Raw genomic sequence first — 124,052 nt, 5'->3', positions numbered from 1 at the left:
TTTTCATAAATTCTTAAAAATTTAAAGTAAAAAAAAAAAAAAAAAAAAAAAAAAAAAAAGAATTTAGTGGGATCAAATTGTAATTTTAGTGAGGATTTTTTCATAAATTCTAAAAAATTAAGATATAAAATGAAAATATAAAAAATCCAATAGGGGTGCCACCCCCACTGGTCCCACATTGGGTCCGTGCCTATTAATAGCAAACTACTTAATTAAGTTTTTAATGTTTATGTTTTGATACTAAAATGTTATTCTTAGATGAAATGTTTTATAAAATCACAATTTAAATAAGGTAATTAAATTATGAATTTAATTCTTCCTAACGCTAAATGTCACATACAAATACTATTATTGTTAGATGAAATAGAAAGACAACATTCACGACCTAGAGAAGTCGACAATGGTTGTATTAAGTTGTAATACTCCTAATTTTAAAAGGATAATTCTAAAATGATAGTCTCGGCATTTTTATTTTTATTTTTATTGCATTTTTTTATTTATTTGTTTTGTTTTGTGATTATCTGCGTAATTGGTTAATTATTTAATGCTTATTTAATTGGGTTAATTGTTTATTTTCTGTGATTGTTTAATTGGCTTCATTAATTAATTAGTTGGATTTTATTTGCTTTATTATTGCTATTATTTGCTAAATTATTAATAATATTACTTATTTTGATTAATTACTTAAATTGATAACTGTTTATTTACGTTGTGTATCATAACTTAGAGTTTTAGGTTTAAATGTGTAGCCGACTTAGTATTAAATTAATTATGGTATCATTTTTATTCTTGGATTACAATTAGAATTAGGGTTGAGGGTTTATAGGTCTATATATATACATGTATACGTTCTACCTAGGGTTGAAACCTATGAAGCACGGACACGGGACACGGGTACGATACGACACGGATACGGCGATACGGCAAATTAAAAAAAAAAAAACAGGATACGGCAATAAAATAATATATATATTATAATATATATATATATATATATATATATATATTTATTTATTTATTTTTACTTAATTTTTAATTTATATTTAATAAATACAACTTTTAGGCCCATTATTTAATAAACACAACTTTCAGTCCCAAAATAAAGCCCAAGCATCATTGAGCCCAAGCCCAATTAGTAACTACTAACTAGCAACTTAACCCTAGCGCACTAACACACTTTATACGCCACCACAATCTTTTGTATGAGAGAGAGAGCGACAGAGCAGATCGGTAGTCTGGTGTGTGAGAGAGAAAGCCACAGAGCAGATCCGAAGCATCATCCTACCGATCATTTGCTGGAGAGAGATCCAAGAACAAAGTGTTCAAGTCGATTAAACTCTGAGAGTAGAATAGACTCCATCCAAAGTCCGGTGTGTGAGGGGGAACGAAGTAGATCTGATCTAACACCTTCTCGCCAATCAACCAGTCCGGTGGCTCGGGCTGTGTCTGGATAAATTCAAGAAGATCCCTGCACTCTTCTAGCCTGTGTATATCTCTTTTTTTCTTTTTCTTTTTTGACAAAAAAGCTGAATCCGTGTCCTATGCGTGTCGCCAGCGTGTCCTTCACCGTGTCCGTCATGAAAAATAGGACACCTCTACAGAGGTGTCAGACACGTGTCCAAGGCTCGGATACACGTGTTCGTGTTGGACACGTGTCCGACACCGGTACGACTACCCATTCTTACGTGTCCGTGCTTCATAGGTTGAAACAAACCTTATTCCTGGAGTGAGAGGCAGAGAGATACAGAGGAGAAAACACAGAGTGACCTTGGGTGCTTAACAACGCAGTTCAAAGAGGAAGGAACAGGGTTGTTTCGGATAGAACCAAAGCACCGGAGGAGTAAACCTACAGTATAGGACACTAACGTAGCATTCAAAAACTGTGGAATTAGAGTTTCAAATCTGAAACTCAAAGGCAAGTTCTTTTCTTTCTTCTTCCCTTTGCCTGTGTTCTGTGCACCTAGATAGCCTCTAGGATTTAATTAAGCATTAACTGAGTTTCTTATGTATAATAGATGTTATATAGATGTTCTGTATGTGTTAAAATTTATTCAATTACAGTTCGTGCATATCTGTTATCTGTATGTTTCTTAAAGCATGATAAATCTATAGAACTTGTAGCCTCTATATTTGTTTTCAACTGCTATAAACACATCTTGGGGATTATACTGGACATAGTTAGGAATCTTAGGACCAGTTTAAAACCAAATAGACATGTTGAGAATGGCCGAAAACACTGCAGAAAGTCGCAGGAGTAACAAAGGTTGAAGAAGGCTTGAGGAGGAGGAGAGAGACGGCTCTGGAATGCAAAGAGCCGGCTCCCCCATTGTAAAGCCGGCTCTAGGAAAGGTAGAGCCGGCTCTACCCTCCTAAGAGGTGGCTCTAGGATTCCAAAGAGCCTGCTCTTTAAAAATTAGAGCAGGCTCTCTCTCAAACTGCTTCCTGAAGGTGTATTTGATGAACTGTTTGGAGTTGTTTGAGTATCTGAACTGTGTTGACAATTCTGAGACTTTCCAGAGTGATTAAGAAGCTAATTTTCAGTGTTAATAAGATCCTTGATTGATCAAAGCTTGTCTCTGAATTAACGGAACAAACTGTATAAAAGTTATGCATATTGTATACGGTTAATGGATGGAAAGAGACTTAGTTGCTTAGGCTAAATTTTAGGAATCCAGTGGAATATAATGTGTTTATATACTGATTCTAAATGCATATTAGGGTCATCTACTTAATAAATATGTTATATGCATGCTTTGGATATTAATGGTTGAAAGATTTAATCTTTTTTTGAGATTACCTGAATTATTGCTCGGATTTAAATTGCTAGAATATAAACTGTTCTTCTGCAATTACTTGGATGAGGGTTTGGATTGTAAATCACTTAATAATTATTTATGTGTTATAATCTACATGATTATGGAGGATTGTATGCACCGGTATGGGACGGTGGCATACTAGGGATGGTTTAGCTTAAAAACGCTAACCTAACCTACCAGATGAAAAGTATGGATTGTAAAATATTGAATCCATTAATGTGTTTAAGTCGAATCAACTGACTAGGTTGAGTGACTTCCTGGATTAATTGGTTGTAGTTAAGTCACATCAGCTGAATAAGTTGAGTGCTTATCTGGATGGTATTTTGTATGTCTCCTCATTGAATAATTGAATGACATACTATGGTTTCGGACGGACTTTAGATATATGATTATGATACCATGAAATGAGCTTGAGTCTTAGAGTCGTTGGTCAGGGTGCGTATATGCAGTGGATGCGTAGCTGGATATAGTAGGTAGGTGTACTCTGTTAGGTCTAGGTACTCATGCCCACATTTGGGTGCGTTTTTACATGTTGCCTTCTATTCAAGTTGAGACCCCTACTGTAGCCCAATGAATGTCCTTAGTGTGTATATATATGTATAGTTATGGATTATCTAGTTATGTTGAGGGTATCTAGGGTGTATCTGCGTATCGGGCACTGTATGGATTACAGTTAGATTAGGACTTGCATGTGGGCCTGACCCACTCTCTTGTTTTTCAGGTGCTCGTTAGTTCCAGGGTTAGAGCTTGGTCGTGCAGAGCAGATACGGACTTCCATTCCACCTACTACGTAGGACTCTCTCCATAGCTTATTTCTGGATTTTTCTTTCAGTTGTTTTATTTCAATTTGGATTACTATTAGGGGTCCACTAGAGATGGATTCTCGAGTTGTAATCATGGAGGTTTTGACAATTGGGTTTTACTAAGTTTTATCAGTTGAGGATTTTATATTAGTATTCTTTTCAACTTTTAATATTTATTCATATTTTATTTTTGTCATCTGTGTTCGTTATAAAATATTAATTGTTTGATATTCCCTCGGGTTTGGGCCTGGGCCTGATCAACCCGTGTTTCGGATCGGAGGGGTATCACATAAGTTAAGCTCTTAACCCTTGTTCTTCATTACATTCCCGTTTATATTTTTACTTTTTCCTAGAATATGTCCCATATAATTAGTTTGAATCCTATTGATTCGAGAACCTCCCCAAAAGTGTCTAAATTCGCATTTTCACCTATTTTAATTTCATCATTCAAAATAATTAATTAAAGCGACAACAAATACACCGTAGACCTAATGCTGATCAATCATGTAAACTATATTCTGTCCTGAAGTGATTTTAGTAAGTTACAACTCTATCATTATGTCCTTTATTATGTCAATTTTTATTTTATTTATTTATTTATTTTTCTGTGATTCATTTCTTTTATAAAGCCCACCGCACTATTCCTTTAAGTATGTATCCTCTCATAAGCTTTCTCCAATTTATAGCAATACAATATGACATCTTTTGTAATTTATAGGTCTAGTCTTAGCAACCTTCATACTTTCTCCCGAAATTTCATAGCATGAACCATTAATTTACTAGGTGCGTTTCTCTCAGCTACGGTTTTGTTTGTTTGTTTGTTATTTTTTTGTTTTTTTTTTTTTTATTTTCTTTTTTGGAAGTTAAAGTAAATACGCACACACCCTATCTCTACCAAGGTTCAAACTCCCGACCTTCCCTTTAGAAAGGAAGGGGTGATATTTCATCGTTGCGTAAATTTCAAAGTCTTCTTCAACTCTACTTTGTCGTATGTGGGATCACAACAAGTAATTTTTAAGGGTTCTTTGGTCTCACGGGTCTCACGACAGGTCAAACTCGCCCCTATATATTAATTGCAACCCGATCTTTGACCAACTCCGAAACCTATTCCGATAACAAATTTTTTTTTTTCTTAAAAAAAAAAACCAACCCCCTCACCAGAGAAAGAAGTCAAGTTGGGTAGGTAGCACTCTGAGGCCTTGTTTGGATTGGCTTTTCAAACGCTGCTTTTGGCTTTCTGGGCTTAGAAGCTATTATGAAGTGTGTTTGGATAATTTTATAGAAAAGCTTTTAGCTCTTAGAAGAGCGTTTTGGAGAAGCTGGGGACCCCAGCTTTGGTAAAACGCTCTTCTAGATACACACGGGAAGCCGTTTATGAATTTAATGAATCTTTCAATATGACAAGCGTACCCTTTTCTTTTAGGCATTGAGAAAATAAAATTACAACATCTGCCATTATAAAAGATATCATATTATTCCTAAACCCTAAGGATAACTCAAACGAGCAAGATCGTCACTTTCCTTCTAAACCCTAACGACAACTCAAATGACAACTTCTCGCTTTAAGGATCTCTTTCGTTTCAGGCAAGGATACGACATCTTTTACTTTGTTGTATATGAATGATTGATTATATTTTGTATATGAATGTTGGATTGAATGTATGGTGTGAAGTTTGGAGTGACCAAAATTTTGAACTAATTAATTGTACTGTTATCTTAACCAATTTTTTATTTATGCCCTAATCAATCACGTGAATATTGCATTATTAAACCTTCATTTTTGTATTAACAACCATTTTTCCATGATATATGGATGCATATACATATACAACATTATAACATTTGTTATAAATATGCTTTTTATACTATATTTGACATATTATTATAAGTATGCTTTTTATACTGTGACTGAAATATTGGAGAAAATTGTAATAATAATTAAAGTATCGAGTACTGTATTATTTTACTTGTTGTATATGAATGATTGACTCTACTTTGTATATGAATGTTGGATTGAATATATGGTATGATGTTTGGAGTTTCCAAAATTTTGAACTAATTAATCGTACTGTTTTCTTAACCCATTTTTTATTTATGTCCCTAATCGATATGTTGCATCATTAAATAACCCATTTTTGTATGAACAACCATTTTTACATATACATATACAACATTATAACATTTGTTATAATTATACTTTTTATACTGTGTTTGACATATTGTTATGAGTGTTTGTGATTGAAATATTGAAGAAAACTTTAATAAGAATAATTGTAATCTATTACTTTATTGTAAATGAATGATTGATTCTATATTATATATGAATGTTGGATTGAATATATGGTGTGAAGTTTGGGATGACCAAAATTTTGAACTAATTAATCATACTGTTTTTCTTAACCCATTTTTTATTTTTTATTTATGCCCTAATCGATGACGTGCATCATTCGCATATGAACATTGTTGTATGGATACATATACATACATATATGTATGAACACTTAAACAATCATTTTTGTATGAACAATTATTTTCCCATGATATATAGATACATATACAACATTATAACATTTGTTATACTTATATTTTTTATACTATGTTTGAGATAGTATTATGAGTATACTTTTTATATTGTGCTTGAGATATTGGAGAAAACTTTAATAATAATTAGAGTATCTAGCCCAATGCGTAATCACCTCTCATTCTTTATTAATCACCTCTCATTTTTTATTATTTAATTTTTGTTTTTTGTTTTTTTTTTTTTTTTTTTTTTTTTTGTTTTTTTAAGTTTTGTGATAGAGAATGATAGTGATATTGAGAAAAACATATATGAGGGGATTTTAGAACTTGTTAAAAGAGATGATATATAGCTCAATCAAATCATCGTTACAACATCATGTGTGGCAGTGCTACGAAATTCATGATTGTATAAATATTTTATTAGTTAATGCTATGACATTTTATATTATTTAATTATATTGAATGGGTTGTTATTTTATTAGTTGATGCTTAATACAATGTAATATTTTATATACGGCAATTATTTGATTATATTGAATAAGTTGTTTGTATATATCATGTTGGATTATTTGATTATACTGAAATGTTAACTACTTTATGTTACCAAACCGTCCAAAAAACACTCAATTCAAGGGCAAAATAGTTATTTTAGCATTAAAAGAGCTTCAACAAATGATTTGCCAAACATACATTAAAAACTCTTCTGGCCTAAAAGCTCTTTTAAAATACAGTTCCCAAACAGTGACAGATAAGCAAAATAGAAGTGATAACTTCTGCTTCTCTTTTTCTTTTGCTTAAAAGCAGAAGCAAAAACTATGCCAAACGAGCACTGAGTCTGAAGCAGTTTTTCAGAAAAAATCTGACTTCTACGAGGCGATTAGAAATCAAGATCAATCAGATATTTGGAAACCAATATTTTTTTTTTCCATTCCGAAAACATCAAGGTCGTTCGGATGGTTGTTTTTTTTTTTATCATTTTGCAGGCTATAAACATCATATTCATGTCTTTAATAAGCAATTTGGGTGGGTTTAGGCCGATTTTGAGTGATCAAATCACAAATAAGTCAATAACTCGTTTATAATGGATCATAAACGGGTTAGGTGTTAAATAAGTAAGTGAATCCACACCCTACCTGACAAATATTTTTAGACACGAATTGTCCAAGTTATTTTGATTGTTGAATACCAAAAAAAAAGAAAAGAGAAGTGATATATCTTCCGACTTCAATTGCCGACTACTCTTCCGAATATAACGTGGTTGGGAATGAGTCGAAGAGAAAGAGATGTTTACGGGAATTTTTTTAAGAGTTCTAATAGGATCCAACCATGTTGTATTCGTAAAAATAGTCGATAATTAACGTCGGAAGACCTATCATTTTTCAAAAAAAAATTGTTCTTACATTAATTTTTTGCTTTCAAGCATTACAAATCACAATCTAAATTGTCCACATCACTGTTCTAATATAAATAAATCTAACCATTTTTTTTTTTTTGGAATCATAATATGTCTAACCAAAGTTTTCATCCCCATTCTTACTACTTTTTGTACACATCATGATTAAGATATATGACATTAAAACCCATCTTTGATAATTATAAATTTGTCTCAACTTTTGAGTAAATAGGGAGTATTTCCTACTGAAATTGCTTAGATAAATGAAATTACTAATGTCTGATGAAAAATAAAATTAAATTAAATTGTACTCCACTTCAAAGTCTTCTTCAACTCTACTTTTTATCGTCTTTTGTTGTATGTCAAGAATCATACACAACACACGATAATTTCGGGTTCAATATTAGGCGACAAGACGAGAGCAGACATAAGAAAGATCAGATCAAGAGCTTGAGGAATAAAAACCTCTTTCTTTGTGCTTGAGTTCTAGCTTTGGAAAAGGATTGACATTGAGTTCTAGCTTTGGAGATCAAAGGCTGGAGCCGGACCAGCAGACTATGAAACTCATATATTCACAATGGATTTCACCGGATCAGCCACAACTCCTCTCTCACGAGGAATCTAAAGGTGGCAATTGGGTGAATTTGGGCTATTTTGATTGGTCAAATCCACTAGTGGACTCAATAACTCATTATCAGTCTATTTTAACGGGATCATAAACGAATTAAGATTAAGTGTTGAATAAGTAAATCGACCTAACTTCGATGAACCAAATATTTTTAGACACAAAATTATCTAAGTTATTTTGATGGTTGAATGCCAAAAAAAAAAAAAAAAAAAAATTCTTACATTAATTTTTTAATTTCAAGCGTTACAATTTAATTAATATTGTTAAATAAGTTGTCTAGTGATTTTTTTATTAAAAAAAAAATTAAAAGAAAAAATTATAATTAATGTAAGAAGAAATTATTATTATTATTATTATTTTGAAATCATAATAAGTCTAACCAAAGTTGTCATCCCCCATTCTTACTACTTTCTGTACACATCATGATTAAGATAGCTGACGTTAAAATCCATCTTTGATAATTACACATTTGTCTCAACTTTTGAATAAAAAGGGATATTTACTAATGAAATTGCTTAGAAAAATGAAATTACTAATGTGTGATGAAAATTTAAGGTTCTCACCGAGACATTGGTTATCGACTAGAAAATGTCAATGGGTCCAAATTTTCCCCCTGTTTTAAGGTCATGTCACCATATCTAATTATTACTATATATAACTCCTTAAAAAAAAAAATAATAAAAATAAAAATAAAAATAAAATTAGGATTAATTTAACTCACGGCCCCTCAAGTTTGGCCATTTTTCACCCTCAAACCTTTTTCGAAAAAAACTATGGTTCATTCTTACTTTTTCGTTAGGTCCATTCTCAATTTTTCATTACATTTTCTGTTAAATATATGTAAAAAGATAATTTTACCCTTATTTTTTAAATTCCATTTATTCCTAAATATTAAATTACATAAATGACCAATATACCCTTATCAATACACATACCCAGTACCCACCACCACAACCCCAGACCTGCCATCAGAAACGACAACCACCGTTTTCCACTTCGCCGGAACTGTTTGGCCGAAACTACAGTATTTGTTTTGGGGTTGATTTGTGGAGTAATTTCGGAGTTGATTGCAAATTGGATCATGGGAGAGCATCAATGCCTGTATATATTTTGTGATTGAATGATTTCTGGCCTCATTAATTTGCATTAAAAGCTTGAAGAATATAAAAATGGTGGAATTAGAAACGCCAACCACCGCTTCCGCCAACATCAAAATCGCCACCATCGCATCTTTGGTGCTACTCCGGCAAATCCAATCGCAACCCGTGGCAATGACATTGGTTTGGCACGGAGGTGATGGCGGTGAAGGCACCCAAATCAATTGGGCACCACCGCATCCTCGTTGCTGCTCCGGAAAATTCAATTGCAACCCACGACGACGACATCGGTTAAGCACAGAGGCGATGGAGGCGAAGACACCCAGATCAGTTGACTGTGACGTGACTGATGTATGAGGTCTTGACGCCTTTGATGGGCTCTCTGCAACCGTACATGACATGGTTCTTCAGGCAACCTCTGTACCTGGGTTTCCTCGGCACCCAATCATCGTCTCCTGCACCTGCCCCGTCGCCGTCGTCTCTGGCGCCTGCCCTACCGCCGCCTCTTGCGCCGACATCTTCGCCGGTGTTTTGCTTTTGTGTATAATATATATAGAGTAATGCTATTGCGAGCGCGCGCTCGCAATAGCACTAACGAGCTCTCCCATCTAAACCGTCGGATCCAAATGGTTTGAGATTAGGAATAAAACAAATATCTTTTTATTATTTTCGTCTCCCTTCTCTCTCCCAAGCTTTTTGTTTCTCTCTCCTCAAACTTTCTCTCTCTTTTCTCTTTCCACAAACTTCTTTTTCTCTTTCTATCTGTGAAGGTTCTCTTTCTCAATCTATCCAAATGGCTTGAGATTAGGAATAAAACAAAACCCAGATCAAACAAACCCAAAAAACCCGATCTCTCCAGATCCAAATTCATCACCTCACCAATAGCAACCTTCGCCGGAAAATTAAACCTTCATGAACAAATAACACCGTTTTTTTTTTTTGCCCCCTTATCTTTTTCGCCCCACCATCCTTTCTTCTTCTTTTTCCCTTCCCTTTTCTCCTCTGTTTCCTCTCCGTCTCTCCCCCAAATCAATTTTTTTTTTTTTTTGTCCTTTCTCTCTCCTCTATATGAACAACCACCACCATCCTCCCTAAAATAGAAAGCTCTCTCTCTAAAAAGAATCTCTTGCAAAACCTTTTTTTTTTGTTTTCTTTTTCTCTTTCCTTCTTTCTGCCTCCATCTCTAAAGCCAATTTCGGGTTTAAGAAATATTAATTAGGACGGCAAAATTCAATTCAACAAAAAGGTACTCAAAAACCAGAACCAACAATTGAATCGTCATCGAAAAATTGCCCGGACGTCAATTCCGGAGAATTTCCTCAGTTGGGATTTCAGCAAGCTTCGCCACAATTTATGGAAACTAGGGACAATACGATTACAACTACACCAAAGAATCACCGGAGCACAGTTGCATTCCAATCGCCGGCGTCCATTGATTCGATTCGTCCCCACCCTGAGATCGCCACCCCCCTACACCCGCTGCGGTGCAAGACCTGCCTATCAACCTATCAACAAAGCAACCCAAAATCACAAAGAATTAAGCATTTGATGGGCTATTTTACAATATAGGGAAGAGATGAGAACTGTGAAGCAGAGGTGGAAGATCTCTTGTTGGGTTTATTTCCTTCTATATGGAGGAAAGTCCAAGTGGGTTTTATTAAAGCCCAAAATTTAGCTCTTTAGGGTAAATAACCCTAAGGAAGTCAGAATTAAAAGAGAGAGAGGTTAGCCGCAAGTTTCAGAAGAAGAGAAGGAAAAACGTAGCTTTTTTCCATTCCGCCCAGATTTCATCAAACGTCCGATCCCGCTTCGTCCGTGGTCCGATCAAGCTGAAATTTGGAGGAGAGGTTCACGACTCAATGAGTTAAAATCTAAACAGTTGAGATCGGATTTTGAGCTCGAGAACAGTAATTCGTACTCGTGAACAGTAACCGGTTTTTTTTTTTTTTTTTTTTTTTTTTTTTTCATTCTGCCCAGATTTCATCAAACGTCCAATTCCGCTTCGTCCGTGGTCCGATCGAGCTGAAATTTGGAGGAGAGGTTCACGACTCAATGAGTTAAAATCTGAACGGTGAAGATCGGATTTTGAGCTCGGGAACAGTGATTCGTACTCGTGAACAGTAACCGGGTTTTGGTATTTTTCCTCTTCAATTCTCTTTGTTTTTGCCAAGATTGTTGATATCTTGATAAGATGTATTGTAGCCTCTAATTACGATTAGAGAAGACTTTGTGTACCCATTATTTGGTTAATAGTGGAGATTTCAATTGGACTAGGTCCCGTGGTTTTTGTTCCTCACACTGGGGAAATTTTCCACGTAAAAAATTGCTTGTATTCTTGTGGTTTAATGTGATTGATTTTCTTTTCTATTATTTTCAGCACATATAAAATTAGAGATACACTATATTTGCTTGCATATAGGGAGAAGAGTTATTCCGCTAATTAGAAAACAATAATTCAAATCATAACACAAGATATATACGTGGTTCACCCAAAATCAGAGTTACATCCACAGATGAAAAGAGATTCACTATATATGTAGAGATATTACAATAGTAGAGAATTTTAACACCAGACCATGCACACAAACTCTTGACCGAGTTCTCTGTGTATGCCACGAGACTCCCTCTCGCCATCAGTGTTCACTGTAATACCCCTAGTTTTCAAAAGGATAAAATGGGAATGGGAATTTAATTTTCAATTTTGATTTGTATTTCATTTTTTTTTAATTTAATAATTGGACTTATTTGTTATTTGTTTAGCTTAATTGTTTTTATTTGCCTAATTGATTTATTACTATTTGTATGTGTTTAATTTAATTGTTAATTTGAAATTGTTTTAATTTAAATTATCTGATTAGTTTGTGGTTTTACTGAAATTGTTTTATTTGTGAGTTAATTTAATTATTTGATTGATTTATGGTTTAAATGGATTATTTGTTTTATTTGGTTTTATATATAGTGTAAATTTAGGGTTTTCTTTTGTGAGTTTTAGCTGTCACATGTTAGGATTGGAATTAGGGTTAGGGTTTTATAGACGGCTATATATATTTATGTTCTTTTACGTCTGTTAGAAAAAAAAAACCCTATTCACGAAATAGTTTCTTTTAGAGGAAAACAGAGAGAGTCTCGGAATATAATCTGTGAGGTTAAAGGAGCTAGACAGGAGGAAGAACAGAGGGGCTGCTTCTGGATGGAACCGAGAAGCAATAGAGGAAGGGAACTGTGAGCAGAGCAGAGGGGAAACAGACTTAGAGAATTCTGAAACTTAAATTTAGAGACGACGCTTAAGGTTTCACACTGAAATCTAAAGGCAAGTTTCAGTCTATTCCTCTCCTGTAAACTTGTGTTTTGTGCATCTTATATAGACTACAAGAACTTAAATAAACTTTTAAAAATAGACTTTATTCATGCTTGGTGTTTTCTGAAATCTGTTCTGCGTTTTAAGTTTAAACTTATTCTTGCATAAACTGTGTGTGTAGTTTAAGTTTTGTTTGTTAATTGGTTCACATTGGGATAGGAGGAGTCTCTAGGGATTTAACAGCATTAATGGAACCTTAAAAATCTTAAAAAGGTCTGGAATAGAACACTGGACTTCGCCGGAATCATAGACGGCAACCGGACGAAGCAGAGACAAAGCAATGGAGCAGAGACGGCTCCCATGGGGGGGAGCCGGCTCCTTTGAACAGAAATCCCTCCGGGGGTCTTTCTGGTGATTTTTGATACTTCAGGGGTAAAAGGGTAATTTTGGAGTTTCATGGGGGTTCTTAAATGGTGTACAGAGGATGTTTAAGACCTAAGATGTATTGATTCAGGTCATGGGAATGGACAACATAAATTTTAAAATAAGAATGTTCAATACTGTCAAGAAGGAAGGAGAACTGGAATCGTTGGTTGGCTAACAAATTAAATGAACTGCTATAAAGGTAAGTGTTAGGAATTTATACCAATGATATAAATGACATGTTTCAGTTCTAAGAGGGTGGTTTATGCTATGGTTAGGGTCGTCATGTAATTTTAATTGATAGGTTGCATGCCGACAGGAGTTGTAGGAGTTTTAGTTGCTAGCTTTATTTTAGCGAACTAAATGGACTTGTATGGGAATACTTTTGGGGTTTCATAAGATGTACTTCAGGTAGATTTCTGAGTGTCGTTATATCAGACACATGATCTATAGTGAGGATTAAAGGGACATCATGTAATTTAACCATTACTTGGCATGCTGTCAAGGATGATGTAGGTTGTGATTATTAGTTTTGTTTTAGCAAACGAACTGGACTAGTATGGAGGTATTTTTGGCAGTCTAGTATAATGTGCACAGTAATAACTCTATTTGTCATTATATTGTGCTATGGATGTTAGTTGATGAACTGTTAAAATTTATGTTCAATCAATTGTATGGAATTGGATAATTTAAGTTGTTTATCATTACTTTAACAATTTAAAGGAAGGATTTATGGTTTAATCATATACTGGATGCATGATAGGATCTTAATAATATCTGATTTCTATTATACTGGTTTCTGGATATGTTTGATGTTCTAATGAATGTGCATCATTTGTGGATCATTTGCATTATATGTACCGGTATGGGACGGTGACATATCAGGGATGGATTAGATCAAAAAGCTAAGTCCTACCCCTTCATACATACGGAATGGATTAACTAAAATAGTTAACTCCTACATAGGTACATGTCCTGTCAACTAAAACAGTTGAACGACATAACGGATGTTTGTTTTATCTTTCTGCATTTAGGAAGGAATTTATATATATATTTATGGTACCGTGATGCGAGCTTGAGTCTCCTGATCACGGTTAGGGTGCGTATATTATAAAGGTTAAGTAACTAGATATAGCTAATGTTCCCTGGTAGGTCTAGGTACTTGGCCGCAGAAAAGCATGTTTTATATGTCACTTTCTACCCAGGCTGAACTATGTTATAGGCTAGTGAGCATCCTATAGTGTGTATATATATATATATGGACTATTGTAGATATTGCCGAGCTATCAAGGATGTATCTGCGTATCAGGTTTATATACGGATTGTAGTAGATTGGAACTTGTATGTGGGCCTGACCCACTTCTATTTTTCAGGTATTCGCCAGTACCAGGCTTAGAGTTTGATCGTGTTGATGCAGATACAGACACTCACTCTTCCGGTTACATAGGATTTCCTTTCTATTTTGGTTTTGGATTTTAATTCTGTAAATTTATTTAAAGTTTTGGAATTAGGGGTCCACTAGGTGGATTCCCGAGTTGTACGGATTTAAATTATATTAATTTATTATTTAAGGTTCGAGGATTTTCATTTTAGTTTCTTTCAGCGCATTATTATTTTATTCTTAATTCAGTTTTATTCTTGCTTGGTTACATATTAATTGTCTGATATCCCTCGGATCTGTGCTCGGACTTGATCACCCGTGGCTCTAGAATTGAGGGGTATCACAGTTGGTATCAGAGCACTCCAGGTTCTTGTGTCCTTAGGAGTGTCTTTTGTTAGAAGTCTTCCGCGTTGCGTCTCTTAAAAACTTAGAGCCATATTAGGATTCGTTGTACTTTTTTACGGTTCATTAGGAGGAGTTCCTGATGTCAATTATATTCCATAATTATGGAATGGTTGACACTAGAAGGAGAATGGGGTCTGCGGCGACAACAAATCAGACCGAATGAGTAGAGGAGTACGTTATCGAGTTTTCTATCAGAAGCAGAACTTGGGATTTAAGGTTTAGTTCCGTTTGATACTACTTTTAGAAGTATAAGCCAATGAGGGATATAGGAGTGTGTTTTAGGTACCCGTATAAAGGGACTAACACGATTTTAGTTATTCTTATAAAAGAGACAACCGAGGAATAGGAGTCCAAAGAGGATTCTAGTGGAGGAGATTTCAACAAACCCAAGAAAGAGGGTATTAAAGGTTGAAAATCAAGGATCACATGAAAGTGATCTTGTTCGCTAATAGTATAGTGAACGATACTCATAGAGTTGAGGTGGATAGTTAACCTTGTGTATTACCTTTAAACGAGGTAGATAAAGGGAACTCTTCAGGGGTTTTGGAATCGGATGAAGTTTTTCTCAGAACGAAGCAAATATTATATAGCACGTTCCGAGGAGTATGGGGATTAGGTTTTGACGATCTAAGTTGCTTTATGCAGCTGCATTAGACGGTTTGTATCCTGTGTATAAGGAGGATGAAGGTTAAGCCTTTGGCATTTGCTGAGGCAAATGGAGTTGGTTTTGAGCTATGTTTCGAGGTTGGGTGATTACTTCCGAAACTGTAGAAAGGAGATTGTGAACCAATCGGGTAAAGTTGATTTCCAAAAGAGATTTTCTTTGCTAGGAGGAACGATGTTTTACGTAGGAGTTTATTGTGTTTTATTGTGTGTGCTTTATGTGTTTCTTTTTCGTCAAGTATCAGTTAATTACCGTTTTGGAGGAATAATGTTAATTACGCTAGGATTGTAGGCATGTGATCATAGGATTTGGTTAGTATATCTAACTTTAGTCAATCAAATGAACCTAGACATGCGTGGTTGTAGTATGTGTTCATGTTGGGATAAGAAAAAAACTAGCAGTTTTGAGTCAAATGATATAGATTCATTGGATAAGCTGTAACGTCATGCTGGTTTATCGAAGGAACTGGTTTGGCTGAATATCTTATAGGAAAATTTTAAACACGTGTTCCTAAGTCAGTAAGAGGATTTTGGTACTGGTTTAAGTACTTGTTGGAATGACACCGACTGAGGTTAGTAGACGAATTTACTAGTCATCAGTCAATTCTTAATCAAGAATTTTATTCTCATCAGGGGGTGTCATTAGGAGGAGGTGTTGGCGATGCATATCAAGGAGGAGGCAGAGTCACTCATTTGCACAAATAATATGTAAATTTTTTAGGTTACCGTTCGCAACAAGTAGTTGTTGCTCGAAATTTTTTGACTATTTGAAGGATGAAAAGATTTCCATATGCGGTTGCAGTTAAACGGGATGTCTAATAGACACTTACTTGTGTTAGAAAAATAAGATGTCAAAGACTTGAAGATGAGACCGAACATCTAATATTTGTCTCAAAGTCTGATGTTTGGTAAATAATCTAGATGGACCGTCAGAGATCATTAGATCCTTTCGGCCACTTCTCATGCTAGAGCGGGACTGACAGAGTAGTTTCCACGGATCTAGAAGAGAGATTACTGATTCTACACAAGGGTCAGGATTCTGGTTGGGAGATCGTTGACTGATAAAATTAAATCAGTTTCATTTTGTCTATTTTGGGAACTAGTAAGATATTAGTTCCTACGAATAGCGCGGATCACGGGACGGCTTAGATGGATAGATGTGGTGATTCATACTTTGCGTTAAGCTACGTCTGGTGGAAGTAATAGGGAAGAGGATGATCTTATCAACCGGTATGGTAATTGAACCTTCGGTGGTTATTGCGCAATCCGTTGTGGTTTAACATGTGGAAATTATAACACCTGCTGTTACCAGGGAAATGGAAGTGGTCAACTTAGAATATTTGAGCTGATCCTACAGGAGGTAGTACCTTACTCAGATGAGTTTAAGGTACTGAAGGAAGATTAATAGTTATCTTTCTGTTTCTACGAAGGTCGGAGTGACTGAGCTGTAAAATTCATAAATTTTACGGTGCAGTCAACTGGTTATGGTTTGCTGTAATACCCCTAAATTCAAAAAGATAATTCTGATATTTTTATTAATTATTTTATTGCATTTTTAAATTGTTTAAGTGTGTATTTTCATTAATTGGTGTATTATTTGATTTTATCTGAATTTATTTGAACTACTTGATATTGTTTAATTTAATTATTATTAGTTGATTTTATTTGAATTAAATGTTTTATTTTTATTTTTAATTTAATTGTTTTAATTGTTTATTTATTTATTTATGTTAATTGGTTTAATGTATTTTAAATGCATTAATTGTAACTTAGGGTTTTAGGTTTTATCATAGCCGACATTGTTATAACCTAGGATTACCTATGGGCCGAGTGATATCTGTATGGACTTAGGGTTTCTGTAGAGTCTATATATATATTGTTTATACGTTGATTTAGGGTTACAAATAAAAATCATATTCACCATAATCACGTATACAGTGTGATAGAGAGAAAACAGAGAGAAAGATTGAGAGGAAATACATAGTGAACTTGAGTGATTCAAGGAGGAGTTCGAGACTGAATTAGGAGCAGCAGAGGCTGTTTGATACAACCAAGGTAGCCAAAGAAGATAGAGACAACAGTTGGAGGTTTTTAAACCAAAGTCTCAAGGCAAGTTCTGTTCTTCTCTCTCCCGTTAATTCGTGTTCTGTGCATGACTAGTTGGACTCCAGGGATTTAATAAATGCTAAAACGGTTGTAAATAAACATAATAACATGTTTTATGCATATAGGAATTTATGTTTAATCTCGTGAATTAATTGTTTTGCATGATCTTACTATTCTGTTTTTGTTTCCTTTTATGGGTTACGATTAAGCTTTGATGGTTGAGATTAGGGATGCGACTTAATGCCTTGTAACTAATCTGGGACTGAGTTTGAACTCTAGAACAAATTCTTAGAACAGGATTTAGTTACACTAAATTCAACTGAAATAAATTTCTCTTGGAACTTACTTAAAATTGGACAACAGAGGTTTTGTAATCGTAGCTTTAAAGCTTGTATTCCATGCATGTTTTAGTTGAATATCAGTGGTTTAATATGTGCCTAGGACTGAGCTTGAACTTAGAACAAAGTTTTAAAAACACCTCAGAGGCTCTGTAATCACCGGAGCTGGAGAAGATGAAGCTAGAACGGGCAAAAGGCTACTGAAGGGGATTGAGCAGGCTCTAAAAAGCCTTAGAGCCGGCTCAAAGGCAAAGAAGTCGGCTCTATCTTTGTTTGGAGCCGGCTCAATGCTAATGGAGCCGGCTCCAAGTGGAAAATTGAGCAGGCTCAATGTTTAAATTGAGCCTGCTCTCTTTTATTGCGCACATATTTGGTTTTAAGGGGTTGTTTGGCTGTGCAGTGTTTTCTGAAGCCGTTTAAAAGCTACTGTGAGATGTAATTAAATGTTAGGGACTTAAATAAATGTTTAAAGCATTTAATACCATAATGGTTTAAGGGTAGGAGCAATGAACAGATCAAATAATGGCTATACGTTGCACTGTTTTTGCTAGGTTTATATAACTGGAACTTGGCAAAGTTTTTATATATAATTCAATTATATATAACCCTATATTGTTACTGTGTTATAAGTATGGTAAATTAATTATATTTATCTATACTTAGTTGGATTTAAATTGACATTTAACTTGTTTAATATGTATCAATTTATTGGCTGTTTTGGAGGATTCAAATGCTATGTCTTATTCTAGCTGTTTAAATGATTGGAGCATGATATTTAGGTTCTGTAGTGAATACCTAATATTGATATATGTATGAATTTATACCAATGCATATACTGGAGGATGGTTGTTGATTATATAGTGTTGTTTTAATAACTATGCTATATGGAGAATTTGTATGTACCGGTATGGGACGGTGACATACTAGGTATGGATTAGTCAAATACTAAATCCTACCTAATTTGGATTAAGGTATGGATTAACCCTATGAGTTAAGTCCATCACCTACTTGTGTCATATCAATCAAATAATTGAATGACTTAATATGGTTTCAGGATGGATTTGCTTTACATTTATCAAACCACTTTTCAGATGGTTGATATTTTGTAATAGGAGGGCACGGACTTTATATATTTATTATATGTGCCATGGTATGAGCTTGAGTCTCAGGACCATGGTTAGGGTGCGTATATTGCCTAGGATGGATAGCTGGACAGAGGTGTTGTTCCCTGGTAGGTCTAGATACACATGACCACAGTATGTGCGATTTGCATGGTATCTCTATTTAGGTTGAGACAGACCTTTTTGGACTAGTGAGCGTCCTATAGTGTGTACTTATACATTTATGGACTACTCTAGATATTGTTGAGTCTTTCTAGTATGTATCTGCGTATCGGATTCCTGTTTGGATTGTAGTAGACCAGGACTTGCATGTGGGCCTGACCCACCCTTATATTTTTCAGGTACTCGTCAGTTCCAGGGTTAGAGTTTGATCGTGCAGAGCAGATACAGACTTCTATTCTACCGACAACGTAGGACTTCTTTCCAGATATTAGATTTGGATTTTATCTTCAGTTTTCTTCCATGCAGTTTGGGATTTTATTGGGGGTCCACTAGAGATGGATTCCCAAGTTGTTAAACTTATGGAGTTTGGATTGTCAAGGTTTAAATATTTATATTTGAGGATTTATTTTAGTTTCTTTCAGCTTAAATTTTATCTCTTTAATCACTTTTGTATTCCGTGTTCGTTTTAAAATATTAATTGTTTGATATCCCTCGGATTTGGGCCTGGGCCTGATCAACCCGTGTCTCGGATCCGAGGGGTATCACATCTACATCCCGACATACAATGTTAGTTTTGGTACGGTACGGATAGGGACATGTCCATAACTGTCTCCAAGAGTATCATCTGTTAGTAAGGTGGAAAATTGATACTTGGATATCAGTGGAGGTTTTAGTCCTTTCTTATATCGAAATGGGAGTAGGACTAATCAGGAGGGGATGGTTGGTAGAAATTACTGACATTTGTTGGAATCTTAATTCCATATGGTTTAAGAGTAGTGGATATAACAAGTTCGCTTGTGGACTACACTTTAGTGGAGTTTAATTTGGCGTTTCTTATCAGTTGTACATTGCGCTGATAACGGAGTTATAGCATGTGGTTATTTAATATGGAAGATAACCGGTGCTATGTCAAAGGAGCTTTCTGAAGGTGTTGGAGCAACAACTATGCTTCGCATCTCTAGACGGGAAATTGGATCGCGATATTCTATTTAATCATGGCAAATATGCTTAGGATATATATCCTAGGATGGTATGGGTAATTGAAAGCGTTACTTACCATTTCAGATATTATCTGTGCTATTGTTGGCACAAGGAGGTTCGTGCGACAATGTTTGGGATTTTAGATAGTCGGGTTGTGCTGATCTCTTACTGGTTCGTCCGGCATGGAAGCGAGGTTATCTAATAAGACCTTGACTTTATATAAGGATATATTGGAGAACCATGCTCTCTTTTGGTAATGAGTGCTCACAGTTTGGAGGCGACAGTCGGATTTTGTAGATAGTTGAACTCGTACATGGGAGTTTTCTATCAGGGAAGGGTTGTTTGAGCGGTCTTCCGTATCGGAAGCAATGTGTTTTGGAGGAAAGTCAGTTTTATGTATCGCACTGACTCTTCACGGGTTTTGGTTATTGGTTTCGGTAATAGCCTATTGTTTAGCGTTACCAACTTGTTAAGTGCTGGATGCATAAGACTTTTATGTGTTAGTTCTATGGAATTGGAAGGACGAGGGATGGTTACCCTTCATTAAATATTGGGTAAGATTGGATCGTTGCTAGATACAATGTAGGAGTTGCACATTTATGCTATTTCTTAAACATAGGAATCTTGTATATGGTTGGATGTGTTGGAATTTGGGTGGCGCTCATCTAAAGGGGCTGTGCCACACGAAAACGGAAATGAATTTTGCAAAGACATTAATTCAGATTTTTGTGAATTTCGAGGACGGAATTCCTTTTGTTAGGGGGGAAGAATGTAATACCCCTAGTTTTCAAAAGGATAAAATGGGAATGGGAATTTAATTTTCAATTTTGATTTGAATTTCATTTTTTTTTAATTTAATAATTGGACTTATTTGTTATTTGTTTAGCTTAATTGTTTTTATTTGCCTAATTGATTTATTACTATTTGTATGTGTTTAATTTAATTATTGAATTGAAATTGTTTTAATTTAAATTATCTGATTAGTTTGTGGTTTTACTGAAATTGTTTTATTTGTGAGTTAATTTAATTATTTGATTAATTTATGGTTTAAATGGATTATTTGTTTTATTTGGTTTTATATATAGTGTAAATTTAGGGTTTTCTTTTGTGAGTTTTAGCCGTCACATGTTAGGATTGGAATTAGGGTTAGGGTTTTATAGACGGCTATATATATTTATGTTCTTTTACGTCTGTTAGGAAAAAAAAACCCTATTCACGAAATAGTTTCTTTTAGAGGAAAACAGAGAGAGTCTCGGAATATAATCTGTGAGGCTAAAGGAGGAAGACTGGAGGAAGAACAGAGGGGCTGCTTCTGGATGGAACCGAGAAGCAATAGAGGAAGGGAACTGTGAGCAGAGCAGAGGGGAAACAGACTTAGAGAATTCTGAAACTTAAATTTAGAGACGACGCTTAAGGTTTCACACCAAAATCTAAAGGTAAGTTTCAGTCTATTCCTCTCCTGTAAACTTGTGTTCTATGCATCTTATATAGATTCCAGGAACTTAAATAAACTTTTAAAAATAGACTTTATTCATGCTTGGTGTTTTCTGAAATCTGTTCTGCGTTTTAAGTTTAAACTTATTCTTGCATAAACTGTGTGTGTAGTTTAAGTTTTGTTTTTCAATTGGTTCACATTGGGATAGGAGGAGTCTCTAGGGATTTAAGAGCATTAATGGAACCTTAAAAATCTTAAAAAGGTCTGGAATAGAACACTGGACTTCGCCGGAAGCATAGACGGCAACCGAACGAAGCAGAGACGAAGCAATGGAGCAGAGACGGCTCTCAGGGGAAGAGAGCCGGCTCCCTAAATGAGGGAGCCGGCTCCTAAGAAGGTAGAGCCGGCTCTCCATGAGGGAGAGCCGGCTCTGGAAGATGAAGAGCCGGCTCCCATGGGGGGGAGCCGGCTCCTTTGAACAGAAACCCCTCCGGGGGTCTTTCTGGTGATTTTTGATACTTCAGGGGTAAAAGGGTAATTTTGGAGTTTCATGGGGGTTCTTAAATGGTGTACAGAGGATGTTGAAGACCTAAGATGTATTGATTCAGGTCATGGGAGTGGACAACATAAATTTTAAAATAAGAATGTTCAATACTGTCAAGAAGGAAGGAGAACTGGAATCGTTGGTTGGCTAGCAAATTAAATGAACTGCTATAAAGGTAAGTGTTAGGAATTTATACCAATGATATAAATGACATGTTTCAGTTCTAAGAGGGTGGTTTATGCTATGGTTAGGGTCGTCATGTAATTTTAATTGATAGGTTGCATGCCGACAGGAGTTGTAGGAGTTTTAGTTGCTAGCTTTATTTTAACGAACTAAATGGACTTGTATGGGAATACTTTTGGGGTTTCATAAGATGTACTTCGGGTGTTTCCAAGCATTTCCATTTTTTTTACCATTGTTACTGCATTTCTGAAACGTTAATGTTTCCATTTCAGGACTGAACAAAATAACATTCTGAAACAAAATTTTAATCCTTCATCACAAGCATCAAATGTTAGTTCGAATTTGATATTGAAAAAGTAACAAAACAAAGCAAAAATAACACTTTTTAAGAGGGATTAGGCCCAAAATAAATTCAAAATTCTATAAAATAGGTCAGTTTATAGATTTTTTTTTTAAAAACCCTTTATACTGAACAATCTTAATTCTCCTGCAAAGAGGGGGATCTGCGACTACAAGTCTACAGCTACAATTTTTCTCGTCTTCAATGAGCAAAGGCAAGGTGTGCATGCAAACATCGGAATCCAAGGATGGCCAATCAGGTTAATTGTGCACTCTACTTTTCCTTTCCTCTTCCCCGTCCTATTCTTCTTCTAATCCAAACAAAACTAAAGCAGGCTAGCATCTCCCTCTCCAGTTTTTCAAACTTTTTTCTTATTTTCTCCCAATAATTTTCATCACAAAAATCCTCTCCAACAAATTCCTTTTTTGTCCTTTCCACAAACTCTAATATTTCCTCCCAACATTTTTTTCCATGTTATCTTTCTTCTCCCTCTTCTCTTCTGTTTTTTCCCCTTTTCTCGTGTTTCCTTTAATACTGTTTTCTATGTCTTGTAGGAGTCTAGGAATAAGAAGTCATCATTACTTTAACAATTTAAAGGAAGGATTTATGGTTTAATCATATACTGGATGCATGATAGGATCTTAAATAATATCTGATTTCTATTATACTGGTTTCTGGATATGTTTGATGTTCTAATGAATGTGCATCATTTGTGGATCATTTGCATTATATGTACCGGTATGGGACGGTGACACATCAGGGATGGATTAGATCAAAAAGTTAAGTCCTACCCCTTCATACATACGGAATGGATTAACTAAAATAGTTAACTCCTGCATGGGTACATGTCCTGTGAATTAAAACAGTTGAACGACATAACGGATGTTTGTTTTATCTTTTTGCATTTAGGAAGGAATTTATATATATATTTATGGTACCGTGATGCGAGCTTGAGTCTCCTGATCACGGTTAGGGTGCGTATATTGCAAAGGTTGAGTAACTAGATATAGCTAATGTTCCCTGGTAGGTCTAGGTACCTGGCTGCTGAAAAACATGTTTTATATGTCACCTTCTACCCAGGCTGAACTATGTTATAGGTTAGTGAGCATCATATAGTGTGTATATATATATATGGACTATTGTAGATATTGCCGAGCTATCAAGGATGTATCTGCGTATCCGGTTTATGTACGGATTGTAGTAGATTGGAACTTGCATGTGGGCTTGACCCACTTCTATTTTTCAGGTATTCGCTAGTACCAGGCTTAGAGTTTGATCGTGTTGATGCAGATACAGACACTCACTCTTCCGGTTACATAGGATTTCCTTTCTATTTTGGTTTTGGATTTTAATTCTGTAAATTTATTTAAAGTTTTGGAATTAGGGGTCCACTAGGTGGATTCCCGAGTTGTACGGATTTAAATTATATTAATTTATTATTTAAGGTTCGAGGATTTTCATTTTAGTTTCTTTCAGCGCATTATTATTTTATTCTTAATTCAGTTTTATTCTTGCTTGGTTACATATTAATTGTCTGATATACCTCGGATCTGTGCTCGCACTTGATCACCCGTGACTCTAGAATCGAAGGGTATCACATTCACTCTACCAAACCCGTAACTCACCCCTACCATCATCGTACTCCCTCATGAGGATACATCTCTCTCAACTCATAACTCTCAACAATAGCCTAAGTGTCTATTTTATAGAGTTACATACCCAATTCCTTTGTGGACAAGAATTACAATTTCTTAGAGCCCAATTCACTTCTCTATAAGAAATTACCATAAAATTACACTCTAAAATAGAAACTAATAATAATGGGAATTTGAGACATAATTCCTAGCAATCTCCACCTTGACTCAAATTCCATTACGTCAATCATCGCTTCTTATGGAAATTGAATCTGGACAATTCTCTGCAACTTCAATCTTCGCGATCTTATTGCAGAACTCGGATTATCCCCTCATTATACGTTGCTTAATCAGTTAAACCCTAAGGCTTCACCTTGACTACTCAAGCTCCATGCCATGTAATCAAGCCGATTGACTCCACCTACAACTAAAGCCCGTTGTAGCACATGTTGAGACTTCTTGTGTTTTCTGGGTCTCCTTCACCTTTGGCTCTGATACCAGTTGTTGGGAGAGAAAAACAATAATTCAAATCATAACATGAGATATATACGTGGTTCACCCAAAATCAAGGTCACATCAACGGATGAAAAAAGATTCACTATATATGTAGAGATATTACAATAGTAGAGAATTTCAAGACCATGCACACAAACTCTTGACCGAGTTCTCTGCGTACGCCACGAGACTCCCTCTCGCCATCAGTGTTCACTCTACCAAACCCGTAACTCACCTCTACCATCATCGTACTCCCTCATGAGGTTACATCTCTCTCAACTCATAACTCTCAACAATAGTCTAAGTGTCTATTTATAGAGTCACATACCCAATTCCGTTGTGGACAAGGATTACAATTTCTTAGAGCCCAATTCACGTCTCTATAAGAAATTACCATAAAATTACACTCTAAAATAGAAACTAATAATAATGGGAATTTGAGACATAATTCCTAACATTCCTTTCACCGGTCTCCGTCGGCTATAAAAAAAACTACCCAATTTCTACGTTTTTAATGGCCGGCTTAGGAAGATGTTTAACAAAGAGAAAGAAAGAGAACCTGCAGAGATAGAAAGAGAAAGAAAGTTTGTGGCAAAGAAAAGAGTCTGAAAGTTTCAAGAGAGAAAAAAGAAAAGCTTGAGGAGAGAGGAAAGACAGAAGGGAGACCAAAAAAATTAAAAAACATTTGTTTTATTCCTAATCTCAAGCCATTTGGATCTGACGGTTTAGATGGGAGAGCTCGCTAGCAATAGCATTACTCATATATATATATGTGTGTGTGTGTGTGTGTTTGTTTGTGTGTATATATACATTACTGTCAGAGTGTGTGTGTGTGTATATATATATATAATTTGGTAAATTTACAAAAAAATTAGGGGTATTTTAGTCTTTTAATATATCCTTTAGGTAAAAAGTTGTTTTAACAAAATAAAAGGGTATTTAAGTTATTTTATATTATGTCAGAACTATTCAATTAACGGTTGGGTGTGAGCGAAAAATGGAGCAAAAATTTATAATATAAGTGATACTTATTTTCAAAAAATATTTGAGGGTGAAAATTGATCAAATTTAAGGAAGTATCACTGAAATTAATTCAAAAAATTTTAAAAATATATAATAATAATAATGTGCATTTCTATAATTCTTTAAAGAAAACACAATTATCAATCTCACCATTGCCTTGGTAATCTAGCCAAGTGTTAGTTCCAAAATTTGATGAGTTCCAAAATTTGAGCTCACGCTCAGTTTGTCATTATTCTAAAAAGCTCGGGATTGTGAGATGTAGCTAGACTCGAATTACTTTGATGCATTCGCAACTTATAAGATAACCAAGTCTATGTTCACGAGCATACAAACCTAAACAAGTCTATTTTTATGAATGTATCCATGACTCTGCGAAAGAACACAAACAAGCCGACCATTCACCAGCCCATACACGCATAATTAGGTTCAAAATCAAACGCAGTCAAACTCGGTTCGTTTACTTAATAAACAAGGTTGAACCAAACTTTAAACTTGGCAATCCGAAGCTGTTGATGATATGTTCATTCGTTTGCAGACCTAGTACTATGGCGATGATCAAAAATCCCAACAATTGATAATAAAAAAAAAAACAAAAAAAACTACGTTGAACATTTTCCCATTTATGCATGTTGATAGCTATGAAGCACTGACACCCCTCTCGGGTTAAGTGTCCAGAAGTTATTTTTTCTTTGGACACGGATGGGATACGCGAAGTACAAGTACGGGGCACGACGGGTATATTTTGTAATTTTTTTTATTTTTAAAAAAGGTACCAAATGTAGTTTTAAATGTTTAAAAGTAAAATTTTGAAAAATTTAAAAAACAACAGATGAATGAAAAATGTTAAACATACTAGAAATGTTCTTGATCTTATTTGTCTAATTTTGTTAATAACTTTGCTAGGTTCTTAATTGCTTAGATGATAAATTAAAGTATTTCTTTTAATGCAATATTTTTTCGGTGAGATTAAATTTATTGTATTGTGGATTTTGAATAAATATATATATATAAAATATTTTATTGGGCCATGTCCATGTCCTATTTTTGAAAAATTTACCGTGTCGCCGTATCCGTATCCGTCCTTCATAGGTTGACGGATACATTGTATGTTACACAGCTTAAACCAAACCAAGGGACAAAGTCCATCAATCAATGGCACTGAACAGAACAATAGGAAACAATGTCTATTATACAGTACAAAACAAAAATTGTGAATCTTATCAAGACTAAATTCGGTTAGAAGACTTAAAATGGTGCAATAATCAGCTAATTATACATACAAAGATACTTCACAAACCCATCTAATCTAGTCATCAATCGTCTAATATTTGAATATAAACCACCCTAATTGTTGGTGCTGAAGAAATCTAATGTATTTAGTCGGTTATGAATAGACCATCTGCAACTTACAATTTAACTGATTTATCTCATCAATGCCGTTCACCTTCTATGACGGTGGTGCACCTCATGCCGACTGTCTTCATCCCGATAGTCAAAACTGCCTGATCCATATCGATGTGATGAAAGCAGTCTACTTGGTGATGAGTATGGTAATGAATTGTATGAAGAACCATCATGGACTAAAGGGCTTCTCCTATCTCTGTCAGACAGAGATCTTCCGAAACTAGGGCTTCTTGGAAGATCACCTCCTGGACTGTAGGAAGCGTAACTAGAATCATAACCATACCTCTGTGAATGATTAGGTAAGGCGGGGCTGAATCCTAGGTCACAGCCAGGGGGGCCTTCATATCTGTAATCCCTTGAGAACCTTTGCTCGGTACGCGAGCCTGTGCTGATAGGTTCTGATGAATGGTTAACTATGCGCTGTGATCGACTCCTAGAATGATCAGAACTTGAAGGCCGAGCTGCCCAACGTCTTTCATCTGCATTTTCAGGTATGGGTGCATTTATTCCTGGAAATTCAACACTCATTTTTGTAGGTGGATCAGGACAGTCTTTCTCAAGGATTTCCCCATCCTCCTTTTCTTCCTTGCTTTCCTCCTCACCAAATATTGTAATCCCTGAAGGCTTGTCTTCTTCTTCTGGATCTAAAAAATGTCAAGGAAAATGTTAAGAGAACACAAAAATATATATACTGGTGAAGTGCAAAATTGAGAGTGACGGCTATAGATATAAATATTACAAAACCTAAGGAAATGGATTTGAAATGAGAGGATTTAAGTTGAAACAAAAAATTGTTCATTGAAGTTTGATCCCGAAACTCAAATGGATATTTAGATTAAATGTAGGAGAAAGAGACTTTATTGCAATCATTCTGTAGTAAGAATTGTTGCCAAGCATGGATTTCAAATATTTCCTTCCACCTTGTTATTTCAAATCCATAAATATATGGCTCTCAAATCAATTATATCCACACTGTTAAAACTCAAACCTAAATTACCATTTCTAGATTTATGTTATAATACTTTAATTCATCCTTGCCTCAGGCCTGAATGATTAACATAAATCCATTCATTTCAAATCCTTATCCAAATGGAACCCTAAGAGATGAATAGTAGATCAAGTCAGAATTATTTAAAATACTAGGAGTTAAATAACAAAATGTGTTAATATCATTTGCAAAGCATCCACGTCGTAGATAGGATCACATGCAAGTAAAGATAAGGTGAGACCCAACCTTGCTAAGTGAAATAACTTCCTCAAAATGGATTCTTACTCTTATGGTAACTTCCAAAAAGGATTCCTCTTCCGTAGGACTTTGCAATTTATATGTAATTCTTGTGTGCATTTTTGTAAGTTGGGGTTTGACGCAAAAGCAATACTATAAAACAAAAATCGAGACCCACCTTAATATCCTAAATAGGACAATTATGTCAAAATTTCTTCTCAATTTACAACTACTCTTCTAATACTTCAACTTCTCAACTGCTTTAACAACTAATTTAAGCCATCCAATTCCTCACATGAATTATGATAATTCATAATTCATGAACTTTTAGTCTTAACATTTTACACCTAAGATTGTTAGATACCATCATTGTAAATTAAATATATTTTATGCTAATAGTTATTTCTATTTGTACGAGGCTTGAAAGTTTTCAAGTTTTAGGATTGCTCATTGTGGTTTTTAAAGAATTCTCAAGATACACAAATATACTAGGAATGTTTTTTTAATAAGTACAAATATACTAAGAACGTTGTTTCTCATTTGTAGAATTATACACGATTTTTTATCTCATACGACATCTCATCCTAAAGACCTCTCATCAACCTCACACAGTATCCTGATTATTGACAAGCTTGAATCCATTTGCCAATTTTACCAACTATACTGTTGTCTCCGCAGTAAATACGGATTTATTTACAATTCTAGCCTCTTTGATGCTTGTCCGACATCCCAAACAAAAGGAATTGCTCTGCTACTATTGTTGTCCCTTCAAGCTAGAGAGAAAATGGTGAGCCTACCCAATCTCAAGTGCAACACACAATTACATCTGTGTAATTGTGCTTAACCAGTTCATTTAAGGTTAGATTTGACTAACGAAAATGACTGTCAATCGTAAATCTAGATGCTCTTTCTTCCTGCTTAAACAATCTATATAAATAATGGAGAACACATGGTTCTTCAACTTATAAATTGACCCTATATGAGCCACAACATGCCAGGAAAGATCACAAAAAATCTTTCCAAAATTTTGAATAATTAAGGGTCTGTTTGGTTTAGTTTTCTGAGAACAATTTTCCGTCTGGTTGTCAGTTTTCTGAAAATTGTTCTCTGAAAACTCAATTAAAAAAAAGACTGTTTTCAGATAAGAGTCTTTTATAGTTCATTGAAAAAAGTTTCCTATTTTTTGAGATCTTGTCAAAAAACTGAAGTAACCAAACAGGCCTTAAGGTTGGCCATGAGTCCTTGACCTATCCAAGGAAAGTAAAATGGGGGGCAACAAATAATTTTCCGGGTTCCCATACAGCCTAAGTGTGCAGGTAGATGTGACAAGGAAACAAAGCGCCAACACATACTCTATAAAATATACAGGGCTGAATTTAATCACTAGGATTTGCATTCCACAACCAAAGTAATGCAATTTCAAAAATAAAAAATAAATTAGAAACAAACATACTTTGATTACTCGGAACAAAACATTTAGTTCATTACTAAATATAAGAAAATATTTCAGTTACCTATATATCCTGGAGGATATCCTATTTCTCGCATTCTGTTAAGCCAAGGCGGTGGATCCAGCTCCTGTAGTTCACCACCAAAAAGGAAAGGGAAAAAATATAAGGAATTTGAAACAAGAAGCCACAATTCTATAACTTAGGTAGTTAAAGCATTACATATATTACCATACATAAAATTCCTATGTTATTGCTATTCTGAAGTGGAAAAAAAAGAAGAGAGGAGTTGACTAGCAATCAAAACTAGATAACAGAATGATGGATTGGAGGATATTATCGCCTGTCAATCTCAAATCAAAAAGGAGACGGGTACTTCAAGCTTTACAGTGATGAAACTCAAAATGAAGTCATGATGCAGAAACCTATCCTCAATAGGCCTCAATGGTTGCAGTTCTCTATTTAGAATATCTATAACTGTGAACAGATCATTTATGAACTCATAGTCACTATTTCATAGTGACGTAATAAGGTTACTACTCTTTATGACATCTAATGGGCTTCTTTGGTCAATGTGGAAACTCCCCATCATAATTAGAGATGAAATTTTTCATTCACAGTTAGGCTCCATTTGTTTCTACGTAAAATATTTTTTTCGTAAAAGATTTTTCGTTTTTAGGTAATATATTTTCTTTATTTTTGCTTTTTCGGTGTTTGGCGAAGATATAAGTCGAGGTTGAGACCGAGTCTATCGAGAAGGCGTGTAAAATAACTTGCCGAAAATTGACGGGTAAGTTATTTTTGTTAAGTTTTAATAGTTTTTTTCTTCGTAAATATGTTACGACAACCAAACACCAGAAAATAAAAAAATATTTTCTGAAAAATATTTTACATCCAAGCAAACGAAGCCTTAAGGTTAAATATTTTCTCCAAGGCTCAAACTATTCACGTTCCTTTCATCTCTGTGTACAACACTAAAACAGTCAATCCATACGAAATACATATTGGATTATTCTTACAGCCATCCATCTCAATGTCCCAGGACTGACGATGATCACCTTGAACTCATCCTTAACCGAAGCGTATTAATTCTAAGTTTCTAATAAAAGCATATATGTTATACAATCCCAACTTTACTCATATGATATGGAACATAAACCATTAAAAAATATATATTTATATAATTATTTAAAGATGTTTTAAGGAAGCATTTCTAGACTTTATGAGGACTGAAACAACGTTTTAGCCCCAATTCGAGTCATAAAAAATAATGTCAATACTTTAAAAGGCCAATTGAGATAACCAATAACAGTGACGCAATTTTTATTTTTATTTTTGTTTATTTTTATTTTTATTTTTTCTTAGTTGGTACTCACACACACATGCCTCCACTGAGGCTAGAACCCCTGACCTCCCTTTGGAAAGTAGGAGTCTGATACCGCTAGGCCACTGGCCTGTTGGTAACAGTGATGCATTTACTCTTCAAAATATTTGACAGATTAATGCCAAAAATGATAGGATGTGATGCAAGTACTGAGAATGAAATATGTGTCAAGACCGGTATGACCCGGATAGTCGGAAAGGAACTTAACATAATGCAATTTAATATTGGCATTTTTGTCACACAATTGACCCATAAACAAAAACACATATAAAAAAGAACCAACCCTTTTTCCATGCGAAAGGATGAATTATATTACCCCAAGACCCAAGAGTTGCCGTGTTTCTGCACCAAGGACACCTGGCCTTAAGCCATCATACTTTCCCCCAGGAGAACTTTGATAATATCGAGTTGGGTTGCGGGAACTGGCACTCTGATTGCGTCTAGACTTGTGTTGTTTGCGAGCACTATTGACAGCAACATTATTACGAGGCTTTGGGCATTCCTTCATTGAATGGTTGTAAGAACCACAATTGAAACAACGGGAAGCATCTACTATTTCCAAACCTCTATAACATAACAAACAGCATGCAACAAATTAAATTACATGTTAGACAATTAAAACAACATGAATATGGTCCAGAGGTAGAAAAAATGCTTGACTTGAAAATTTGAACTACATGAAAATTATAAATTAAATTATTAATTACCACATGAAAAGAAGAAAGAGAACTATAACGACCAATGAAGTAGCAAATTATTAGCTGGGACTCTGGATTCTTGTGAGACAACAAACGAGCCATGAAACATGTCAACAATGAATGATCAACTAGATGTACATTTAAGGCGGTCATTTTTAAGGGTTTCTTTTCAACAGACTGTGAGCCAATAGAGGATATCCTTAGACTACTAGAATTGGCCAGATCGACCATTTTACAGAAGTCCCTCAAATCCCAACAGAGCGGCATTTAACACATACATTTAAGAACAGACCACATAAGGCAGTGAGCTACATGAACAAGATGGCTGTAAGACGTAACGCCAATTCTAAGACTTGGCTGTGGACGTACTGTCAATTTGGAAACATGGGATTCATGTAGCCGACCCCAAATAATTGGGAAAAGGCTTTGTTGTCATTGTTGTTTGTTTTTTTTATTAGTATTAAAAAAATAAATTAAAAAAACCATCAATTATTGGTCAAGGAATGTTCAACATTTTATGGTTATTATATCAAAAGGTCCTTAGCTTGAACTCTTCAAAGAGCTTCTTCCTCTGAAAGGCAGGCACGCAATGATGAGGCACTTCTACTAACCTGGGCAAAGGGGGGCATGTGGAGGGCCACAGGCCAAAGCCATCAAGCGAGACCTAAAATCAATCAAGGGTTTCCCTGAATTCACAAGGAATAAAGGAAAGGAAATTCTAAAAATTCATTAATTCTAAAAAATGCTGTTCTCTTACTGAGGTTCAAGAAAAATTAAACAGCAGCAAAGGTCAAAATAAATACACTAACCACAGACCATCGGTCCAAGTGAAATAAAAGGTGAGGTTTCGAACCCCAATAGTGGATTTTTTTTTTTTTTTGGGGGGGGGGGGGGGGGGGTGTTGTATTTACCTTAAAAAAGTGACAATATACAAAATTTACTAGTTTTCTACTGAAACCCACAAAAATAAAAAATAAGCCCCAAGAATTTGAAATATCAAATTGATTTTTTTTTTAAAAAGCAGCCCAACCTTTCCTAATATAAATCAAGACTTCTATAAACTACAAAAAATAAGAACAACTCGGTCGGTCAAATTCTAGGAAATGGATCTGCAAGTTCCAGATGTCTATCCTTTCAAGGACTATTGGCAATTGGCAATAGTTTGGACAGCCGATAGCACTTTGATTGATCTCTTTAGATCCCTAGAATTCTTTGGCCACATTCCTGAATGTTCAGTTGTAAAGACAATTGACACCATGGGCAAGACCACCGCAAGCACATAGATATGGTCCGCTGCATCGCGCACCCTGCTGACAGAGCCGCTCCCTGTAATCTGCTTGAATCTTTTGCAGCCCTACATCACTAAAGCTCAAATTCCACCTCCATAGGATGCTTAGCACATAAACTACTTGATATTCTTTCTAATACCTTTTGCCTAAAAGGTTTGAAAAAAATAAATTGTAACTTTTAACTAATCAGTTACATCTCCAAGTGTCTTCAGATTAAAAAGGAACATTCTTACCCATAAAGGTGAAAATCACAGCTTATTTTTTTCGAAGCAAGCATCAAGTAATGGATCATTAAAAAGTGTACACATTCATAAACAAAAATTACAAAATTGTACCCTTCCAATGAGTATCCACGATCATAAAGAGGGACAGAGTTACTCTCCAACGGAACAAACTCCTTGCTCTGCAGGTTCCTCGTTTGATTGTCCATCCAGAAAGACTACACATAAAAAGGTACTTGATAAGACAAGTTCTACACAACTTACACTGCATGGGAAACTTGCAAACAACTTTCAAGTTGTCTTCATGACCGGAACTTTAAGAGAAATATTAAAAAATAATAAAATAAAATAAAATAAAATTTTAGTATCAGGAAGTAGAAGTGTTTAACTAATAGAATTTTTTCCCTATCCTGGTAGAGTGGCAACGAATCTAAGCAACCAATTTTTTCTTTCCTTTCTTTTTCCCTCATTTGTTATCTTATAGGGAGTTGTAGTACGACCAAGTGAGTTGAGTTACACTCCCAGTGCCCACATTAATTTGAGAAGGGGGGAAAAAAAATAGTGGAAGATAAATTGACTTTAAAATGAAACGTTATAAAGGAAAAAATGCTAGCTTGTCATCCATTGAAATGGTAGAACCATTCTCCAACATTACAAAACCTTGAAAGAGAATGTGAGCCAGAGAGTTTGCCAAAGAAAAATGCTTAAGCAAAATTAGAACATGATTCACAAAGCAGAAGTAAATCACTCATGCTACGTATTAATTACTGTTAAAATATATATTTTAGACATCTGAAACCTCTGCTATCAACTTGGACATAACACTGACCTCCCGTAAAGTCAAGTTTTCAGCATCATTTTTACTCCAGTCATCAAATTTGCAACATTTTGTCAATATAATCTAGTTAGGAAGCTGTTTTGATCTTGACATAAATATAAATATTCATTTAAAATTTTATCATCACATTTAAAATTATAATCATATCCAAGAAACAACCTACAGATGACCCTCTAATAATAAAATATTTGATAAGTCAATATTCTTTTGATGAAACTATGGATGGTAGTTAACTAATACTTTTTTTGAATATATATATCTACATATTATGCTATTGATTATTAGAATGAAAACATATACAAAAATATAAACAATCACATAGCATAAAATTTAATATTCTCTGATTTCTGACATGTTTGGAGCAATTCTCAACAAATTAAATAGTCTAAGGTGGTTTGCACTTGCAGGGCCATTGTTTGCAGTGGAAAAAGCTCATGCTGCCGACCAGAAGAACACAAGTTTTACGTTTGAGGGCACCCACTTTGGGCAAAAAATGTGAAAGGTCAGTCAATATCCAGTTCAGCCATTGCGGCACCCTCGACAAGAACCACACTGGTTAATAGCTTGTAAGATGATTTTGCATGTCTCGCCAAATTTAAGCCAATAATGTAATAAGGGCCAGCCCAATGCACGAGGCTCCAGCCAATAAATTAATATAAAGAAATATTTCATTTTTGGTTTCCTTTTGCCTTTGAATATACACTACTTACAATAATATGATACTAGATGATTCTATTTATTTTTAAAAATTTAGTGTCTCAAATTACTATTGATTATTAGATATTTGACCGTATAGCAAACTTTTTGGCATCTTAACAAGAATATGCCCATGAAAAGAACTCACTGGAGAAGTAAAATCCATAAAATGCTATACTTAACATCACCAACAAGGTTCAACATCTTGTAATGCTCAAGAGGAAAATGGAACTCTGGTTAAAAGTGAGAAGGAAAGGGTGAAAATATCTTGCTTGATGTGAAATGGAAGTTTGCCAATAAGCACATATTTGATATTACCACAACCTTTATAATAAAGTGATGACAAACAGACATTCTTAGTCGATGTTAATTAATTTGTTTTGCTCATCTAAGAGCAATTGTGATATTGACTAAAAATATCATAAGCTGTGATTGAAACAAAGACAATCCTTCCCAGTCAGTTGGGTTGATACTTGTTACTCCCATTAAAGTGAATTGTGCACTTCAGTCTTTTGAGATTAACAAATGTGTTTAATGAATATATATATATATATATATATATATATATATATATATATATATATATTTTTATCTACTGTATATATATATATATATATATATTTTTATCTACTGACTTCTGCAGTCAGTAGATAAAATGAACCAATGCATTTGTTTGAAGTTATCAAATATGTAAAGCCATTTTGTTGTTAGAGAGTTGATAGTGCTTATAAATCACCTCATACCCTATGATGAAAATAAATTAGCACAATAGGTACAGAAATTTTATTTTTTTTGATAAGAAACAACACAGAAACCAAAGATGGTAGAACTGATGGTCACTTACCCATCAATCCTTGAGATCAACCAATGGGTTTCTCCCTGGATTAAAATAGGCATGCAACATTGGGCCTACCAAATGTTCAGGGGGGAATAATCCCACCCAAAAGGGTAGGGACACCCCTCTAGTTTCAAAAAATTCCTAATAATAAAAATAATAATAAATTAAACATCACATAGTAATCAAGGGAAAAAAAAATCACATAGTAATCAAGGGAAGTGGGCACTAAATGTACAAAACTAACTTCAATTACCCTCAAAGAAGATATCACGTTAATTCTTAACCAACAACAGAATGCGTGCACTAGAGGCACTGAAAAAGAAACATACCACTGCAGAAGGCTTATCCAGACCAACATGGAGTGCGGGAAAATATGTCTCTTCACCAGATTCTAACACTTCATTTGAATCCTTCACAGATTTAAGCATATAATTCAGAATTCCACCAAATAATTGTAATGAAGTATAACTAATAGGTAAATGAAGAGGGAAATAAAATGATTACACAATCTAGGTAATACAGGTACAAATTTTCAAAAGTCAAACAGCAAAGAGTCCATCCCAGCAGCCCATAGTGGTGGTACCAACATTGGGCAATGACAGCATTTTGAAAAAAAGAAAAGCTGGACACCATACAGATGTTAACAGAAACATACAGAAGCCACAAATTTGCTTTTCACAGATGAACAAGGCTTACATGAGATGCAGAACAATGTTGAGCATGCCATTCTGACCACAGCTGTAGTAGTTCCCCAAGTTTCCGCTTACTGTCTCTGTTAAACATAACCCACTTAAAGTTTAGACAGCCAGCAAATTGCTTCTGAGGAAGTCCTCCATTAGGAAGTGTACAACATCTTAAAATATCAACTAAAAACATGCAACTTTATTTTATGAAAACAATATTGCTGTTTATACCTTGTTAAAGAATTATACATGACATGCACTGAAGGTTGTTCATCAACTGCCACTCTGGCTCTCTTAACACCAGATATGGCTATCATGTCAAATTATGGAAAACAAGAGATCAGCGAACTAATTATTAAACAGCAGGCAGATAATTATTTCTGTAGACGCACACATGGGGAGGATCAGTTCTTACTCTTAAATATGGAATTTTTTGAGAAAGTAGTTAGAATTCTATTTCTGAATTGCATTGTGAGTACCAAGTTAAAAGTATGAAAGAAAATGAAAAAAGGATACAACTGACATCTTTCTCATGATTGCTAATGGGACTTCCACCTCGAACAGCTATGAAACCATTCTCAGTACAAATCTTAGTGTTTAGGCAATTAATCTTTTCTGAAACTGCAACAGTTTCGGTCAATTCAACACTAACTTGCAAGATGGATGGATTGTCAACCAAGTCCTCATCAATGTCAGCAGCCAGCAAAAGTTGACGATCTTTATTTCCAATTTCACCCCTATTATCCAAGATCTCCCCGTTTAGCTCATCTTCTTTGATCTCTGAATTACTACATTGAGAATCCATTTCAGGCTCAGAATTTGAATTATGAATGTCATTTTTCTCGCTGTCGGAACTGCTCGAAGCAGGCAAGCCTATCAACTCCTCAGTTTCCATATTCAAATTAAAGGCTACTTCCTTGTGATGAGGAACAAATCAGACCGAAAACTACTCTGCATGAGATGAACCCTAGTTAGTGTACACATAATCAAGGGACGCATCACTATTGAACAACACTCTAAATGAGAATTTGAGAATCTTTGGAAATTCACTTATTATTCGATAAAAATAATACAACTTTCCCAACAAAAAAATAAATACATTCATCCATGAGATAATACACGAGGTAAAATACATACGAGATACAATCAAAAAACATGATAATATATATAACAATGAATCTCAAAACATGATAATATGAATAATAATTGTCTAAAAAACATGATAATATGAATAACAATGAATCAAAACACAGTAATGAGTTCTAGGCTTCTAGCTCAATGACCAAACAAGCCTATGACTTGCTTAATAATGTTATTTAGTACTAGCAAGAAGCAACAATATAATAATGTCTTCATTTCTTTATTATGAAATTAGAGGTCACACCAGAACCTCGTTTCCAAGAGCTCTTCACCTAGAAAACCAATAACCATTGACTATTATTGCCCGGGAAGAAAATGAAAATGTTAAAGAGGTGGGCATATCATAGCATATTCATATGAATGGAAAGGTAGAAAGGTTAAAAAGTACGGCTGTGAATTAACAAGAGCTATTGTGGACTAAGGTCATCCTTGTAATTTTACCTTTCTGTAGTAATAAAATTTAAAGACTAATCCAGTCTGAGTTCACTCTATGTTCTCTGTTTCTCACAATCCTTCTCTCTTCTCTATTTCCTCATCTCTTTCCCTTATTCTTCTGTCTTTTTTCTCTTTTCTATCAGCCTAAGGTACCAGAAGCACACAAATGAGGAACCTGGAGAAAAACAAAATTTATTGATTGTATTGAGCGGACCAGTCTATAGTCTATACAGTCCATTCAGTACAGGCAACCTATGAACATCTACCAGACTGAGTGTTGTGCTCCAGAACTGTGATGCTGCAGATTTTGATTTGGAGGTCTCCCGAGTCAATTTTGCCCATTACGACTCCTCGGACAAGGCTAGTGCAATCATCACTTAAGAACCAAGATCGAGGATTACAGTATGAGAACAGAAAGGCGCCCACCACGTGCCACCAAAGGTGGGCCTACTCATCACCCAAGTCCAATGTGCCTTCTAGGGATAACAGGTACAGCGATCATATTTCAAACAAAAAAATATATCTATAAATTGAAGCACATAGTGTAAGGTTGAAATGATCATATGCAACATATAAATCCGACCAAGCATAGGGTCATTTTGGGTCATTATGCAATATGGTCCCCAATACTGGATGCAGCCCTAAACTCGAACCTGAGTCCTCAGACTTGACAACCCTAGCATTTTACCAATGCACTAAGCAATGGCCCCTTAACATCCAACCAAGTATGCAAAGTCAAAAGGGAAAAGAGGCATACCACGTACCTTGATGCAAGCAGTTCCATTAAAAGCCAAGTTCAGAAACAAATTAAAATTGATGAAGCCAAAAATAAAAACAAAGAAGAAAAATAAAAATATTATAACCATACCATGCACTAGAGACTATCCAAGACACTAGATATGACACAAGAGAGCACTAATTATAAAAACCCTAAACTAAATAAATCATGCAACTCCAGAAATCAATCATGCTTAAAACAACAAACCAAGACATTCAATCAAAGCCCAAAGTTTATGAAAATAATAAAACAATGAATTCTAGCAAAACCTATTTTATTATTTTGAATTCATTGTTTTATTATTTTCATCCCTAATATTTATTAATATTTTGGAATACATTGCCATTCCTAATTTGTATTTTGGAATAATAAAACAATAAATATTTAGACTAAAACAATAAAACTGTGCTATCATATTTTGAAATTCAAATTAGGGCAAATATCAAACTCAAGAATCAAAATTAGAAGTCCAATGTAAATCATCTAAATTAACGAAATAGTTACCCTAATACAAAGAACATGCAATATAATTAAAGAACTAAATCAAGATGCAAAAATACAAATTCCAGAAACTTAACTAATTCTAAAACATTAATCATAATTTATTCAAATAAACCATCTAAATTATATTCATCCATGGTTCACTAAAAACAACCAATCCGTATTAACATGAGATTTTAACACTCAAATATGATCTTAACTAACAAAAAAATATGGATCTAAAATAATAAAAAAAATGAAGAAAAATTCAATAAACCAGAAACTAGTCAAACAAATAATTTTTCCTTGTTTTTCTTCACCATGGCCCCTAAAATCAAAGCTTCTAACATGGGCTCTAATAAATTTCAAAGGTTAATATTATGGAGTGACTACTAATAGATATGTTGGGTATGATCTACTGTGTTTCATTCTTTTTGAGGCCCAAACTGATGATAATAGATGAATCAACCAGCTGAACTGTGACTTCAAATTATTATTTTTTAAAAAAACACTAATTAAAGTAATAAAACAGTGTTGAATTACATATCTAAACCATCTATAAACACATAATGTGCTACTATGAGTTAAATAGGATTACTGATACAACAACTAACAGTTATATCCGCGAGTAAGATTAGGGATTTAATGAAATTTCACAAAGTGGCGACCTTGTTAGTACAAGCTTTTAACATTGCACCGAGCAATTGACCCCATTGATTAGGGTTTTACAATAATTATTTGCACGCCGCAATTGCCACCAATTTTACACTGAACTCAAGGATTTCACTGTGAAATCACAAAGACTTTATTCAAACAAGACCAAATACAGAAAATCAATATAATGATTCCGAGTTTTTGATTTCCCCAATTTTCCGAGCTATCCAATGAGACAAGAACACCAGAAAAAAAAAATCCAAGAAAATAAATTGCGTGGAAGAGAGAAATTATAGAGAGAGGGAGAGTGAAATTAGGGTTTCAGGCATATAATTTACCTTGACGAAAAGATTCTCCAATGGCAAGTTGCAGCGTAGAGAGAGAGAGAGAGAAGGCAAAAGCTCGCGGACCAGAAGCTTAGAATCGAAAAGACAGATCTCCTAGTCCTATAGATATTATTTATAATTTATTATCGAGTATGTCGAAGTACAGGGTAGTCTCTCTGTTGACTTGGGGATGGCACTCAATCTCGGAGTCAAGATTGGTTGTTCGATTAACATTACCTAGAGTCCATCAAGATTCTAGCCGTCTCTAGGGCACCAATTGCTATTTCGGCTGCCATGTGCTGGTTAGCTATAGTGTGTTTAGTCTGTGAATTAAATAATTTTTATTATTTTATTAATTTATTTATTTATATAGATATTTAATATTTTAAATAAAAAAATTAAAACATATTAATTTACTTGTTTGTTTGTGTTTTCTTCAACAAATAAGTAAATAAATATGTTTTATATTTGAATGGAACAAAATATTTCTTCAATTTTAAAACTTTTTTTATATTTGAATGGAAAGAAATATTATTTGTGTGGGGCTCTTAATTAGTTAGCTCAGCACCACCTTCTTCTTCTTCTTCTTTTTTTTTTTTTTTTTTTTTTTTTTTGACAAAATTGATTGTTAGTTCTCTAATTGTCTTTCATACCAGATGGCCTTACATTCTTATAAATTTTGCAAGGAGTGACCAAAATGCTTTTATTATTATTATTTTTATTTTTTTTGTGTAAGGGGAACTTTGGATTTTTACCTAAGACTTCAATATTAATTATTCAGTATTTTTATAAACAATTAGAAGTCACATGATAGTTGAGAAGGTGCACCACCTATCATTGAGAATTTATATTTTGTACACACTTCACAAATTCACACCTATAGTCTCATTATTTATACAAAAACACATCCCACAATGAATTAATTGCAGTTGACTCATCTAAAGTCAACTGGACAAGTCTCTCATAAACACGTTTTGAATGTGTCATAAATAAAGATACAAATGTGATTTTTAAATTAACACGAGATCACTAAAAATATATGATTTGACAATATAATCACCATAAATAATCATTAAAGAAATATTATTGTTGGTTTTTTCTCTCCATTTTCATGCACTATCCTTTAAATATGCGATACAAGCACAAACAAGACATGGTTGAGAAATATAGTTGTGTATCTATATGCAATTATGCATATATCATATGTTGAAGATATCCTGCCATTGCTTCAGACATGCTCAGAAGACTTTTGTGTGGGCATTTGTAAAATGAAAAAAACTTCCGATTCTGGTTAACAAATTTGACTTTACGAGTCCAAAACTCAAAATAGTCACTTTGTGAAAAATAATAACCAATGTACGTCCTACATGAAAACCGAGCAATAATACAATCCTTATGGCAAAGGACATAATAGATAATACACTAGTTTCATGTTGAGAAATGAATACAGAAAGTATCAAAACTACTTGCTAGTGTGAGAAGACATTGTGAATGTAAAGCTTGTAACAACTGCATTAACAACACATAAGTACTCACAAATAAAAGTGTATTAACAACCAACTTCATCAGTCATCAACCAGAAGTGCAAACACAGGACAATTAAGATTTACAAAATGCATTTGAGCTTCTAGTTACTCGAAGACAATGTCCTCTTCCTTATGCTCCTACTGCCATCCTCCACAGTTTCCTTCACCTCCCCTGGCACATCGGATTCATGCTTCATGAATGAGGGGTTCACGAATCCTTTTGAGCTCGATGCTGACTCTGAAGGACTCCCCGGATGGGCTTCTTCGTAATTCTCACCATCACTAGAACTCCTTAGTTCAATAGGTGCCTTTGCCTTTGCCTTTGCCTTTGCTTTGACAGCTGACTCCTTATCTTCGTGGAGATTCTGGTCAGCCTTGTTTTCGCTGCTGCTGTCTCCTGAAGAAGTATCACTTAACGTGTGGAAGATGGTAACACTCTCTTCCTGTGTACCTCGAAAAGAAAAGCTCTTTGTTTTACCATCATGCAGTGGAAGGAGAGAGTTTGAGTGTGAGCCGGTTCTATCCCTTCCCAAACTATAGGTTGTTGAGAGCTTCCTCTCTATGCCTTCCCTTTCTCTTACCAAATCGCTTAGTTTTTCAAGCACTTCACTAGCCCCTGCTTCCGCTGAAGCCTTTTGCTGTAGATCCATTATTGTCTTATCAAATGCTTTCTTTTGGAGCCTAAGAGAATGCTGAAATGGAAAAGAAAAACAAAGTAAGAAGTGTACTCAGAGTCCTCAGGGCAGTATGGAAGAAAAAATGTGTTTGGCAGCATAGAATTTATTTTCATGAGAAAACTTGCTCCAATGTATTTTAATTGTCATGGTGGAAGTTTTTTTGTTATACAAAATCATGGAAATGCAAAATCAAACTTACTCGCTTTTCCAGGAACTTCCCGAGGTGTTGACCTTGGAGCTTCTTTTTCCTCCAAAATATACAGCAGAATCGTACGAGTGCAGCTAGAACTATCAAAATTACAGTTTCAAATAGCAGGAACAACAGAATTGCCTTTTCATTACCTGAAAAGAAGTAGCAGGAATTATACAATTCAAAAGATTCTAGGCATTATCCATATAATATATAGATATATCTATATCTTTTCTTGAATGCCTACTCATATCACTCAACCGAACACAAAGTCACCTGTATAGATGCTGACATGCTTGACCATTGCCTGGGAGCAGCTGGATGTGAGCTTCTGACCTGATAACTAACAAAAATTACTATAAAGCAAGGCACATTATGAAGTAAGGAAATTGTTGGGACAGTTATGAGATCATTACGTGTGCTACGGCATGGAAATGGATTGCCAATCTCTGCATAAATGGGAAAACGGAGACCATAAATTCAATGGCAATACAGCTAAAAAATGAAGAAACGTAAAAATGATGAGAGAAATTATCCACAGAAGGGTAATAAAGAGTCATCCTTTTAAAACTCCCTAAACATGTAATAGAACCACAAGTCCCTGATATAAAATGTTGAATAGAGTTCAGGGTCCACAATAGTGCAGAGTCTGCACAACATGGCTTGGAAAGCAAGGGTAGAAGAACTCAACAAAATGGTAAAACATTCAGCAATAATATGATTTTGGGCCATCTAATTATTAATAGGGTAATATTTAAATTTAATGACATATAAGTATTAAAATCATCCATTATCATCATCATCGTCATCATTGCCTTATTTACATATAAATGGGGCATCTAAAATCATCCAGCTATGGAAAAAAATCGGCACGAGTTTTCTAGCTAGACGAAATTTACATGGAATACAGTTTTCAAGCGGCAAAAAGTAATACAATGAATCCATAAACACATCATCACAAGAACGAATGGTTTGCTCTGAAATCTCACTTGAAGCAGTAATGAAAGCAAGAAGGATGCTCTCATCAACTACAAAATGCTGCAGATCACTCTTAGACAATGAGGACCAAAATTCACCTGGTGCCATCAACCACTGGAAATGATGAGAATAGGTTAAGATATAAAATGTCCGGGGACAGAAAATATTAAAATGGTGAAGCTAAAAACAAAGACAGTGATTGCTAAAATCAGAATTACCAGGATAGCTTTCAGACCAATAGATGAACCCTGTTGATGGAACAAGCATGGTGAAGACTACCTTTCTTGGTTTCATTGCCGATACGTAAGTGTATTCCCCAATTGTGTGGCTAATCTTTCCCTCCATCTCAGTTTGAGAAATATAAACTGCATAGCCAGAGCAATCAAGAAGTGGACTAACTTGGACCACAGAATCCAGTACGGCTGCTTTTCGGAATTTTTTCAACGTCCCAGTTGGTGAAAATGAGTACAGGAACCCATCCAATGAACCGATAGATATCCAGCCTGTTACATAGATTGTAGTAATTGAAAAGTTAGTAAGTACGTCAACAAAGTTGTTCGAATTCTTAAAAATTGACTCTTAGACAACCTTTCATTAAGCATATGCAACCTCATTAAATAATGTGCAATTCCAAAAGCTACCTTACTTAAAATTGAAAAAAAAGCCAGTTGTTTGAATAATTCCATGTTTCACCACACCAAAATATAGTGTTTTCTCTCACTGGAATATATTATTAAAAGTTTTCTTTCATATTTTATCATGGCAACATGCTTTGTGATATTTCCTGATGTGCCCAGAATGCCATCTCATTTTGAATAAATTTAAATATTCCCTAAACCATTAGCTTTATTAATGGTGCTTAATTTGCAGAGATATTTACCATTAGAATCAATGACTGGTGCAACATCTGTTGTACTTAATGGCCCGATACTTCTTTGCCACAGAACAGTTCCGGTAAAAACATCAAGCGCCAGTATAGTAGCCCTAATTGGTACAGTAACATACAAATGGCCATTATTTCCAGGAGTAACAACGAAAATCTTGTCGAATGAACTAAAATCTTGAATCCATTTAAAATGAGGACTCTGGAATGGCATCGCATAGAGTTCTCCTTCGGTATTTGAAATCTGCAAGTACAAAAATATAGATTAAAATCCATGTTCAACATATAAAAAAGAGAGTCCATTCTTGCGGGCCACTTAACCTTTTTAAAAATGAAAGCAGAAAAAAAAAAGAAAGAAAAAACAAACTTGCAGTTGAAAAACCTGAAGACATATTTGATGTGGCGAATGCAGTGACAGGCTTTGGATGTAGCTTTTCAAAGAAAATCTTACTGCAGTAGTGTAAAAACAAAGTCGCTCTAAAAATTATTTTGCAAAGTGATCCAAAAACTACATCAGTTCTGGCTTGCTCCTAAAACAGACTGCCTTGGAAAATCATTTCATAAATAAAAAACAGTTGTGACTTTGAATATTAAGAAGTAAACTGAACTTATTCCAGTTTCAACAAAAATGCATAGACCATAGAGTACCGGAAAATGGATAAGAAAGGAAGATAATAAAGGGAAGAGAAAACCTTACATAAAGACTAGCTTCACACAGATCAATCACAGGGATTGAAGAAAAATAACAATCCGTAATATTTTTCCGACACCCTTGACGATAGCCAGACTGATAAAGCAAGGGGCCACCACTCCAAAGCATTTGTCCTTGCAACCTATATGCAAAGAGTCCCCTATTTTTAACATTGATAAATATAGACGAACTTAATGTGCTTACTGAGATCCCAATAATTTCACCCGGTTCTGGACCGAAGAAAACTTCTGCAGCAGTGTTAGAGGTTCCAATATTTAAAGGATTGATTTTCAGCACTCTGTTTTCTGCAACCAAATATATCTGCCAATAATTGGCCTGGCGCAAATCAATGAACACAGAAGGTTGCAAAGTGTAAAATGCGAGACAAAATATTTGCAAGGAAAATGAAAAAAACAAACCTAAACAGACAATGTGAAAATGCACAACGCTGTTATATGAAACTATTCATGATAAGCCAATGCAAATGTGAGAACTTGATGACATTAAAGGTTTCTTTATCACATGTCATGCTCAATCAAATCTCTTTTAGCCATATCTCATCAGACAAGATTAGTTGCTCGAAGTTAAGGATATAACAGGGTAACACATTAGGAAAATATATTGGAGTAACAGTCTACTTTTGGCCAGTGTAAGACAGATATATATATATATGCCATGAGGAGCACGAAATTTGTCTTGATAAACATTTTGGTTGGGAATGTTGGATTAACATCATTTTAATCGTGTGTAATCCTATTCCACCATTTGACACTATCAAACAATAGGTTCATTATGTTGTGTTGTATTGCAATGCTGCAGTGCTCTGTAAAGCCAGTTCCTGCTAATACTATTTTTTTTGGCCGATTTACCGACCCAAAAAGAAATTGTGTTATATGATTGGGACAGGTCAAATAGTCAATTCTTATTATCAATGAAGTGCTCTATTCTAAAATCCAGAGGAATTCTGCAGTGCAATATTTCAATCACTGAACGAGTACTTTATGTCCTTAACCTATCATCCAATCATCACAAGGCAGAAACTCTCATTGTAATGCATCTCAATCTTATATCTGCTACATCCGAACATTATGACATTGTTCATTACAGTATTAACAGATATTAATGCAACAGCAAACCGATTTTCCAAGACTTAATTTCATGCAGTCACTAATCTGGGAGTAATTTTTCTAATAGCTCTACTGATGCAATTTCAGTCGCTCAAGGAAATATATATATATATATATATATCAACTAACCAATTTCAAGTAATTCAAAGCTACATTAATACAAAAATCTCGAGGAAAATAAATTTATATATTGATATAAGAAAAATAAACAAGGCAGAGCTCTCACCTTTCTTGAGCCACCATGAACTGGAGCTATATCATGATTGCATATATAATTAAGATTCATGGTCCATGCAATGGAACCATTACTTTCAAATGCATAAAAGTTCCTCCCTGAGCAAGTATAAATTCTTCCATCTCGAATTAGAGGTTTGGAAAGCTTCCAAGCAGTTTTTCTTAAAGGCTCTTGAGCTGAAAAAAAAGAAAAAGAAAAAGAGTTGCATCATAAATTATATTCCTTTGCAGTGAAACACTGAATGAGCAAGTATAAGTTGAGCTTAAAAATATCTCCAACATATTCAACTATTGACTTCTTGTTAAAATGCAATACGTAACATGCTTCAATTTCTATATAGGTTGCCCAAAGAAAACATTTTGCGCATAGACACAGTCCCACATTGAGGGATGCATGGGATTCGATCCTAGATATCTCCAAGATATTTAAAATCGTATAAAAATGTTCAAATTTGTCTACCAGTATTATAAATCAAATCACATTCCAGGTTATCTGCATCAGCACCAAGAAGATGCATATGAGAAAAAAAAAAAAAAAAAAAAAAAAAAAAAGAGATAAACCCGTTCCGACAGTCAAGAAGTCTTGCCCATATCAGCCATCTGTTTTGTTTCACTAGTATCAGTTACCGCATCTCAAAGCCGGCCAGCAGCAGCCTCACATGCACCATGATATCACTTGCATCACTTCATCAAGAAGAGAGCTTTTTTTTTTCTTTCTTTTTTTCACAGATATATTCCTCCCAGCCTATCTTACTTTGCACTACTAAATCATGTGCCCTTAAAAACATACCCAATGTAGTTAATTAAATACCATAGTGAAACTGGAAAACAATCAATTTATTTAGATAATATGTGAGTGGGAAATGAAAAAAATAAAATATTTAAACCTTCAACCATGATAAAGATTTTGAAAAACCTTATGGGTGTTAAGATGTCCCTCGGTTCTGCACCAGTCTATTGCATTTTGCACATCATTTAATGTCTTGAATTGTATTTAAGTGATAATTTCTTCTTATTTAAAAAAGAAAAAAAAGAAAAAGGGACTGTATAGAATTCCTATGAATGATTTTGTTCTACTTTATTTTAGAAATCTATATCAATATCTCCAAATGACACTGCGAATTTCAACATGAAACTCATGCGTCCCCTCAGATTACTCGAGTAATATCTTACATTTTTACGAAAGTTTCACTTTGAGAGTCACTGTTTGCCTCCATGAGAATATTTCCTAATAGAAACATCATCTTTCGAATCCTCCCTTAATAAACCCAAAAATTATCATTATGGTTGTTATTGTTGCAATGCCTCCTCAGTCAATTGCATTTTTCTTTTTCAATTAGCCTTTAATGCGGCTCTCAAAATCTTGTGCTAAAGAGCGTGGAGGTTTCGATTCCTCTTCAAGGCACACTATTGAGAAATGCTCATTCAGTGAGCAATTCAATAAGAGAGCCCGGATGTATTGATATACCGAATTTGATCCGAGCTCTTGGAATTGGAACAAATTAGGGGGATCACAAAATCTTGGTGATCTTGTCTATCTGATGAATGGAGAGTCTGCTTTAAAATCGTCCGCCCTATACCCACACCCCGAGTATATATATACTTCAACAGGAATCACACAATCTATCCCCATCATCTCCATATGGGAGGTTGATGGTTCAAATTCCCATAGTGTGTGTAAAGTTGAGTGTGGTGTGTGTGCGCTTACCAAAAAAAGAAAGAAAAATTGCATCTTTACATTTTTAACAAATAACAGTGATCTGAACCTCATGATCAGAAGACGATGGCAACAAATTCAAGTTCAACCATTATTGTACAAAATACAGCTAAAATAAGTTATATTGTGTTTTCAAAACCAAACAGACCTTATCTACGATATTCAGTAACCTAAACAAAAGGGCAAACAAATTTAACCTAATGTCTTCATTAGAAAGATTAGCGAAATTACAAGTGAATTGATATGTACCTGAAAATAAGAGTGAATTGGATGGGTAGTTCTGGAATTGCGTCGCTTGAGTTGCACTGGAAGCTGATCGGACGATAAGGAGCAAAATGAGAAGGGATTGGGTCGGCATTGTTTTGCAGAAAATTATTTTGGAATTGCAGAGAGAGAGAGAGAGAGAGGGAGAGGTGTCACACTTATTATCTAGGGTTTGCTTAAGCCAAAAACGGTTACTTAACCGCTCATTGCTTGGCGGGAACCCATCTTTTCGCAAATAGTTGCGTTTCTGTGTGTGTACATGTTTTTTTTTTTTTTTTTTTTTTTTTTTTTTTTAATCGACTTTATATCCTTATTTTAAAACCAAAGACGGTATATGCTTTTCCCCAATTCTATGAGTAATTTTTATATTTGTTATATATTTGTTATATATATATGAAGATCGTAAACTGCAATTCCAAGATCGTATATTCTCATCATATGTAATGATTTAACTTCATGACAGTAGTGATGAACTCTCTTTATTTATTGTGACCATGCACAAATATATATCGAGACACACATTTAACGGTTTGAAAAAAAATTACTTTCGGGTTTATACCTTCTAAAATTCATAGCAAAATTTATGTACGGTAAATCAATCAATTTTTTTCTATTTATTTTGACTTCATTGGACTAATTATTATTTTCATTTGTCTGGTACTAATTATACCATTGGTCTTTCTCGATTAAACACGTGTTGATTCATCTCAGTGTTTAATTATAAACCAATTAAAGATTTTATTCAATTAAATGCGTTTAATAACAAATTTTAAGAATCATTGTCAAAACAGGAAGTACAAATAAGATAAAATTTGAAGTAATAAGAATATCACTCATCACTTGAACACTCACAATTATTTTTTATTATTATTTTAAAACTTCGGCAAAAATAACCTCTTAAAATATTCAAAACTTATTTTTAGTTTTATAAAATAACGGGTAATAACTCTACTTTAGCATTAACAATCACTGTATCACTTTCCAAACTGAAAGGTCCATATTCAAGTTTATGACAAAGTGGGTGTGTGAATTATTTGATAGAAAAAATAAATCGCATAAAAATCAACAACGGCGGTAATGAAAAGAGTAAATTGCATATATATATATATATGGTATGCTTTCCAAAATTAAAAGAGTAAATAAGTAGGGGTGGAGTTGGGATTTCAATTCAGGGGCACAGTGTAAAAAAAAATAACAAACATGACAAATATAAATTGTTCAAATGAAGGAGAAAAAAAAAAAAAAAAAAATCATTGCAAATATACTAAATCAATGAATAGTTTAAGAAATAAAAGTATATGATGAATATAAGAACTAAAATACTGTTTAATAATTAATATTTTTATTGAATATAGTTGTAGGTCTTTTATTTTGAAATTGATGCATGAAAATTACACCCATTAACTTCATAAATTGGAGTACTAAATTAAAATAAATAGAAAAGAAAAAAAATTGGACACACATGTATCATTGGTAAGTGCAAAAAGAAGAAAAATTGCACACACAGGTATCATTGGCAAGTGCAAAAAGAAGAATTTTAAGTAGAGAAAAAAAAAAAGAAGAAGAAGAAGAAGAAGAAGAAGAATAAAAAGGAAAGAAAAATGAGATATTTGAAAAGAAACAATTAGACTTTGATTGAAGAAGGAAAATTTAACCCTTTTTTTTTTTTTTTTTTTTTTTTAAGGAATTCGAAGGAATTTTAAGAATATAAGAGAGAAGAAAGAAACATTTAGGATATAATTTTAGAAATTAAAAATTTTAGGGAGGCATTTTATAGAAATTTTCTTATAAATATTAAAATAAATTAAAAATCAACCATATTTTAAGCTAGGCGGGCCAGGGTAGGGGGCACACACTAACTTCACCCCAGTAAATAAGAATAAAATCATGTTGTATGTTTGTACTTTTTTAAGTGGAATTATGAAACATAGAGGTCTATGTGATATACGGACAAACCTCAGGAGAGGTAAGTGGAATTAACTTTTTTTTTTTCTTACATAAATCGGTTGAACATAAAAAAGAAATAAGAAAAAAAAAGAAAAAAGAAAGGTTAAACCAGTGCACAAGGGTGCAACTAAGTTCAGCAAAGTGAATAATAATGGTGAAGCGATTTCTTCAAGAAATTCTAAAATATCAGGTTTTAAAAATTATAAACTATGGCAAGCGTCATAAGCTGTCACTGATCAACTTTGAAAAATCTGCAACACCTAAAAGATCACTCTCTGACATAATTGTTAAAGCCTCAAGGCGCACTAAGGCGCCAAAGGCCTACTAAGCCTAAGTGCAAGGTGCAGTATAAAGCGCGAGCCTGATCGAAGCAAGGCGCATGTATATAATGTTGCATATTTAAACATATATTATTATTATATATTCATAATCAAGTAGTAATTGCAATTAATGTAAGTAGTAAACCATAAATTTATAAATTTTGTCAAATATTTCATAAGGTTAAACAATACGACATATGATGTAGGACTTTTTAATTTAGTAGTCATCAAGTAAAAAATAAAATGATATGGATAAATGATTAAAAAATACAAGGCATGCCTTTTTTGAGCCTGGAGCCTACTAAAAAGCGTGAGCCCGTGGGCTTTATGTGAGCCTGATTGAAGGAGCCTGGCCTGTAGTAGGTTAAAGCAATCTAGCTGAGCCTTGACGAATCTGGGGCTTTTTTGGAGTCTAGACGCGCCTTTAACAACTATGCTTTGTGAGCCAACTTTAACAAAATTTTAGGGACAAGGCATGCAAGGCCTAAAATGGGCTCACTCTGTGAGCCAACTCCAACAAAATTTCAGGAACAAGGCGTCTTCTCGGAGGAGGAGACATAGCATCCTTAGCAAGAGCTTCTTCATCACCTGCATGTATGACAGCGACCAAATGGTCGAAGAGCTCGTCTTTACCACCTCTCAGAGGATCCTGCATATGAGGCCAAAGAGTTCGGGTGCAGTTAAAAGGATGGCGTCCAATTGGCATGAGAAAACTAAAAGGAACGCCAGGAAACATCCAACAGATTACAAAGCGCATCATATCAACTTAGCAAATCACATATAGCAGTTACTTCATCTATAAGGCTTTGTGCAATTACTAGAATTATTACAAATTGTGTGTTTATGGAATAGTGGTTTATGATAAATAAATAATTAATCAAGTGGAAGATAAGATTCATGTAGCCGACCCATATAGCTATGACAACGATTTTGTTTAAGCTAAGTTGATTTCATAACAAAGAAGCACAAATGCTATTATGTTCTATGAATGCCCTTAAAAATTCACCAATTAACACTTTCCTTCCCACCCATTTTGATGCAAAATAGTTCCTGAAAAGTCTTTCCGGGAAAATCCTTCTCTCCATTTGGGCTCCATTTACCTCCTAAAATTCATCGGGGCCTTTGGAAAGGTCTCATACTCTGATGCCAAAAGTACATTCATTACATTTCTACAATTTACATGTCTCCATTGGGTCCATCTATTTTAGCTAGTGTATGTTCTGCTTACCTTGGATGTTGAGAGGGTAAGCCTAGAGATGGACCTAAGATTCGAACTCGTGTTCCCACTTCCCAGGCTTGTCAGTCTCAGCATTACTATTTGCACTCGGCAATGATCCCTAAAGTTTAAAATTCACCACGGCATTCAAATTTGTTTAAAGTCATCCTCCAGATGTGTTTTTGTGTGTGTGTGTGTAGGCATCTTCCAGGTTTTTTCTTAACGTAATGCAAGGTATTGATAATTACCACAAAACTTTCGCTTATAGCATTAAATAAGTTAAACTGTAAAAATAAAAAGAGAAAAGAAAAGATTAAACCTATTGGCCCTTCCTGTACTTGATGATAAGTGGAACTCATGTTCCCAGACTTGTCAGTCTCAGCATTACGATTTGCACTGGGCAATGATCCCTAAATTTTAAAATTCACCACGGCATTCAAATTTGTTTAAAGCCATCTTCCAGATGTTTTTTTTTTTTTTTTTTTTTTTTTTTTTTTTTGTGTGTGTGTGTGTGTTGTGTGTGCTTCCAGGTTTTTTTCTTAACGTAAAGCACGGTATTGATAATTACCACAAAACTTTCACTTCTAGCATTAAATAAGTTAAACTGTATTAAAAAAAAAAAAAGAAGAGATTAAACCTATTGGACCCTTCCTGTAGTTACATGATGATAAGTGGAACTATTATAATAGAAATTACTGCAAGGCATACCAACAAAAGACAACTAAATAGCAAGACATGATATATATTTGCACTGAGGTGTAAATCACCTGTTAGGAAAATGCAATTAAGCTTCATTAAATTCCAACCACCCATCCAACTACTTTCTTGCTTGAAATTACCTTTTATGATATGTTTCTAAGCCCTTTGGTTTGGGATACACTAATACCAGTTATGCTAAGTATCATTTGCCACCCATCCAAGGGGAAAGGAGGGGGGTGCAGCCATGCAGGCTAATTAGTAATTCCCATTCACAAATTATATAATTAACAATAACAAACAGAAAGAAGGGATCCAAATTTTACTTACCTGAAGAAATAAATCTGTATGAGTTTTTCCATCAAACAGAACCAATTCAGCTTGAGCCCCTACCTTCCGGAGAGCATCTACAAAGGTAATACTGCAAATAGGAACGTATTAGAATTGTTGATTATGTTCTGGTAATTCCTTATATGTGCCATGAAAGAGAGTCACAACAGAGTAGGATACAACAAAAAAGCACAAATGAAGAAGAGAACTAACTTGTTCCCTCATTAGAAAAATCAATATAATGGTTACCAAATCTATATTTACTTAAAGCAAAACAATCGTGTAAATCAGACACATGCATTTATGTTTAATATAACTGATAAATATAGAAGGAAAACGTCTTCCATTTTGGTTCATGACTTGTATATATTGGCTCTATAATTTATTTGGAGAGATGACAAAAGCTTAGAAATTCATTTTGAGTGAACCATCATTGAACAATGCAAGCCTTTTGTATCCAAAAACATCAACGAGTGCCTGGGAATTGCAATGATGAAAGGACTTGGTCCAGGAAACCCCATGCCCTCCATAGAAGAGCATTCATCCCCGAAACTGTCGCAGACAGAGATGGGGCATGGTGGAGCTAAGAGAAAGAGAGCACCAGAGGCGACAGGTTTCTTTCTTCATCAGGCAATAATTTTCAGAATATGTGTCAGATGAAAGACCACACTGACTCTGTTTTTTATGGATGTTCACAACTTTATAATATTAAAATTCCAATATTCGTTCATGGGTGCACGTGTCTAGCAGATGGCCACAGGCACACACACAAAAGTGCCTGTGAGCCACACCCAGAGAGCGAGAGGAAACTATTGAACATATTGGCTGCGTTAAGAGGTCCGAATAAGTGCAATTTTGATCCACTCACAAAAAAATGTGCTATATAAACTTGTTGATGAGGGATAAAAAGTAATTCTTTCCTTCCTGAATGTTAGTTTATTCGGCATTAGAAAAAGAAAAAGAAAATAGCATTGTGAATGTGTTACAAATTCGACCACGATGCAACTCCATTTAGTTAACAATAAATATGATAAGAATGACATACAAAATTAGAGACCAATTCAAAATATTAATATGATCACTTAATGAATAAAAGTAATCCAGAAAATTTTCATAAATTTTGTTCAGAATTGAGAGTCAAAGTACGATAGTTGTGAGGATAATAAAATTTAAAAATTCTTTTCTCACTTATCCCCTCCTTGCCGCAAGCATATGCAAAATAGAATAAAACACATATGGCATGAGGTATAGATGCTTGAGTAGAGTCCATCAAATCATAGAAACTAAAGTAAAAAAAGCATGTATGTTAGGCTTACGTATAGTGCACTAGTATCTAGGTTCAGGTTTTGAGTATGTATGAATATATTTCACTCCTTTGGCATGCCATTTATTCTACACTCAGAAAGATAAATAAATAATGTAATCCATCGGTGAATTAATACCATTTAGATCCCAGTGAATACCAGATCCCTTACCTGATAATTTACTGCTATTTCCCAAAATGTGGTTCAAAAGAGAGTTTTCATTCCAGATTCTTTTCCCTGAAGTAGTAGTTTCTTTTCCCACTTATCAAAAAAAAAAAAAAAAGTAGTTGTTTCTTTTCCCCCTAAAATTCAACCAAGATTCGAATCCATTTATACAACTAATTGGCCTGACCTAGCAATGATCCGAAATCCAGAATTGCTTGGCAATCACACGGGCAACCACCTCCCGAGGTCAGGGCTCCATCAACTAGCTTTGGCAAAAGTGCACAGTCCTCAATCAGCATATTTAACAACACAGGAGGACTAGCTTCATTACTTAACACCAAATAAACTATGTTATCCCATTTGCACAGCCACCCACCCGAGACTGAACTTGCCTTCATTGCATAGAAGAGGCAAATCTAAAACAAGCTTTGAGCAGAAGGTGCCATTGATATTACCATATGTCCACATGGCATAATGACATAGAATTTAAGTCATGTATCCATATGTCAGTGGCAAGAGGGGTATTAAAATGTCAATATTTATTGAAGATTTAATGGAAGAATCAGTGGACGAAAATCCTCTAGTAATTGATATTGTTTCCTATTATTGAAGATTTACTGTTACTAGAGGAATCAGTGGAGAAACAACTTCCTTGTTTCCTATTTTCCATCTCTTTCCATTCTCATCATTTCTTCTCCTATATAGAGCCTCCACCATTGTATTGTGTATGAGTTGAGAGAGTATTATAAAAGTGATGTAGCCCTTTGGGCTCTTTGTGCCATGGATGCAGGCCCTAGTGGTTGAACCACGTAATAGTTATGTGTTCTACTCGTTTCATTTCTCTCTTCAATTTATATTTTATTGTTTACAACTATGTAACACAGCTCTAGTACATCATATTTCTTCATAATCTAAAATTTGAAGTGTAAAACAGTAAATGATAACAAGAAGGGACTGTTCATAAACAACATGCACCTTATCACATCTGAAGTTACAGATTAATTAGCATTCCTTTGAAAGGAGGCATCATATCCTATATGAAAAACAAGTTAGTTTGACAGCATCATTCAGAAGATATACAGACCTGGCATCTGATGGTATGGAATAATCTGCCGTTCCATGGAAAAGGATAATATGGGGCAGGATAGAAACAGCATTCTCAGTGCTCAGTTCCTGTATCATAATTTCAGGGGAAAATTGTTTCAAGGATTGTTCCCCTTCCATGATGCTGCAATGGTATGTCAGCACGTCAGTGGGAGCAAACACAACAGCCTAAAAACTTTAATTCAAATAAGTATATGCTCAAATCAGCTTCTAGCAAAAATATCAGTAATTGGCACCTTAAAAAGACGGACCGATACAAGCCTCGACCATCGAAGTGGTCCACTAAGTTTGGTAAATTATACCTGTTCACAGAAGTTGAAAGAAAAAAATATATTATATAAACCAATATGAACCATTAATAATAATAATAATACAATGCTCGACACTTGGAGAGTGCAGCAAAGATGCTCAAAAAAATAAGAAATTGAAAAGAAGGAAATGATTGGATGATACAAGTGCAAGCACCATCTGCAGAATGGTGGTTGCACAAAAGACACACCAATCGCATTGAAATAAGGCAAAATATCAATGTCTTCGATATGGACTTGATTGCATGGTGACATATGCTACTCTTCTTCCATGTTGCTCAAAGAATGCATTAACCACTCAATATGGTATACTAAAAAGTGTTCAACACACTAACATGAGCTGGAGGTAGTACTCAGGAAGATCCCTGGCATCATGATGTAATCCCGTGATCATAGTGGAAGATCATGTTCTGGACTATGCACTATACTGTAAAGCAAATATGGTTTGATTAAAGAATGTCGTGCCGTTATTCTGCCTGCAACCCGCAAGTGTTCTTTCCTCGGTGGATTAAGCTAAGGGCAATTTGAAGCATGATCCTTAATCACTCACATTGTGTCCTGTGTCTCGTATAGAGGCAAAGTGTATACAATAGATGCTGGGTTGCATCTTGACTAGGTCATCAGAAGGATGGACACTTGCGACTTGGATGTATTTGACTGGTGAACCTAAATTAACTTGCATGTGCGAATTAGACTATGATGGTTATTCTCATGAGTCACCACACATTTATGAAAACAATTTAGGAAGAAAAGAAAACAATTCAGAAAAGAAAAGAAAAGAAGAAGAAGAAGAAGAAGAAGAAGAAGAAGAAGAAGGGTAACACGATCGTGGTGACCATAATACTGATATAACACTTCACCCATTTGTCTCCAGACAATCCTTCCTCTTCAGACCCCTCTCATGAGTAATCTGTCTAGTTCTGTTGCAAGCACGACTTCCCAAATGTTCCCTCTGCCAGATTGTGAGAGTTAAACACTTCTCCCAATTTATTTCTAGATAATACTTCCTCTTCAGCCCTCTCATTACTAGTCATTCCTCTTCAGTCCCCTTTGTCAAATTGTGAGAGTTTACCTGTTTTGAGAACCCGTACATGCAATTGGCTACAGCAGTGACATATAAAATTAGACTCTGCCTGGCACATCTTTAAGGTGTGCAGCCAAAGAAGTGCGACTCCTACCATGTAACATAGTTAATCCTTTTCAGAAAGTAGAATGTAGGCACATTTGATGATTCAGAATTTATGAGACCTTAAAGCTTCTTCAATTGATAACCATGTTCATTTATCCCGTTCATCTTCAACAAAAGTGTTTGAGTATCTGATCTTAGTAGAACTTCCCTTTTCCATGTAGTAGATCCTCCAAACACATTTACTCATGAAAAAATTAAAGAATCCAAAAACATTATAGAATTCAAGTTCCTCTCAGGCAGTTGCTTTAAGTTCCAGGAGTAACTTATGCAAAAGAGAGGAAAGCAAACTTGTCTTCAACTTCTTACCTATATGGGAAAGAATAACACAAATTGCTTCCGATTGGGCTTTTGTCAATCATGAGACAAGAGGATTTCCATAAACAATATTCCTATGACTTTGACCAGCGTAACCTCTTCTGCACATCTACATTTATCATAGTCAACTCCAAGGAGGTCGTTGACTTGAACTTAGATGTGTGCTCCCTTAAAAACTCGGGAAAAAGATGAATCAAGACATTTGTAGAAACCATTAAGCAAAATTGTTTTATGCTATCAAGATCTATTCGTATGGGCAGTTATTCACTAAGGAGATGTTAACCATATTGTGAGGTTTGAAGGAATGTAAAGAGGCATAGTTTGTCTAGCACCAATGTTATAAAAAAGGTTGCTAATTTGTCTTTATCAATCGTAGTGGGGAACTTCTTTTCACCCTTAGTGGATTCCTTTCATTAGATTTCTAGATCACACAGCTTAGAGGTGGCTTTTTAAAGAGGCCAAGTTTGTCCTGCGCCAATGTTATAAAAATGGTTGATAATTTGTCTTTATCAATCGTTTCCATTTCACCACTTGTGCAAATAAGTAGTGAACCTCTTTTCACCCTTAGTGGATTGCTTCCATTAGCTTTCTAGATCACACAGCTTAGAGGTGGCTTTTTTACCCCAGGGAATAGCCCACTGCATTTCATTATTCCTTGGAAATTCTATCTTACCTTACCCAATTTTCTTTTCGCCGTCTTCTTCCTTTTTTCTTTTTCATTTTTCATTTTTTCCTTTTCCTTTCTTTGGGTTCAGTCTTGCTATTCATTTTGCTCCTCTTTGTTATTAAGGGATATCCTCCTCCTTGCATAAAGCTTATGTTTTTTTAATCACAATAACAATAACAATAACAGCAACAGTAATGACACTGGAATACATCACATCACACTTACCCCCCTGATAAACCAAAATAAGACTTTATCTGAGAGACACTCCAAGAAATGCTCTCTCCAGCAGATTCTTTGATTGCCTGCTGCACGAGAGTACACGCAGAAATATGTGCACCGGCTGATTGGCCCATTAGATATAACCTTTACAAACAATCATGAAGAAAAATGAATAATTAGAAGATAAAAGCATATGCGGCATATAACAAAGAATATACAATTCTCTTACCTGTTAGGATCACCTCCATATTCAACAATATTGTTACAAACAAATGAGATCCCTTGAGAAGCATCTTCAACCATATCACTGATGGTCCCCTGAGGAAAATTTCTGCATGCATATTCCAATCGTAAGATGATCTGATACGGTGGGCAAACACTGGGAAAATATTATGTTTTTGACAATTATAAAAAGCTTTTATCTCGTGAAGCCACTGCTTATTACATTGCAAGGACTAGAAACTTGGGCTGCAATCTCTTGTGCAGGTTCAATGAAAGATGCTATCTTTAGTCATTTTCAATGCCAATCCAGATTATGCATAAGTCTAATCATCAAATAAATCAACTAGCAATAAAGCATAATGCAAGGGTATCTATTTTGGACGCTTTCTGGTATCCAACAATGTTCATTAAATATGGATATCCATTTTCAAACAAGTATCACCACAGAATTAATTTTTCCTAAATTAATTCTTAAGAGCTAAACAGTTTAGTACAAAACCATTGCAATGTAACAAGTATCAAACCTACAGTATCCTCCCTTAAAAAACTTTGTCAAAACGTGCATATATGGATAAACGTGGACCATGCACTACAGCATAGTACCAATACCTGTAATCGATGCAAGCTACTATGATGTCTCTTTCTGCTAACTGCTTTCCTAGAAGCGAACCCCATGCCTTGTACCTACATCACCAAAACTAGAGAGCCTTTAATGATATAAAATTAAAAGAAATTCCTATGAGCAAATGAATAATTTTTTTATAACAACAACATCAAGTTGCATAAAAATTAAAAGAGCTTCCTATGTGCAAATGAATAATTTTTATAACAACAACAGCTAGTTGCCTTATCCATATTAGGTATTAACTAGTAATTGAATTGTCTAATCCATATTGGGGGATCATCAAGTAGTGAAAATGTTTATACAGTTACAAATTGTTGAATTTTACGAAGCCAACTGTTTTGCTATTCTTAATCATGTAACAAGTAACATTTCCTGACCACTCAAAAGGTTAATACTACACTTAAGTTATAAGAGTTAATTATAGCCAACCTGGATTTCAGCAACATTAATTGTGGTAATGATTAAAAGCTGCAGTTTGTTTCCTCCTTTGGGACAGGACAAAATCTAATATGTAGAGGCATATGTCCTGTTGCAAAAGACTCTTTGGGGCAGAAAAAAAGCATGACCAACAATGCATCAAATGGCCAAGTACTACAACCACCTAATGAAATTTTTGGCTCCATCGCTTATTTCAATCATTGAGTGCAAAACTTTGAAAGAGCTACAATCTCCAAATTGCACCAAGTGGCTGTCCTAATCACCATAATGGAAGTGGAAGACTACCTTTGCAATTAAATATCATACAACAATTGTTTCATTAGTAAATTAATCAAAGATTTTATAAATTTTGAATACGCTGAATACTATGTAGCAAGGTTTATGGGTGGCTAGGTTTGTTGAGTATTAGTATTGCCCCCCACTACGTAGAGTAGGTCACCAAAAAATTATGATCATTAATTGAGAAGTTCAGTAGATAGTGTTGTGATGGAGTTGCTGGCCTTCTTACTCACCCAATAATCCAGGCTCCACCTGTTACAAATATCACAACTGGCTTTGGGCTATCGCAATTTGTAGGCATGTATAGATCCAACCTGCACAATCACAATGGTAAATAGACAGTTTGTGGCACAAATGTGTGATTATAAATAACATGAGAAAGTTAATTGATATCAAAGATAGATTGCAAATATGACCTAAATTTCACGATTACATACCTATTTCTTGGTTGATCTCCGTAAACAATACTCCGGCGGACTTGGCTTGAAAAGAAGTAATAATAAGCAACTGCCAAACATTCATAATGTTCTATTAATCCAACAATGTAACTATTAGATATACAAAGCCACACCTGCTTATAGTTAATGATACAACTATGTAAGTGTTACGGGAACATGTAAGTTGCCAAGTGCTCAAGTAATAGCCTAATGTGTGAGTGCATTTTTTCTCATCACATGTTGACAAACAAAGCAAACGTGTTGGAAAATAAACAATACCCTTGGATTGTTCCATGATATTCAGGGTAACTTTCACATCCAATGGACCTAAAGACATCAACCACCTTTTAAAATTATCAAGACAAACTCAACTGTTCTACAAAGCAGAAGGCCAGAGGAAATAAATGGTTATTTGGGAGATTTAATGAAAATGAAAGAAAGCCATTAGAGGAAGGATGACAGGGATGTGATCATGACTAAGTATATAGAGTGGAATGAGTGGAAGAAATCAGAGTATCTAGTCAAACTGGAATTTGATCATGATTCACGGATTTCTGGGACAGTCGTGTTTTAAGCTTACAAAGGCACTGACTAATAGATGAACACATAGCTTTGAAGGTAGAGTCCTTTAAGAGCAAAATTAATAATTAGCTTTGAACATAGAGTTTGCAAGACCCCCTTTTCTTACTTTCCCCAGTGCATACGTATTCTTGATCAATTAAAAAGAAGAGGGAAACAGAGGAGCGTAAAGGTGAAGTAACCAATCAGATCTTTAGCAACAAATCACAAAAGATGTACCTTGAAGAAAGCCAGGCATAAGTAACATGGCATAAAAACTTAGGGCAAGAAGTCTTGTCATCCACCGGTAACCTACCCTGAATGAAAATGAACGTTTAGAAAGCGATTCATAATGCATACTTGTTATATGAATATAGTTCTAAGTTAATCGAATGTTTTGGCATTTAGTGGAAAAAATGAATATTTAGTTCTTCCATTTTTCCTGGAAGACAAGGAGTTTAAAGAACCACACTTGACAAAGTGGTAAAAGTGATGGCATGCATTTGAAAGAAATGGCTGGCGCCAAGGGTTCAGTTCTCATTGCAATAAATTAAAATAAAAAACACATAGTCCACTTGGAAAAAGAAAACAAGAGACTTTCCATGTCCTCAAAGTCTTATTTGCACCATGTGCGCCTCTCTTTTAGCATACCCATTTTGTTATAATTAGTTACTCAGCAATTAAAATCTTGTTTAAGACTGCTTAAAGCCTCCATTCATTTATAAGAAGGCCCCTTAAAGACATGTCTAATTTCCAAATGAGTTTAGTTGTTAAAGAGCCATAATCTATGTCTACCTAGTACCTGTAATATGATTATGCTGACAAGAAGCCAGAACAATTATAGGCCGCCACCAATCCAAAATCTATTTTTTGAACTTGTGAATATAAAGCAACGTAATAGGCACTCCATACAATTACCCTCTCAATTTATAGGTTCCTCCTACAAAAAGGAAATAACAACAAATTCCATCATCTGACAGATACATGACCACTTTTACCCAAGTTAGGGGTGTCCACTGGCCACAGGCCTTACTGAAGGTAGCTGTAAGCCTAGGCCACTGATAATAATGATTACTAATAATAACCCGAACTGGTCCACTTAAAAAAAAAAAAAAAAAAAAAAATCCCTAACTGAGCCAGCCAATACAAAAACATTAAGCCCAAAAAAGACAACCTAAATCCTAACTACTTTAGGGCTTTGATACACAATATATCTTATTGCCTTTTAGATCTAAGGTCATACCCTGTACTCTAATTGACCATCTTTGCTCACCGCCCTTTTTTTATTTCTTTCTTTCTTCTTTTTTTGGTGGGGGTAAGGATCTCTGCTCACTGTTTTGACCCGCACTGTGTTAATATTTTTGGTCTTCTTCAAGTCCATGTATGATTTCACCATCTAAGAATGTGTAAGCAGGTTCCAATTGTAACTTTATAATTCTTTATGCTGCTCATTCCACCACCTAAAAAAGATGAAGCTAATGTAGCTTGCAGTTATTCTACTTCTAATTTGTAAAAGCATGTGCTACTATTTTAGGATCATAACTGATTGCCATAGATTACCTACCAAAAAGAAGAGAAAAAAAATCAGATTGAAGTTTCTGCTTTGTCCATTTCTACAAATCTGCAACCCCTTTTATTCTCTTGAACTAACTCCACTGGTTTGCCCTTGTGCATCTCATGTTAATCCCTCAATCATGTCTTCAATACGAACCCGCATTAACATAACACAACAACAACAACAACCAATCCTTTTCCCAATTACTTGGTACTGCTACACGAATCTCATATTTATCTTTGTTTACTAACTCTACCGACGTTAACTTTGGGCTTCCTCTTCCCCTAGTATTACCATCAATGTGGACTATGGCACTTTTCCAAACCGTCTTAACCTCTCTCATTTTATCTACAATTGGTGCTACTCCAACCATTGCCCGAATGTGATCACAATAAGATAATTGGGTTGGGCAAAACCATTACTCATCTTGACAGAAAGAAATTTAGAAACGGAGCCTATTAAAACTATGTAACCTTTTATAAGTTACAACCATAAGCTGCTAACACCCCTGTATTCTTAACTCTCCGTCTAGTTTTAGGAGAGAAAAGTCATGCAAATGCTTTAAAGTGTCCAAAAAGTAAGCCATTTTTAAGTACAAAATTTCAATAATGGCAGAAATCTAATTTCATAGCCGGAAAATTCTGACAGAACATGTCAAAGCACCTGTAAGTCACAATTTGAAGAATACAGAAATATATTATTTTAATCTTAATGTCACTGAGCATATGTATCATACATATGTATATAGTAGACAACTCATGCAATGGAATTCTTAAACAAAAAAAATTGGGTTGACTGAAGAATTGTACCCAAGATATGAGAGTAGCTTGAAGCTGAGGTGAGTGACCAAATAGGTCTCGGCGGCAGCGTGACCGATGTCACGACTGAAAGACGGTCGGCGAGGGGGCAGAGACTGCGTCGCAAACGGCTTGGAGGCGGTTCTCCGCCTCCTCTGTTGGTTGGCGGAAGTGTGACTGGAAACCCTAGAAAGGAGAGATTTGGTGTCCGATTGCTTCATGTCGTCGTCGTCCAACGATGTTTGTGGATACAGACGATCGCTTTGAGTCGCCTGCAACGCCGTCATTGGGTGGCCGGCAGAAGAAGAATGATCGGAGATTGAAAGGAATGAGAGAGCAGGTAGTGTGGATCTGAGGATTGATTTGAGAGGTATGCTATGTATCATATACGATGATGATGAGAAAAATATTGTCAGAAATTCAAAACAGTTGGTTTTTGCATGGTGGTGTCAGAGGAATCTCGTGCCTTGTGCTTTGCTTCTGATTTGTTTTGCGGACCAGTCAATGATGCTGCTTGTGTAATGAAGAAGCATTTGGGTAACGGTTGTATAGGGTCGTAACGGTTAAATGATGACCACCAGTTTTTTAGAAAAAGAAAAAAGAAAAATGATCTGAGATCTGAATTTGATTATTATTATTATTTTTAAATAATAAATAAAAATACACAGAGAATCCCATTTTTCTTAATAATAAGAAATAATAATTTATCAATATCATAATCTAATATTTTTTCATAAATTTGACTCTTACACAAGTCAAGATAGCACTAAGTGAATTAAAATTTGATTTAATCTTTGATCAGGTCTTAATTATGTCAAAGTAATATGTTCGTGTTTGACTTATTAACTCAATTATACTTGTTCAACTAAATATATCTTTAATAATCGTGACACAAATAATAATTATATCATATTCATATTGAACTCATAATATAACTTGGCAATTTATATTTTAATATCTACTAGAGCTATCGTTAAAATAATAATATTTATAATTGTATCTAAATTGTAATTTGTACATTAAAAAGTCAAAATCTAACAAGAGTGGCACTATGATTGTGACTACCCCACTCTTGTTGGCGTTTACAAGAAGATGTCAAAAATGCTTTTTGAAAGCTCATAAGAGGGAGTCATTCATTATAATGTTAAAATCACGGGCACTCATTAGCAGGATGAATGTCTATACATTGGTTCATTGGCATTGCTTTGTTTTAGACATATTATTTTTGATTCAAATAAAAACAGTATTTTTATTATAAGAATGTTTTAAAAAAATAATCCAAAGTACGTTTGGGATACTCTATATTTTAGGAGTGTTTTTTTGTTACTCTTATAGTTTTGGATCATAAACAGTTATCAAAATAAGAAAAAATAATTTTTTAATATTTTAATTTTGGGTCACTGTTCACGAAATATTTTAGCACTGTATAAAATAAAATAAGGTCGCACCAAACATGCTTTTGTTGCCAAAATTAACTCTGTAACAACCCAAAAACAAAAACAAAAAAAAACAAAAAGCATGTCAAACGGGATTGAAGAATTCAATTTTGACTTTTCGAATTGGATGATATTTTTCTATAAAATAAAATTTTCTTTTCTTGAATAACCATTCCATATATCCAATGGTCTTATAAAATAAATTAAAATAACATCAAATGATTTTATTTTTAATATATATTTTTTATGGTCTTATAAAATAAATTAAAATAACATTCCTTAGTTTTATTTTTTATTTTTACTTTTGAGGTTTGAAGCTTGAGAACATGTACTTTTCCTGCTGGTCGGTTGTATGTGGATTTTTGGATCTCAATGTCTGCCCATTAACTAGGATGGTCAAACACACCACATGACTTTGTTGCCCTCTACATATATCTACAATATATATATATATATATTGTAGATAGATGGGCATTCAACTGAACGTCACTGTCGAACAAAGCAGAATTTTCTAAAGACTTCGACCGAATTTTGTTGAGATTACACTGACACCTGGAAAAACGTTGTCCTCTTAGCAATAGCTTCATTCATTACAGTTATATCCCAACACATCAGCAGCTGACCAACTGGTTCAACACTTCAACATTGAAAGCCACATTTTGGTGGGTTATCTAACTCAAACAATTAGAAAAATATCATTATAAGTCCATTAAAAATGTAATAATCTTGGAAAATAGAAAAAATCAAAATAATACTCTGTATATAAATATATATAGACACACATATATAAAGGGGACATAGCAGCTCTTAATTTGATTAATTTGCATATGTTTCGGTTATTGGACTATGAATGCGTAAACCTACATGAAAATGAGCTACAAACTCTGTTTTCCAAACTACTTTAGGTTAATTCTTTGTTCAAACGAGTTTGAAAAATAAATTCGAGTTTGGTTATAAATCAAACCTTTAACAAGTTGAGGTCAAAACTATTTATAAACATTTTAGTTCATTTGCAAAATTAGGACTACAAAACATATGGCTTAATAAACATGCATGGCCTTTTCATCACATGATTCTCTAAGACAATGTCAATGTAATTTTGTGAGCTCAAAGTCTGTACTAATCTAATGATGCTATATTGGTAGCTTGAAATCACACCTTTGATTTGCAATCGGAACAAAATCAATTTAAAATTTGATTTGGAATCGGAACAAAATTAATTTAAAATTTGATCTTGGATGCTGTCCAATTCTAATTGCCACTAATTCACAGGTTCCATGGATCAACGGACAATGGCTAGCAGTACCCGGCCCTGACTTCCCAAAGAGAAGTCAGGGTTTAACCTCATGGAGACAAGGTGCGTGGGTGAATCACTATAACTTTAAAAATAAAAAATGCAGCAGCAGTAATTATATGCTCATATCAATGCATAGCCAACTCACAAATAGTTACAAATCCAAAATTCTATGCTTCATGGAACAAGATATAATGCTTACAGGTAAAATACTGCAGCAACAATGAACCAGACCTACAAGATTTTCCAATATTTGCAAATACTGGAAATCAAGGTCCAAAGGTTTTGATTATATCTTTCTCCATAATAGATTAGTGTGTGTGTATATATATATATATAATTGGCAAGAAACTCACACACCCATTTGTCCCTACAGACTCTCGAACCCTCACCAAACCCTTCAGGGAGGTTGAGGAGATACCACTTTGGTATTTGTAAATTTCATATCAATCAAGTAATTTAAAATAATTGCAAATGTAAAATCAAGTGGGAAAGACCTCTTTGATCAACCCATTCTGTAAATGTAAAATATGGGAACAAAAATGGTCCTATAAAATAATACAAGTACAAGTTTCATAAACCAATTCTAATTAAGCTGACTTGTGATCATATATCTGAAAGTCGGTGATTCTTTTTTCTTTTTTCTTGAAAGAGTTTACAAGACTGAAAAAGTAAATCCTGTACTTATGCAATCTGTCATAAGCTTGTTCTCACTTTTCTTCCTCTGAGCTTTTACCGGAACCACCATCTCTGGACAGCCAAAATTGGAGTGTTCAAAAATGGCGCATACCGGTTGACCAATGGACTCACAGTCCTCTCAATCTTAGCCCAAACACTTTGATGGTAACTAGCAGTCGCGGGAGCATGATACATGAGCTTCAATAGCTGCCCAATAGAATTCCAAACAAGAGATGAAGGTCAAAATTGATATTCTTGCAAAGTTGCACATGGTGACATATCTGAAAATTGATATGTGATTCGAAGGGAATTTACATCTAAATTTTCATGCACGCTAGCCATACATTTTTTTTTTTTTTTGGTAGTTGTGTATCTATGTGAAAATTTGATGTTATCAAATGCAATAGTATATATATGTGTGTGCGCGCACGCGCATACACACATACACAAATGGTTTTAATGCAAGAGTATATGAACATGACGATAAATGTAACCAGAAATCAAACAGGACAATGAAAGAAATATGTAGTTTGTCATGTGAGGGGCTGCAACGAATGTGAAGACCAATGCAAGAAATTATAGTCTTCCACTAATGCCATAGAGCCATACTACCAAACTCCATATTCGCGAATGACTTGGGACTTCTGCATATTCTTTAAATTCATTCTGACTACAACATGCCAGTATGTCCCAAGCCTGAACCTTAACCCATATAAGAAAGTTCTAACCAAGAAAATTACATAGTTACACTTAAAAAGGCTGGCAACAAGAGAGGTGTGGGAGACACCAATTCCAAATTTCCAACACAAAACACAGGTTTGCGAATCCACCACCGAATCCAATAAAATATGACCAACAAACACTTGTATACAATTTTAGGTCTAACACAATTCATATTCCCAAGTGTGGGTAACTACTTACCCTTCCTAATTCTCCAAGGAAGATAATATATTTTTTTTCTATTTGGTACTCACACATCCCCTTCCAAGGAATTGTTTGCACCTAGCAAGAATCGATCATGAGACCTGATGCTTCATGAGGCACATAGGCCCAAGTCTTTTCCAACTAGGCCAACCCGTTGGGGTTAATTGTACTCCAAGGAAGATAGTATTTACACTCCACTTTTCACCACTGGCACTCACTTGAATTTTTAAATGATTGAAATGAATATACCCTTTCAAAATGAAGAGTACAATTAATCTTCTTTAATAATTGTGGATTGTGAATGCATATTGAAGGATAATTTTGTCATTTTCTTTTTCTAAAAAATGGAAATGGGGCACAAGTGGATAAAAGTGGAGTGCAATATCATCACCCATTCCCCAATGGCATCTTCGAAGGGATAAAAATGAAGCAGCTTACAATTTTTTAAATTATGATATCGATTTCAGTAAACATCTACTTTCACGAAATTGTTAAGGCAGAAAAACATAAGCTGAAAAAGGATGAAATTTAAACAAACCTGCCAGTAGATGAAAGTTTGTATTATGTTGCGCTGCCGCCTGCATGTACAAATTATGCATTAGAGATGGTATAAAGGACAAATAATGTGATTAGAAATAACAGCAAAAAAAATTAGGGAATGAGTTAAGCTACTCACGAGAGCAAAGAAATGATTAGAAGAAATCCAAGTCCAATCTCAGCATGCGAAGATAGAATGCTGAGTGTTGTTATGTTTGACTCTACCCATACACATGGCTCGTCCAAGTACTTCCTGTGAACATCACCCAAAAGTCACAAACATGAGAAGGGAAAAAAGGACTTAGAGAGAATAGGACCATTCATAAAGGAATGCTGAGTGTAGTGTGGGCTGTGGGGAGCACCAAATTTTTTCATTACGCTAATTTTTCCTACAGCCCTGCTGCAAGTGTAAGAACTTAGAGAGAATAGGACCATTCATAAAGGAATGATACGGCACTATCCAAACTGTGCACAATTTCAATCAAACTACAGTATATATGCTAAACGTTCACTGTGTAATTGTTTTAGGGAGAACACAATATTAAATAATTGAGAAAAGGTATCCTAGTATTACAGAAACCGGGCCAAAAGTATTTCTGAGACTGTGGAAGAGAGAGAGAGAGAGAGAGAGAGAGACCCAGTCTTGTGAACAAATGCCCCTGCTGCAAGTATACGAACTCATATAGAACAGGACCATTCATCAAAGCATGATACAGCACTATCCAAACTGTGCACAATTTCAATCAAACTAAGTACATAGGCTCAACGTTCTCCATGTAATAGTTTTAAACTTCAAACAATTGCTAGTTAGAGGGAGCACAAGATTAAATGAATGAGAAAAGATATGCTAGTATTACATAAACTGGGCCAAAAATATTTGAGGCTATTGAAGTTTATCTTCTAATTTTTTGGAGCAAGAGGGATTGAAACTAAATTAAACGCGTCCAAATGAGGTGTTGTCCAGGAAAATGGATGGATAAAGTGTAACCTTTAACGATTGTTTGTTCATAATTTTCCCAGCCAATTTTTTCTTTTAGAAAAAAAGGGTAGAGCATTAGCATCCACTGACGTAAATATGCTATTATCTATGCATGCAGCACCATCCATGATACAACTGAGTAGGAAAATTCCCCATGTCTAGATACTTTATCTATTGCTTTCAAATGCCCATTTCTATACTACTGGAATCAACTAAAGTATCTGCATTTACTAACAAATCAAGACTGAAAAGAATAGGCGAATTATTTTCCATTGAAATACAACCAAGACCTTACACCTATCTAGCACCTTTAGGACAAAGGTCTGTCAACCACAAAACCAAATATTGAAAAGCAAAAACAAAATAAAAACTGCCAATCATAGATGCGTATTCCCAAGCATGAAGGGATATTTAACAACAAAAAATTTATTCTCAAGGAAAAGAGACCCCAAATTATCTTCTCGACAAACAGTAAACATGTTTCACAGATTAAGAATAATAAGCATGTTTTAAGAAATTAAATTAGTGGAGATACAAGTGCTCAAAATGATATTGCAACTCCAAAACATGCAACTGAATCACTGGGTTATCACTCCTAAACATGCAACTGACTCTAAACACTGGTTGTGACTAAGTAAACATAACAAAAAAACCAACAGATTTTGGTAGACTAGAATTCAAATGGTCAAGATTGGGCCAGTCTAATTAGTAATTAGATTAACTACACAAGAAAAGTTCTAGGCCAACCAAAGGGTCTCTAGCCCAACAGTATATCCTCCCCATCCTCAAAGAGGAGGCAAGGGGTTCAAGCCCCGGTGTGGGCAAAGTGTGTGTGAGTACTTGCCAAAAAAAAAAAAAGAGAGAGAGAGAGAGAGAGAAATTCTAGGCAAACGTATGTATGGTTGCCTTGTTGATTTGAGCCTCAAATCTAGACACTCGTTATGACTAAGTAAACATAACAAAACCACAAACAAATTTTGGTAGAATTTTCACATGGTCAAAATTGGCCAGTCTAATTAGTAATTAGATCAACTACACAAGAAAAGTTCTAGGCCAGCATATGTATGGCTGCCTTGTTGATTTGAGCCTTGAAGGCCAACATCCTCAAATAAACATATTATAAGAACACTAACACAAATAAGAATATAAGTGCCAAATTGTAGTATCCAATTAGTCAAATTGGAACTCCCTGCAACTCAGACCATTCAAGTGTGGTGCGTGTCAAAAATGGCAAAATTACTAACAATTATACAGTCATAATTAAAAAAAAGTAAAAGCCCACATACAATCAATCAAATTCAATTTAATGAAAATATGCAAAATCTGCCACCTGTACAAGGAGGAACGACTGAAGTTACGCCTAAGGAATTTTGCAACATGTTCAAGAGTTCGGCATAAAATGGGGATCAAAGCAACTGCAAAAAATTTCAACATCAGGATACCAGGTGTGAGAATGGAAAATAACCTGCCACTCCAAGCACGATAATGGGCATATATATATATATATATATATATATATATATATATATATATATAATATGAAATAGAGGCCATGTTGCACTAACATTTGAGGTAAAGATGTGAAGTGACAAAAGTAAGGCAGTAAATGAAGTAGATAAAATCCTTAGTTGCAATCACGGACTGAAACCACACTTGCACAGCCTGTAAATTCCATTCTCTAGGTTTCTGCAAGCAATAAGTGGTAAGAGGTACCATATTTTGAATAAAAAAGAGTATAGAATAATATAAAATAAAAATAAAAAAAGACAGAAAGACAGGAACAGGAAGGTTACCCCATACAGAGAGTACAAAGAATACAGAGAAGAACATGCAGTGCCCATGAAGGAAAGCCGATATGCCCTATTTGAAAGATTTCTAGGTATAAGGGGAAATATTGCAAGCACAGCCACAACAAATACCTGCATAAAATTTACAGAAAATAGAATAAAAAAATATGCAAAACTGAAAAGAAAGGAGAACAATAGACCAGATTTACTAGCACTTGCACAATGTTTCAATGGAATTCCCACAGCAGAAAATATTCCGAAGAGGAGAAAATATTCCAAAGAGAAGAACTATGGCTGATAAATGTACCCTTCAATGAAATATAGATATAGTAGTTGCTCAAATATTACAATCACTTAGATACTTCTAAATGAATCAAATAACTAGATTATAAGCTTTGCTATACACAAATGGGAAGTATGACCGCATTAGCTTTGGATATTTCAATTGGAAACAACACCTCAAGCAATCCTGCGAGTAAGAAAATTTGTCCATCTAAAGTATTCCTACTTATGAAGTAGATAAGGATTAAATGTACTCAATTCAAGTTAAAAGTATTAGTTTCCAAAAGCAAACTTCAATTCAAATTCAATTAGAAAAGGGCAGGTAAGAAAATTTACAACTATATATATTTGATAAGTAAGAAAATTGACAACTATTTGACTTGTCAAAAAAGAAAAATTACATCTATTTGTAGTTTAATTTTTCAAAGGGGACTTTCATTTTGAGACATTGAAAAAAGAAAGACGAACAAATACAGTGGGATGGAGGGCGTGTCAAGTAATTTACTTACCAACACAAACTCCTTGCAATTATTAAAAACTGAACCATATCCCAATTAGACTCAGGTGGATTAAAGTTCGTCAGGAAATGTGTTCACTACTTGACTAGGTGCATGTGTGCATTCATCTACATATGCGTGAACCGTACCCAAGCATTGACGGAAAATTGTACGGTTTGTCGATCCCAGCGCAGAGAAGCTGGATTTGCAGCTGGAGTTGATGTTCCTGATGTTCTAGTAGTAGATCCTACAACACATTTGAATTCAATTCAAATTAAAAATCTGATTGGCAAAGGACAAATAAAGATGACTATATCTATATTGCATAGCGACATAACTAGATTCACCAACTTTTTCAATGTTAGTAGTAAATAATGTACCAGAGTTACGTGAACGTGTTTGGTCATTCAAAGTTGATGATGGTGGTGCTGAAGGTCGTGCTGGCTGAGATGAACTGCTTGAAGGCATTGCCTCAACAATAAAACCAGGATCCTGCTCATCAAAATATATCGTCAATAGCCAAATAAAATCAAACATAAAAAAACCAATACAGACACCATGTATTGACCATCCCGCCTCAATTGAACAATAACTTGTTCAATGTCAGCATTCTAAGATGCCATCAGCATGGTTCGTATTATTCGAGGAACCCTAGATGTTGTTGGGGTAGACAATAAAATCCCACTGTAAATCAAAACACAACCCAAGGACACACCACGACTGCTGCACGTCACCTAGGCAAGTATAAAATGAGACAAGGTGCATGCTTCCAAAGGTGGCTTTCGGGAGGACAACATATTGGAGATAGACTAGAGATAAGAACCAACTAAAACATGCAATGTGAGATTGTGCAGCCAAGGAAATATCTCAAGCCAAAGTGGTAAGCTCTAGGTGCAGAATAACATCGCTCTTCTCACACGTCAAGGTCCAAGATCAATGCACTGTGTGTTAACCTATGAAACAATATATTATCAGAGTAGGTGATAGTGGAGGTATGACACATGGCAAGCTCTGGCTAGGACGAGATAGGGCAAAATATGCTACTTCAAGCCTCACCCAGGCGGTCACTGATGTGAACTCCGATATAATTCTAAAGTCAAACCACGGTCACCAAGCTCAAGGCATGAATTCGCAAATGGCAATGACCAAAAACCCCCAATATATATATATATATATATATATATATATATATATTGGGGGTTTTTGGTCATTGCCATTTGCGAATTCATGTATATATATATATATATATATATATAATCCATAAAATGAAGAGCAAAAACTCAATGGACATCCAAAAAGCAAAACAGATAAAACCCAGATAAGACTCTGGGGGTTTGAATTCAAAAAAGATAACCAGTTACAATTTGACAACAAATTTATCAAAACTCAAATCTCTTCTTACTAAACAAAACCCCAATTCCCGTCCTAATGCAAGAAAATCACGCAGTCAGCACAATACTACCAATATGCAAACCCAAATGAAACCTAAATCAGATTCGGTGGTAATCAACTCCAATTCCATTAGTTCATATGATTACAATTTGACAGCAAATTTATCAAAACTAAATATCTTCTTACTAAACAAAACCCCAATTTCAGTTCTAACGCAATCAGCACAACACCACCAATATGCAAACCCAAATGAGACCTAAATCAGATTCGGCGGTACTCATCTCCAATTCCATTAGTTCATATGATTCAGTAATTTAGATGATAAGATTCACAGCTTCAAACAATAGATAACTAAAACCCTTGGGCCAGTGTTCAATTTCCAAGAAAAATCAAGCAGTAAAAACACAAACAGGCGCATCTATATATATATATATGCACAATATGTATAAGAATGGGGTTGATGAAGGTACGAACGATATAGCGCTGGTAGAACTTGCGCTTGTAGTGGTCGATGACGTCGGTGCGAGAGGCCTTGTGGGGAGGGATGAGAATGTTGGACCAATACTCCACCCATCTTGGGTCGTTCTCGTAGTCATAGGACGCTGCTGCTATTCGCTTCAGCCTCTGCGGATCTTCTTCTTCCCCCATCTCTCTCTCTCTCTCTCTCTGAACTCTCTCTCACTCTCTCAGTACGTTCTTTCAGATGGTAGAGCCGTAGAGGACTGAAAAGTGAAAACGGAGAGTCGTCCTTTCTCGATCGTTTGTTTGGCAATTAACGCACCACGACGTCGTATGCCGTTCCAAAGAGATTTAACACTTGCTCTTTAAAATAAAATATAGTTAAGTCAATAATTTACTCCCCTATTAAACACTAGAAGAATTTAAGTAAATGTTTTACTCTTTAAATTTTAATGATATGTTGTTCGCTTTAAGCCTTTAAGTATCCATGTTTTGTTGTAGAACAATAATTTTATTTATTTATTTTTTCACTTATTTTATTCTCTTATGTTATTGTATATTAGTAATACGAAATAAAAATAAGAGTGATGATGATAATATAATTAAAAGTACTCCTCTTAAATTTTTACACTGTGAAACACAAATTTACACTACAATTTTTTATCATAGGATTCATAACTATGTAGGATGTGCCATGCTAGCAAATTATATGTTATTGTATGCTTATTCACCATCGCAAAAACATTTTTTAGAGTTTCAACTAATTCAAGTGTCTTGAACATTGTTACATAATAGTTAGATTTGCATCTCCAATTAGTGTTACATACATATACATATACATGTATATATATGTTTACAAATTTTGGTTGGATAGTGTTTTCCAAATTATTTACCTTTGTAATTACATTATGAATTCCAAATTAATTTAACCTTCATTTTTGCTCATTTTGTTTAGATGTAAAATATTTTTAAAAAAATATTTTTCATTTTTTGGTGTTTGGCAGTCATAAAATATTTACAAAGAAATTTTTTTTTTAAAATAACTTACTCGTCAATTTTTGGCAACTCGATCTCAACCTCGACTTAGACCTTTGCAAAATATCAAAAAATAAAAATAGAAGAAAATATTTTATCTAAAAAATATATATATATTTTTACTCCGAAACAAACAGGAGCTTTCATTTGTAAATCTTAGAAGATTTTGATTATGATTGTGAAATTTAAAAAAAAAAAAAGAAAAAAAAGAAAAACTTTAACTAGATGAGGTTGAGACCCTTTATCACCAATTGACCACCACCATTGTCATGTTTAGAAAATCTGTCACAAACCATTCATTTCTTCTTCATGATAGGTAAGTAAATCATTCATTTGGTGCATGAAAAGGTTGACCATAATTAGGTTAAAAGATCTAAAAATGATAATTTCTTCCAACTTGTGATGTCCCACATCCTCTGCGAAGAAGGGTCGTTAGCACTTATATTTGTGAATGTTTTCTAACTTTGTAGATGGGTTTTAAAAACCGTGAGCACGAAGAGTGTGCAATGCAGACATTATCTATTCAACCATAGAGGTAAGGTTTGTAGAAAGAGAACATCTTCTGCAACTCTAATTACAAGCATGAAAAGATTCATTACCCTATATTCATGATTTGTTCTTAGCTCTCAACCAAAATTTTAATTTGACCAAATATTCATTACACTATAAGAAAACAAATGTAGAAGATTCAAATACCTTCCATAACTCTAATTACATTAGCATGAAAAGTTTTGTCACAGTACCACAAGCCAGAGTAACTGCCATAGCTGAATTTAAGTTTCAACAATTGAACATTTCTTTCTCGATTCTCATCATGCGGCAATGTGGATTTACTAGCACTGTTCGCAGAATAAACGTTGAGAAGCACGAAAAACCAATCTGGCAAGCCTTGAACTGCTAAGCCTGTTGGGTATTTCATCAGTGTCTTCTGCTAACACCACGTTTCTTAATCCTGCAGACAATAAACCATGCATCTTCAACACATTTTCAAGTTGAATGGCCTCATCCGATCTTCTTACTACTCTGTTGAAGCAAAGGTAGCGTCCACAGGCTCCGTGATCCATTGCTTCGTAAACATGGACATGCACCTCTGCCATCCTATCGACGTCTTCAGTTGCCAAGATGCCTCGTTGCAGCATGACTTGGCCGCCTATGCAACATTTGACCGTGTCATGTTAAATTAGTACTCTGAAAATAAAGTTGTAAGCCTACTTTGTCTAGACTTGAATCAAATGCAAAAAATGTAGAGCAAATTTATCTTGTTTGATCACCTTGTTCTTTATTGAGGTATTGAGTTAAATGTCGTAAATTTTGATTGATATAATTACCTTTAAGATATGGTAGAGAGGATTCAAAGTGCGCGTTTGGGAAAGATGGAGCCATGAGAAGGCCAGGGCACACTGTCACAAGCTTCACCTTCAATTCCCTTGCCTTCCTCCAAGCAACCTTTTCTGCTGTTGTCTTACCCAATGCAAGCCAGAACTGGTTTTTTTTTTTTCAAAAATTGATGCAACATGTTTATTAATAGGTAAACACTAAAGTGATTTGTGTTTTAAATTACTGCAATTGATGAAACATGGTAACATTTAAAGTGTGACCAAGAAAAGTGATTACAAATTTCTTTGCTTACTGCGAAAAAAAATAAAATAACACAAGTGTGACCAGGAAAAGTTGGTTGGAAATTTCAGCTATTTCTGATGTAAATTGTTAAAAGAGGGAGAGAACTTGAACTTCTAAATATAAAATACTAATATGTTATAGAAAAATTCTACAATTTTCCAATATAAAAAATCTAATACTTCAAATTATGAAAATCTCCCAACAGGATCAAGAAAAAAAGCCAATTTTCTTGATCTTCTTAAATAAAAAGTTTTAAAAAACCAGAATGTGGTATTATTTATGACATGACACAATGAATTGAAATACCTTATTTTCTCTGCAGAATTCCTCGTCACTCCAACAGCCCTCATCCACAACCCTGTCCGCGTTGTCGCGTTTCCAGATGGAAGCAAGCAGAGAAGAAGTGAAGATACATCTCTTCACATATGCTACTATGCCACAAGCTTCAATGACATTCTTTGCTCCTTCAGTTTCAAGAAATGCCATTTGCTCCTGAAATTAATTATGCATCTCCTTTAGAACACACTTTTTTTTTTTTTTTTTGAGTTAGAAATTTTACTAAACTGCAAGAACAGGATGATTAGTAAATGATGCTATCTTAGGGGCAGGAGAGAAGACACAAGCTTATGTATACTGTGTCTTTGGTTCTTTCAAAGGTTACAAGGCTTGAAGTCTAGCCTCGATCTCTTGAGGTGAAACTACTTCTCTCTCGAGTCACAGAGGAATTTGACTCGAGCTATGTTTGGGAGCACTGAATCGAGGCTGTGGAATTGGAATTGTAATTTCAATTCAAGATACCGATTCAATGCTCCCAAACACAATTTTACTGTAAAAAAAAAAAAAAATTATAATAACGACAAAAAATACAAGAGAACCGTCGTGTTATCATTCCAAAATCGAATAACTTCATTTCGTATGGTTCCTAATAGCTCATCATCGTATAGTTTGTGCAATGAAGCAAGAATGTGCAAATCGTACTAACCGTATATCCGGAGATACCATGCGGATCAACGAAGGAGGAGGTGTGGAAAATAGCATGGCAACCTCTAAAAGCATCACAGAGACTCTCCAAATCTCCCATCTTTGCTACTACAACACTCTCTAGTTTATTCATCTCTTCTTCTCTTATCAACTCCTTCATATCCTCAATGTCCACTGCTCAAAGGAGAAAAATGAAAAGGATATTACTATGTCTAGCACTCTAGCTATATATATTTTAATTTTTTTTGTTAATTTATATATATTAAACTTACGTACTGATATCTTCCAACAAAAAACTACAAGTTAGATTTCCATTTTTACATCTTTATATGGGTAAATGACAATGCAAACTGGGGCATAAGAATCTGATCTTTTGAACTATTCTTTTTTATATACTTCACCTTGTTGAAGAATTTTAAGTGCTCTGAAACAGTTCATAAATTAATTGGTAGTCCATGTACTAGCAAAATAGGTAAACAATAACAAAGACCCTATTTATAATGTTACTGTAAGCTGCATATATCTGACCCTTTCTAGGCGCACAATGGTAGGAGCTTTGTGCACTGAATTAGTCATTTTATCCAACATTCTCTATGTATAGATCAGGTATGCTCGATCCACTAGAGCTTTAGATTCAGCAGCCCCTACCCACACACACACACACACACACATATATATATAGAGAGAGAAAGGCACCTTGGTTTTGAATGGTGACTCTTACGAGGTAGCCATGAGCCAAGAGCTTCCTGACCAAGTGAGAACCGAAGTAAGAGTTCCCACTAGTCACACACACCAATTTCCTCTCTCTTGCACTCAAACTACAGCTAAAAACATTCCCATTACATTTCCTTTGTTCATCACCAAGAGTTGGTGTCTCTAATGGTATTGATACCACCACTTCTTCTCTGTAGCACTCCATCTCTCTCTCTCTCTCTCTCTCTCTCTCTCTCTCTCTCTCTTTCAATGCATGTAAAAGCTTCTAATAGATATGGACGTGGTAGATGAGAATATTAGATGGAAATGCACGAGACATTTAATTGCATTCTCTATCTATGAGTCAGAAACAAAGACATTTTACCTGTTAGTCCTATCCCAACCATTTATGTGGCAATATTATAAGCACACTTGGACCTCTATGGAGATACTCTCTCTCTCTCTCCCAAAATAATTTTTAACAATTTAATAATTTCTTCTCAAAATAAAAATCATACTTTCCTTTTTTTTCTGTCTCAAAATAATTATTTATTTTTATTTTTCAAACAATATATTTCACATCTTTCTATATATATACTTTGAATTTTAAATTTTAAATTGGAATATTCAAAACTTAAAAAGATAATTTAATAAATTTTCATGAAGACAATGCATGTCCCATATGTCTCTTTAAAAATTATTACTCTACAAAAACAACACTTAAATTAAGACGGAGAGAGTAATAATATTAAATACCTGAAGTCAAAATTATAAAAGAAAAAGTCAAACAATTATAAGGATATAATTATTAGTTCATGTGTCAAGTGGACCCTCCACTGATAGAGATCAATTAAGCTACCAATCAGGAGTTAGGACACATCCGTGAACAAATTTTAACCCAATTCTCTCAATGTCCCTTTACATGGCTTGTGCAGCAATTTGAGGCACAGTATCCCAAATTTGAGGCACAGTATCGCATCACAAGACGGATCCAGATTCAAATCCCTTTTGCATTGCCTCCACCCTAGGGCTGTAGTCCAGTGACACATCATTGTCTTCCAAAACAAAAAGTCCAGGGTTTAAGTCCTCACCGCAAGAGTGTGTGAGTTTCTGGTCGTGACTTTTTTGAAAAAAAAAAATCTTAATTTGCTTGTTAGGGTAAAATATGTACTGAACTTGAGGCATTTATATAATATTGGCTTCTTATTTGATAGGATACCAAATCAATCGACTTGGCAAAACTTGAATCCAAAACACTGTTTCTGCTGCGCCTTTCTCTTGAAATCCTGCAATAATGTGATAAAAAAAGTACAATTCTGTCTTTTCACCACCCATTCTCCAAACAGAAAATTTCAATAGAAAATTTCATGTCTAACCTTTGACCATGATATCCACAATTTTTCTATTGACTTTAACATCCATTGCTTCCAAAACAACCGTTTCAATGAATTATTATTAAACTGCCCGAAATTGCAGAAGAATATATTGAGTCTAGAAATATCAAAATTGCACACATTCAAGCAAGAGAATTCAAGTTATTTGAAGTAAAAGGGAAATTTATGTATTAAGATTAAACAACTGAAATCTTATAACATGAGAATAAATGCGGTGAGAGGATAAACTGATGAATCTCAATATACAGAGAATACAGAAGAAGGGAACTGTATCCTTACAAGCAAATCATGCTAACCAATCGATACAACAAAATTACACGGAAAAATGCTTAAGATTTTACATGAGATGCGCAAAGGGACTTAATTACATAATATTCAATTCATGATGCTTGTGATCAAGAGAAGTCGGCACTGTTTCGAACAAGTTCTTTTTCTGTTTTGGGTGCCTTTCAAATTGCTGCTTCCAAGTATATGACGGAACTTCCTAGCTTTTCCAGGCACATTGCTTGTTTGCCTGCAAGTAAACACAATGTTTCCACACTGTGGTCTATTGTTGTATCCATTATGAACTTGTGATTTCCTATATGTGCCGGTTGCTGCATTCTTAACTATTCACTTTCTTCTTAGACTCACTGAAAAAATCTGTACTCCAGTCTTTACTTCCAAATGCCATCCTCCGAAACATTCTGATTTCCGTTGATTGTTGCCAGACTTCGCTTTGTCCAGGTTTCATTCCATTCGTTATATCTGACAACTGGACTAAGGAATATAAAGCTCTCACCACCTGAGAGGGAAAGATGGGGAATCATTTCAAGTTCTGACTGAAATAAAAGAACAAATTATAATATATATATATATATATATACACACACACACACACACACACACACACACACACACAAAAAGGCATTTGATTATAAGCACCTGACTCATTCGCGGTCTCTTTGAAGATAGATGGCGAACGCAAGATGCAGCGGCTTCAATCATTCGGAGCAACTCATTTTCAACGAAATTCTTTTCCAGCCTTGGATCTACAAGCTCTTCGAAGTGTTGATTATCAAGTGCCTGAATTAGCAATGGTCGAGCCTATAGGACAAATATGGAATTCTAATAAAAATTAGTCTGCTTATTTCCCTGATATGTAATTATATTCAAAACATGCTTCAAGTTTTAAAAGAGGTGAAAATGGTAGCCTTGAGTCACCCCAGCCTCTTTCTAACATCAATCATCAATTAAAATATTCAAAGCTGTTGTTTGACAAAGTTTAGCATATTTGATGCGATTATTGTCCACTCTGCTTGCCAAAATATTAGTGTTTCTCAATTAAAGGGGAACTGGAGTATGAAGACCTGAACGGAAATTTACTACACCATCTTTGGCCTACATGGGAACATGAAATTGATGGCAACAGGGATCTGGTCTAGTTGGCTTGGAAACCCTCCAAGTCATGCCCGCAAGAGACTACTGAAAATCTCAAAAGAAGTAAAAATTCCAACATGAGGACACATCTATAAATGGCCTTAGCCCTCTCCACAGGCACTTTCACATATGACAATGAGGATGCCTTTTTTTAAAAGTCAAAATTTCACAGCCGGTGTAAATGTAATTCAATTTGACGACTTCATCTCCACTAATAAGTCTTAAGCCTCCTCTACAAGCACACTTCACTCATGGTGTTAGATTAGTACTTGCTTCAAAAGCTCAAACTGTTAGATAATGGGCCGAACAATGTCTATCAAGTTCCAACACCACAACCTGTCTTGCACATGTCAAGGCAAACAAACCAAACCAAGATCATAACGAGTGCTAACTTACACGCCAAACCTGGAGCAAACACAGAGATGGAGCCTTGAATCCAAGACCACCCAAAACCAAGGCTCTGATACCATGTTACGTAACCGATTGCTCCAAAAGCTTAAACTAATAGATCATGGGAACAATGTATATCAAGTTCCAACTCCAAGAACCCTTCTACACATGGATAAACCTCAAAACTTCGCCTACATGCATACCTCACCTCAAGGACTCCTAGGGAGTCTTGCAAACTTCTCCGCAAGCATGCCTCACATCATAACGAGGTTCTACACGTAAAGTTGGGAGTAGAACTTGAGAAAAAGATGTGGTATAACAAGACGATATGTAACATGATCCTAGGGTATTTTTGGCGTAGAGGCTGGAATTTAAATTTTATCTAAAGAAGAGTAACTTGGTAGGGTACAAGAGAGGGAGGACTCCATGGTTCTTGAGACGGAAAATTGAGTTTATCAACCTATCCTATCAAATTTAATGAACTCAACCACCAAACCTGAATTGTGTCTATCATTCGCATAAATTTTTTTATTTTACAAGTGTCAAAGATTCACATTTAATGAACTTTGCAAATTGGAACCATCTATGTTGTCTTAGAAAACCATGCCTAACTTTAACTTTAACAATATGTCTTGTTGTTTGATGTATTTAGCCAGGAACAAACCTTTTAAACAGGAATCTTTACCTAAACGTCCTTCAGATCCCGTTACTATATAAAGAGGTTCCCTCTCATTTATGACAATAAACCTACCAAACTGAGGACTTCATTATTACAATCAAGAGGAGAAATTGGAGAAATTTGATTTTCCCTTGGACCTCAAGAAGCGATATGTCCTCATCGTTCTCTCAAGAAGTGATACATCGTCATCTCTCTCTCTCTCTCTCACTTATTTGGTTTCCACCTAGGCTCTACTTTCTCTCTAGATTCCATTGTCATGTTCAGATTAACTCCTTTATCATCCTAATTAGCATCACAAACCCACGGTCTACTAAAGCTTTATTGAGGTTAAACTGGTTGCATTTAGCTTGACCATAGTTGCCAGCAAATTTATTTTATAGGGACATTTATTTCCTTGGACGCCATTTTAGAAATGCCCCAAAAAAGTTCAGAGTAACTGCTATCAAACATTTTGGAAACTTCAAAAAATTGTAATGAAATTCCCAAAGACACTGGCTAACTTTTTGTAAAATTTCCAAGAAATGCACTTCTCATATTCTTTTATTTATTTATTTATTATTTTTATGTGTTTTTCATACTCTCTTTCAACAAATATAAATAACTTTTCCTTTAAGTTTTCCAATATATTCTAACATTAATTTTTGAATTTACATTTTCCAGTATTTCACATTGATTTTATCAGAATTTCTTTATAAGTATCATAATAAGCTTCCAATTCAATTCAAAATTGTCTCTCGCCTCCTCTTTTCCCTTGTAACCACGTCAAACTTCAGTTGCCCTTGATCCTTTCTGCTTCCACTTCCTTTCCTTCAACTATGATGTTGACTGGTTTATTTTATGTATCAATACAATGCCGTAGAAGAGAAATATGTAGTTCTCTGTCTGACAGCCATGATCAGAACAGGGGAGCCAGAAGGAGGAAACTTGGGGGGAAAAAAAACAGTTAAAAGGTTATCAAATAGAAATATATATCTAAACTAGATCCAGAAACACAGCCAATAGCATTCATGCGGTTCTACAACCAGGAACCAGTAAATCCAAATGAGGCAGCCACATATTTGAAGACGTGCTTGCCTAGCGGCATAACGTCATGTATGCCAATTTGTTGAGAGACAAAGTTGTGAATCTTGTGAGTTGCATGTTAACAAAGGTTTGTACCACATGGATTACATGATGGCTACAAGAAACTCACCGAGAACGATATCATCCAAACAATAATTACTATAGCTACTAACTACATCCAATGCCTATTTATCAATGTCAATAGGCTCGATCAAGATACTAGAGAATTAAAGTGATCTAATTGATCCAAATTATGACAAGTATTCTTTAAGGCATGCCCCAAGTATTCTTTAAGGCATGCCAAGAATTCACAACAATAGAGTGGTCCACGAGCAATGTAAGGATGGAAAGGAGAGAGAACTCTAAGAGTAAAAGAAGTGGCAGTAGTTGAGGAAAGTGGCTCATGATGGCCGCCATGCAGGCTTAAGGTTGTAAATTTCAAAGAGATTTCTAAACACTTTATAGCTATTTCAGGCAAAAATGCTCTAAGCCCCCTGAACTACCCAAATTTCTCGGAAAACACTCCTGAGCTATATTTTGTGCAAAATAACCCTTCAATTTTTCAAAAGATGTCAAACTACACCCCTGGACTAGACGACCGTCCAATTCCATTAAACTTCGTTGTGATTTTGGTATTTTACTATTTGGCCAATAAAGATTACCCAAAATATCCCTTTGACAAGAAGTGTGGAACAATTTACTCAGACCTTGCGCCTCGAAGCTCCTCGCTTCTACAGAATCATTTATCCCCAGATCAGGTCAGTCCTCTCCTCACTTTGCTCTGATTGTATATCATTCAGGGTTTCTCCATAAATCAATCACTTTGGTCCACGATAAAGATAATTAGATCAAAAAAAAATTTTGGTAAGTAAAGTTTATAAGATCAAAATTAATTTATTTTTCTTTTCCTTTGATTTCCTAGCAACCAAATGGGGGGCTCACTGTTTGGTTTACTGATAGATTTTGATTCACTTTTACGATTAAGTCATTGTTGTAAACCATGGAATGTATGTATAAATATTATATATATATATATATATATATATGTATTTTTAATGTGTATTTTCATTAAATGAATGTGATTCATTTTTGTTAATTGATGTTAATGTTTAGGTCAATGCTTTGTATTATTTGATTCCAAGTTGTCATAGCTGGAAGCAAACCTCAGCTATTGAATAAATGGGTTTTGATTAGATACCCGGACCAAAGAATTAATGCTCCAATTGAATAAGATTACAAGTTAGAACTGGGGTGTAATTTGTGGGCTATAAGAATAAATTGAAATTTTATTTTAGTCGTTTGTCCAAGTCATTCTTATTGACAACTTTAGGCATATATGATCTCTAGTTGGCTCTAGTCTGAAGCTGAGTCCTGTGACGCTGTAATGAGTTGTGTGGTGATCTGTGCATAAATTATTCGGTAGAAGTGAGGAGCTTCAAGGCACAAGATCTGAATGGAGTTAAAAGCCACGATCAAACGCTGTGATTTTGCAAAGAAATGAGAGAATGAATGAAGAAGAAGAAGAAGAAGAAGAAGAAGAAGAGGACATTGATAGCTCTTTGAATGACCATATCGAAACACAATAAGCCCCCCATTTCCAGCTTATGCTTCTCTGAGGTTTTTTTTTTTTTTTTTAAAGTAATAATCGATTAGAAAAGCGTTCAAAAGGGGAACGCGTCCCTAATACATAAAACGAAAGTTGAACCTAAGGACCTATAGAGTCCAAAAGATCAACTAAGTCATTAGTAGAGGAGCAAACGCTTCCTTTTACATAACAAGAAATAGAACGAAGAATATGAAGTTTCAAGGTCGCCAAAGGCAATTCCTTCCCATCGAAAATTCTGCTATTCCTCTCTTTCCATATGCACCACCAAACATAGTGTGGAACTATCCTCCAATAGTCGCGAGCATGGCTTCTCACTGGGCATCCTCTCCATGCGTTAATCAGTCCTTTGGAAGACTAAGGCATCACCCAACGTACACCAAATATGCCGAAAATGAGGTTTCAACAATCGTACGCCACAGGACAGTGCATAAGAATGTGATCCACAGACTCACCATCTCATTTGCATAGACAATACCAATTAATGATAGTGTTGCCTCTCTTTCTCAAGTTGTCCAACGTCAAAATCTTGCCTCAAATGGCAGTCCAAACAAAGAATGCTACTCTAAGTGGAGCCTTAGAGCGCAATATAGTCTTCCATGGGAAAGCGGGACCAACGAAGTTGGAAAGACAAAGGAACATGGACCGAACACCAAATCTACCGTGGGAGGAAGGAACCCACAAAATGTCATCACTACCTCTACCCACTACCTCCTACTGATACAACATATCTAGAAAGGCACATACCTCATCCATCTCCCAATCCTGAAAAGAATGCCTAAAACGCACATCCCACGTAATCTCATTGCTATCAAGCCGATAACAGTCAACTACGTAGCGTGTCTATCTTCGGCTATACCATAAAGTTTAGGAAAGGAGCAAGACAACAACTGATCTCCACACCATAAATCCTCCCAAAAGCGGATGCGCCTACCATCACGAACCTTAAATCTGATATGTGAGGAGAAGACATCCCAACCCTTTCGAATGAATTTCCACATGCCGACGCCTCCTGCAACAGAGATTGGACGGGAGGACCAGCCACCGATCTCCTCCCCAAAACAACACGAAACAATCCTTCTCCACTGGCGATGTCGTTCCCTACCGAATCTCCACAACCACTTTCCCAAAAGAGTTCTAATATATATATTTTTATTAAAAGGTTTTTAAGGGCAAAATTGTAAATCACAATGAAAATCAACGGAATTGGATAGCCATCTAGTCCAGGGGTGTAGTTTGGCAGCTTTTGAAAAGTTGAAGGAGTTCCTTGGCACAAAATATAGTTCAAAGGTGTTTTTCGGGAAATTTGGATATTTCAGGGACTTTAGTACAATTTTGCCTTATTTCAATGTATTCCAAGAATTGCAATATATCCAAATTTTGAACAATTCAACAATTTAAAATCAAATTCGCCATTTTTATACAATATATATATATATATTAGGTTTTTTGAGCCGAACCAAAATTGAAGATTAGATAAGAAGTGAAATCCACAGGTAGCAAAACAAAACCATCATTGCAAGGTGCCCACCAAAATTGACTGATATGCAAAAACTCATCTCCAAGAGCTAATAGAACGTATTTCCAACCAAAGCGTGGCAGATGTGGGTAATAAAAAGTCGCATTATCAATTTGTTTTTTCTGCGGAAAAAGCAGACCATCTTTCTAAAAAGAAATTGACAACTAGCATTGGCATTGAACTTTTAGAATATGGGGATGCCCTAAAGTTGCACATGACACCATGTCATGCATGACCAAGGATTTAACATTTAATCTTGTGTCATTGTGATATTCTAAGCACTTTTAACCTTTTCTTTATATTCACATTTCCAGATTTTTAATGTTGTCAGAACTAGATACAGCACTCCATAAAAGACGTTACATAAAAAATTTGTACAATAGATGACATAAGCAAGAAGGGCAAACAAAAAAAGAAGGTTTGTGTATATGAAGCTTACCCATTCAACCAGGCTCTCCTCACCAAATGGCAGAGATGCATCCACAGGTTTACGACCGGTAATGAGCTCCAGAAGCACAACACCAAATGAAAATACATCAGATTTTTCAGTCAACTTGCCACTTAATGCATACTCCGGTGCCATGTATCTGGAAAATCACCAAAGGTCATTCATCAGATGAATCCAAATGAGAAAGTGAAAGCATGGCATACATCCATGACCATTCATTCCACATATGCCTTCTTCAACATGTATTAGACCAAAAGACAGAATATTTATGCCCCCCTTGGTATGAGATACCTTCATTTATTATTATAAGCTTTTAATCAAGTTCCATGTTGGGGCAGATATCAATGGTAGAGACCATCATAATGTCTTTGGTTCCCGTGCCTCAATATTGAAATTTGCTTATACAACACAAAACATAAACTAACACATATAATGTGCCAGCACATGTCCTGCCGAATTCTTTAGCAGGGGCCAGAACTAAACATGTGCTGGTTACATACCCGAAGGTTCCAACCACACGTGTCGTCACATGTGTATTTGCATCCAGTGCTAACTTTGCAAGCCCAAAATCTGCAACCTGTCATTGAGAGAACATGCAAGTTAAGCACACTAATTGTTCACAAGAAAGGCCTAAATTAAAATAAAAGAAATATCGGATGCTCAAAGTGCCAGTCATATTGGGATATTTGAGGCATGTCAGCGATTTGGTTAATATTAACAACACTTGAAAAGTACAGCCCCAGGCATGAAACAACAAGAGTTAGGAGAAAACATTGCATCCAGGCTGCAGAAATTAAGCATACCCGAGCTTCAAAGTTGTTATCTAAGAGTATGTTTGATGACTTAATATCCCTGTGAATAATCCGGGGATGACCTAATAAACATATCAAATGAAAAAAAAAAAAATTATATCTCAGCAGATGTCAGTTATGAAAATATCTGAGGAGGAAAAATGTATGTAACAAGGACAGCACACCATAATTTTGCCATAAAGAACCTCAAACACAGTTGATCCGTTAAAAATAATTTTTGAATTATAAATGTCTCAATAGATGTTAGTGATCGGCAACAAGGATCAGCCGCCATAAATTAACTATTATCTTACCTTGCATACTGCAGTAATTAGTAGCTTTGATCCAATAATAAGAAACTTGTTCCAATTATGGATTTTATTATTCTTCAGACATAATAAAAAGATTGGCAATTTATACTAATTTGTGATCACAAAACATCTGCATCTTTCATTGCTGCAGCAAAGAATAAATCGCAAAGTACTTAAAGTGGGACACTATGAATAAACAAATATTTCGATGCATCATAATATTGGGGGTTAGTCTCTGATAACTATGTACCTACAGTATACAGACTTTTTTAGAAGTACCAAAAAGACGAAATAGACAAAAGGATAAAAATTACAGTCTTCATGCAGGTAAGCTATTCCATGAGCTGCACCAGCAGCAACTTTTACCCGAGTTACCCAATCCATAACTGGCCTACCTTCACCTGCAAAAAGCCCAAAAAGGATAGGGTAAAAAGGTGAAATTGCCATCACAAGTTCACAACAGTTTTTTAAATGACAATTTTCAGTTGAATCTCAACCCAAAGTACTCTCTCAAAGCACCTTAAGTGGGCATGTGCACATGGCCAATAAAAGAAGATCCACCACAACGTGAACATCTCTTGAAAGATTATTGATGTAAAATCAATTATGAATGGTCACATCTGGACCAAATCTTTTTCTACATAGATACTTGATGTGGAACCTACTTGGATCTCAATTTGTCTTTGCAAATCCATATAACATAAAGATGGCATGCTTAGAGAAGTCAAAAGTAATCCAATTTGAGAAAAAGTGTATCTTACCATGGAGATGATAATGAAGGGTGTTATTTGGGACGTAGTCATAGACAAGCAATCTTTGATGCTTAGATATACAGTAACCCACAAGTGAGACCAAATGGCGATGGTGTACTCGGCTGATAATCTCAACTTCTGCTCTGAACTCACGTCCCCCCTGTCCACCGTCAATCTTTAGCTGTTTAACAGCAACTTCTCTTCCATCGACTAGGATTCCTTTGTAAACACAACCAAACCCGCCTTCACCTAAAAGATTTTGTGCTGAAAACCCATTTGTAGCCTCAGCTAATTCTTCATAAGTGAAACATGAAGCATTTCTAGCTAGATGAGGTGACTTTCGGCGCTTCATAAAAAATGAATCTGGAAAAATATTTAATTCCCATCAACTTCATTTTCATGTCCGCATAGTGATGAAAACATTTGTTGCAGCTGCCAACCAACTCCAAACTATGGATCGAAAAATAATATGCACTGTGGCATGTCACTAGCGGAAATATAATGTTTGAAATCATTATGCATCACTTGACTGCTGATAAGTTGTTAGAAGAGGAAGAGAATTACAGATTTACAACAGCCACAAATGGCCCAACTTATCATATGATTCTACATCTTCATAAACAGATTTATTGAAAAAAAAAAAATTGAAGAGAAACATCTATGCCTCATTAACTTCATTACTACAGCCGCATTGTTCCCTTTTTATTTTTTATTTTTTTCTTTTGGACATCCAGGACCTCACAGAAAATAAAAACCAAAGGGCCCTAGATGGAGTAGAATGGTGAAACAAAATTTATGTAGCTGATCTATTATTTTGGATGAGTTTCTTTGACTAGAATCTAGGATGAGTTTCTTTGAGTAGAATCTAGTATAGTCATTGCTGAATAGTTTGGCCAAGACTTATTGAGTGGAACTGAGCTGAGATTCTGAGTTATTTGTTGAAAACATGGCACATAAGTTTTAAATTTCTTCAAACAGAACATATTCAGATGTAATATCCCAATTCGTCCCTCAAAAGAGAATATCATGTAAAGCAGTATATTGGGTGAGATATGTTGTCTGTTACTAAATTATGAATGCTTTTTCAGAGTCATAACTCATAATTATTATACTGCCACTAAGAGAAGGACTGGTAATTCATTGAGCATTCTGAAAATAATCTAAAACAGAACCTGAAGAAACGCACTTCAAGACCTAAGATTTTATAATAAGTAATTAAAAAGAAAATAACACGGTAACAATAACAATTCAACTCTTCACCTGATTTTTGGGAGGAACCAAATGGAGAAGGCATAATATAGTCACCACCGCATCCAGTCTGGCTTTTCTTTCGTCTCCGTGTAAACCACACAGCCATAATGACAAGACTAAGGGCCAAAACCCCAGCTACAGTGCCAATAGCCAGTCCGGACATAACCCCCCCAGTATCTGGGGATGAGGCATCTGATGTTGTATCTGAACCAGGTATAGTTGATTCTGCAGTTGGTTCCTCTGTTGGAAAAGGGGATAATGATGAGGTAGGGGGAGTTGTAGTGACTGATGAATTACTTCGAGGAACAGGAGGAGAGAGAAATGGAGGTGACCATGATGATTGGGGAGGAGGTGGTGACCATGATGAGCGGGGAGGAGGACGAGACAATGGAGGACCTGGGGGGGTACTTGTTGAGGGCGGAGAAGTAGATGGAGGAGAAGGTGTTAACTCAGGACCTGGAGGAGGAGACCCTTCCTGTGGCTTTGCAAGTGGGGGAGGTGAAGAACTGTTGGAAGGAGGTGATTGGACTCGTGCAGGTGGCGGAGAAGGTGAAGTAACATTAGGAGGTGGGTTAGTCACATTTGGGGAGGCTTGGGGAGGAGGCGGTGGTGGGGACAAAGTTGGAGGGGGCGAATTCTGCGCTGGAGGAGGGGAAGCAGGAGCTGAAGGCGGGGGAGATGCTGGAGGAGAAGGTGGTGGTGATTTCGGAGGAGATGGAGGAGGTGAAGCATTTGTCTCATTTGCTGGTGGCGGAGATTGAGATGCTGGTGGAGGAGACTGAGGTGGAGCTGAAGAACCAGAAGGGGTTGTAGGAGTCGGTGTCTCAAGAGGAGGTGGTGAAGAGTTTGGAGCAGGCGGTGATGAATCCATTCGTTAAGAAACTTTCCTTATAAATCCATCTTAGAAAGTTGCACATTTAACAAGCCCAAATATCCACGCTTTTTAAAACATACGACGCAACTTCATTCCATTGTCGAATTATCCAAAACCAGTTTACTATAAGCACCAAAATTCTCCAAAAATACCAGAGAAAAGCTTTAAATTTCACTGAGGATGAAACAATCTTATACTAACCAAGCACAAGCCAGCTAAGAAAATCCAAATGTGAGCAAAACCCAGTCACCAATTGCAAGATTTTGAACAACAAAAAAAATAAGGATCAACAAAGCCTAAATCCCTAAACTGATTCCAGCAACATCAACATTCAAAACTAAAATTTTGCAACCCAAAACATCCAATACCCAACTGACAAAACCCTAATGTAAGCAAAACCCAGACACCAATTCCAGGATTTTGGACAAAAATGGATCAACAAAATTGAAATTGAGCAAACCCTAAATTCCTAAACTAGTTCTTGTAATACCCAGATTCAGAAATAAACTCTGCAACCCAAAACTACAATGCCGAAACGCAGTAAACCCAGATAACCAAAATTGCAACAAAAACAAGAAAAACAAACAAAAAATGTTCAAAACTCAATAAACTTATACCTCTCTCTCTGTTCCTTTCTTATTCCTAGATTGCAATCTTCGAATTGCAGAGCATTTCTACAGAAGCTACTCCGAGAGAAAATTGGGTATAGAAGCGCCCAATAAATGTGCAAACAAACGTGGGGCTTCTCCGAAGCAGTCTTCGCGATTGAGAGAGGGAGAGAGAGAAAGGGAGACGTTAGAGAGAGAATGTAAATAAAATCATTCATACACAAAAGTCGCAGCATGATCAGTGTGTGTGAGAACTTCCGAAATCTTAGCCGTTTGTGTCTAAAAAAAGCGCGTAATGAACTGTGAATTTGATGACTATCAAAAACTATGTAACGGAACTCCATTACAATCTTCATTTCACAGTACAACAAAGTAGACACCCCCAACAAATTAGTACTAGTATATAATTTTTTTAAGATAAATAAATAAATAAATAATATTATGTTATTATAGTCTTCTATTTATTTATTTTTTATACAAAAAAATTGAAAAACTAGAAAAGATAATTTATAAACTAATTTTGGCATGTATAATATCTATATATATATTTTATATAAACTGGACCAAGAAAATCTAAAGTAAAATAAGGAGAGGATGAAAAAATTGGATTATATCCTCATTTTTTATTTAAATGTGGATTTCAAAAAGTAAAGCTTAAAAGATTTTAAATTGAGATTATTTACAAAACTTTACGAAGTCAAATGTTAGTTTTTCTAAAATATTTCTTGTAAGTAATTTTTTTACAATTTTTTATTTCAAGGCTATTAAATACTCCGTAGGATTTTTCACATTATTTTGGGGGCCTAATAGTTTTTATTAATAAAATTTTAACCTTTTTGTAATTTCAATTTTTTTAGGACCCTACTAAATAAGGTTTTTCAAAAAAAAAAAAAATTTGAGTCCTCTAGCACAATAAATGCAATACTCATTGTATACAAAATGAAACACATTCTTGAAATAATAGTTTTGCATTCTGAAAGTAAAAATATTCCATATTTTATATTTTTAATGCAGTGAAAGTCACGGGTGTTCCATTATCGCTGTAATGAGTGTTGATTGTGTGAAAATTGTCTCAAAGGCAATAGTTTAGCTATTCTCCCTCACCTTTAAAAATAAAAAGTATATGGTTAAATGCATGTGTAATATTTCTTGTCAAATTATTAACTTTATTTCTCGTCGTATAAAGTTTCCGTAGGTGCACATGCAAAATAATCATTGTTAAAACCTGCCAAGCAAAACGACTCGCTAACAGGTTTTACAATAATAGCGAGATGTGTTGCAGCCCCTATCACGGGGAGTGCGTCAACCTTATAATGAATTCGACGCAAATTTGATCGAGTAATATGAACAAAAAAGCGAGTTTGAAAAGTTCGTCCGCGGGCGCGATCACGAGTAACCGTTTATTGCATCATGTAATCGTTGTAACGATTGTAATAATTAATTTCTCAGATGTGATACATCCTAAAAAATAATTTGAGGTGTAAAATTTGGCCTCAATATAATTTACCCATTAATTAAAGACTATATCGACTGCATAAAGACCCTCAAACTTTTTAGATCTATTGGGTTTGTTTTTCAAAGAACAAGAACTAAAAAAATTGGTTTCTGAAAAAAAAAAAAAAAGAAAAAAAAAATTTAAATAAAAAATTGAAAACAGATTTTTCTTCAATTTTCTGATTTTCAACTCCCAGTTAGAATACTCACCAAACAAACCCTTTTATAAAGACCCTCAAACTTTTTAGATCTATTTGGTTTAGTTTTCAAAGAACAAGAACTAAAAAAAAATTGTTTTCTGAATTTCAACTCAGTTAGAAAACTCACCAAACAATCTCACTCCCATGAAGTACTAAAGTGAAAACATTATTTTTTTATTTTTAACAAAAATCCAACACATGCCCTCTCTCAGTTTTTTTTTTTTTTTTTTGGTCAATATAGTAAACAACTACCTAACGTGTTTAACAAGCCAGTCTTATTTTAAGTTTAAAAACTACCCTAATTTTTAAGTTTAAAAGCTACTCTAATGTTGCGTTTAGAATGACAATATCCACAGTTTGGAATTAGAATTGAAAAAAAATCATTTTAAATTTTGAAATAAATTTCCTTTAATTCCAAAATTGAAGTATCAATTTTCCCAAATATGTATCATTGACATATATATATATATATCAAAGCACCAACATAAGCAGGGCAATTATAGAATTCTCCTTAGGACAGTACCAGTACTCAGTCACAATTGATGAAAACATAATAAACGAATTTAAATACAGAACACAATTGTAACCCTCGCCTTGAAGAAGGAATGACAAGATGAACTAGGAGGCTTTCAGTGAAACATACGTTTGATATATGTCTGTCGTATATGTACCCCTTAAATGAGCAAACCTTTCCTGTCTGGAGGTTATAAACAAAGTACGTGTTAAATGGATCTACCGCACGAAAGACAACCAGCTCCCCATTTTTTAACGAGGTAATAGGAACCAAACAACGGTCCAGAGACATCTCACGGACATCAGATATTTGATCAATCTTGCGTCTTTGATGTCTTAAGTCATCCCTACCATCCCAACCAAAACTCAGAGGACTCGATTCATTGCCAACAATCCTGTCAATCATGCATCTCTGGTATCTCAAGTCATTGCTAAAAACCCTCTCAATCCTCCATCTCTGACCACTCAAGTCAATGTTCGAAATCCTGGTCCACTCACCTGTACTCAATTCCGTCAAGCCCCAAAGCTCCCAAACAAACTCACCACAATGAGCCAACAAAGCTAGAAAGCTTTTCCACACAATATAAGTAACTCTAATTGCCGTGTGGCACACATTTGGAACATTAAACTGGTGAAATAGTTCAGCTTCAGCATCCAAAGCAAATAGATGACGAGCACGATGATCAGCCAGATAAATATACCCTCCGGTGGAAAATGTATCACATTTAAACAAATAAGGATGAAGGTCTGGCATATATTTAAAATCAATCTGTCTCCAAGCATTATCAATACCCACAGTTAATATTAAACACGCATCAAGTTTGTTTTCATCATGAATAAAAATCATCACTTTGTATCTTCCTGTAGAGCGAACATATGTTATATGGGGAGCTCTTGTCCAATTTGTTTTGAAAAATGGTGGGAGCTTCACCACTCGCTTCGTAATAGGATTTGTGACACAGTAGGTACCCCTATAAACGCAGTAAGAGAAAACTAAACCATCAAAACTACCACAAAGATGCAAAGGAAACTCGCGTCCGAACATTCCTATATGAACATCACAATTACCCATCTCTCCTAAAAATTTTATCTGAGCATCACAATTACGTATCTCCACAGAATAAATCGTAGTTGTAATGTCGCAATTTAAGATTAAGAAGCCACCAATTGATTTTTGAAGGTGTGCGTTAATGAAATCAGGGTCATTGATCATATTATACCACTCTCGACAAACATACCTCATCACATTGTAAAGAACCTCAGCAGGTAACCAAAGCAAGATGTTGAATATGATCTCTTCAGGAAGAAAAGGTGCACTGCTTTTCATCTTTCTTCTACTTGAACAAGCAACAACCTTAAAATTATTGGAGGTACGATTAACTCTAGCCACCTGCAACTTTAGAAAGGATTTGTTTTTTTTAAGAAAAATACAACTTCAAATAGGACCTAACAGAAAAAAATTATAAAAACCCTAATATGATGTTCACGAGAATATAGAATCAAAAATAAAAAAAAAACCCACCAAGGAGATCTATACTACATTAAAAAGAACAACTTTCCGTTTTGTTTCAAAGAAAATGATATTCAAATTTTCCAAATTAATTTTTTAATTTTTACACTCCAAATAATACTCAAAAGTGAGATGTAAAATCAATTAAAGTATATGGGTGAATACTTGAATTTATGAGTTTGGAGGATAAATGATTTTCTTTTTCATCCAATGGAAAAAAACAAGTCATTGGACATTAAGTCACTAATAATACTGATGGTAAAAGAAAGCAACATATGGGAACAGCATTCATCAAAATTAAATTGGTGAAAGCCCTTGACTAAACTGAAAAACCATTGAGTTGTAATTATAGTTCAACTCATCTGTCTTGTCTTATCAATTAAAACCTTAAAAACAACATTTCACATTCTCAATAAATGATAAAACCAAAATACCAGATTAACAATAACATTACATCACATCCAACACAAATAACCCAAACAATAAGAAAATAAAACATCAAATTGACATCACATAACACTTAATCTCCTGTGAAGAGGTAATTGGAGTTGGGAGCAGCACCCCTGATTCTAAACAGCTCAAGGATGATATGGACCTGGCTGTGGATGTCACCGCACCGCAGAGGGTGACCGGACACTTCACCAGCTGTACATCCCATTCCTCCACCAAGCTGTCGTATCATTGCTTGACTTTTAGGGATGGATACATGCATTAATGCATACATACATAGGTGTGTGTGTGTGTGTGTGTGTGTGTGTGTGTGTGTATTTCTGAAATCTGAATCACATTCAGGATCCTGACCCTTAAAATGACATTTAACCGAGCAGTTGGTTTGCATCCAACAAAATTTTTACAATTTATGCATGCATGGACGCATCATTGTAACAAACAAAGACTCATGCTTTGGAACATAAATTATCTTCGGTTGGGTATTTAACCAAGCAGTTGGTTTGCACCGACAAGAAATTTTACAATTTATGCATACGATGGCCCATCATTGTAACAAACAAAGCTGCTTGCTTCGGAACATAAACAATCAACAAAATATTCAGCAAAAATTTTCACCACATTCAATTTGGCATGCGTTTTGTTTCTGCTTGTCAATTTTGAAAACAAAAACATGTTTGGTGTGCCTTGTTTTATTTTACATAATGCTAAAACACTCTATGAACAGTAGTCCAAAACCAAAACAGCAAAAAAATATTTTTTCTTGTTTTGACAAATATTCGTGCCCAAAATCATAATAGTAGTGCAACACGGGCCAAAAATAAAACGTCTAAAACATTGTTCCCAAATATGCTTCAAATTTTTTTTTCAAAACACTCTTATAGTAAAAATACTATTTATGTTTTAACCAAAAACAAAACACTAAAAACAAATCACATGTCAAAGGGGTTCTGAACAATCATAAGCATATTGTGTGTGTGTGTGTGATTATTATATGTATGTGTAAAAAAAAGGGAGAGAAAAAATTGCCTCTTTTAACTTAGGAGAGTCTGCATCGACATGGCGACTCTTGCACAGGATGGCACGCTGAGCAATTCGAGCCGATCTTCGGAGCCCAATTTTCTGATTATCTATTGACGACGACGACATACTCAGAGCACTCCAAACCTACCCCTGCTGATTGTGAATATAGTGTCTCTTTCACGAGGGAAAAGTAATTTAATACACAACATTTTCCATAGTTAGAGAAAATACCAAATTAATTTTCAAAAGTGCGCCATTAACTCTCTTTTGGAATTTGAATTTCACATTTGAAAAACTTTTCAAAAAAAAAAAATTATAATAATAAATAAATTAAAATAAAAGCTTTTTTGGGGGTTGGTGGTAGACCACAACCAATTTAGGGATGGCAAATTTCAACACAACTTGCCGACACGATACGAAAAAAGCGAGTTTGGATTGACTTTAAACGGATTCAGGTCATAAACGATTTGATACGATTAACCCATTTAGAGTTAAGGTGGTTCAATCCGTGTAACCCATTTATACCCGTTTAACTCAACATGTTAGAATCGTGAATATGACATATATAATATGTTACATGTTTAAATCCAATTACTACGGACAGTTAAGTTATTTCAACATAAATTTTAACATAAATCTTGACTACGCCTTATTATTCTTCTTCTTATTTTGAATATTTGGTTTAATTTTGACAAAAATTTTCTAGTATTTATTATTTGATTGAATATTAAATCTCTCACTTTAACAAATATGTCATTAAACTGATTAACCTGTTAATCTGTTTAATAAATAGGTCAGGTTAGTGTCGAGAATTTTTAAATTTTTGAAAGAATGAGTTTATTGATTTACAAAACTACGGATTATTGATTTGGGATTTTTTTAAAAGAAAGAAGACAAATTGAAAAGAATAAAATTTCAATTGTCATTGGGGCAAAACAAAACTAAACCATTGCAACTAGAGTAAACAGACAGAGGAAATCTGCATCTTAAGTGTCTTATCTGAATATCACCGTTGTGTATCTCCACAAAATAAAGGGATCCTAATAAACGACTTTCTCTGCTATCCAAAAGAAACTTTGGATTAAGAGGCAATCAATTGATTTTTGAAGGCGTGCATTAATGAAACGGGGGTTATTAATCACATTATACCACTCTCGGCAAACATACCTCATTACATTGCAAAGAACCTCAGCACGAAACAAAAGCTTGATACCAAATAGGATCTTTTCATCTTTTTTCTACTTCAACAAGCAACCACTTTAAATTTATTGGAGATAAGATTATCTCTACCCATCTGTGATTCCAGAAGGACTTTTTTTTTTCAATAAAAAAAAAAAAAAAAAAAAAAAAAAAAAAAAACAAATGAAACTTTAAATAGGATCTAAAGCAACAAATTCATAATACGAAATCCATAAAAATATAGAATAAAAATTTTTTTTATAAAAACCCACCAAGGAGACCTATACTAAATTTAAAAAAGCACACCTAAAAATTTGTTGTAGAACATCAATACGTGAAGAAAGCAAAGAACAGATTTTTTGAAGGATATGCCTCTCTAATAATTTTAAAATAGAAAAGAAAAGAAAAAAAGAAGAGAGAAAAAAAAAAAAAAAAAAAAAAAGCAACACCTTCAACTAAAATCAACAAAATAAATCATCAGGCACAATTGGTGGAGGCCAAAGATCGATAAAGGTGAAGCCTAATTCTTTTTGAATATTTTACACTATACTATTTCAAGAAACAAGTATCGAGCATGCTAATTCAACGTTGAGGCAATTTAATTTCTATACGTGTTCAGTCCAATATACCATTTAGACTTGGATCCTGATGCAGAACAGGTGACTGAAGATTTTGGAATCGTTTGGACCGTCAAAAGGTTAAACAGGCGAGCTGACTAGTTTTTTCCGGATGATTTTGACCAATCCGTTTTTTGTCAGAAAAGAGATAGTTTGATTAGAAACGGCCGAACTTGCAAATATTGGTAGTTTCGCTGTCGAGGCGGGGCACATTTTGGCCGAATTCAATCAAAAACCGTCCTACGTGTATATTTATGATTGTGCCTGTTATGACTGCTGTGTTTGTTTAACAAGAAAGCTTTTGGAAAGCCTTAAGTGCTGGTCCAAGCTGGTTTTCGTTTCCCATACCCGCTAACAATAGCTGCACACATCATTACCCAATTTGCAGAGTGCCAACGTGGTTTGGGACTGGGCCGAAGAAGATGGGAGAGATTAGAGAGTGTGTTTGTTTATTAAAGGTATTTTGGGGCTTTTAAAGAAAATTTGGTCAAATTTGAAGATCAGGGGATAATTTGCTCTAAGATTTGAAAATATAGGGATTTTATATACACTTATTAAATACTCAATATTCCTTGCTCATTTTATATATAACTTGTACTTAATTCTTTTATTTTATTTTAAAAAAAAAAAAATTTGAAATTCAAATTTCAGACGGAGTTAATTACGCTTTCGTTGTGTTTTTTTGCTTTTTTGGAGGGCTAACGTCCCTTTTTAACATGGGCCTCTTTTAACCTTTGGTCTCTAGAAACTCCGAGCAAAGTGAAAGAAATCACAAGGATATTCTCTAGCGGCAGAGGTGGGTGAGGGTGAGGAGAGTTGTGAGTATGTCGTCGTGGTCAATCGGTTATCGGGAAATTCCCGTCCGAAGATCGGCTCGAATTGCACGATGTGCCAACGCCTGCAAGAGTCGCGATGGTGACGCAGACTCTCCCACGGTAAAAGAGGCAATTTTTTCTCTCCCTCTTGTTACACATATGTATCATAATCATTTTATATGCTTATGATTCTTTGGTGAAATTTTCTGCTTAATATTTTGTTGATTGTTTACATTCTGAGCCAAAGAGACTTCCTAAAATTTGTTGATGCAAACCAACTCATCGGCAAAATGCCCATTTGAAGGGTTAGGGATTTCTGGGATGTAATTGCATAGGCGACTGTCATTTATAAGGGTTAGGATCCTGAATCTTATTCAGAAAAAAAGTATATATACACACAAAGAATGAAATTACATCCAGTGAAGTGTCTATTCCACCGGACGAACAGAATAGAATATACTATTCCATTCGTCTGGTGACATCCATAGTATATTATAGTGGTGACATCCATAGTCACTTCCATGCTAATTCAACTGTTTCGAAATGGGGTGCTGCTCTCAACACCAATTACCTTTTCATTGGATATTACGTGTAAACACATCCAGTGGTCTAACGATATCAAGTCCTTACTTTTTAAAGGGAGGTGAAGGGTTCAAGTCTCAATAGAAGCACCTGTGTGTACCAACTAAGAAAAAATAAAATAAAATTGAGGTTTGGTTTTCTTCTGTGTTATGTGTTACGTTCTTTGTGGTGCAATTTTATTGTTAATCTGGCACTTTTGGTTTAACCACTGCTTGAGATGAGGAAATGCAACATATTTTATATTGTACTGGGCACACAGAAATTAAATTACCTGGATGTTTAATTAATATGTTCAAAACTTGTTTTTGAAGGGGAATAGTTTAGTTTTTTTTATATAAAGACTTAGGCTTCTCCTTTGGTGAAGACAGGTTGAATGTGTTTTTTTAGAGGCATATCCTTGGTTGGTTCTTTTTCGATTCTATATTTTTATGTTTTTCATATTAGGATCCCCCACCCCCACCTTTAGATCCTATCTGAAGTTGTATTTTTCTTAAAAAAGTTGCAGATGGCTGGAGTTAATCGTACTCCCAGTAATTTTAAGTTGGTTGCTTGTTCAAGTAGAAGAATGATGAAAAGCAGCACACGTTTTCTTCCTGAAGAGATCATATTCAACATCCTACTTTGGTTACCTGCTGAGGTTCTTTACAATGTGATGAGGTATGTTTGCCGAGAGTGGTATAATGTGATCAATGACCCTGATTTCATTAATGCACACCTTCAAAAATCTACTGGTGGCATCTTAATCCGAAGTCGCAACACTGCAAATTTAGTTTATTCTGTGCAGATACATAATTGTGATGTTCAGATAAGAGAGTTAGGCCCCGAGTTTCCTCTGCATTTTTATGGTAGTTGTGATGGTTTAGTTTTCTCTTACTGCATTTATAGGCGTATCTACTCTGTTCTAAATCCTATTACGAACCAACTAGTGAACCTCCCGCCATTTTATAAAACATGGTCTAGAAGTTGTGTTGCAATTTCATATGTTCGCTCTATGGGAAGATACAAAGTGATGGTTATCATTCGTGATGAAAACAACCTTGATGACTGTTTGATATCAACTGTGGGTACTGATAATGCTTGGAGACAGATTGATATTAAACATTTGCCAGACTTTCGTAATTATTTGTTATGTTGTGCTACATTTAGTACAGGAGGGTATATTTATGCGACTCGTGCTGGTGCTTGTCATCTATTTGCTTTGGACGCTGAAGCTGAAATATTTCACCAGTTTAATGTTCCGAGTGTCTGCCTCACGGCAATAAGAGCTACTTATGTAGTGTGGAAAAGCTATCTATCTTTGTTGCTTCATTGTGGTGAGTTTGTTTGGGAGCTTTGGGCCTTGACGGAATTGAGTACAGAGAGTGGAGCAGGGTTTTGAGCCTCGACTTGAGAAGTCACTGATGCATGATTGAGAGGCTTTTTAGCCATGACTTGAGACGTCACAGATGTTTGGTTGAGAGTATTTACAGCTATGACTTGAGACGTCAAAGATGCATTCTTGATCAAATATCTGATGTCTTAAATGGTGAATTGTCTCTCGATTGTCGTTTGGTTCCTATTGTCTTTTTAAAAAATGGAGAGCTGGTTATCTTTCGTGGGGTAGATCCATGTAAAACTTACTTTGTTTACAACCTCCAAACAGGAAAGGTTTTTTCATTTGAGGTAGGCTTTTACGATAGACATATATCAAACCATTACATAGGCCATGTCAATAGCTTTAAATTATTGGAGATATGATTAACTCCAACCATCTGCATCTTTAGGAAGCAAAAATTAAAAGTGAAAAAAAAAAAAATGCAATTTTAAATAAAAACCAAAACAACAAATTCATAATATGAAATCCACTAGCATTAGATATGCTTCGTACAAATGAGTTTAAATAATAAATAAATAAATAAAAACCTACTAGTACTATTTTAAAAAGAAAAAGCAAAGTACTAAAATTTAAAAGGGCCTCTCCAATAACTAATAAAAATAATTTATATATATATATACAGAATTATTTACTTGCTCTCTGGTATGCAAGAAAATGTATGCATACCTAAAGTATTAACCATTAGATTATATTAAGCAGTTAAAAAATTAGTATATTCTTTCATATTCAACGATTAAGATTTAATTCGTGCATAAATTCCTTACACACCAGTGAGCAGGTGAACAATCCTAATATATATATATATATATATATAAAGCAACACTTTTAACCAAAATCAACAAAATAGATATGCACTCAATTGGTAGGAAGCCGAAGATGGATAAAATTCTTTAGCTATGGTCTTCACCAAAGGCAAAACTAAGTCTTTCAAAAAAATTCACATTTACAATTTCTTAGATCGATAAATTAAGTATTTAGTATGAATTTTTATTTTTTAGAATAAAAACTCAAATTATCTATTTATTATTAAATTTTTAATAAAATAAAATCCAATTAGACAAGAAAATATGTAAAGAAAATAAATAATTTAGTCTTTCAAATTAGATCAAAAAAATGTATAAAAGAAATATTTACGTCTTAATAGAGTTAAGAGTTTCTAACAAATTACACAAATTACGTATTTATTATGAGTTTTTATTTATTTTTAACTAATATAAAGTATTTAGAATAGTTTCTATAAAACTGAAATTATCTATTTATTATGAGTTTTTTTGACTACCATTGAGAAAATAATTATTTAATTATTTTGTTGAATATTAATAAGTACAAAGAAGTTTTGTACATTATTGTGTTTTAGTATTTCATATATCAGGATTTACTTATTGATAAAAAAAAATATTTATTAATTGATATAAAAAGAGTTTTTAAAAAGTTATTATGAATTATTAATTTTTATAAAACTCAAATTACCTATTTATTAAGATTTTTTTTCATAAAAAAAATTTAATTAGACAAGACCGCACTCAAGCTTTGCACTCGCTATAACCTTCTCTTTGAATATAAAGAAAATAAATTTGTTTCATTATTATTTATTTATTTATATAAATAAATATTCATTAATTGATATAAAAAGAGTTATTATGAGTTTTTTAATAAAAGAAAATTTAATTCGACAATGAAATATATAAAATAAATAAATAAGTTTCAGTATTATTTATTTTTTAATATAATAAAATTATTTATTAATTGATATAAAAATATTTTTTTTACAAAAATTACCCATTTATTATGAGTTTTTATTATTTTTAATTAATATAAGGTGTTTAGAAGAGTTTCTATAAAACTCAAATTACCTATTTATTATTAGTTTTTTGATAAAAGAAAATCTAATTAGACAAGGAATATTTAAAGAAAATAAAAAGAATTTCTATAAAACTCTTACCACGAATTACCTATTTTATTTTCTATAAAACTATATCACATATAACCTATATATATTGCACTAAGAGCACCCATTCCGTTCCAATTACTCATAATTGGTATTGAGAAGACAACCATAGTCGTTGTTGACCTACTATCTATAAATTTACTTTGGATTGAAATTTTTTCTTCCTATTTTTATTTTTTATTTTTGGTTCATTCTTAGTTTTTTAGTTTGAGTTAGGGTTTCAATGTTTTTGTGTTTGTGTTAGACTTGATTTTTAATTAAATTTGTTGCTGAACGTTTTTGATATGTTAATTTTTTTTTTTAATTTTTAATTTTTGTTTCAATCTTAATTTATTGTTTTGAGTCACACATGGGGTTTCAATGTTTTTGGCGTTTGGGTTGGATTTGAAAAAGTTTTGATTTTTTTTTCAATTTTTTTTTTAAAATTATTTTTGAAAGCATCATGATATTTTCTTTTAATATACAGTTGTTTCAAATTTTGGGTTGCTAAGTTGTTGATATTAAAATATCAATGGTTTTTTTTTTTTTTTTGTGTGTGTGTGTGTGTTTGGGTTGTACTTCTTGATTTTGAATTGAATTTGTTGCTGAAATTTAGTGAATTGAGTCTTGATTTTGATATTATTTGAGGAATTTAAAATCAATAATTAAATTTCTATTGAAAAGTTTAATAAATAATTATTATTTTTATCTTTTTACGTGTCAATTTTATGTTTATTGATCATTTTTAGAGTTTTGCAAATTATATTTTATAGAATAATTTTTTAATTTATTATTGTTCAGATTTTGTAATTATCTTTTTAAAAAATAATTATATCATTACTTTATTAAATATTAATTTTAAATTAAATTTTACTAATTCATTCTTTAGACGAAATTGAGATTTCATTATCAAACATATATATATATATATATATTCTTTACATATATTCTTTACATATATTCTTCTGTAGAAGTTGTTACCAGTTACTTTCTTTTCATTCCTTGTGATACATTAATTTTATTAAGCAGGTTGAAGCAATATTGATCAACTTTGGGTCAACGTGAAGCACACACCAAAATTAATATGACCGTTGACACTGTACCAATGCTTGAGCCAGCGCCGCCCAAGTCCAAGTGCGACGCTCTCTTAATATCTTTTATCACTGTGATGGTTATTTATTTCTTCTTGTTTTGTCTAATCATTTGGATGATTATAATATTGCCAAGTATCCTAAACCCTCCAATATTTCATCTTCATTCACTCTCCATTAATGTCTCACGTATTCCTCCATCACAAGTAAATAATAATACTGTGATCATCGGTTGGAATGCTAGTTTCGATTTTCAAAATCCTTACAAGTATCAAAAAATTATATATATCAAGCAATTAATGTTTCAATCTTCTATAAAAAGGTTAATCTCTCCACCGTTATTATCTCACCTTTCTATCAGTGTGAGTTGGGGGAGGATCAAAGATCACTAGAGAAGGCTGCCTTATTCGTGGCCAACGATGATATTTTGGTGGGTGATTGGTCAAAAAATGGCGCTGTAGTGAATTTTACGATGAGCATAGATGATGCTGTGAGTTCTATTTCGCTGCCATACACATACTTTCCCATCAATTTTGTTTCGAGATTCACTTGTGAGGATGTCACGATCATATTTTCTTCCGATAACTCAACAACAAACACAACAACAACAACAACAACAGGGACATCAATATTGAGCGATCACTCCAAGAAATGCAAGATCCAATATAGCAACAGAGTAGACAAGTTTTTTCCATGGTCCATTTGGTACAATATGAATTCCACATCGATTGATAGAACAAGATGAGGATGAATCCTCTCATAGAAGTCGTCAGGATAGGGAAAAGAGACCTTCCCGTCAACATTCTTCTTATGTAAAAAGAGAATTCTCCCTCTGTTCTGCTGATATCTCCGAGTAAGAACTCTTTGATTTGTAAACTTTGGAAGTTCAAAGCTTCTTTGACCAGGGTGCAATAAAGCAAAACCGATGATTGGGGCTCATTCCTGAGAATGTCGGTTCATGATTTTGTGTAATGCAGTAGCATCTAATATTTAATAGATTGTGTTGCACAATATAATTCAACGTTTTGTTTTGTTTAATGTGGTACGTAGCGTCTAATATTTAATTTTGTTAGAATTGATTCTACTTCATGCGTTATTGAAAAGTCTCCATTCTCTCTGTTGGCCTCACAAACTGGAGCTTCGGGTAGTGGTCTTTTTCTCTCTCTTCTTCTTCTTCCTCTTCCTCTTCCTCTCCCTTGGTTCTTGTTTAAAAAATCGATCCATTGTATTTTACACATGATTTAAGGGTTTGTGTTATTACTTTCTCTTCTGGTTGATTTGTGTTTCAATATGATTTAAGGGTTGAAATTGAGGTCTAAAGTGACTTAGGTTTGATTTGTGTTTTGATTAAATAATATATTCAATTACACCTTTTCAAATGGTTAAGTATTTTAACTTGAAAACTATTTATATTATTCTTTTATCTCTTCTAAGCTTGCTTGAATTTGAGAATTTAAAAAAAAAAATAAAAAAAAAACCCTCCAATTTACAACAACATATTGGTATTTTGATTGGTACATGTTCGAATATAGATTCCCAAAGGAAATTAATGAGATCATATATATATATGTGTGTGTGTGTGTGTGTGTGTGTGTGTGTGTGGAAAGTAGAAGTTGTAGTCAGAGAGGAGACACTTGGTAGCATATATCATCTTTTGTGAGACTCCATCACCACTCCTCTGCATTGTTGCGCGCTAAGCAAGACTTTACATGGCTAGCTTCCATAATATAGAGAAACTAATAGTCAACCACACTTGGAAATTTGGCTTTGGAAACTATTTATATTGTTCTTTTATCCTCTTCTACATTTGCTTGAATTTGAAAATTAATTTATTTTTATAAAATAATTCAAAACCTGAATATTGCAATTTCTATCAAACTCACTATCACAGGGGAGGACTAATATATACGTGTTGGACCTCTCTCAAATAAAGAAGTCAATTTGAGTCTAATTGAGTAGTGTAAAGCAACCCTAATAAGCTCTCAATCTCAAAATAGAAGAGGTGGATAAAAAATTGGCTCTCGAATTGGCAGTCAAATTTTGAGATTCTCAAATCTTCTCTTTCAAATATAATAGCTGTCAAATTCTGTTATTATTGTATACGATATGTATACGATGCCATTTTGTCTCTCTCATCGAATATAACGGTTGTCAAATTCTATTATTGCTGTATACGATGCCGTTTTGTCTCTCTCCCTCAATCTTATCCGTCTCTCTCCCTCAATCCTGTCTCTCTCCCTTTCATTGCATTCTCTCTCCCTTTGGTTACCTTGTTTTCCAGCCTCCCTTGGTAGTCTCCGGTCCTAAGAAAAACCGACTAGGCCATCAAAGGCAGCTTTGTCTTTTACTGACGTCAGTAGGGAATTCATCTTTTCAAGCTAGTCAAACCAACCCGAGATCAAATCACCATCAGGTCACAAGGAGCACCTACCCATTAGGAGAGATTGGTGTCTCTCTCTCCCTCTCATCTCCAATGAACGCCCGTTATCGTTAGCGTCCAGTCATCAAATTTGTAATTTGATGAAATTAAATCAATATGCGTTGATAGACTCTGTTTTTCATTATAAACACTATGTTGTTGACTTGTTGCTTCACTTAGATGAATTTCTTTTTCTTAAATTAACACAGTAGGAAATTTGAAATTTGGAAAATATGGACATGATTAACAACTAATACATTAATTTTTTAAGTTGTCAACTAGCATTAGATATGCTTCGAGCAAATGAGCTTATGCACATCATAAAATGTAGACAAATCAATATTTGGTTCCTAATTTGCCAATAGTTCAATTGGACGTTTTAACAAGCAGTCGGTAAACAGAAAATTGCCTCTTTTAGATTCGGAGAGTCTGCGCAGCCATCGTGACTCTTGCCGAGCTCAGCAATTCTAGCTGATCTTCTGAGTCCAATTTTTCGATAATATAACGACGACATACTTAGATGTGAGAACACTTCTGCTGCTAAAGTAACAAAATTTTAAAAAGTGGGGCCATTAACTTTGTGTTCCGAATGAGAAGATATTGAGTATGCTGGTTATATCACAGACATTGGTAAATTGGAAACCAAGCGGAACGGGAGTTCGAGCGAATTCAGAAAAGAAAGTTGCAAAAATTAAGTCACAAAACATAATCGTGAGAGCTGCAAAGAATTGTGGAATTAAGGTATATCACACAAACTAATTAAATTACACTATTCTAGTTAGTAGAGGAAAGTTTTTATATTTAATATCAATTTTATTGGGTGGGCATACAAATGACACACTATGATTGGCTCACCCAATATCTCTTTGTTTCAAATGATTAAATTTGGTGAAATTTAAATTTGAAGAGGTAGATTCCTAAAATATATAATTTAAATTTTTTTTTTATTTTGTTATATTTTAATTTCAAGATGTCGAATTAAGTATTCCATACTCGACATTAAAAATTTTAAATTGACATTATATTTAATATGATATGAAATTTCATACATAGTACTGGAATTTGATGAGTTTTTATAATATTGTCAACTTATTACTTTGAAACTACTCCAATTTGTTCTTTTTTTTTTTGAATGAGAGATCAGATTTCAAATTGTAGAACTTAAAAGATTCATAAAGAATCTCAATTTGAAATCTTGTAAATATATTATTTATTTTTGAGATCTCATCCCCATTTTGAGTATCATTTTAATTAAATATGTGTGTCTTGATTAAATAATCAAGAAAAATGATTTTTGAACCTAAACCTCAAATTTATTTGTCTAGTCTGAGCTGTTTCTATCCATTTGATGTAAAATTTATGTTTGAGCTTATTCACACTATTAAATGGATAGTCAGTCAAATAAGTTAAAATAGTCTATGTAAATATCATTACTCGATAATCAAAGAATAAATTGCAAATTTGTTCCTTGAACGGTTTTTCTTTAGATCTCACTCCGTGAATGCGTAAACGGCTACTTCAAATAAGAATGTTTCCAATGAGACAGATATTCAATACAAATATTGTTCTATCATTTTTGAATTATTCAATTCAATAATCTTAAGCACAGAAAGCGGCGTCACCAATCTCAAAACCTCCCAGAGATTAGGTATTTTTTTAAAACCATTTTTGTATTTGTAATTTTGTTCTACTAAGTTCTTTATAATGTAATAATCTTTCTCCTTCTTTAAAACTTATTCCTACATTTGAACATTCAACTAGTGAGGATTCATATAGTGAAGATGCACAGCAAGTAGCTGATGATTTGGCTTTATAAGAAAGTTTGACTCGAAAATGGGGTAATCAGCCACTTTTAACCTTCCAAGTGGCCACAGATTACATGCCTGGATCTCTGTTTGGGAATCTGATTACTGAGAGAGAGGATCTATTTCGAGAACCTTGGAGAAGAGTAATACTATTTGAACCTTGGAGAAGACTGAAGTGTAATACTTTTTTTTTTTATTCTAATTATTCATTATTATTATTATCATCATCATTATCATCATCAATCTTATTAATAATTATCATTTCAGCTACAAGGAGGCAGTGCATAATGAGAAATGTAATTGATAAAAAGAACCAGATTTAACTACTACGATACTCAACTTTAACTTTAAATTGTTTTTGGTACTCAATTTTGAATTAATGTTATTTTATCAACCACACACTTACCAAATATCTTATTATGTATAGGATTTGGAGGAGTAGAAGCAACAGATGAACAAACAAAAAGGAAGAATATGGTGACATGGACGTTTGTAGTAGTTGAGAAAATTCTGTTTAATTTTATTTTTTTTATTTTTTCTTCCTATTTTAATGTTTTACCTAGCATTCCTTCAGATTTTTTACACTTAAAAGGGCTCCTATACAGATTGACTGTTTTAATGCATACTGCTCTTTTAGTTTATGCTTGCACCCTGAATTAACAGGTGAACAAATGCATACTGCTCTTACTTTATTCTTTCGCTAGCTTTTTTTTTTTTTTTTTTTTTTTTTTCTCTTTAAGAATTTCTAGAGATCCAACTAATACTCATTAAATTAAAACTAAGATAACAGAACATACCAATCAATAACGAAGTAATCCAGAAAACAATGGTTCAATTATAAAATGAAATCTTGCTAGAATTTATAAAAACACAAATATAGTTTCTGATGAGAGATAACAACTCAATCAAAAAAACAAACAAAGACTTTTAATAACAGGGCAACTAAAGAATTTACTAAGAGACTTTCAATGAAACCAAGCTGTTGACATGGCAATCGTAGTGGTTTGACATATGTTTCTCCCAATTTCCTACCACAAATGAAGAGACTTCTCCCGTCTTGAGGTTGAAAACAAGGTATGTTTTGAAGGGATCTACACCACGAAAGATCACCAGCTCTCCATTTTTTAACGAGAAGACCAATTCTTTTCTAATAAGTAACTATCCAAAGACGAATTACCATTCGGGACATCAAATATTTGCTCAATAATGCATCTTTGACCCCTCATGTCAATGCTAAAAGCCCTGGTCCATCCTCCTGTATTCAATTCGGTCAAGGCCCACAGCTCCCAAACAAATTCACCACAATGAGCCACCCAAGCTAGAAAGCTTTTCCACACTATATAAGTATCTCTTATTGCGTTGTGGTAGACATTTGGAACAGGAAACTGGTGAAATATTTCAGCTTCGACATCCAAAGCAAAGAGATGAGAAGCACTCTTACTAGTAATATAAATATACCCTTCAGTTGAAAATGACTTGCATAATAACAAATACCGATTAAAGTTTGGCAAATGATTAGTATCTATCAATCTCCAATCATTATCAGTACCAATAGTTAATATTAAACAGAAATAGTCCTTGTTTTCATAACGGATGATAATTATCACTTTGTATCTCCCGGTAGAGCGAACATATGTTAATCGAGGACAACATATATAACTTGTCTTAAAAAACGGCAGGAGGGTCACTAGTAGCTTCGTAATAGGATTTGCAACATAGTATATATTATCGTGGCGAGAGAAAACTAACCCATCACAACTACCATAACAATGCCGAAGAAACCTGTATCTTAACTTTCTTATCTTAACATCACAGTTGTGGATCTCCACAAGAGAGGCCGAATTTGAAATGTGGCAACTATCAATTAATAGGGCATCAGTTGAATTTTGAAGGTGTGCTTTAATAAAACCAGAGTCACTGATCATATTATACCAATCTCGACAAACATACCTCATCACATTGTAAAGAACCTCAGCAGGTAACCAAAGCAGGATGTTAAATATGATCTCTTCAGGAAGAAAAGGTATGCTGAATTTCATCTTTCTTCTACTTGAACAAGTAGCAACCTTAAAATTATTGGAGTTACGATTAACTCCACCCATCTGCAACTTTAGAAAGGACTTTTATAAGAAAAATGAAACATTAAATAGGATCTAAAAGAACATTCCTATAATAAAATTCAGAATATATATCACAAAAGGAAAAAATAAATAAAAATAAACCCACCAAGGAAACCTAAAATAATTTTAAAAGAACACACTTAAGGAATTTGTAATAGAACATATATAGAAGAATGCAAAAAAAATAAAATTTTAAATGGTATGCCCTCTTAACAGTTTCGAATTTTTTTTTTTTTTTTTTTTCCTTAATAAAAAGGCTACAGCTTCAACCAAAATTACAAAATAACGCTATATAAACAATTGGCCGGAGCACTGGAAGCCAAAGATGGATAAAATTCTTTAGCTATGTTCTTCACCAAAGGCAAAGCCCAAGTCTTTCTAGAAATTTTACACTATTCCATTTCAAGAAACAAGTATTGGGCATACTAATTCAACATCCATGTAATTTAATTTCTTTATGAGTTCAGTCCAATATATAATTCTGACATGGATGCTTCAGTTGCAAATCATGCACTAGTAAAACTAGTTTTATATAAAGTAAATTGGATCCAAAATATCTAAGATAATGAAAATACGTTTGCTTTACTAGTTGGATCAATGCAATAAGTATTTTTTTCGGGAAATTCATGCAATTAGTAGTTTGAGAATTGGAAAAATGAGGACGTCTGCATTGTTATTATCATACTTGTTTAATAGAAATAGGCTAGCTAAGTTAGTCATTAGCAGGTAATAATGTTTAAGGATTAAGGCATCAACTTCCAGAACAAATAAGCAACACAAACTGTGTAAACTCAACTGGTACCAAAGTGCTTCCACAAGGATCCTTCATATTGAGACATTCCTATCCAGAGTTTCTTCCACCATGCACATACTTGGGCTGCACTAGCATGCCCATTATGGTTTTCCACTTAATGACAAAGTAGTCGTCTTTTTAGGTTCCCCACCTTTTAGGGGCGATTGGTAATCGTTTGATTTTTGATTTCAGATCAGGTGTGAAACTCTTTGGAACATTTAAGGAACCTCAAACGATTGTGGATGTGGAAAAGTTAGTATCCAAATTAGAACTGTGAACTATGTCAGCCAGAAATCAAAGAAGAATTCTAAATACAATTCCCTCGTAAAGAAAAGCTAACAACATTATAACTCCGAGTAATAAAATTGATTCCAGATATTTGCAACTTCTTTAAAAATGATTAGATGGAAAAATATAGCAAAATCTCTAAGATCTGATACACAAAATTATAATTAAGAAACAAAACAACATATATAAACTTGTTTAGAGCACATTAAAGAACTGTAACGGAAAACATATATAAGAAAACAGATGGTAACATGAATTCAAAAGGAAATGTCTTTCAAATATTTAACCACCATCACTTTCATTAAAAACCAACATGATAAGAGTATGCACACAATCAGATACAAGCAATATAAATGGATAAAAAGTGTCACCACTGCCTTTCTCTGAAAACCAATGTTTCATGTAGTATCAACACAACAATCAACAGCTAACACATTAGTCTTTTAAGTTGTTGACTAGTGATATGCTTGAAACAAATGTGCTTATACACAACACAACTACTGATTTTCTTAACAATAAAAGTGAAAGCCTCTTATTTAACTAAATAATCCCAACCCTTCAATTGGGCATTTAACCGAGCAGTTGGTTTGCATCAACCAGAAATTTGCTCATGCACAACACCACAAAAGGATTTTTCATATCATAAAATGTAGCCTAATCAATTTCAGGATCCTAACCTCAAAAATGACATTGGCCTATGTAATTACTTCCCATGAATCCCCAACCCATCATTTGGGCATTTAACCGAGCAGTTGGTTTGCATCAACCAAAAATTATACAATTTATCCATACATTGACTCATCATTGTAACAAACAAAGCATCTTGCTTCAGAACATAAACTATCTTAGAACAATCAACAAGATATTCAGCATAAAATTTCACTAAACAATCAAATATATATATATATATATATATATATATCATGAATATTATATGTATGTTTAAGAAGAGGGAAAGAGAAAATTGCCTCTTTTAGCTTAGGAGAGTCTGCGTCGCCATAGCGACTCTTGCCGGCGATGGCACGCTGAGCAATTCGAGCCGATCTTCTGACTCCAATTTTCCGATCACCGATTGACGATAATGACGACGACATACTCAGAACATTCTTCACTTATATCTCTCTGGTGTTTGTGTGGATATTGTGATTTCTTTCACTTTTTTGGGAGTTTCGAATTACCAAATGTTAAACGAGGCGCCAGAGTTACATTTGGTTGAATTTGAATTCCCAGAATATGAAATTTGAGAACTTTTCTTTTTTTATTTAATTTTAAGAGACAGTCAATACCTTTTTAATTCCAAATTTTGCTATGTTAAAAGACAAAATTAGCCTTTGACTTTTTGTAAATTTTCTATTCATACCTTTTTCTTTCTTTAAGATTTCATTCTCTCTACTATACACTGTAGACAATGACCTATTATTTGGGTATGTATGTATGTATATATATATGACCTGCGATGTTATAATGATATACCAAAGGGTAGAATTGCTCTGAATTAAGGAAAAGTTGTAAATTTTTTTTGTAAATAAATTTAATTTCAAAGCTCTATTAAATAAGCTTCTTCAAAATTCTTATAGGGGGCTTAATATTCTCTTTGGTAAATAAATCTTTTTTTTTTTTGTCTCTTTGTAGTTTCAATTATTTTAGGACCTGTTAAATAGAATTTCACAAACAAATTGGAGAGTCAGATGTTCTCCTCTAACAACAAATGCAACACTCATTATATAAACACATTATCTAATGTTGCAATGTAGATTGCTAGTGTTATGTATGTTGTATTTTCGATATAGTAAATAGTGCATGTGTTATATTTTCTATACAATAAGTATTGCATATGCATTAAAATGACGTATTTAAGAACGAAATCTGTCGGCAGTGAAGTAAAAAACTTTATAACAAAGCATTGTTAAATATTATTTCACAAAACAAAAAATTGTTTCAACGTCCATCAAAGCTTATTTGGCAATGATCAGCAAGATTATTTTCTGCAAATTTTTTGAAATACTAATACATCTTTTGACTAGATGTGAATGAAATTTGTTAGTGAGGGGGCATACGCCACACCACATAATGTCATGTGGTGGGGTTTACATTCTCATAAATGAAAGTGTACATTTTTACCGGTGAGAACTCAAGTATTGTTCTACTTTAAATAATTAAAGGTCAGTATATTAACTTCCTAACTAGAACATGAATATACTTAGAAACCAGTGGTTCCATTATAAAACTGAATCTTACTAAAATTAATGAAAATAAAGATACAAGAGATAACTACTCAGTGATATGGGATTAAAAAAAAAAAAAAAAAAAAGAAAGTCATTCACATATAGTAGAGGACATGTAAATAAGCAAGGCAACTATATAATTCTCATCAGGAGAGTACCAGTAACATCACATTTGGGACAAACAATGGTAAAAAAACTAAAAAGAAAAACAAAACTGTACCTCACCAGTGAGGAGGAACTAAGAGGCATTCAATAAAACCAAGTTATTGATGTGGCATACGTAGAAGTTCGATGCATGTTCCTCACCTCTGCATATCACAAATGAAGAAACTTTTCTGGTTTTGAGATTGAAAACAATGTAAGTTTTAAATGGAAGTGTACCACGGAAGATCAACACCTCTCCATTTTTTAATGAGGCAATAGGAACCAAACAACGATCCAGAGACAAATTTTTTCTTGATAAGTAACCCTGCACAGACGATTCGCCATACGGGACATCAAATTTTTGCTCAATCTTGCATCTTTTACCTCTCAAGTCGATGTAAAGAAGCTTGGTCCACTTTCCGGTATTCAAGTCCGTCAAGGCCCAAAGCTCCCAAACAAATGCAGCATGATGAGCCACCAAACCTAGAAAGCTTTTCCACACCATATACTTCCCTCCTATGGTGCAGTCTGGTTTAGGAAACCGGTGAAATATTTCAGCTTCAGCGTCCAAAGCAAAAAGATGAGAAGCATAATCACAAGTCAAATAAATATACCCTCCGGTAGAAAACGACTTGCATGAAAATGAATGCGAAGCAAAGTCTGGAAAATGTTTAGTATCAATCTGTCTCCAAGCACTATCAGCACCCACCGTTAATATTAAACAGACATTATGATTGTTTTCATCACGGAGGATAAGCACCACTTTGCATCTCCCGGTAGAGCGAAAATATGTTAAAAGAGGAGCACGTATAAAGCACCACTTTGAAGATAATGGTGGGAGTTTTACTAGTTGCATCGTGGTAGGATTTGCAACATAGAAGATACCCTCTTCATTGCACCGAAACAATATTAAACCGTCACAACTAGAGTAAGCAGACATAGGAAACTCGTATCTTACCATTCTTGTCTGAATATCGCTGTCGTGTATCTCCACAAAATGGAAAAAATTTGGAAAGCGGTAACTTTGGATTAAAAGGCAATTGGTTGATTTTTGAAGGTGTGCATCAATGAAACAAGGGTCATTAATCACATTATACCACTCTCGGCAAACATACCTCATCACATTGCAAAGAACCTCAACAGGAAGCTTAAGTAGGATGCTAAATAGGATCTCTTCAGGAAGAAAAAATGGACTTCTTTTCCTCTTTCTTCTACTTGAAGAAGAAACCACTTTTAATTTATCGGAAATACGATTAACTCCAGCCATCTGCAACTTTAAAAAGTGACTCTTTTTTTCCAAAAAATAAAAAATAAAAAATTGAAACTTTAAATAGGATCTAAAAGAGCAAATTTATAATATGAAATTTACAAGAATATACAAAATAAATAAATAAATGAACCTACCAAGGAGACCTATACTATTTTTAAAAGAGCACACCTTAGAAATTTGTAGTAGAACATCTGTACTTAAAGAAAGCAAAAAAAAGAATTTTTAAAAGGATACGCCTCTCAAAAAAAACGCAACACCTTCCACCAAAATCAACAAAAAAAATCTATGCACGCAATTGGATTTTTTTAAAATAATAATAATAATAATAATAAATCTATGCACGCAATTGGATGGAAGCCAAAACCAACAGGTTGTGGCCTAGCGGTACTAGGCCCCTACTTCACAAAGAGAGGTCAAAACCTCAGTAGAGGCATGTGTGTGTGAGTACTAACTAAGAAAAAATTGGATGGAAGACAAAGATGGATAAAATTCTTGACCTATGGTCTTTACCAAAGGCAAAACCGAAGCTCTCTACAAAGTGTACCTTATTCCATGTCAAGAAACAAGTATTGAGCATACTAATTCACTTAGATAATTTAATTTCATGGATCCTTCAGTTACAAATCATAAACTAGTACAACTGGTTTTAGAGAAAGAAAATTGAATCTTGAATATCTAAGATAATAAATATAAATCCCATTTTTACAACTTCTTAGATCAATGCAATAATTAGTTTGAGAATTGGAAAAATATGGATATGGTACATTGTTAATTTCTTATTATCATCCTTACTTAAGAGAGAGAGGCTAGGAAAGTTAGTTATTAGCAGGTAATAATGTTTAAAGGTGAAGGTGGTGTCAACTTCCAGTAGTAATATTTACCAAAGTGCTTCCACAAGGATACATTCATATTGCAAACAGTGAATAACAACTCCAGCCTACAAGTAGATATGCTTATATACAACACTTGACAGATTTATCATATATCATAAATAGCATTTTACGCATTTGTTTTTAAAATTTAGAGCCCAAACTTTAAAAATCACGATGAGCAAAGTAACTACATACCCTATCTTCCCCAACCCCTGACCGCCCCCACCCCTCTCCTTCTCTTTTGAAAAAAATAAGACATAGTTAACATGAGTAATTTCTTTCTCTATGTCTTGCATGATTCTCCCTTTCTCGCCCCTCTCTACACACATGTATATACTTTTCACTTGTTGAGTCAAAAGCATTTCGATTGATAGTTTTGCACTTCTCATATTATTTCTTCCAAATTTTCAAGAAAGAGTTGTGGTATACAAATCAAAATTGTAGGAAGACTACACCCTCAAAATTTGACTAATTGGTAAGGTGGGATCACAAGTAGAGTCCACAATGAATAGAAACTGCATAGAAAGTTTTTTAAAACTAGCTAGGTAACTCAACTGATTTTTAGAAGTCGGAATGGTTAACGTTTTTCTCAAGAACCAAATGTACACTAACTTAAATTTTTAATAACACGATTATCCCCTCAAAAGCGTGATATATTTAAGCTGTGAGGTGCTTTGATTTGGGGGATGCAAGAGTACTTAAGCTGTGTGACCTGTGGAACTGCTTTTGAGAGAGAATTGTATTATCCTCTAACCACAAGAAAAAAATAACACACCATTGCACTTTCCTTTTTGTTTCCATTTTTTTAAGAAAATGATATTGACATTATCCAAAATTAATTTTTTAATGAGTAAGATGACACAAATTATCCTCAAAAGTGAGATGTAAGAGCACTTTAATTATGGAATGCTTGAATTCTGAGTTTTAAAGTAAAATGTCATTTTACTTTCTTCTATAGTGGAAAAGAAAAAAGAAAAAGAAAGAAAACCAACAGCTAAGAGTATGCACAGTGTCACCAATGGCCTTCACTGGAACCAAGGGCAAAGCTTGCTAGCTATGGGCCAAGGGCCAAAGGCCATGGCCCCCCAAAAGTTCTAAAAAGTGTTATATATATATATATATGGCCCAGAAGGTGCAAAAGCCTAAACATGGCCCCCAAGAAATTCAAACTCTATTAGTCTTATTGGGCCTTTTTATTTTTCAAATCCAATAGCTTTAGTTTATTAAGCCCAGTAGCAATCATAAATCATTTATATAGTGTATATAATATAATAATATATCATATTACTTTTATTTGTTTTTAAAAGTAAAACTACTTAAAGTGTCAAAACTATTTTTTTTTTATTGTGAAATGTGAAACCAAAACTAACCTGAGAAGAATAAAATAAGAAAAAGCTTGGTAGCATGATACTTTTACTTTTTCTTTTTTCTAGTTGACAGATTTTTTTAAAAATTATTTCCGTACATATCTATGCCATACTTGACTAGATATACATAAATATTTTTATTTCTGCCCATTTTTGTAAAATAATTTGCCAAAGGTTGGCTACATATATTTTTGTATGCATCTGATAAACAATAGAATATTTTTGACTTATAGATAGTCAAACATTAGATCTTCTCATGTATGATACAAAATAAAAAAAATTATGGTAAAATTTTTTGAGTTATAAATAGTCTAACATTAGATCTTCTGGTGTATGATAAATAAATAAATAAATATATATATATATATATATATATATATATATATATATATATATATTTCGGATTAAATCGGCCCCCAATCATAGAATCTGGCGGTGCCCTTATCAAGTTATCAAGTAATACTCAGCACCACTACTGATTTTTCCTAACCATAATCCCTTCAATGGGGCATTTAACCGAGCAGTTGGTTTGCATCAACCAGAAAGTTTACAATCTATGCATACATAGGCACATCATTGTAACAAACAAACTATTTAGAACCATTAAAAAAATAAAAAAAATAAAACCTGAAAATTTCACTAAATAATCAAAAAAACATAAATAATATATGATGATTATTATATATATGTGTAAGAAGAGGGAAAAAGAAAGTTGCCTCTTTTGGCTTCGGAGAGTCTGCGTCCCCGTCGGGACTCTTGTAGGCGATGGCACGCACAGCAATTCGAGCCGATCTTCTGAGTCCAGTTTTCGGATTATCGATTGACGTAGACGACGAAGTTGAGAACACTCCTAACCTTGTGATTTCTTTTACTTTTTAGGACTTGGGAGTTTCGAATGTCACGATACTTGTACTTTTTTACTTTTGGGATGGGTGAAAATCATAAAACTCCATCTAGCCTAGAATTCCTCCTCCATAAAGCAAAATTAAAAAATTATGTAAATTAACCAAACTTATTGTGAAATGTTTTATTTTATTATTTAATATTAAATTAAAAATCATATTTATTATTTTAAAATTAAAAAAATAATATTAGAGGCAAAAATAGATCATAGTAATATAACCAATCTAACATTAAATGATATTATTATAGAGGTGTATTTTTTTAATTTACAAAAAATAATTATTATTATAATTATATTAAATAGCAAAGTCAAATTTGATATAACCAATCTAACATTAAATAATATTATCATAAAGGTGTATTTTTAAATTTTTAAAATTATAATTATAATTATAATTTTAATATTAAATAATAAAGTCAAATTTAATATTTCATAACCTATTTAATAGATCAATCACCCATTAGAATAACTTGATAAGTTTTGTTATTTTAGAATTTTTTTTTTAATAATAACTCCGTTTGGAATGGCTAGATTTGGTGGAATTTTAGAGTTGAAATGGTGTTTGGTTAAATAGAAAAAAGAGAGGATATTTTTAAACCCTAGGGAATTTGTAAACCCTTAAAAAGGAAATATTTAGCAAAAATCATAGGAATCTTTTGAGCTTTCCATTCTTTATGAACTTCCAATAATATATCATTTATTTTATGATAAATTTCATATTATTCCCGTAGTAATATTTCTTATAATTTTATTAAAAAAAAAATATTCATGCTAATCTAATACACAATTTATTTTCCTTTCATTCACCGTATTCCAAAGAAATTTACCCAAAATAAAAAATAAAAAAATAAAAATAAATAAAAAAGAGAGAGAGAGAGAGAATGGAAGAGTTTTTTTCATCTTCTCATTGATGACTTGGTGGTCCTATTTTTCTCAATCAAAAAGTGGGAATTAAAATGGACCATAAATTTGAATGTGGAAGAAAGACTTATGGTCACCTGACTCACCTCAACTAAAGCTGCAAAACTCTTAACAATCCCCCAATCATTATCCATTCCCTTCCTATCCCCAAACCTCTGTTTCTCTCTCCAATTTTAATTGGTAGGAAGGCAAGTTCTATTAAGTTCCCATCTTTTTCCATAGTTTGTTTTAGGGGCTGCCAGAACCAAACCCATCTTAAACTCAGTAGCTGATGCTCACCCAAGATTGAGGAAAACATATTTACCAGTGAAGATGCAAGAAACTCCTTCTATTCTTTCTCTCTCTAGAATTCTTACACCTCAACCCGGAAAGATCCCTCTCCTCTTCATTCCAACTCCTATTTATAGACACTTACAAGATATTTACAAGATATTTACAAGATATTTACTAATTGCTGGACCTGGGCCTATTCCTCTGTAAGCCCTGGTCACCCTTGATGGGCTTACTCCCGCTCGGCCCATATGGCAGTGTCTTTCTATGGGCTGACCCAGCTGTTCGGACTGAAGGTTGTGTTTTGCGAGTCGGACCTGGCCCATGTCATCCGGGGCCTCCTCAACTGCCCCCATAATTGCCCCTTATTTAATAAGGGGTAATTATTGATGGCGTCTCATCATGACGCTGACGGCTCGAGATAACCACGTGGGGAGCGAACGGTCAGATCCAGAATCAATGTTCCGGGGCTCGAGGGATTTCTTGCCTTCCCGACGCTTCGGCCCTCGGGCCCCCTTGCCTTTATAATGCTCTAGAATTCCACTTCACTTCCCTTTACCGTCTCCATCATCAGTCAAATCTCCCTCTTTCTAGAACTGTGCTAAGCCTTTTCCGGTGAAATCCTTCGAGAGTCATTCTCCCAGCGATCTTGCAGTCCTCCGAGGTTAGTTTCGTTCTTTTTACTTTCGGCAGGCTTCCATTTTCCCTCTTTTAGATTCTTCTAGCACTTCCACCATGGTTGTAGATCTGGGTGTTCTTCGTATGAGACTTAGACTTCCTGACAACATCGAAGTTAGGGTTTGCCCCCAAGACGTTAATATTACGACCGGCGCCGGCCTCCTGCCCGGCGAAGTCTTATTCACGAACCTTCAACTGAATGTTGTTAGGTTCCCTTTGCACCCTTTCTTTAGTTATGTCTTCAATAGATTGGGGATATCCCCTCTGCAGGTCAACCCCAACTTCTTTAGGATCATATCTGTTATGCTCTTATTGATGCGTGACAGAAATCTGGACCTTGACCTCATAGACCTCCTTCTGTGCTATAAGGTCAGTAAGATCCGTACTAACGAGCCCTTCTACCACCTCTACCCGTTCGAGAAGATGTCCATATGCACTGACACAATAAAATCTGAAAAGGGTTGGAGGGATAGCATAGTGGGCATTAGTGGGGCTTGGTCTTCGCCGGCTGCAGAGGATTACCCAATCCCGAGCGCCTTTGGTGTCTGCTCTGTCTCCTCCTATAAAAAATTCAAATCCCATAAACATGACTGCCCCTGTGAAACATGCGTTCCTCGTTTTTGCACTTACTTATGCCGCTCCTTGGGAATACCTTGTGATGATTTGAGCTATAGTGTTTGCAGGGATAGGAGTAACTACTTGAAGAGATACGTTCTGAACGATATTCCTTCCTGCTCAGATCTCCTCACTTCAGATAACCTCTTTGCGCTCTCATCACTCGGCTACAATATGAGCAGACTGCAGATTCCCTCTTTTGGCAGGAGGAAAAATACTCCCCCAGCCACTCCTGCTGCTGGGGCGACCTCCTCTCCAGCGTCGGCTTCTTCTTCAGCCACCATATCTGACACTGTCCCGAGCGCAGTGGCCACTAACCCTGTTGCCAGCGCCCCTGCTGCCAACCAGAACGCGCCCTCCCCAGCTACCATAGCTCCTGCTGCTGCGGGGGGCGGTCGGGACAAAGAGCGAGGCAAAAGGCCTCATCCTGACAGTGAAATCGATCCTGAGGAGGAGCCTCTTATTAGAAGGACCCGAGTCTCTGGGCCGGGTACTCTCTTGCACCGAGCGATCAGAGCTCCTTCTCCCTCTGGGCCTCCTGCAGCTGGTGGCTCTGCCTCTGCTTCAGGCCCCCCTTCTATCCCCAGCTTACCGCCATGGGCCCCTCGGTACACCCGAACGGATGGGACGTTCGTGAAACCGAACGAGACCATGCTGAAGGATGGCCAGACCGCTATGGCCTACTACAGGAGCATGTGGACTCCGAAGGACATTGAGGCGGCAAAGGGCCTTTCCCAGAAGGACGTGTTCAGTCGCTTCCCCCAATCTGCTATGGAGGTGACTTTTATTTTCTAACTCATGAATTCTCTTATATTACTTGGTCTTGCCTTCGCCCGTTCTGACTATTGGTTTAACCGTTCTTATTGTGCGCCTATGCAGACATTGTTCGGGATGATGGCCATGCAGAAGCAGGTGGAGATGGGGAACGCCAGGGCCCGAAAGTATTCTGACAGCCTGGAGGTGGCTAATAAAGAAAACGACCTCCTTGCCATGAAGAATACCGAGGTGCTGGTTCGGCTTGACAAAGCCGAGCAAGAGAGAGATGTCCTGAAAAAGGAGAATGATTCCCTTCAGGATGAGAAGGACGCCCTCCAGCTTGAGAAGAGCGTCTGGCAGACTGAGCAGGAATCACTCAGAGAAGAGAAGGCAGAACTCCAACGCCTTCTAGCTGATGAACAGTCTGCTCGGATGGCTTTTGAAAAAAGAGCTCTGGACGAGCGTACCGCTCTGATCGACGCTATCAGCAGAGTGGGTGGTGGGATGCTGGCCCTTCACGCTCGGTTCTCCAGGGTCGGTGCTCTTCGGTATGCTCAAGGATTCCGGGAAGGTTTCGCCGACCGGGTTCCGGATGAGGGACAGACCAGCTCCACTCCGGATGAGGTAGACAAGGATCTGGGGATCGAACCTCTGGGGGTCTATGTCGACCCAGAACCTACCGAAGCGGAACGTATATTTGATGAGTGCCAGGACATCGCATCCTCAAGGATCATCACAGCTCCTCCTGCCGCTCTGCCACTGACCGCTCCCCAATCGTCAGCCGTGGCTCCCTCTGTAGCCACTGCTGACGCTGAACCCCAGCCGAACGACTCAGTTATTCACCTGGATTCCCCACCTCATGAAGGTGAGGCGGCTGATGGGGCCGAGGAGGCGAGTCGGCAAGACTAAGATGCTGTTGGTACTGAGGCGTCTAGCTAGGGCTCCTTCGAATTCTTCTAGTTCATATCTTCTTGTAATGATGGACATCTCTCTTTTGTAAACTAAATGTTCAATATTAATGAAATGGCCGAACTCTTTTTCTCTATGTGTTGTGCTCTGTTCAACTTATCTTCAGTATATACATATCTTTTCTCTCTTTTTCTTTTTATATTAGCTTCGCTGTGTGTTTGTACGGCAAGTGCCTGGCGCTCGGCTAGAATGCCACTTGCCACTTGGCTTTAAATTTTTAGCAAGTGTCTGGCGTTCGGCTTATAGTGCCAGCTGCCACTTGTCTTGCTTAAGTGCCTGGCGCTCGGCTAGAATGCCACTTGCCACTTGGCTTTAAATTTTTAGCAAGTGTCTGGCGTTCGGCTTATAGTGCCAGCTGCCACTTATCTTGCTTAAGTGCCTGGCGCTCGGCTAGAATGCCACTTGCCACTTGGCTTTAAATTTTTAGCAAGTGTCTGGCGTTCGGCTTATTGTGCCAGCTGCCACTTGCCTTGCTCAAGTGCCTGGCGCTCGGCTAGAATGCCATTTGCCACTTGGCTTTAGATTTTTAGCAAGTGTCTGGCGTTCGGCTTATAGTGCCAGCTGCCACTTGTCTTGCTTAAGTGCCTGGCGCTCGGCTAGAATGCCACTTGCCACTTGGCTTTGAATTTTTATAGTAGACCATTGGAAAAGAAAATTCTTTTTTTTTTTGTAAATTCCAGTAACTTGCTCATTCATACGTATTTGATTGACAACAAATAACATCCAATTAAAGCCAGAACTTAGCCTCTATTGGTAGTACCTCTTCAGAGACGTGGCGTTCCAGGGCTTGCTGACCAACTTTCCCGCCATGGTTTCCAACGTATATGCCCCTTTGCCAATGACTTCTGCAATTCTGTATAGGCCTTCCCAGGGTGGCATCATTTTTTTGACCATCCCCACCTTTCTTTTCAAAACCAGATCGCCCGGGGCAAAATCCCTGTGTTTTACTCTCTTATTGTGACTATTCGCCAGCACTTGCTGATACGATGCTAGCCTTATAGCCGCTGCGTCCCTCCTTTCGTCTATCATATCGAGGTTCAGTCTTAACATCTTGTCGTTCTGATCTCGACTCCATGCTAAGCTTCTGATAGTGGGGACTAAATGCTCAACCGGTATAACTGCTTCGGTACCATACGCCATTGCGAACGGGCTCTCCCCAGTCGGCCGCCTTGGGTGGTTCTGTAAGCCCATAGAACGTTCGGGAGTTCATCCAACCACTTCCCCTTATGATCTTCCAGCTTCTTCTTAATGCAGGCGAAAATGGTTCTGTTTGTGATTTCTGCTTGTCCGTTAGCCTGAGGATGACTTACTGCAGCCAGCTTCTGGTTGATTCCATACTCCTCCAGCAGCTTTCTTACTTGCCTGCTGTCGAGGTTTGTGCCATTGTCCATGACTATTGTTCTGGGAACACCGAAGCGGCAGATAATGTTGTTCCAGATAAATCGTCTCACCTGAGTCTGAGTCACGCTAGGATACGGTTCTGCCTCCACCCATTTAGTGAAATAATCCGTGGCCAGTAACACATACTTGTTCTGAGCTCTTGCAGTTGGCAGAGGACCGACCACATCCATCCCCCATTGCGCGAAAGGCCACGGCGAGGCCATTACGTGCAATTCCTCAGGTGGTTGGTGGATCATTGGTCCATATCGTTGGCACTTATCGCACCTTCGAGAGAACTCCTCCGCATCTCTTGACATGTTTGGCCAGAAATACCCTTGTGTCATTGCTTTATGCGCTAACGATCTTCCCCCAGAATGATTGCCACACACTCCCTCATGAATAGCTCGCAGTACCTGCTGCGACTCCGCGGGGGTGACACATTTCAAGTATGGGCCAGAATAGGACCTTCTGTACAGCTGGTTCC

The 124,052-nt window shown here is 34.9% G+C and overlaps 9 protein-coding genes across 12 annotated transcripts; 1 reads left to right on the top strand and 8 right to left on the bottom strand.

Annotated features, from left to right (window-relative positions):
- Window positions 1-26,960: 26,960 nt before the first annotated feature.
- Window positions 26,961-40,561, bottom strand: LOC132316065 (uncharacterized). 2 transcript variants are annotated; one of them, XM_059814566.1, is made up of 9 exons: window positions 40,339-40,561; window positions 37,030-37,459; window positions 36,745-36,823; window positions 36,527-36,602; window positions 36,160-36,240; window positions 33,573-33,676; window positions 31,567-31,816; window positions 29,933-29,996; window positions 26,961-27,837 (listed from the first exon to the last, which is right to left on the bottom strand). In XM_059814566.1, exons 2-9 carry the CDS (start codon window positions 37,406-37,408, stop codon window positions 27,230-27,232), a joined length of 1,641 nt encoding a protein of 546 aa, XP_059670549.1. In that variant the 5' UTR covers window positions 37,409-37,459; window positions 40,339-40,561; the 3' UTR covers window positions 26,961-27,229. The 2 variants fall into 2 exon arrangements, with proteins under 2 accessions (XP_059670549.1, XP_059670548.1); XM_059814565.1 differs by having other exon boundaries at window positions 37,030-37,464; window positions 40,339-40,452.
- Window positions 40,562-41,757: 1,196 nt separating this feature from the next.
- Window positions 41,758-48,990, bottom strand: LOC132267445 (protein GAMETE EXPRESSED 3). The gene is made up of 10 exons (XM_059768608.1): window positions 48,599-48,990; window positions 46,625-46,809; window positions 45,278-45,592; window positions 44,578-44,824; window positions 43,916-44,200; window positions 43,709-43,795; window positions 43,136-43,168; window positions 42,996-43,055; window positions 42,729-42,871; window positions 41,758-42,544 (listed from the first exon to the last, which is right to left on the bottom strand). Exons 1-10 carry the CDS (start codon window positions 48,705-48,707, stop codon window positions 41,954-41,956), a joined length of 2,055 nt encoding a protein of 684 aa, XP_059624591.1. The 5' UTR covers window positions 48,708-48,990; the 3' UTR covers window positions 41,758-41,953.
- A 2,011-nt stretch (window positions 48,991-51,001) lies between these two features.
- Window positions 51,002-63,844, bottom strand: LOC132316064 (probable isoprenylcysteine alpha-carbonyl methylesterase ICMEL2). The gene is made up of 11 exons (XM_059814564.1): window positions 63,317-63,844; window positions 61,193-61,269; window positions 60,395-60,464; window positions 60,191-60,271; window positions 59,225-59,299; window positions 58,623-58,724; window positions 58,400-58,537; window positions 55,932-55,997; window positions 55,676-55,819; window positions 53,123-53,213; window positions 51,002-51,529 (listed from the first exon to the last, which is right to left on the bottom strand). Exons 1-11 carry the CDS (start codon window positions 63,688-63,690, stop codon window positions 51,365-51,367), a joined length of 1,383 nt encoding a protein of 460 aa, XP_059670547.1. The 5' UTR covers window positions 63,691-63,844; the 3' UTR covers window positions 51,002-51,364.
- Window positions 63,845-66,511: 2,667 nt separating this feature from the next.
- LOC132316063 (uncharacterized) lies at window positions 66,512-73,847 on the bottom strand. The gene is made up of 9 exons (XM_059814563.1): window positions 73,585-73,847; window positions 72,099-72,210; window positions 71,868-71,965; window positions 70,946-71,071; window positions 70,718-70,838; window positions 70,483-70,567; window positions 68,313-68,426; window positions 68,175-68,214; window positions 66,512-66,919 (listed from the first exon to the last, which is right to left on the bottom strand). The coding sequence occupies exons 1-9, from the start codon at window positions 73,756-73,758 to the stop codon at window positions 66,767-66,769; spliced, it is 1,023 nt and encodes a 340-aa protein (XP_059670546.1). The 5' UTR covers window positions 73,759-73,847; the 3' UTR covers window positions 66,512-66,766.
- Window positions 73,848-75,178: 1,331 nt separating this feature from the next.
- Window positions 75,179-78,179, bottom strand: LOC132316062 (cinnamoyl-CoA reductase-like SNL6). Its single transcript, XM_059814562.1, has 5 exons — window positions 77,902-78,179; window positions 77,207-77,379; window positions 76,531-76,716; window positions 75,933-76,086; window positions 75,179-75,754 (listed from the first exon to the last, which is right to left on the bottom strand). The coding sequence occupies exons 1-5, from the start codon at window positions 78,122-78,124 to the stop codon at window positions 75,438-75,440; spliced, it is 1,053 nt and encodes a 350-aa protein (XP_059670545.1). The 5' UTR covers window positions 78,125-78,179; the 3' UTR covers window positions 75,179-75,437.
- A 1,254-nt stretch (window positions 78,180-79,433) lies between these two features.
- On the bottom strand, window positions 79,434-91,355 carry LOC132316061 (proline-rich receptor-like protein kinase PERK8). The gene is made up of 8 exons (XM_059814561.1): window positions 89,527-91,355; window positions 88,276-88,629; window positions 87,829-87,915; window positions 87,216-87,286; window positions 86,913-86,989; window positions 86,404-86,551; window positions 80,217-80,378; window positions 79,434-80,076 (listed from the first exon to the last, which is right to left on the bottom strand). The coding sequence occupies exons 1-8, from the start codon at window positions 90,386-90,388 to the stop codon at window positions 79,897-79,899; spliced, it is 1,941 nt and encodes a 646-aa protein (XP_059670544.1). The 5' UTR covers window positions 90,389-91,355; the 3' UTR covers window positions 79,434-79,896.
- Window positions 91,356-98,284: 6,929 nt separating this feature from the next.
- LOC132316060 (uncharacterized) lies at window positions 98,285-100,969 on the top strand. 3 transcript variants are annotated; one of them, XM_059814560.1, is made up of 2 exons: window positions 98,285-98,917; window positions 99,885-100,969. In XM_059814560.1, exons 1-2 carry the CDS (start codon window positions 98,807-98,809, stop codon window positions 100,755-100,757), a joined length of 984 nt encoding a protein of 327 aa, XP_059670543.1. In that variant the 5' UTR covers window positions 98,285-98,806; the 3' UTR covers window positions 100,758-100,969. The 3 variants fall into 3 exon arrangements, with proteins under 3 accessions (XP_059670543.1, XP_059670541.1, XP_059670540.1); XM_059814558.1 differs by having other exon boundaries at window positions 99,879-100,969; XM_059814557.1 differs by having other exon boundaries at window positions 98,285-98,926.
- An 8,104-nt stretch (window positions 100,970-109,073) lies between these two features.
- Window positions 109,074-113,761, bottom strand: LOC132316059 (uncharacterized). Its single transcript, XM_059814556.1, has 2 exons — window positions 113,643-113,761; window positions 109,074-110,098 (listed from the first exon to the last, which is right to left on the bottom strand). Exon 2 carries the CDS (start codon window positions 110,096-110,098, stop codon window positions 109,121-109,123), a length of 978 nt encoding a protein of 325 aa, XP_059670539.1. The 5' UTR covers window positions 113,643-113,761; the 3' UTR covers window positions 109,074-109,120.
- LOC132316058 (putative F-box protein At1g47730) lies at window positions 109,074-118,043 on the bottom strand. Its single transcript, XM_059814555.1, has 2 exons — window positions 117,792-118,043; window positions 109,074-114,833 (listed from the first exon to the last, which is right to left on the bottom strand). Exon 2 carries the CDS (start codon window positions 114,831-114,833, stop codon window positions 113,661-113,663), a length of 1,173 nt encoding a protein of 390 aa, XP_059670538.1. The 5' UTR covers window positions 117,792-118,043; the 3' UTR covers window positions 109,074-113,660.
- Between the last annotated feature and the right edge of the window lie 6,009 nt (window positions 118,044-124,052).

This window comes from Cornus florida, unplaced genomic scaffold (assembly GCF_030987335.1).
Source record: "Cornus florida cultivar Cherokee Brave unplaced genomic scaffold, ASM3098733v1 CherokeeBrave_3.0.0_Hap2_Chr07, whole genome shotgun sequence".
NCBI classification, from domain to species: domain Eukaryota; kingdom Viridiplantae; phylum Streptophyta; class Magnoliopsida; order Cornales; family Cornaceae; genus Cornus; species Cornus florida.
Note: the sequence above shows the minus strand (reverse complement) of the source record. Positions and strands in the feature narration are given on the sequence as shown.

Bases quoted from the DNA above. Each gene is read 5' to 3' on its own strand.
- LOC132316065 (XM_059814566.1), bottom strand. From the start codon at position 37,408: ATGGAAACTGAGGAGTTGATAGGCTTGCCTGCTTCGAGCAGTTCCGAC. The intron at 33,677-36,159 runs GTATGTTTCTTT...TTTTATGTGTAG, and splicing joins TGGATAAGCCTTCTGCAGTG to TCTTTCTGGATGGACAATCA. The intron at 27,838-29,932 runs GTAACTGAAATA...GACATTTTTTAG, and splicing joins ATATCCTCCAGGATATATAG to ATCCAGAAGAAGAAGACAAG.
- LOC132267445 (XM_059768608.1), bottom strand. From the start codon at position 48,707: ATGCCGACCCAATCCCTTCTCATTTTGCTCCTTATCGTCCGATCAGCT. The intron at 45,593-46,624 runs GTGAGAGCTCTG...AATTATTGGCAG, and splicing joins TTCATGGTGGCTCAAGAAAG to ATATATTTGGTTGCAGAAAA. The intron at 42,872-42,995 runs GTGACTTTGTGT...ACTTCTTTTCAG, and splicing joins GCATGTCAGCATCTATACAG to GTAATGAAAAGGCAATTCTG.
- LOC132316064 (XM_059814564.1), bottom strand. From the start codon at position 63,690: ATGATACATAGCATACCTCTCAAATCAATCCTCAGATCCACACTACCT. The intron at 61,270-63,316 runs GTACAATTCTTC...ATTTTCATTCAG, and splicing joins AAGCTACTCTCATATCTTGG to GGTAGGTTACCGGTGGATGA. The intron at 55,820-55,931 runs GTGCCAATTACT...ATACCATTGCAG, and splicing joins TATCGGTCCGTCTTTTTAAG to CATCATGGAAGGGGAACAAT.
- LOC132316063 (XM_059814563.1), bottom strand. From the start codon at position 73,758: ATGGGGGAAGAAGAAGATCCGCAGAGGCTGAAGCGAATAGCAGCAGCG. The intron at 70,839-70,945 runs GTAACCTTCCTG...TATTGCTTGCAG, and splicing joins CTTTGTACTCTCTGTATGGG to AAACCTAGAGAATGGAATTT. The intron at 68,427-70,482 runs GTGGCAGATTTT...TGATGTTCACAG, and splicing joins AGTCGTTCCTCCTTGTACAG to GAAGTACTTGGACGAGCCAT.
- LOC132316062 (XM_059814562.1), bottom strand. From the start codon at position 78,124: ATGGAGTGCTACAGAGAAGAAGTGGTGGTATCAATACCATTAGAGACA. The intron at 76,087-76,530 runs GTATTTCAATTC...AAAAAAAACCAG, and splicing joins AATTCTGCAGAGAAAATAAG to TTCTGGCTTGCATTGGGTAA. The intron at 75,755-75,932 runs GTAATTATATCA...AATGTTGCATAG, and splicing joins CTCTCTACCATATCTTAAAG to GCGGCCAAGTCATGCTGCAA.
- LOC132316061 (XM_059814561.1), bottom strand. From the start codon at position 90,388: ATGGATTCATCACCGCCTGCTCCAAACTCTTCACCACCTCCTCTTGAG. The intron at 87,287-87,828 runs GTAATTTTTATC...TATGTTTATTAG, and splicing joins AGCTTACCTGCATGAAGACT to GTCATCCCCGGATTATTCAC. The intron at 80,379-86,403 runs GTAAGCTTCATA...TTTGTCCTATAG, and splicing joins AGGAGAGCCTGGTTGAATGG to GCTCGACCATTGCTAATTCA.
- LOC132316060 (XM_059814557.1), top strand. From the start codon at position 98,807: ATGTCGTCGTGGTCAATCGGTTATCGGGAAATTCCCGTCCGAAGATCG. The intron at 98,927-99,884 runs GCAATTTTTTCT...AAAAAGTTGCAG, and splicing joins ACTCTCCCACGGTAAAAGAG to ATGGCTGGAGTTAATCGTAC.
- LOC132316059 (XM_059814556.1), bottom strand. From the start codon at position 110,098: ATGGGTGGAGTTAATCGTAACTCCAATAATTTTAAGGTTGCTACTTGT.
- LOC132316058 (XM_059814555.1), bottom strand. From the start codon at position 114,833: ATGGCTGGAGTTAATCGTATTTCCGATAAATTAAAAGTGGTTTCTTCT.